The sequence below is a fragment of the Lynx rufus genome, unplaced genomic scaffold (genome assembly GCF_022079265.1).
Source record: "Lynx rufus isolate CCGP_SWC_20201006 ecotype Redwood Valley unplaced genomic scaffold, mLynRuf1.p SCAF_15, whole genome shotgun sequence".
In the NCBI taxonomy this organism is placed as follows: Eukaryota; Metazoa; Chordata; class Mammalia; order Carnivora; family Felidae; genus Lynx; species Lynx rufus.
Window position 1 is genome coordinate 20,961,105 of NW_025814829.1, and position 140,867 is coordinate 21,101,971.

The window sequence follows — 140,867 nt, forward strand, 5'->3', positions numbered from 1 at the left end:
GGGCAGCAAGGCCATGGTTACAAAACCAGGATAGGGGCCCTGGAGTTTTCAGCAAGGAAAACACATGGTCAGAGTTGAATTTCAGCGAATAACTGTCAGAGGTGTGCAGAGTAGATTGTAATGAGCCAGCAGACGTTTGTCGTTTATTCATTCAGGCATTTCTTGAGCATCCACTGTGTTAACTAAGGAAAACTCGCTCTGTTTTTATGAAGGAGATGTGGAAACGTGCGATACCTAAATTCGTTTAAGGAAGGGAAATGGTGTCTGTCTAGGCTCCCTAAAGGGGAGAGAATAGAGGGGCTTTGAAGGGTTTTTTTTCCCCCTTGCCCAGTGGCTTTGTTATGTGGTATTCCGTGGTAGCCCTGAGAGAACACAGCACAGATTTAATCACCCTCTCCTTTCCTTCTGTTTAAAGTTCGATAGACTGGATAGGATTGACCCATCAAGTGGCTTGTTGAATACCTACTATTTCCACAGCAGTAAACTAGACACAGTGGGAAGGAAAACACTGAACCTGGAAGGAGAGCAGGGAGTGTCAACTGGGGGTGAAGAATGGTGAATAGGTTAGTGTGGCTGGAATGGAGGGAGGTAGAGACAGGAGGTGCCAGATTGGAGACAGCTGGCCAGATTTATCCGGGGCCGGGGAGAAAAATTGTGTCGTACAGGCAATGGCAAAGTTTGAAAGTTGAATCAAAAGTCTGGCTTGTTCACACTGCAGTGTCACACCTGAGGTAGCGTGAACTGAATCCGCTTTTCCCCAAGTTGAATTACAAACAGGGGTGCCATCTGGTACCTTATTTACCACCATCCCTTCCGGGACTGCCTCTTCATTTCTCACCTCGCCTAGACTGTCGAACTTAGTTCTCCCACTAGAGGGCAGTCGAATGTCACAGATTCCATATTGGGTCCTCTCCCCTCCCCACATTTCTTAAACATAATTTCCGCCACTATTTTGTCTTTTTCTAATCAAATGTTTAACTTGGTATGCTTAACAGACGGTGTTACATTAGTTTCAGGTGTTTTCCCACTAATTTTTAAAGGGATGCTTTTTACCCCCCCCCCCACTCACCCTTTAACCACCCCCCCCCCCCATGCCGCCCGCCATTCACCAGACTCACCTGTCTGAAAATCACCACCAGCTCTGTATCAGAACCGGGAAAAGTTGTGGAGCAAGAAAGGTCTCTGCAGTTCTGGCTCCTTCTTGCCCTCTCAGTGACACCGTCCGTTACCTGGACCCTGACACAGTCCTCTTCCTACAGCTGGCAAACGTTAGCTTATGTGGTTACGCCTTGAAGAGGAAACTGTTTTCACAAGGCCTTAGGGGCACCTGCGTGCAAGGTGAGGTCTTGTCCTCCTCATCCTGAGACTCCCACAGTGGCGCATGACAGGGAAAGCATATGGATAGTTGGGAGTTGAATACAATTGTATTGAAGAGCCAGAAAACATCTCTAATGTTGACTTTTTTTTTTAATGTTTATACATTTATGGGGGGGGGCAGAGAGAGAGAGGAAGAGAGAGAATCCCAAGAAGGCCCCATGCCGTCGTGAGATCACGACTGAGCTGAAATCAAGGGTCAGATGCTTAACCAACTGAGCCACACAGACACCCCTGTAACGGTGGAATTTTAGGCCAGCGGGAAAGGTTTTAATTTTAAGAGGCTTTCCCAGGGCTTCCCAAACCAATGCAAGGTGTAGCTGCCTGTGCAAAGACCCCATCTTCCATCATCACTGTGTAGAGTGTTTGGAGTTGAGACCATTACAAGGTACCAGGGAGATGCATGGTACAGAGAAGTTGTTTGGAGAAGCCTTCTCTGGTGTTTGGCCCTAAAAACTCCAAACTGAGAGCATCCTGGGTTTCAGGTGAGCCCTCCTACTCTTCTCCTCTCTGAGAATACAGAGAGGGTGGCAGCCCAATAATCTTGGACAGCCTCAAGAACTCAGACACTAGGATTAATATTCTCCCTGAACAAGGCAGCCCCCAAGTGTTCTGGGTCATGGAAAAGATGTAAGAGAGAAGCAGGACTGATTTCGAGGCCAGTGGGACCCAAAGGGATTGAAGTCAGTCTGATCACCAAATATTTACAGAGTTTCTCTACCCCATCTCCAGTATCCATTCACCTTTGCAAAAATATTTGGATCTCTGCAAAGAAAGTCTACTGAAGGATTTTTTTTTTTAATTTTTTTTTTCAACGTTTATTTATTTTTGGGACAGAGAGAGACAGAGCATGAACGGGGGAGGGGCAGAGAGAGAGAGGGAGACACAGAACCAGAAACAGGCTCCAGGCTCTGAGCCATCAGCCCAGAGCCCGACGCGGGGCTCGAACTCACGGACCGTGAGATCGTGACCTGGCTGAAGTCGGACGCTTAACCGACTGCGCCACCCAGGCGCCCCTACTGAAGGATTTTTAAATGAAAATGGTACAAACATTGCCCTTTGCAATTTTAGCTCAGACTTGTTTTACAGATAAGCCCAGGCCCAGAGCAGAGCCCTGAGAGAACACAGCACAAATTTAATCACCCTCTCCTCTCATTCCTTTCGACCACCTGCTCCCTAACTAGTAACCAGTTCTTCATTCACCCATTCATTCATCAAGTATATACTGAACAACAGCTTTGGATCAGGCAATGAATTAGTCCTATAAATTCAAAGGTAAACCCAACAGAGATTGCCTTGTCCTTAAGAAGCTTACACTCTAATTACCCTCCTCATCTGTCCCCTCCCCAATTCAGAAAAAAAGCAAACAGGCAATTCTGACACTCTGTGATGAGTGTTACAATCCAGGCAGCTATCAGGTGTATCTAGACATTGTTAGGAAGCACTCTAGGGAAGCTTCCTGGAAAGCTAATTATAGGGTGTATTAGTTTGCTATTGCTACTATAACAAATTACCACAAATTTAGTGGATTAAAAGTTTATTATCTTAGGGGCGCCTGGGTAGCTCAGTTGCTGGAGCGTCTGACTCTTGATTTCAGCTGAGGTCACCATCTCATGGTTTGTGGGATGGAGCCCTACCTCAGGCTCTGCACTGACCACGCAGAGAAACTATTTATAAAAAGCTTATCATGTAGGTCAGAAGCCTAACACGGGGCCCACTGGGCTAAAATCAGTGTGTCAACAGGGCCATGTTCCTTTCTGAAGGCTGTTGGGGGGCAACTATTTCCTTACATTCTCCGGTTTCTAGAAGATGTTCACATTCCTTTGCTCAGAACCTCAATTCTCCAACTTAAAAGCCACCAACGTCATATCCCTTTTGCCATTCTTCCATCATCACATCTCCCTCTGGCTTCAGCTGAATAAAGTGTTCTGCTTTTAAGGACCAGTGTGATTAGATTGGGCTCACCTAGGTAATCCAGGCTAATCTCCCCATCTGGAGGTATTTAACTTAATCATATCTGCACAATCCTTTTGCCATGTAAGATAACATATTTATATGTCCCAGGGATTGGGAAGCAGACGTTTCTTCCTCAAGGGGGCCATTACTCTGCCTACCATGTAGAAAGACAGCCACATAATGGGAAGGGCAACAGAGGTGGGATTTTGGCGGGTAGGAGGCCCTTTCCAGGCAGTGGGAAGAGCGTGTAGAAAGACCCCTAGTTGGGAATCACATGTATTCTAGAAACATGGAATTTGCCTTGGAATGAGGGAGGGAGTGATTCATTCAAGCCCCATTTATTAAATGATGACATTATGGGCATTCTGAGGATACAAGATGAACAAGACAGTTTTTATCCTCTGAGGCTAGAGTGAAAAGCAAGGGCCAGGTTATGAGAGGCCTTGTTGACTTTCTTAAAAGTTTGAGCTTCATGCAAGAGCTATACAGAGTCATTCATCCATTTGTTTGGCAAATTTTATTGAGCACATGCTACATACCAGGCACTGTTCCAGGCTCTGGGAAATACAGAAGTTTAAAAACTAAGGTAAAAAATAATAATAATAAAACAATAACAATAATAACAAAAATTAAAAACTAAGGTAAAGAATCCCTGCACTGGGGCCCCTGGGTGGCTCCGTCGAGCGATCAGCTCTTGATTTCAGCTTAGGTCATGATCTCATGGTTCCTGGGTTCAAGCCCTGAATTGGGCTCTCACTGACAGTTTGGAACCTTCTTGGAATTCTCCCTCTCTCTCTCTCTTTCTTGCTCCCTCCCCTTCCCCCAAAATAAATAAACTTTAAAAAAAAAATCCCTGCCCTCATGGAGTTGACAGGCTAGTTGATGTTAAGAAAGGGAAGCAGATGTCTGCTTTAGAAAGATCATTCTGGCTAGGGTGTTGGAAAAGAGACAGGAGTGGAGCAAGACTAGAGGTAGCCCAGCCCCTTAACCCCCTTCCTCAAGATTCATAGCCTTTCCCCACCTTCACATCCCTCCCTGGCCAGTTCCTGTTTTGTCAGGAACCTTCTTTCCCCTTTATCCTCCAAGGGTACCTATTCTGCAACACCGCCGGGCTCCCCGCCCCCAGCCCTGATTGAACATTCTACACCTGGGCTTCCCAGTGCTGCAGAAGAAAAGGATGAAAACGTTAATACAGTAGCCACTACATATCAGAATATCTGATTCCAGCCACATCCTCCACCCTGCTGACAATTCCATTCCCTCTCTAAGAAGTTACCATCCTCATTCCTTGCCTGAACCACTTTCCTGAACTCTCCTCAAGCCCAGCTTGACCCCCTTCTCTCTCAGGAGATTACCTACAGACCGTCAGGTAGCAGCCAGTAAGCGCCTAACCTCCAGGCTTACCGATCTACACAAACATCTGCGGGTGCACGCTTCCTCTTAGATATCCCAGACAACCCTACCCCCATGTGTCCGGATCCCATCTCCTCTGCGACATTTTTCATTAATCATCTCTCTATCTCCTTGGTCTCCCCCCCTCAACATATGAGCATGTTTAAGCCTTCCCTTCTGAAAAAGGAAAGACATAACAAAAATCTTTCCCTTGATCCTGCAGCCCTCCCCCCACCCAATTGCCTTACATTTCTCCTTTCCTTTAACTGTCAACCTTCTAGAAAAAAATGCTCAATGCTATTTTCGGTCTCTTGTATTCCTTAACCCACTGGAGCCTGGTGTTACTCTGACTGTTCTCACAGCACGGGTCCCAGTGACTTTCCTGCCAATCCAACGGGCACTTTCCGGCCCTGCCTCCCCTGGATGTCCCCGCCACACTGGTGTTCCGGTCACTTTCCTGACACTTCCTCCCACCCTCCTTTCTGACACCCTATGGTCTCAGTTTTTTCCCCTATCGACGTGGTTGTTTCTTCTCCACTTCTTTTGCAGGGCTCTTGCTTCCTCTGTACGCCCATCTGGGTGATCTCACGCATGCCCACAGCTTCACTGACCATCTATAATCTGAAGAGTCCAAAATTCCTGTCATCTGTCCGTGCCTCTGCTCTGACTTTAGCTTCAGAAATCCACTGTCTGTTAGACAACCTCACCTAAACATTCCACAGGTTCCTCAAACCCAACATGTGCAAAATTAAACTCACGTTTGCTCCCCCCAACACCCGGGCCCTGTCTTACGTAGTCCCCCACTTAGTGCTGGCACCACCTGCCACCAATTCCTATGGCATCAAGCGGAGAGGGATTCTAGATTCCTGCCCCCACTTCCTACGTTCAATATATTATCAAATATTATTTTTTTAAAATTTTTTAACGTTTATTTTATTTTTGAGACAGAGAGAGACAGAGCATGAATGGGCGGGAGGGGCAGAGAGAGAGGGAGACACAGAATCGGAAGCAGGCTCCAGGCTCTGAGCCATCAGCCCAGAGCCCGACGCAGGGCTCGAACTCACGGACCACGAGATTGTGACCTGAGCTGAAGTCGGACGCTTAACCGACTGAGCCACCCAGGCACCCCTATTATCAAATATTATTGATGTGACTTCCTAACCATCTCTCGTACCTGTCCTTTCCTTTTCATCCTCATTGCCACAGCCCTGGCACATCAGAGATTCTCTGATCTTGCACTCTGAACATAGCCATGGCCTCCTAAGCTCTCAGCCTGTTCTCCTAACCTGGCAGGGAGCAGATGGCACGCTCCAATCTGAAGAGACAATTTACAAAGAGTCAGCAGGGTGAAGGAAAGCCACAGGAATAGTGTGCAGTACTTTGGGGCCAGCAGGAAAGCAAGTTTCCACCCCCAGGCCTGCGAAGGCAAAGGAACTGAGAAAAGGGAAGGAAGAGAGGGAGAGGGAACCACCTAGGGGGAGCTGTGAACTTTGGTTGAGGGTGGCAGCCAGCCCACAGTGACTCCAAAGAGAAGGAAATCCCGAGAAACAAATAGCCAGACCTCTTTGACCTCCTTCCTTCCAATCTCCGGCCAGGGCTCCCCAGTGGCCACGCCCTACTAGGAAGCCAGAGGGTCAAGATTGCGTTTGCAGGAGCAAAGGGAGGACACACAGTGCATCTTCCAAATCCTTCCTCCCGTGTAACATGCCAGAAGGTTTTTCTGATCAGATCGTTCCCAGCTCCACTTGTCTACCCCCTGGGTTCTCTGTCACCTGCAGGACAAAATCTAAACTTTTTGGCACGTCCTGATTTCTCTTATAAGGACATTTTTCTCCCCACCAAAGTGCGTTATAAAGCCTTTGATAAGACGTTCAACCCAGTGACCCAGGCCTCTTTCCTGTTAGCTCTCCATTTGGGACTTTTCACTCCAGCCACACAGATGCTGATGGCCCACGGGCTCCTCTGTTCTCAGGCCTCTGAGCTTAGCCCAATGACAGGCAAACAGTAAGCTGTCACAAGTATTTGCCTCGCCAACAAGTGGTGAATGGGGGAGTAAACACATGTTTTTATCCCCCGTGGCTCTCGAGGATCGGGACTAGGATCATGTGTACATTATGATGTACGCGCCGCATTCTGTCTAGCCATTAACAAGTTTCACTCACATTCTCTCATTCGAGCCACATAACAGCCCGGAGTAGGAAGTGAAGCTGATATTACTGATGCTTAAGAGGGTGGAGGGGGCTACGCAAGGTCATCTGGCAGAGGGCCGAGAGAAATGCAAACTTCTCCTTCTCATTAGGGATCCTTTGCATTCACTCAGATTTCATCTTATATGAGAACAAAACAATATCCCAAGAAATCCTTGTGAACCACAAAGTCACTTTTCATATTGTTCCCCCTCGCCCCCCCCCCCCCCCCACGTAGGACGTCCTCCGGTTATTCAAATTCCCTTCCTAATAAATAGCCTCTTACTGAGCTCTGGAGTCTCTTCCAATTCTACAACTATGAATCTAAGTATCGTGTTGGCTTTGTTGCACAGTTTTGTATTAATGAGGAAAATTTAAAGGCCCTGTATCTTATTAAAAAGGCCCTTCTGACATTTTTTAAAAAAGTAAAACTCTAGTAAACCCTAAACAGACTGAAATAGTAGCATTTCAATAAATATTTCCTTGAGACCAGGGAAGGGGGAGGTTGGCAGACGTTTCCATGGGATTCCCCTGGCTGGGGAGGGCTAGGCTTCTGAGGGAGGCTGGGAGCCTTGAGACCCTGGACACCTGAAGGGGACTGCAGAGCGGGGGGCCTGGGAGTCGGGTGTTGATCCTCACAGACCCGCCAGAAAGGAAGGAGGGCCCTGGGGGAGAATGGGATACAAGTGTGAGGAAAATGTACTTTGAGATCAGGGATCATAGTTACTATGCCAAGCAAATGCAAGTGAGGAGCTGGCCAATTCTCGGTTTCTTTTGGGTGGAGTCTTTAGGAAAATTCTTCCAGAGACCACTGCTCGAAGAAAGGCACTCGGAGTAAAAATGTTAAACATGACCTACTGAATTCAAAGAAGCGGGTTTTTTCCCTACCATAGTTGGGGTGGAGGCCGCTCTACCTCCCCCACCCCTACTAAGGGTTGCTATTCTCTGGGGTTCAGGTGGGACGACCCACTTGGGCGAAAAGAAAACCCAACGAGGCTGAGCGCACAGCGCGGTGACAGCTCCCCCTCCGCCGCCCTCAAGGTAGGGACTTTGGCGGGCGTCGCAATCCTGATAAAGATGGGGGCGGAGGGGGGATGTCCTCGAACCGCTAAGTGGTTCGTTTTCAGCCGAAGGATCTGGCGTGCATCCGACCCGGAGCAAAGGGGCCCCCGCAGGGAGAAGTAACGACCATCCGCAGAATCCTCCCCCGGGCGGGAAGCGGCGGCGCGGGCAGTCGGGTTCCCGAGCACAATCGGACGCCAGCGCGCTGCTCGCCCCCGCGCCCCCTCCGGGAGGGAAGGAGGGAGGGAGGGAGGCGGGAGGCGGGAGCGAGAGGTGGAGGGCGGTCAGGGTTCCGGGGCCCGCCCCGCCCTCGCGCTCGCCGCCGACTCGGCGCTGCGGGCTGGAGCGGGCGGCCGGGCGGCTGCCTGTCCAGGCCGGGGCTGGCCGCGCCTCGCGTCGCCGTGCAGTGCGCCGGGTCTCCGGGAGATGGCTTCTCCGCTCCCGCCCGCTGCTCCCGCTATTGTCTCGCCCGGGGTGGCCTGACTCTGCGGGCTCGCGCACGCTCGTGGCCCGGAGGGCTTCCCCCGCGCCCCCCGTAGCCGGTCCCGCGTCCTCCGCTGCCTCCCCGCCAGCCTCCGGCTCCCTCCTCCCCCCTCCCCCCCCCACACCCGGGCCGGCGCTCGTGGCTCGCGGAGAGGGGAGCGGCGCGCGCGGGCGCGGGGACGCCTGGAGCTGCGGGGCCGGCAGCCCACGTCGCCGAGCACGCGACACGTCGGGTCTCGCAGGGAAGCCCGCAGCGAGCACAGGTAGGACGCGCATCCGGCCGGGAGCCGCCGCCCGGGGTCTGCAGATTGCCCGCCGAGCCGAGGGAGCGGAGGTCAAGGGGCTCTCCCTCCAACATGGCAACAGCCGAGGTGCAACAATGGAAGGAGCCGCGGGTTCCCGGCGGCCGGCAGAGCTGCGGACGCGGTGGCAGCGAGAGCTCCGGTCCGCGGCGCCCTGCAGGTTGCCGGCTCCCTCCGCCACCCCGCCCCAGCAGTTTCGGGGTGTCTCGGGTCCCCGCTTCTCACCCCTTTCCCACCCCTTTCCTCTAAACACACTTCCTGCCCTCCAGCTGCACGGCGATCTGAACCAACCAATGGTTTGGGGGTTGAAGATGAGAAATAAAAAGCAAAACCTGCCCCGGAGTGGGGGTGGTGGGGATGGTGCTTTCTGTTGCGGTGGGTGAAAAGTCAGCATGTAGCCGGGGGAATGTATACATTTTCTGGCCAGACGGATGGCCGACTTGGCTTCTCCCTTATAAGGGTACTGCAGCACCAGGAGAAGCTTGGGGGAGAGAGAGGGACCCTCAGGCCTGACTTTCCGGGCCCTCCGCGGAGGCGCTGCTCTCCTGGCTGGTACTTGTCTCTCATTTTCAGCTCGCGACAGCGGCGACTTTGATGTTGGGGAGTTATGGCAGCTGCAGGAAGCCCTGGGGACGCTGCCAAGCAGGGGTGGGGTAGGGTGGGGAGCCAAGGGGCTTGGCCAGCTCCTGGGTTGTGAGAAGAGGTTACCGAATGTATGAGGTTAGTGCACACACCCTAATTGGCCGAGGGTGTGTGTGTGTGTGTGTGTGTGTGTGTGTGTGTGTGTGAAGAATCTGCCATTGCTCTTATTCCCCGGGCCAACCTTTTCTCCCTCTGTCCCCACCCCCTTTTGGGGTCTTTGTGGCTTCCCTGTCCCAGTCCCACCAGCCACGCCTGGAATGGAATCTCTATTGTCTCCTGCTGCCCTGATGTGGTTTTTTTTTTTTTTTTTTTCCCTTCTTCTCAATTCCGCTGGTGAATTTTGTACCCTGTGCTGGCTGGTCCCAGCATGGCACCAGATTCCTTAGCACACAGCTACCCCGGCTTCCAGAAGTGGGCCAACGCTGCCCCTCCTTCTTTCTCTAAACTACCTGACTGTCTGGGATGGGGCCAAGCAGATGTAAGCAATTTGCGCCGAATTCCAAGCCTGTATCAGTTGCTGAATGAAAACTTACTCCACTGCCGCACCAGGCCTTGGAAAGATATCGGAAGAGCCAGTGTTCCAGAGGGTGGCATACCTGATCCCAGGTTACTCCTCCTTCTCCAGTTCCAGCTGTGCATCCTACAGCAGAGAGGTTAGGAGGCTACACAGTTACATCTCCTCCAGAGCCTGGCAGTCGCATCTGGGGTTGTGTCCATGGAAAAATTAAGTAGAGGCATATTTTATAGCTCTGCCTGGCAGCCAGCGTCCGAGGCGATGGTGGCTCCGAGCCGGAGCCCTGGACTGAGGCTGTGGCTGCTTCTCCTTTGGCCTTTGGGTGAGCTCAAGGTTTGATTTCCATGGCTCTGAGTTTACTGCTGAGTGTGCATGGGTGTGTGTGTCTGAATTTGATCAAGCTCTCAGCCCTGGCCAGAAGGGAGCTTGTGCGTTTCCCTCTCCCTGGAAGCGTCAGTGAGGGAGGCCCATGGGTGTGCTGGATTTTCCCTGGGGTGCTCCCTCGGGATTGCCCAATGACCTGGAATTCTTCTGGTCTTTGCCATGACACAGTGGCCCTCTAGCAGGCACCCCACAGCCTTGTGGGCCTCTGAACCCCTCTCATTGGTTTCCTCACCCCACCTGGGCCTGGCACTTTGCAGGTACCTCATATGGATGGGCCTTCAGCCTGGACAGCCCTGCCACAGCCAGCAGGGAGAAAAATGAGAGAACTCTGTTGCCTTTAGGGGGTTCGTGACCGGCCATAAACTTCAGGCTCCTCACGATGCCAGGATGTGAACTTGGACGTGACAGTGCGGAGTAGTAGAGAAAAGGGTGGGTGGCTTGGGGGTCAGGAGGCTTTCAGTCCTTGTATGACTGACTTCCTAGCGCTGTGAGCATGGACAGCTTGTGAACCTGAGACTTAGTTTGCTTATCTGTAAAATGGGGAAAAAATAATACCCTGGGCTCACAAGGTTGTTTTAAGGGTGGAATACATTGCTTCCCGTGAACTGAATAAAATCATGTGTGCAGAAGCACTCTGAAAGCTGCAGAGTACTATAGCAATGTGCGTTATTCACTCTTGAGTTTAGCCTTGGTAACAACAAAGGAGGGAGAGCTGGTGGGGGTTGGGGAAGGAGTGGGAGAAAGGGATGGAATAGAGAATGTTCTAGGACATGGGAAGAGTGATCTGATGATACCAAGATAGCTATGTTTTGGGTTACTTCTCTTTTTTTGGAGGGGGGGTTACTTTAAAAAGGGCAGGATGGGAGCTAGGAGAGAAGAAAAGGCTGCTTAATAATATTTGTAGGGAAGTGGGGAGACATATACCGCCCCCTACCCCAAAGGCTGGCTACTGTCCATAGAGGAGTGCTGAGCTGGCAAATAATATAATAGCTAACGTTTACTGATGTCAGTCAGCTAGTTAATGACAGAGGAGGGATTTCAAGCAGGCTGTTTCACTCCAGACCCTGTGCTCATAACCTTGATGCCACTATCAGGGAGATGTTGGGTCTTGGGAGAATGGAAAGGGATTAGCAGAGTCACGGAATTCATTCACACTGGCTTCCCTTGGATTCCAATGCCCCTGACATGTCACCAGACTGGGACATACCTTAGACAATAAACTTCTCAAGGGCAAGGGCCCAGCATCGCGCCTCCTTAATTCCCAGGTATTTGGGGGTCGAGGGTGAATTCCTTGGGGTTTCTACCTCACAGCCTTTCTCTGCTTTCTCATTTGTATCCCTACCTTCAGTGTAAGGAGAAGGCTGGGGATAATGAAGTCAAGCAATTTTGCTACCTTCTGGGCAACACTAATACCGTTTGGGAATTGAGGTGCTCTGGGAAACTGAGGCAAATCTTTTGTTTTAGTATTTCTATATCTGCTTTATTTTGTGTCTTATTTAGGAAATTATTATTTTATTTAGGAATTTAGGATATTATTATTATTATTATTATTTTATTTAGGAATTTAGGGAATTATTATTCTTGCATATCCTACATATGACTTTTAGAACCGGAAAGGATTTTGGAGATCGATGCCCTGAGAAGTGACTCTCCCAAGGTCATGCAGTTAGCGATGCTGGAACTTTACGTTTGCCCCACAGATCACAAGATGACCAATGACAGGACCTGCCTTTCGGCACCTTAGAGTTGCGTGCAGACGATTGGGAAATTCTCTTAGAACACTGGTCATGGAATTCACTCACCCCAAATTTCTATGTCGGTGAAAGAGATTAAGGACACAGAAGACACCATTTGTGCGTCGGGGCAGAGGCCTTCAAGTTCTGGAGAAGGAAGAGGAAAGAGGTTCTTGATATTCCTGAGGCAGAATGCAGAACTTGTGACTGAAGGAATCTTGCAATTCACGCCTTCCTCTTTTGAGATACTTCCTGTAGGAAGTCTCATCCAGCAGAGGCTCCGTGGCATTTCAAAGAGGAGCCAAAGGTCATTTGTCTCTTCAGAAAATGTTTTCCTGTCACCAAAATGTTATGACTCCTGCCTCTCTTCCTTGCTGAAAACGCTGGTCAATTCTCTTCTTCCTGGACCTTTCTCTCGAGCCACCCCTAGTCACCGAGAGTCATCTCCTGGGCAATAGTTTTCTTCTCTGCGCTTCTTCCTGCCATGATTTGTGCATCCTATGTCTCTGCTCCTGAGGGTCCTGTCCTAATGGCTAGATTCCACTTTGTCTCCTCTCCTGTATTCTCCCCAGAGGGAGGTGGGTGTCCGAGATGAGAGCTGCTGTGCTCACATGGCCGGTTGCCCAGGTCCCATGCCTGGCTAAGCCAGGCCCACCAGGAGTTAACGCTATGGAGGCATCCTTTTCAGCCAAGTTCTTCTATCTCAGAGTAGTTGGTCCGCTTGGTAGCAAACCAGAAGACATAAGGGGAGGGGCAAAGGGGAAGGAACCAAGGAGATTCCATTTTCAGGAAATGCTACAGCTTACCTTGCTAGCGAGAAGAAACAGATATGAGCCTTTCTTGTCTTAGGTCGCAGGCTAATCTAGAATGTAGGTAGGTGTAATGATGGGGCTCTTCCAGGGTCGAGACCCCTCTTGAGAGCCCCCCTTTTCTGAAAGCAGGGCATCTGCCACATTCCTGATTCGCCGTGCTGTTACCCCTTCCTACAGGTAAATAAAGGAAGTTAAACTGACAAGGAGCACCTGTAAAGTGCACTTAATGCTGACCAAAACTGGAGAGATGGTTTGCAAATTGGGTATTATGGGAAGCTGGGAGAAGACATCTATATTATTTTCCCCAAGAATATTATGGCCAGGATTTCAGATTTCTGCTCTAGACCTTAAGAAGGCAGATTATTATTTTTTTTAAGTAAGTGAGAAGTTAGATGTAGTTCCCTGACAGGAGACTTTGAAACATAGAGTGGTTCCAAAGGGATAGCCAAGTCTCCCAAGTGCAATTTTGATGACGCTGTTGCAGACGGTTTCAGCAAGGAAGGCGAAAAGGAGCCACCTGAGCTCAAGTTCAAGTACCACGAGGCAAGAGCATATGATGAAGAATAACCACCGGCACTGAGTGTCCACCTGTAGCTATTTTTTGTTTTGGGGGGGTTTTTTGTTCTTGTTTTTAGTTTTTATTTTAATCCCTGTTAGTTAGCATACAGTTTTATATTAATGTCAGGTATTGTCCGCCTGTAGCTTCTCAAACGTTATCTGTACTTTCCCCTTCCCCTAACCTTGGAGAAAACCGCGATGATGAAATTGTCTCCTCCCCTTTCACCGATGTGAGACCTGAGGTTGCGGTTAGGTTTAGTTCAAATTAAGATTCCGAAACATGCCGAAGATTGTAGGACTAGTTAGAGAAGAAGCAAAGTTTGAGTCCAGGTCAGGAAACTTCCAGCACCTGTGTTTCTTCCCTTGGTGCTCCCCTGAGGGGACCGCTGAGAAGAAGTGTCAGTGAGCCCCAAGTTCTGAATGAGACAGGGCTTCCCCAAGAGTCCGCTGACAGAGTTGACAACAGAAATGGTTGTTTTCAAAGCCATCTGTGGTGAAGCTATGGTCACAAAGGGAGATAAGTCAGAGAATGTTTAAAAAAGAACTCATTCATTCAGCAGATGTTTTTTGAGGGCTTACTAATAATGACTTTAGGTGCTTTCAGTGATGAGGACTGATAGCCTTCCAGAACTTACAGTTGAGTGGGGAATACAGACAAGTAAATGGGCTGTGTGTTGGGGGCGGGGTGGGGGTCGGGGGTGAAGAATGGGATGCTTTGGAAACTCATAAGTGGGATACTTGGGGTAGTCAGACGTCCTGGAAGAAGTTAAATGTTAGTCAAAGGGCTCCTGGGTGGCTCAGTCGGTTAAGTGTCCAACTTCGGCTCAGGTCATGATCTCACGGTTCCTGAGTTCGAGCCCCACATCGGGCCCTGTGCTGACAGCTCAGAGCCTGAAGCCTGCTTCCGATTCTGTGTCTCCCTCTCTCTCTGCCCCTCCCCTGCTCATGCTCTGTCTCTGTCTCTCTCTTTCAAAAATAAATGAAAACATTAAATGTTAGCAAGATCTGAACAATAAGTAGAAATTGGGGTGGGGGATGAAGTGAAAGGCAAAGGGGGTGAAGTGAAGGTACTTTAATCTGACCAGAACCATTGAAGGAGTTTACCTTTTATCTTTTATTCACAACGTACCTGATGCTCTCCTCAGTGCACGGCAGTGGAAGAAGACAGACATAGTCCCTGTCCTTCTGGAGTTTGTATTCTGGGAGAATTTAGTTCACTAAGGAATAAATTAAACCAAGCTTTTTTTATTTTGCTGACAGGGATTCTATACTGGTATATCAGGGAATTCCTCATAGATAAACTCTGGCGGAACTTAGGGAAAGTTTGAGAAATACTCTTGTGATAGTCCTATGGGTAACATGGGGTGGAGGCAAGAGGTGGGTTAATTGATGGTTGGTTCCTTGTTCTCCGACAAAAACATCTTCAGTGCCTCTGTTCATACATTCTTACATCTATTGATTCATCAACTGAAGGGCAGTATAAATTCAGTATGTACATACGAGTATGGCTTCGGACCCAGATTCCATGGGTTCAAAGCCTAGCTCTCCCTCATGCTAGTTGTTTGACTTTGGGAAAGTTACTTGATTTCTCTGTGCTTCTGTTTCCTGGTTTGTAAGATGGGGGAAAATAATAGTATGGGGGGGGGAACAAGCTGTGGTAAAAATGAAATGAGTTCATTAATGAACCATCTAGAATAGGGCCTGATAAATAGTAAGGGCTTAGAAAATGGTGGCGGTTACAATTACATTATCATCCTTCAGGCAAGTTTGTGCTGAACCCTAGGGATACAAACTTAAATTCAATATGGTCCATGACCTTGAGGTAACCACATTGTACTCCAGAAATTACAAGTGAATGCATGAGTTGCTTTATGGAATGGGGTAATCCTATAAACTCGGTATGAGGCAGTTGTCCATGGCTGCCCCAAGAGGTGGTATAATCTGAGGCAGCATTTCATAGAAGTATAGAAGCTAGGACAATAGCGTTTAATATTTTGGGGACTTCTAAATTCTAAGAATCTAATAAATGCAATGGGGTATCAACCCGGAAACGTAAACTACAATTTTGCCTTCCTCATCCAGAATCTCTGATTCTGTAGCAGGGAGGTGTTAAATATTCTCCTCTGGCTTGGTCTGACCACCCGCAGAACACGGTATTTAACAGCTCTGTCCCTAGTGTAAAACGCTGTGCTGAGCGTGGTGGGGAAGACAAGATAAATAAGAGGTAATTTTTGTTCTTAAGATTAATGGGCTTGGGGCGCCTGGGTGGCGCAGTCGGTTAAGCGTCCGACTTCAGCCAGGTCACGATCTCGCGGTCCGTGAGTTCGAGCCCCGTGTCAGGCTCTGGGCTGACGGCTCAGAGCCTGGAGCCTGTTTCCCATTCTGTGTCTCCCTCTTTCTCTGCCCCTCCCCCGTTCATGCTCTGTCTCTCTCTGTCCCAAAAATAAATAAACGTTGAAAAAAAAAATTAAAAAAAAAAAAGATTAATGGGCTTATGTCTGTGAAAGTGCTTTGTAACTATAAAGCACCCACCTGGATAAAAATTACTTTTATTCTAATCACTAGTAGGTATAACACAAAACACTGAATGCCGTGTATATTTAAATTAAAAAAAAATTTCTTTAATGTTTTATTTCTGAGAGAGACAGAGACAGAATGCAGGTGGGTTAGAGGCAGAGAGAGAGGGAGACACAGAATCCGAAGTAGGCTCCAGGCTCTGAGCTGTCAGCACAGAGCCTGACACAGGGCTTGAACTCATGAGCTGTGAGATCATGACCTGAGCCGAAGTCGGACGCTCAACCGACTGAGCCACCCAGGCGCCCCTAAATTTTTTTTTAACATTTATTTTTTGAGAGACAGAGAGTGAGTGGGGGTGGGGCAGAGAGAGAGAGAGAAGGAGACACAGAATCGGAAGCAGGCTTCAGGCTCCAAGCTGTCAGCACAGGGCCTGATGCGGGGCTCGAACCCACGGACTGCGAGATCATGACCTGAGCCGAAGTCTGACGCTCGTCCCACCAAGCCACCCAGGCGCCCCAATGCTGTGTATATTTAGAGATGTTCAAAAGAGAGCCAAAGTCACTTTCTGTCATAGGAGATGATAGAAGGCTCAAATACAAGGGCAGGTGTTTGTAGAGGGCAAGCCAGAGAGGATTCCAGAAGGCACTAGCATGACCGAAGATTCATGGGAAAACTTGTGGCCCCACAGAATGCTTAATAACCATCAGTATTTGGGGGGCCTGCAGGGAACTGGGCTGGGGCTCAGTGTGGGGAGTCTTGAATGTCCAGTATGAAAGCAGGGAGAGACAGAAACCTTTTCGTCAGAAGGATGATATGAACAGAGCCATTGCTCCAGGGTTGTGGCTGTGGAGCAGATGCGTTAGGGGTCACTGGGGAGACAGAGACGCTTAGGAGGTTGTTTCAATTGTTCGGATAAGAGAAAGAATAATAATCTTTGGTGCTAGGGCACCTAGGTGGCTCAGTCAGTTAAGCGTCTGACTTCGGCTCAGGCCATGATCTCATGGTTCGTGAGTTTGAGCCCCACATCAGGCTCCCTGCTGTCCACACAGACCCTGCTTCAGATCCTCAGTCCCCCCTCACTCTCTGCCCTTCCCCTGTTCGTGCTCTTTTTCTCTCTCTGTCTCTCTCTCAAAAATAAACAAACATTAAACAAATAATTTTTGGTGCCTAATGGGTGCTTTCAGTAGGTTATTTAACTTGAGGAAAGTAATCGGAAGCTTGGAAAGGAATGGACCAGTCTGAGAGAGACTGGAACAGGAAGGCTGCGAGATTTCCTTCACTGGAAATAGACTGGTGGTGGCTCAGTCTGGAAAGAGCACTGGAGCGGGAGTCTGGGACCCGCCTCTAGTTTCTAGTCCCACTTCTGTCACTGACTTGCTGTGTGACTCCAGACAAGGCATTTCTCCTTCTGGTCCTTGGTTCTTTCTCTCTCTCTCTCTCTATGTTTTTATTTGAGTATAGGCGACACACAATGTTATCTTGGTTTCAGGAATACGACTTCTCTGTATGTTACGCTGCGCTCACCAGCGCGGCTACCGTCTGTTACCGTGCGATGCTGGTGCAGTATCGTCTGCTAGATTCTCTGTGCTGTGCCTTTTATTCCTGTGACCTACTCATTCCATAACTGGAAGCCCGTATCCCCCACTCCCCTTCTCCCATTTTGACGCTCAGCCTTTGGTCCTCTTATCTGGAAAACGGTGCATCGTCCTTTGGTTTCCTCTTGTTTATTATTTGCTTGCTTTTGAGGGGCTTGCGACGGTGAAGAAATGTCTTGGGGTGTCGGGGGAGAGGGTGGAGGCGTTGTACCAAGATAATCACCAACGTCAGCTTGCCCGTTGGGTAAAATGTGACGTGCCTGGGTCCCATTCTGTGAGATAGGAAAAACGCTATGAGTTTTGGCCGGAAACAGGTTCCAGTTTAATTCCTGATTTTGTCGTTTACTAGTTGTGTGACCTTGGGGGGGGGGGCAGTAAATTATTCAGTCCTTTTCCTCTTTTCCGCTTGCCTCATCCATTAAATAAGGATATTAACATCCACACGTAAGGATTGTTGTGAGGGTTAAACAAGACAAAACCTGGCACAAAATGCCAGAGGAGAAAAGCAGGTGTATTTCTTTCCTCACTTGACCTCCCCCCGACCACGCTGCCTGCCCCCCCTCCCTTTCCCTTTCCCCTAAACAAAGTATGACACCTTCCCTCCAGGGAGGACTGGGGACGTATCCCTGGGGATACTAACTTGACAGACTTTGTGATGGTGTTTACATACATTGGACTGGCATTTCAGCAAGGTGCCTATGGAACCTTAGCCCTAATGGGCCTGCACCCACGGTCACACCCTGGCTACACTTACCCAGCTGCCAGCAGTGTCACCTAATCCCTACTGAGAATGGTCTGTGACTCCTGCTACCCTGGTGCCCTGAGTGAGGGTCACATGGGCAAGGCCCCCATAAAGACGGGGCTGGTGGGATGTTAATGAGCTATGCTGTGCCAGGCTGATCACCCCTCTGTCGAAGGTCCCCTTTGCTCAGCGTAGACTGAGGCCCTGCTCTCCGGAGACCTCGGTCTCCCTTGGGACCTTCCTGTGCAGAGTGGGGCATGGGAGATGGGAGAAAGGCATCAGGCAGGTACAGAGCAACACCAAATCGTTGTGTCACACACGCACACAGCCTCAGAATGTTAAGGAGACACTGAAAGCAAAAGCAGGGATTGGAAGGATTGACCAGGGAAGGCTTCTGGGGCTCTTGAGTCAGAGTGGGAAGAGGAGAGACAGAGAAAGTAGGAAAGGGGAGGGAGCCTCCAGCTGCACCCAGGGCTTTGGAGGCCCTGAGAGTCAACCGGGTGGGGAAATAGGGTACGGGGAGTCTATACCAGGCTGTGAGTGCCGATGGGTCCTTCTGAGGACTCTGGAACCTACCGCTGGGACAGGTCTGGAGACCAGACAGATGTGGGGAGTCCTGGCTGGGATCTGGTACCACCGGACACTGCCTGCTGCCTCCTTCCCAGGCTGCCATCTCTGTATCCCTTTCCCTGTGGTTTGGGGATTCTGAACACTGGGAGGCCATCTTGGAGAGGGTCTCAATCTTAGTTCCCTCTTAGGGCCCAGCGTCCTGAGTGGAGTTTCTCCTTTGACCGGGGTGAGCTAGCATCCTTAGTCTCCCTTGGGGGTCAGTGTCCTTGGCTGACCCTCAGCAGGATATCCTTCTCAGCTACTGAAGAAGGCCCGGGGGCCTCCTGGGTCAATCTTGGCCAACAATACCCAAGGCCGGGGTTAGGAGGGGTCAGTGACTTAGAGACCAAGCTGCCTGCTGGGCCTCACTGAGGGGGACATGAGTTCTGGACAAGGACAAGAGATGCCTAGGCCTCAGGAGCTGAGACCAGGGAAGCCATGAGGAGGCACAGCCACCATCAAGATCCACCCCGCCTACCTATTAATGGGTCATTCCTCCCAGGCCACTGGAAATTTCCCTTTCCACTTCCAGAATGGGTTGGGTTGGGCCCTCCTCTGCTCAGACTCTGCTTTTTTAGATGCAAATGTCCCTGGGTGGGACTAACACCTTGGCCTCTCACACCCCTGTGTAAATTAGTATCAGATGTTTGCTAGTGTTTTGTGTGTGTGTGTGTGTGTGTGTGTGTGTTTCTGGGCTGTAAGATGGGGGCTGCTTGAGAGCGGCACCCCTTTCCTTTCCTACCCTGGTCTGTGGGGATCTCAGGGCCTTTCCACTGCACCCTGAACTTAGGAAATAACTGAGCACCTCTGAGGCCTGCCAGAAGCTAGGTGGCCCTTGGGCGAAGGTCCCCCTGGGCTCAACTGCCTGGAGTCCCCTTCCCTTGCATTCTGGCTCTCTGGTCCCCTCCGGGCCTGCGAGCCTGCCTCCAGTAGGCTGGAATGTGGATGCCGAAGGCCCAGAGCTGCTCCCTGGAGCGGAAAGGTCCTGTTTTCCTTTTTCTTCCGGGTTCACCCTTCCATCTATTTTCTCAGTCGTCTTTGCCAGGGACACTAAGATCATGACCTCTTGGTGTCTAAGTCCACTTCCCCAGGGAGCTGATGAGGGAGTGAGTGAGGTGGAGGGGGTGTGCAGGGGAGGGGGGGGACCTGGAGGGAGGGAAGGTATGAGGGGTATGCAGGGGCAGATGTGGGTAATTGTGGAAGGTGTGGGGATTGTGCGAGGTACGCGGGGTACAGAGGCGTGTGTGCTTGGGGGAGGGGTATGGAGCATGCATGGAGAGTGGGGGGGGTACCTGCAGGTGCTTGGGGGAAGGTATGGGTGTGTGTAGGGTGGGGAGGGAGGAGGTGGAAGAGGTAGGTCTTGGGGGTGAGGGGGTGTGCACAGGGAAGGGAGTGCGCGGTAGTAGCTACGTATGGATGTGTGGGGGGACGTGGGGGAAGGTGTGGGGGTACATGCAGTTCATGTGATTACCAAGACTGTAGGTCCCTGAGAATGACTAGTCTACCAGGGATTTTCTTGATCCTGGGGAGTTAGCACGAACTGCAGATACTCTTTCTTACCAGATCACATGTCCAGGTTGCTGTTTTAGGGACTGCGGTGGCAGAGGAGCAGCGGGCAGGGCTTGCGTACCGCGTAGAGCCTTCCCACCGGGATAGAGGAGGGCAGCTTGCCCTGGGCCCGGTGGCACGGTTTGGGGCCTGGTCTCCAGCTCCTCAGGTTCCTGAGGAAGACTGGCTCAGCCTTTTTCTGCTTGACTTCCTTTTGGCCTTCCTGCAAGCTGAGCAGGTGGCTCTCAGCCAATGGCAGCCCACCGCCCCCACAGCCTGTCCCTGCCCACTGGCTCCCTCACCCAGGCTTACAGGCAGCCGCCCCCAACCTTCCCACAGACCACATGGGGGCTGGGGCCCCACTTGCTGCACTCTGTGTGTGTGTGATCATTCTGGGGACCGGTCCTCCGAGTCCTTCTCATTCTCATCCTGGGGTTGGGTCCCAGGGGTGTACCTGTGGGGGCGGATAGCACAGGGCTAGGGACAAGATTGTTCCTGAGTATTAGCACCCTGTGGCCCCCCACATCGGGTCGGTGGCCCCTTCCCCACCCTGCCACAGATCCAGTATGAGTCCCTGGGCCAAAGTCGCTGACCCTTAGTGGGCCTCAGTCTGCTCATCTCTAATGGTCAAGGGGGCCCTGTTGTGGGGAGATCGCTTCCCTGATGTCTAAGGAAGTTGCTACCAGAAAACAACCAAAGGATTGTTAGAAGTGAATTAATTGGAGATGCTCCTTAAAAATCCAAGCTCTGATCTCCAGCAAAGATGTCCCTCTGGAGATAGTCCCACTGGCATTATTCCGTGCACTCTCGTTAGTCCGATGCCTCTGCAGTTCCCCGAGCTACACGCCCCTCCCCTTGCCGTGGGCCTGGGCCAAAATCTGAAGTGCTGATCCTTGCTTCTTGCAGACTCTGATGGGTTAGCCCCGCCCAGCGTGCCCAGCATGTGAGGACTTGGGGCAGCAGCACGGAGCAGTGAGGTGGCCCCACACTGCCTGTCCTCTTCCCTCCGGTGAGTCCTCCAGGCAAAGCAGAGACTCTTTGGTGTGCTGTTTTCCCTCTGGTGCCACGGGCCGTTTGGGAACAGCTGTGACCTGCTTTCTGGATTCTGTTTAATGGGCTGGCCTCCTCCAGGGAGTTTCCCCAGCCTACAGAGGAATCCTGGAGAACTGGATTCCAAAGGACTGAGCTGGGGAAGCTGGACTGGAGGTTCAGCTGGAGGTGACAGGTGACAGCAAGGGGCCTTGCAGGAACCCTTGGTTTGCAGGAAGCCAATGGCCCTGTGTGACAAAGTAAAGGAGGGGGTGGCAAGGATCGTGAGGGCTGCTGTGTCCCCATCCCCCTTTCCACCTGTTTTGTGACATCCTTCTCCCAGAGGGGCTTCCTTTATACTTCGTGGAGTCTCTAATACCCTCAGAGAGATTAAAGGTTCATAGATGTTGGTGTTTGGAAATGTTGGGGTTGTTTTTATGACACGGGATGGGCTGGTGTAAATCTTGTCTGAAACGAACTTCCCTTAGGAATCCCCTCAGCTAGAGGCAAACCATAAGAGACTCTTAAATACAGAGAACAAAGGGAGGGGTGCCGGAGGGGATGGGCTAAATGGGTGATGGGCATTGAGGAGGGCACTTGTTGGGACGAGCACTGGGGTGTTATATGTGAGTGACGAATCACTGAATTCTACCCCTGAAACCATTATTACACTACATGTTAACTAACTTGGATTTAAATTAAAAAAAAAAAAAAAAAAAAAGGAATCCCCTCAGCTGGAGACCAAGATTAGCACAGGAAGGTCATCCTGGGAGCTCTTCCCTCCCCCCCCATCCTATCCCACTGCCTTTCTCTGGAGGGCCAAGGAAGCTGGAAGGGTAATTCTTTTATTTTTTTTTTAATGTTTGTTTGTTTATTTTGAGAGAGAGAGGGACCATGAGTGTGTGGTAGGGGCAGAGGGAGAGGGAGAGACAGAATCCCAAACAGGCTCAGTGCTGTCATTCCAGAGCCCGACTTGAACCTTGAGATCATGACCTGAGCCAAAATCAAGAGTCCCAACGCTTAACTGACTGAGCCACCTAGGTGCCCCCTGGAAGAGGAATTCCTTTTTTTTTTTTTTTTTTCTTGGTGCAAAAAGGTGATTTTATTAAAGCACGGGAACACGACTCATGGGCAGAAAGAGTTGCCCAGGGATTGTGAGAAGAGACTGCTTATATACCTGGGAGTTGGGGGAAGTAAAGGCATTCTTAACCACATGCTGCTTGGAGGGAACCCAGCTGATCAGAACTAGAAGGGCTGGTTTTTGAGGCTGTGGTGGCTGAGGGCAGGTGGGGGTGGTAGGAAGCAGGAAGTATAGAGCAGACAGAGAGGAGATGTGGCGGCTCTGGCTCCAGGGATGGTTCCTGGATTAGAGATCCACACACTGCCAAGACCTCTCTTCCCTCTTTGCCAGGGGTTCCATTCAGGTGGCTGCCAGCTCCTGGCCCCTGATCCACGTCGCCAGCTCTAGGAAGGAAAGTTTTGAGAGGAGCCACGAGTTGCCTGCCCTCTTCCATCCTGACTCTCTTCTTACCCGAGTCCCAAATCTGCAGGGTTTGTGGTAGGAGCTATGATTGCCAGGGATTGATTGTGTGTGTGTGTGTGTGTGTGTGTGTGTGTGTGTGTGTGTGTGTGTGCGTGTGTGTGCGTGTGCGCGCGCGCGCGCATAGACCAGCTGCACACGTGATTTCTGAGCTGGACTAGAGGACTCTTGGACTCTGAATGCAAACAGAGCTCTATCTAACCCTGTCGCACAGGCTTCTGGCATCTGTCTCTGCTCTCCTAGGACCCAGAGAACCCTCTACGAACTCCAGTATCAACTTTGGCTTCAAATTAGTGGAATGTCCAGGGGTAGGCCCAGGGAATCCAGGGATGAAAAATGAAGTTCCAGCAGCAAAGGCTGAATCACGTGGGGCTGCTTTAATTTGGCGCAGAGGATGCTAGAGAGGAGCTGGATGAGTAGGACAAGAGCACAGGCAGCTGTTTTGTGTCTCCCCACATTTGGAACTAAGTGACAGCCACAGAGAAGAAACAGATAGGAGAAAGACCTTGTGGGTGCATGTGACTCCGTGATGGGCCTGACATCAAAGAACCTCGTGGAGCTGTGTACAACCTATAGGCTTACAGTACAGAAGCTGGGATCAGATATACATCTGTTTGAGACAGGGAGCCTGACCTTTTGGATACACCTTCCTGTTGGGGGAGTTGACGCAGGGCATGCTGACATTCCTTCCTAGAACTGGGCCTCTGGGGGTGGGAGTCGGGGGTGGGCAGCAGGCCTGTGGAGTGAGGTGTGGGGGATGGGTCCCTGGCTGCAAAGCCAGTGAGATTTGGGGTATGGATGAGTATGGGTGTTGGGGGGTGGTGAGGGGCAGGGGTCATCTGAATACAAAATTCTGGAAGCCAGAGCTTCTATGTCCATATGGCCTCTAACCCCTTGACCTATTCTGTTCTGAGAGGAGGTGCTGAAGGCCCCTTCCTAGGTAGTCCTAGAGCTGAGTCTTCTTCCCTTATTAAAAACTACTAAAAGGTGGGATGCCCAAGGCTGGGGGCTTGAGACCCTTCATATTTTTTTACCGTCTTGCTCAGTAGCTCTCCATTTTCCCTGCCCAGTGAACATGGGCCAAGACATGCAGTGTTGCCCCGCTTTGTGCCCCAAGGGGGGGGGGATTGAATTATTTATGGATATGTCTATCATGTTTGCTAGGTGGCGAGCTCCCCGGAAGTGTGCCACAGCCCTCTGAATACTTCTAGGGCCAGCATGGCACCTGGCGTGTAACCGGTACTCATTGGCCATTGACATTCAATTTCGGGGTTCTGGATGTGAGGAGATGACCCAGAGCTCACAGGCTGAGCAAAGGCAGAGCAGTTCTAAAAAGGTGCCCTCTAGCCGGGCAGTCAGAAGCCCTCTGCGCGCACAGCTGGTGTCACTGCTGGCTCACTGGCACAGGGACTGAACGGAGGGGAGTGTCCTCTCCTTTGTCTCCACCCTTGGACTCCAGACCATTGTGTAGCTCTGCCCCGACCCCATTTCCTCCCCCGCCGGCCTCCAGCCATCCTTTGGCAGCTGTGTGGACTGTTCGGTGCCTGGTGCTGCTTGGACCCTGGCACCGACCTGCTCAGCCATAAGCACGCCCCTCTTCCTTCACCAGCTGCCTGGTGGGGTCCCTTTTCCCCGCTAACCTCTGGTCTTCCTGGGAGTTCCGAAACCGCGGTCTGTGCGGTCAGCCCTGGCAGCGCGTCTGAATTGCCTAGGGGAGAGGGCTTTGAACTGATCAGAGCCCGGGGATTCACCCTACTGAATCAGAACCCCCCCCCCAGAAGAGGGGGCAGGAACCTGTAGGTTTGAAAAACTTCCCAGATGGCGGTTGTGAACATTCCATTGTGGACTATGTATTAGATAATATTATCGTGTCCACCTTAAATGTTGTGGCTGTGCTAATGGCATTGTGTTTACATAGGAGAGCGCGCTAGTTGTTTAGAGATTCAGCCTGAAGTATCTGGAGGTGGAGCCCTTGCATCTAACTTTCAAATGGTTAAGCAGAGACGGAGCGCGCAGAGGTGGGGAAGGGAAACTGGCTGAAAGTGATCTGAAAGATGGACGGGAGCAGGGAACACAGCCATGCCACCGAGGTGTGCAACTGCAGGGGGCGCCATTCACATGGTTCTCTTTGTTGTGGTCCGAGGGTGACATTCACATAGAATACGGTGTGTGGGTACCCCCCTGCCCCCCGGAGTTGTGTGACACTGTCATACTGGCCCCAGCTGTCTCTTTTTGGATGGGCTACAAAGCCCCGGGCCCTCACCACCCCATGTCTTTCCTGGGACCTACATGGGTTTTTTCACAGAATCCCTAGTTGCCCTTGGGGACTGAGGGAATAGAGCCGCTTCTGATTTGTCAACCAGCAGAGGCTGGCAGAGAGGGAGCTGAATTGGGGAGGGGGGCGGGGAAGGCAGGAAACCTGAGACTCTGATTGCGAAAATACTTTGTGTATCCCCACCCGTCCCAGAAAATGAAATTTGGGGCTTGACTTCTTAGAGGGGAAGCCAGGTTGCTCTGGCTCCAGGTTGTTAGGACTGTCGCTCCTGTCTTCCCTCCTCCCCCCGTCTGGATTTCCCCTATGCCAGGCTACCACTCAATACCTTCACTCCACCTTGGGGGGGTGGGGGGGCTCTCCTGGTCCTGCGGGGGCTGCTGCTTGTCCGTCTCCTCCTTCAGATCCCTCAGCATCAGAGTGAGCAGAGCACTGAGCCTCTTAGAAGGAGCAGCTGCCAGTGTGGCCCCGGGCACAAGATCTGTCAGCCGCTGGGCCTCCTCTGCCTGGCTGACAGACAGTCTGGTGGAGTCCTGGCCAGGCACCAGGGGACGGTGGTTAGAGAGGGGTAGCTCGGCTTTCCTCATCTGAATTCCAGTCTTGGAAGAACCTCAGGAGCCAGGCCTGCTGGATCATCTGTGGGTCTGTCTTCTCTTTCCTCCCGGGGCTGGGGCTGTTCCTTAGCTCCGGGATACGGCTTTGGAGTCCGCTGAGAAATTTGACTCAAGGAAACCGATCGGTTCAAGTCAGAGTCCCAGAGCTTGGGAGGTGCTTTGTGCGGTGGTCCCGTCCGTCCGCCCACCTGCCTGCACAGATGCCAAACCTGGCCCAGTTGAGGTGAAACCCAGTCCTGTGTGTGTAGGACCCCAAGGAAGGCTGCCAGCTGCATCCGGATCACTGGTCTTATGTCTAAAAACTCTTCCCGCCAGAAAGCTCTGCCCTTACATCCCAGTTCCAGTTGCTTTTCTCGGTGGAAATGAGGTGAATTTGGAACTTAAGGAGCTTGATGGTGGGGGGGTGGTGACAGATACGTACCTATTTAATTGTGAATAAACTACTTTAAGACTATATTTGAGGTGTGTACAGGGTACTGTTGAGAGCATAAAGAAGGGTTCCTTAGTCCGATCTGGGAGTTCAGAGAAAGCTTCCTGAAGAATGTGCTATCTGGGCAAAGTCTGAGGGGCGAGTTGGAGTCACACAGGCAGAAAGCGACAGGAGTTGGGAAGGGCGTACCCAGGGGAAGGACAATGTTGAAAGAAGTCACTGAGGTATTGAGTACGTGGCAAATGAATGGCTGTAGATGGGAGGGAGATGGGGCAGGTGATAAAGGATTTGTAAAGGAAGCGGATAGAGAGCCTTTGAAGGGGTTGAGGCCGGGAGGAGAAGATCAGGTTTACCCTTTAGAAAGAGCCCTCTGGCTTTTCTGGGGCGAATGCCTTAAAGCGGGGGCAGATTAGAAGGAAAGGAGAAGGTGACAGTTCAGTGGTGGGCATTCGGGCCTCGAGGTACGGGGTGGGCATTGAAACTGGGGGGGTGAGATACACCTTTAGAACTGCCAATGAGTGGAACAAATGGGAAGATGAGAAGAGGCGAGGCTGCCTGAGTGTTGCCTGGGTGTTAACAGTGGCTGAGAGTGGAGTCCTGAGCCAACACCAACATTTCAGGGGTGGACAAAGGAAGAGCAGAACAAAGAAGGGAGTGGAGAACAAGAAAAAAAAAAATAGGGTCATGGAAGCCAAGGGGTGGAGGGTTTTGGGTAGAAGGGAAGGGTCTATAGAGCAAAATGCAGCAGCCATGTCTGGGCAGACAGAAATGCCGGTGGAATTGGATGGCCGGGATATTGTTGCTGGGCAGTTTTTGTGGAAGGATGGGGACAGAAGCCAGATTACAGTGAATTGAAGGGCAATTGGAAATTGGGAAAGTTCGGGTGTCTTCTGCTCTTGTATAGCTCAGCCGGGAAGGGAAGGAAGAACAGAGAAGGTATTGGCTGGAGGACAGAATGTCAAGAGAAGGTACTTACGGCGTAGGGTTTTGGGGTTTTTTTTTTCATTTTCTTTTTTTAAAAAATATTTTTGAGAGGGAGAGTTGGAGAGGGGCAGAGAGCGAGGCATACGGAGAATCTGAAGCAGGCTCTGCGCTGACAGCGGAGAGCCCGATGTGGGGCTCAAATTCATACACCGTGAGATAGTGACCTGAGCTGAGTCAGAGGCTTAACCAACTGAGCCACCCAGGCGCCCCTCATTGTTTCTTTTTAAGGCTAGGAGCAGCCTGAACATGTTAAAGTGCTGAAGAGAGAGACCCCGTTAAGGAAAAGAAGTGAAGATACAGCAGAGGGAAGGGAGGTTCCTGGGATTGTGCCTCAGCAGGAGGCAGGAACCCTCTTCCCCTGAGACCAAAAAGGGCAAGAAGGGGAGGCTGAATGCAAGTGTGGATACTTTCATGGGAAGAGAGGCAGGACGTTGAGAGAGATCATTTCCAACGGCCTCAGTTTTCCTCCTCACAGTGGTGCCTGGTGAAGGCAAATCTTGATACTCTCTGGAATAAAAGGCTTGGTCCAGCTTGGAGCGTTTATCTGGTATCTCCTGTCTAAAGCACTAGGACCTTCTCCTGGGACCAGTCTCCCAACTCCCAGCAGCTGTGTTCTGGGTATTTCCATCTGTTCATCCAATTCCTTTGAATTTCAAATAGCAAGACTCCCTCTTAGCCTTAGTAGGTAAAAAGTAATCTGTAAGAGGGCGCCTGGGTGGCTCAGTCGGTTAAGCATCCAACTCTTGGTTTCGGCTCAGGTTTTGATCTCATGGTTCATGGGATCAAGCCCTGCGTGGGGCTTTGTGCTGATATCGAGGAGCCTGCTTGGGATTCTCTCTCTCTCTCTCTCTCTCTCTCTCTCTCTCTCTCTCTCCCTCCCTCCCTCCCTCCCTCCCTCCCTCTCTCTCTCTCTTCCTTCCTTCCCCCTCTCCCGTTCCCGCTCATGCTCTCTCTCTCTCTCTCAAATAAATAAACTATAAAAAGTGAAGAAAAAAAAGGTAATACATAAGAAGCTGTTGACAGTGGGTAAACTCAACAGGCAAAGAGTCACGTCATATGCCCGGGCTATTCCATCCTTGGGGAACTACTTGTTAAGATTCACTGAGCCAGCCATGGCCTTCAGGTCAGGGTGCTGCACCTGGGCCTGATGGAGGCACCAGGGTCCTAGACAGGCACCTCAGGCCAAGGGATACCTTTGTCCTAACTCGTTTGGGACCTGATGGAATTTGCCACCCAAGTATCTATTGGAACCTTTTTCCTTTTGACTTTTTCAACTTTCTAATCATAAGGAACAACATGCTCATGTTTATTACCTGCTGGGTAAAGCAGCGCAACAGAATGAATAATTTTTGATGATTCCATGAAATCATGAAGTTCTTGGCTGCTGGCACTAAGGGTCAGAAGTGGCCACTTCACCTTCACCTTCCCCAACCTAATCCGAAACATACACACACACGTGTCTGTGGTTCTCAGCTTCAGCTGCAGACTAGAATCTCCTGGGGTTTTTAAAAATACCACTGCTCTACCACAGACCGATTAAATTAGAATCTCTTAAGAGAACCAGGCATCAGTACTTAAAAAAACAAACAAAAAAAAAAGCGCCCCCGGTGTTTTTAATGAGTAACCAGGGTTGAGAACCGTTGGGCCAGGCTAGCCATGTCATTACAACCATTCAGTGCCATCTTCGTGTGGTGGCTTCTAAAGAAAAGGATACTAACAGTGGGGTACATGAAGGGGGCTGCTTGCGGCCAGGGGCAGCTAGCCTGGGGGTTCTGCCTTCCTGCCTGGCTTCCTGAGGGCCAAGGAGAATTAATATGGCACACCTATCATCCACCAAGTACCCGGGTCTCACCTGTTGCCAGGCTTTGTTTTATTGCTCACATTGGTGTATTTTGGGAGGACCTTAGTGCAGTCTGAGTAATTATACGGTCTGTTTCATTGGACTCTATTGTACATTTCACTTTATGGCTTTATGGAGGTCTATTAGACGTACAATAAACCGCACGTATTTAAAGTGTACAATTTGATAAGTTTCGACGTATTTATATATCCGTGCAGCTATTACTGCGATTAAGTCCTTGAACATATTTGTCATCCCCCAAAGTTTCCTTTATGCCTCTGTGTCATCTTTCCACCCCTTCCCGGAGAACCGCTGATCTGCTCTCTGTCACCGTAGATAGTTTTCATTTTCCAGAATTTTATATAAATGGAATCCTACATATTCATACTTTTGTGGGGGGGGTCTGGCTTCTTTGACGCAGAATAGTTATTTTGAGATGCATCCATGTCCCTGCACGTGTCAGTAATTTCATTCCTTTTTGCCGCTGAGTTGGTATCATTATGTGCACGTAATCACATTTTTTAATCCGCTCACCTGTTGATGGACCAACCCGGGTTGTTTCCAGCTTGGGGATATGACCAGGCTGCCGTGAATATGCGTATACGAGTCTTTGTATGGACATATGCTTTCATTTTTCTTGGGACAGTAACTAGCAGTGGGATAGTTGAGTCCTGTGGTAGGCGGGTGTTTATCTTCACAAGAGGCTGCCTGTTTTCCAAAGTGGTTGTCCCATTTTTCATTCCCCACCAGCAGTGTCTGAGAGTTGTCCTCTTTAAACGGACCAAAGAGCCCTTGTTTCCATCTTCTCTTGGCTGATGCAAGGCGCTTCCTCCTTTCCTCGGGGCACATGTGAGAGAGAGGAGGGTGGGAGCAAGGGACCACAGATGGAAACGTCTATTGATGAGTGGAAGGGTAGATGTGTTACATAGATAGAGTTGTCTTGGGATCTCTTTTTTTATTATTATTTTTTTAAATGTTTTATTTATTTTTGAGACAGAGACAGAGCATGAACGGGGGAGGGGAAGAGAAAGAGGGAGACACAGAATCCGAAGCAGGCTCCAGGTTCTGGGCTGTCAGCACAGAGCCCGACGTGGGGCTCGAACTCACGGACCATGAGATCGTGACCTGGGCCGAAGTCGGACGCTTAACCGACTGAGCCACCCAGGCGCCCCGGGATCTCTTTTTTCTCTCCGTCTTTTTGTTTCTCCCCATCGGTTACAGGCACGCAAGAAGGAGGCAGTGGCCCAGATGATGTCGCCTAAGTCAGATTATTAAAACAAGTCATTTCGTGGCTGAATGATTGACATTTTTAACCCCTCACCTGCAGGTGCCGAGACACCATGCCAGAACCCTGCAGCCCTGACACTGGCAGGAAGTAGAAGGCTTCCTTGTCTCCTCGGTCACCTATCCTCACCATGTCTTCGACTCAGGGCAATGGGGAACACTGGAAGTCCCTGGAGTCGGTGGGCATCAGCCGCAAAGAGCTGGCCATGGCCGAAGCCCTGCAGATGGAGTATGATGCACTGTCCCAGCTCCGGCACGACAAGGAGGAGAACAGAGCCAAGCAGAGCACAGACCCCACTCTCATCAGCTGGGACGAGCCCGTCCTAGACTTCTACAGCAAGCCGGCGGGGAGGCAGAAGGACCTTAAGCTCTTACGCGGTCTTTCTGGCTCTGATCCTACCCTCAATTACAACTCGCTGTCCCCACAGGAAGGGTTATCCAACCACTCTACCTCCCAGGGCTCCCAGCCTGGCCCAGATCCCTGGCCCAAAGGCTCTCTGGCTGGAGACTATCTCTATATTTTTGATGGTTCAGATGAAGGGCTTTCTTTGTCCCCAGGACCAGGAGATATAGATGGCTCCTCCAAGAAACTGTCCCCACCTCCTTTGCCACCCCGAGTCTCTATCTGGGACACCCCTCCCTTGCCTCCCAGAAAGGGGTCTCCCTCATCCTCCAAGATCTCCCAGCCCAATGACGTCAACACTTTTTCTTCGGTCGAGCACCCTCCAGGCAAACTGCTAGGGCGTCGCATCCTAGAAGAGGACGAGGAGCTGGGGGGTGGGGGTCCGGGGCGCCTCCTGGGGCCTGTGGACTATGACGGGATCAATGATGCGATTACACGGCTCAACCTGAAGTCAACCTACGATGCAGAAATGTTGCGTGACACCACCAGGGGCTGGAAGGAGGGCCGGGGGCCCCTGGACTTCGGCAAGGACACTCCCGGAAAACCCGTGGCCCGGAGCAAGACCATGCCCCCTCAGGTGCCGCCCCGAACCTATGCCTCCCGCTATGCCAACCGAAAAAATACGACACCTGGCAAGAACCGCCGGATTTCCGCTGCTCCGGTGAGGACCTTGTTGTGTGCCTTCCGTTCCCCTTCGCAAGTGCCGTTTGGAAACGGAGAGGAGTCCTTTCTTCTTATTGTTCCAGACCCCAGTCTGCTGCATACTCCCCCTGGTAGTCCTCTCCTCCCCCTGCCTCTGTCTCCTGGCAGGGGTCTCCTGGCCCCTGGGGGGGGGGGCTAGTAGAGACATGGCTCCTCCTCAGGGCTGAGTTTTGTGCCCAAACAGCCCTTGTGGGGGCAGGTGGTTTGGAATCTCGGTTCCTAGTGTGTAGTCACTTCACAAGGTAAGGACTGAACCAGGCTTAGGGGATTCTTTGTGACCCTGTGGCCGGATGGCCTTGTGGACTGGAGCAAGTTGCTTCTGCTTTCTGACCTGCGGTGCCCAAAACGCTGTGTGGTAATGAGGCTCAGTCACGGCATTAACCAGTGTTTAGTGCTCACTGGTCACCAGACCCTGGTCCAGACCCCTCAACAACCCTACCTGATAGTCCAAGGCATGCAGTTCTGGTCTCTCTTGTTTCAAAGCCTGCCGGTACTTGCTCTCTCCCTCTGTCTTTCTCTGTCTCCCTCTGTTTCCCTGTCCCTCTTTCTCTCTCCCCCCTCCCTCTGTCTCTGCCTCTCTCTCTCTCTCTCTCTCAGCTTCTATTTCTTTCTCTCTATGTCTCTGCCTCTCTCTGTCTCTCTCCTTCTCTCTCTCTTACTCTGGTGAAATATACACAACAAGATTCACCCACCTTGGCCGATCTGAAGCATCCAGCTCGGTGACATTGACCACATTCACATTGTTGTGCAGCCATCACCACCGTCTATCTCTCACGGGGAGAATATTTAGCAAACACATGCAGGACGACAGTAATAATTTCGCTTTGACCAGCAGAGTATAAAACAGCACCGTGCCTCCATAGAAGCACAGATGGGTTCCAGGGCAGCTTTGATCTTTTTTTCTGGCTTAAAAAAGTGTCAGCAGGGGCACGTAGGCAGCTCAGTCGGTTGAGCGTCCAACTCTTGATTTCAGCTCAGGTCTTGATCTGAGGATCGTGGGATCGAGCCCTGTGTCTGGCTCCACGCTGAGCACGGAGCCTGCTTAAGGTTCTCTCTCTCTCCCTCTGCCCCTCCCCTCCCGTTCTCACTCTCTCTCTTAAAAAAAAAAAAAATGTCAGCAGCAGCATCTCCGTGGGTAGGACCTGAGGCCACTTTGAGTTTCACCCTTGGGTCTGGAAACCCTGGCTGCAGAGGGAGTCAAAAGTTACCTCATAACTGATGGCTTCCGTAGGAACAGCTTTCCACTTCATTCCGTCCCTGTTTCCTCCTTATCCATTGTTTAAGGGACACCGGGGCTTTCCCACCGTGTGTCCCAGTAATTGGGATCCTTCACAGCCTGGGAAAAGCCACGTGGTCCTTCCTTCCTGTGCTTCTGCGAAGAGAGTCCCCCAAAGCAGGATCAGTTTCTGGGATAAGTCATGACTCTGGAGCTCAGGGCTTTTTAAGGGCCCTGCTTGAGAGGTGGGGCGGCTCCTGCTATTTATAGGGACAGGGAGATTCCTGTTCCCAGCTCCGAGTTCCTCACCCAGAGCTGGGCCTGCTCGGAGTCAGGCCGCCCGGGTAGGTGGTCACCTCTGTCGCTCCCTCTCTCTCTCGCCTCCCTCCACTGCCTCGTCCTTCCCCCAACCCCTGTGTGTCACCAGGGTCCCGAGAGGGAGCTTGGTGCAAAGTCTCCTTGAAGAAGCTAGTGCAGAGCAAGAAGCTCTGGCCAGTTCTTAAGGGGCAAATGCGGCCCTGGGCTTCCCCACCTCAGCTCGGTGCGGGGGCTCATCCCACCGGGAGGGGGGACCCCTTGGACCCGCGGCCTATCCCGCCGCCCCGCTTCCGCCGGGCTTTCAGACGGAGGGACCCTCCTTATCCCAGGCCTGTGGAGCCAGCTCTGGAAATGGGTGGCTCCAAATGCCAGCCTGGTACCCCCACTGCCAGCCTGTGCCCGGCAGACTCCCCCAGCCAGCATCGGGCGATGCCACCAGGGCCTGCCAGCAGGGCAAACGTAAGTGGCTTTTGTTTTCTTATGGAGCCAGGGAGTGGTACTGAAGGGGCATGAAAATGGCCTTCAGTAGCCACTCTGTTCTCTATCCCCCTCGCCTTCCCCTCCTCTGTCTCTCTGTCTCACTGTCTCTGTCGCTCTCTCTCTCTCTCACCCTCACTTTTGTGGGTTAATTGCTGACAGTGGTACTATTGTTGTGAGCGGGACACAGGCTGGAACTTGGCAGAGCAAGGGCCTCACATGCCAACTGCCCCCGCTGCCGCCCTCCCCTCCGCACCCCTCCATCCTCACCCTGGGGAGCAAGGCTAATGAGAGGGGTCACTCAGAGGAAACAATTTGGATATTCAAATGAGGAGCTCAGTTGCTGCCATCTGCCCTTAGGGGCGGGGAGGACGTGAGAAGAGCCAGTGGGAGGGTGAGAGGTGAGGCTTTGCTATGTGCACAGGCCTGAGCTCCCCGGAAGCAGCTGTTGGCAGCGGCTGCTTTACCGGATGCAGGCTCGGGCTCCATCTGAGCTGCCATTCCCATGGGGTGGCCTCCCCTGGCGGCTCTGGGCAGGCCCGTCAGGCAGAAACCTGTCATGCCCCAGCTCCCCCCACCACCACCACTTCCTCCTCCCTGGGGCTGGGCTGCAGGCTTCTTTAGGGCTCCTCTTGGTGACTGAAAACAGCCCTGTACCGGGAGGCAGGTTGAGTCTCATCCGAGAGAGCATCCCCACCACCACACTCCGTGTTCTCTCTGATGGGAACCGGGGCCCAGGCGGGTGCCCTGACATTCCAGCCGTTCACGGCCAAAAGGCTCAGGAGCCAGGTTCTCTCCTGCTCAGAAGGCCGCTTTGATGCTTTCTTCCTCAAATAGCATTGACCGAGAAGGCACGTGGGTCTGAGTCACCGCCTGCATCTGAGTGTTCTCGGTCTCTCTCTGCTTTGGGTCCCTGGGGCTCGCTGTCGATGCCGAGGCATTTGCCCGGAGCCGGGCTTCCCCAGGCACTGTTTGGGTAACCCTCTTGCCCTGACCCCTGAGCTGGGACTGGGAAAAGGAGGCTGCCTGCAGAGCTCCCAGCCACACCCGTAGGAGCACCCCCAGAAAGCCAGCCCGGTGACCCAGCAGTGCTGTGCGCTGCCTAACCTGCTTGAGCTTATTAGACACTGCCTCCCCGGAGAGGAGGTTTGGCCACACGCTTGTCCATCCCACCCAGACTTCCAGCCTCAGCCAAGGCTTCCGGGTCTCTCAATTAAAAAAAAAAAATAATAATAATAATGTTTATTTTTGAAGGGGAGATACAGAGCACAAGCAGGGGAGGGGCAGAGAAAGAGGGAGACACAGAATCCAAGGCAGGCTCCAGGCTCTGAGCTGTCAGCACAGAGCCCAATGCGGGGCTCCAACTCAAAAACCACGAGATCATGACCTGAACCGAAGTCAGAGGCTTAACCGACTGAGCCACCCAGGCCCCCCTCAATTTTTTTTTAAGCTTATTTATTTTGAGAGACAGAAAGCATGAGTGGGGGAGGGGCAGAGAGAGAGAGAGAGAGAGAGAGAGAGAACCCCAAGCAGGCTCTGCACGGTCAGTGCAGAACCCAATTCAGGACTCGAACCCATGAACCGTGAGATCATGACCTGGGCCAAAGTCAGATGCTCAACAGACTGAGCCACCCACGTGCCCCAAGGTTCCCTCTTTTCACTTGGCTCTTGGTCTCCTAGGACAGCCGATAAAGAGCTTCCTGGATTTCCCACATTTTCCTGGGGCCCTGAGTGTTCAATGCTTCAAGAGCCTTTATACCCAGAGTTTCAGGGTGTAGATCTGGGAGCAGCCCGCTGGAAGGGAAATGCCCTGAGGCAAAAGGCACTGAGTCGGCTGCTCTTCTCTTAAAGGTGGGCTCCCGGCCCCATGCTGTCACCAATGGCCATGAGTTGTTTGAGGTCTCAGAGGAGAGAGATGAGGAAGTTGCTGCGTTTTGCCACATGCTGGATATGTAAGAGTTAAAGAATGGGGTGTTGGGGAGGGCTCTGGGGGCTGGGGGTGGGGGAGGGCCAGCCCACTCAGAACTTTCTCTGGGAAGGAAAAAGAGCCACATTTAATAAATTTCAATTCATCACTATGGGGTGCTGCCTACAACAGGTGTTTGTGGGCTTTTTGAAATCTTAGAAGTTTCATATTTTGGACAAAGTTTACGAACCCTTGATCCAACAGCCACATTATCCCAAGGGCTTCAGGCTCGGTTGCCCCCAGGAGCAAATGCACCCCAGATGGAGATAAGAATATTACCTGGAGCTAACAGAGAAAGGAAATGGAGCGAGGAGAATTTTTCCCTTGAATTTAGCATGGAAAACTTTGTCACTATAGAACTGTCCCTACGCTCAGCTGGGCTTGGGAAACGTTACGTAACCGTAGTAAATGTGTCAAGAACATGGTTTCCCAGAGCTGCTTCCCCAGTGCCCCCAGCCTGGCCTGCAGACCTGGAGGGACGGAAGGGCCCTTGGCCTCAGGGTGGGAGGGTCCCAGCAGGCCTCTTCTCGACTGCTCTCTTCTGAAGGCACAGCGAGGGTCCTTCTCCCTCTCTTCCTGCACAGCCTTCGATCTGGCTCTGACATCCAAGACTACTCCCTCACCGGATATGTCTGGAGTGCTGTCACCCCCAGCCCCGAGCACCTTGGGGATGAAGTCAACCTGAAGGTGACCGTGTTGTGTGACAGCCTACGGGAGCCACTCACTTTTACCTGCAACTGTAAGCGGGGGAGGGGGTATGAGCATCCCTTGAGGTGGGGCAGGGATGACTGTGGTTTGGACCGTAGGATCCTTGGACCTCAACTCCCACCCCACCTGTGGCTCCAGTGAGGGGCAGTGGGGAGGCTCCTCTGGGGGACTGGCTCAGGGGCGAGCTTTTTGGGCCCACGGTCACTTTGTCCTAGCCCGAATTATGTGTTTGTCTGCTTCATCGTGATAGCAGTGGTGCTAGAGAATGCTTGGCCAGGAACGTGGTGGGGGGCGGCGGGGAGGTCAGGAGGGGGACCCTGAGCCCCGCCTGCCCCGGCACCCCGCCCCCCATCATGGCTCCCCTGCCCTACCCCTTCCAGGTTCTTCCACGGTAGACTTGCTCATCCACCAGACCCTGTGCTACACCCATGACGAACTGAGAGATGTGGACGTGGGGGACTTTGTGCTGAAGCCCTGTGGGCTGGAGGAGTTCCTGCAGAAGTGAGTGAATCTGGGGGGGGAGGGGGCAGGGAGCATGGGTAGGAAATGGCACCTGCCTTCTGGGCGGTAGGGTTTTGAGGGGGCTTCCTTGGGGTGGTGCTGGGCTCACGGCCCCAGGCCGGCAGCTCCTCCCTGATCCCGCTGCCGCTTTCTGGGCACACTCGCAGCCACGTCGCACTTTCCCCAGCGCTCTGTCTTCCAGCAGGGCTGGCCTGCTTCTGAGCCAAGTCTGCTGCGGAAAGAGCTTGGAGCTGGAAGCAGGCAAAGACTAGGTCATATCTGCTTGCAGACGTCTGCGTGTGGAGAGAGGCGTGCGGGGGGCTGCTCCTCTTAGGTTGTGCGGTCTCTTTGTGGTAGGTGGAGGACTGGGCAGAAGTGCCCTTGTGGAACCTGGGGGAGAAATTACAGTTGCTTCCTCCTCGCCCTGCCCCTGCCAACGAGCCTTTCCCCCTTGGCATGTGCAGCTGGTTATCCTCCTCACCAGAGGCTCGCCTCCAGCTCCTCTCCATCCAGTGCCCCCTGCAGCAGGCGGCCTCCCTGGAAAGTCTGATGTGGACCAGCTGCAGCCATCCCCTTCCGCTGCCCCGGGGCTCTGGGTGCCCCGGGCGGGAGGAGAGGGTGTGCACCCTTCAGATGGTGCTGTAACATCGGCCGGAAGGCAGCAGATGAGGAAAACAGAGATCTGCTTTCCTCCCCAAGCTTCTGGGGGTGCCCACTGGCCAGTACCCCTGACCGCTTGGAGAAAGCAAGCGTCAGCAGTGGGAAGGGAGGGGCCTGGATGTCAGCTCTTAGTGCCACCAACTTGCACGCTCTCTCTCTCTCTCCTACATCCAGGTCTAGTGCAACGGTGCTTGACCAATGACTAGAGCAGTCCTTGGCTGGTTTCTCCCACCTTGAGAATATTGGGGGGCCTTTCTGGAACGCTGAGGGAAAGCAGGGGCAGGGCCCTGCATGGCGCAACTCCAGGAACACTGTTCAAGTGTGTTCCATGGGCCCTTGCTTTCCCTAGAAGAATAAGAAGGGGTCCCAGACTCAGGGTCTCCTGGCAGAGAGCACCCCAGGCACTGTTGTAAGGGAGAAGGGACATCATGGATCACACCGATGTGGCTGGTTTGGGTTCTAGCTTGCCACCTACTAGTTGTAAGACCCTGATCCTCAATTTCTTCCCTTAAATGTGATAAGAACTGAGTGTGAGAATGACCCAAGGAGCAGGGAAGGACCAGCCCAAAGACGGGAAAGCGTGAGGATTCAGATCAGCTGAATACTGTTATTTCCCTTGCAGTTCACCTAGTCCTTGAGCCCTCGGGGCTGAAGGTGGTAGATAAGCTGTGAGGTTCTGACTTCCTGTCAGGACCTAGCTGGAGTGTTCAGTGTGATGGGTGGGTGGATGGGTGGTCCTGGGGTCACGCCCCTCCCACTCTTAACTTGAATGCATCCAGAGGAAGGCCTTCCACAGAGAAGGTCAGTCAAGTCCCCAGAGGAGCCCAGTGTCCTTGACTCTTGTTTGAGAAGCCCCCCCCCCCCCCGCCCTTTTCCACTAAGGCTCTTTCTTCCTCACCCAACAGAAAAGCCTAGAAGACCCTGAGCACAAGACGCTGCCTTGGGTGGGGGTGAAGACACTTTGGGGGTTCCAGAAAGTGGCTAGCTCCCAAGGAAGCCCTGTGGTTTCCTACCCTTGCCGAGCGGGGCCTGATGTAAAGGGGGCGTGGTGGGTCCAGGATGCAGGCTGTTCTCAGATAAGAACCTTGAGACAGTCCCAGGGGAGGGCTGGGTTTCCTGCCACCTCCCCCATCCCCAACCACACTCTTCCTTCCTCCAAGGGCACTCCCTCCAGACCTGCCCCCTGCCCAGCCTCTCCACCCCCAGGGTTTAGCCACAGCTCAGCCTTGGCAGGTTGGGGCCTGGATCCGGGGCTTGGCCCCTCAGGATGTGGAGAACCCCTTAAGTCCTAGCTGGACCCAGACTGGTCTCTCAGGCTGGCACCACTTAGGCTTCTGCACATACTCCTCCCCTTTGCTCCTCTCCTCTCCCCTCCATTTCTGGCCTAGATTCCCAGCTCTGCTGAGGAAGGAAGTCCCTTTCCGGCTTCTGTTACCCAGCTGCTGGGACCCGGCCCAGGCCTGCAGGGCTGGCCTGCAGGACACTCATTCTGCCCCTTCTCTTGGGTTTCCTTTCTGACTACTGTGTGATTTGGGAGGGAGGAAAAGGCTGGGTCACAGAAGGACTCCTAGGCCTTCTCTGAAACTTGGGTAGACAGGGTCTCACTTGTTGTTGCTTGAGCAGTGAATGGCCTGCAGGTGGGTGTTTATCAGGAAGTCTATAGAGATTTGTGTTGTTATTCACAGTCAAGCAGGACCCATGGAGGAAGGAGAGAAGCAGACTTCTTAGGGTGTAGGAATAACAGACCTGGAATCTTGGTAGGTTTGTTTGGTTGGCCTTAGCACCCCAGTCACTGATGGCAGGGGGTGGGAGCCTTAGGATCACAGTGTGGGGAGAGTGTCAATCAGTGAGCTCCACACCTAAGCACAGGTGACATTCAAAGTGTCCTATATACCAAAGCCAAGAGAATGGGACTTAATCACTGCCCCCTCCCTCCGAGAAGTCTCTGTTCCCCACTCCTTCCAGAAGGTCCCGCCCCTGGAGTGATTGGTGATGATGATCCAGGTAATAAATGCCTAAGAAAATCAAAGTTTGTGCAGACCAAGGTTAAGTGTATTAGGTGGCTTTTTTTTTTAGACAGACCTCTGAGCTCTGCTCTGACAGTTTCCAGGAGCCCAAGTACCCTTCACTGCCTACACCCTCTTATTTCTGTCTTCCCAAGGCCGAGGTGTACATCTCCCTTCCCACTGCATCCCCAGGGTGCTAATGGTCTTGTTCCCCTGTCCCACCAGCAAGCATGCCCTGGGCAGCCATGAGTACATTCAGTACTGCCGCAAGTTTGACATCGACATTCGACTACAGCTGATGGAGCAGAAAGCTGTACGCAGTGACCTGGCCCGGACGGTTCGTGTGGGGGCGTAGCAGACAGCTTCCCCGGGGATGGGGAGGTAGAGGGGGCAGGAGGTGATGCGGAACACAGTCAGTGGGAGTAGGGGAGGAGCTCTGGGTGGAGGTTAGGGTACCACTCCTCTCTGAATAGGCCACTTCTCCCATCCAAGTACTAACCAGGCCCTACCCTGCTTAGCTTCCGAGATCAGACGAGATCGGGCACGTTCAGGGTGGTATGGCCGTAGACTGAATAGGCCACTTCTTACATAGGTGAATGATGACCAGAGCCCCTCCACCTTGAACTACCTCGTCCATCTGCAAGAGAGGCCAGTCAAACAGACCATCAGCAGGTGAGAGTGGGTGCCATCTTGGATGTGGGCTAAGCAGGAACTGTGAGGGGACCCCAACAGATAGCCTTGCTTACCTTTCTACCAGGGGTTCTTACAGGTGTCAGGGATGAGACCCAAGAGTATCGTAGGAGAAGGTCCCCACTCTAGGGTGTGTTACATCTTGTCCCTCTAGTACTTTGCCATCACTCTCCAGGTGAGGGGTGGCGAAGCAGAAAAGACTCACCATCCTTCAGTCTTCATGAGACTTATGGAAAAGAGTGGGAACCCCTTTAAACTAGAGTCTGAAGCCTGAGTTGTGGGAAGGGAGGGAGAGAAGAGGTCTTCCAGTACACCGGGTCTGTCCTGACCTCTCCTGTGACTTTTCCCTGTCCCCAACTCCCCAGGCAGGCCCTGAGTCTTCTGTTCGACACATACCACAACGAAGTTGATGCTTTCCTGCTGGCTGATGTGAGTATAAATCCCGGGGCTGGCCCAGCTGCCCAAAGCTCCTCCCCTCCTTTCCCAAAGTCCTCCTGGGTTCCGCCAGCCCTAATGGGATCTGGAGCAGACACTGAAAATCTGTCAGCAGGGCACTTCTTGCCATTCCCCTAGCCCCTGGGCAAACCAAGACCGCTGGCTGTTGGGCAGCTGGCAAGTGTGTTCACGGGGGTTCTGCTCCCCTGTAGAAATAGGTCAAGAACCGTGCCCTGATCCCTGTCTCTGGAGTAGCGTCTCCAGAGCTAAGGGGCATAGAGTTGTCAGCTGCTGTACTTGAATGTGCACCGGAGTGTACTTCCTGTGAGCAATGCTCAGGAACCTCAGATTTGAGACAGTCTGATGTGCTGGTGTCACAGGTAGAAAACTATCAGGAGGTGAAGGGTCTCAAAGGTAGGGTAGGGCCAGGATTCTCCTTACTTGGATTCTCATGGAGTTTTAACCCTTAACATTGTGAGAACAAACATTTGCCCCAAATGTCATGGAGCTTAAAAACAAAACAAAACAGGGGTGCCTGGCTGGCTCAGTCGGTTGAGCAACCGACTTCGGCTCAGGTCACGATCTCGCAGTTGGTGAGTTCGAGCCCCGCGTCGGCCTCTGTGCTGACAGCTCAGAGCCTGGAGCCTGCTTCAGATTCTACGTCTCCCCCTCTCTCTACCCCTCCCCTGCTCACACTCTGTGTCTCTCTGTCTCTCGGTAATAAATAAACGTTAAAAAAATTAAAAAACAAAACAGAAAACAGACAACGATCTTCACAACCAATCCCTGTCTCATTGATCCAGTTAATAGTGGACATCGGACTCTTCGTTTTGGGGGAGTTGAGCATTGCATCAGGCTCCGTCCTCTACCCACCACCAGAATCCCTTCTCTATCAACCTCTGCTCGAACATTTACTGTGATGAGGGCGAAGGTCTCTGAACACCTCTTGTGCACCAGTCTGGTCCTACCTTAGTGTCCACTATGGGTAGAGAAGCCTAAGGATCATCTTAGCCTTCAGGGAATTTGTGTTCCTGCTAGAAAAATGGAATAGTGGGGCGCCTGGGTGGTTCAGTGGGTTAAGTGTCCGACTTCAGCTCAGGTCACGATCTCGCGGTGCGTGAGTTGGAGTCCTGTCCTCTGAGCTGTGGGTTCTGTGTGTGTGTGTGTGTGTCTCTCTCTCTCTGCCCCTCCCCACTCACTCGCTGTCTCTCTCCCTCTCTCTCTCTCAAAAATAAATAACCATTTAAAAAAATTTAAAAAAAAAAGGAAATAGTAATATAAAACTATTTGTCGGGGCACCTGGGTGGCTCACTTAGTTGAGTGTCTGACTTCGGCTCAGGTCATAATCTCACGGTTCATGAGTTCAACCTCCAAGTCGGGCTCACTGCTATTAGCTCAGAGCCTGCTTGGATCCTCTGTCTCCACCTCTCTCTGCCCCTCCCCTGCTTGCACGCTCGGGCGCGCGCGCTCTCTCTCTCTCTCTCTCAAAAATAAATAAGCCTTTTAAAAAACTGTAAAGCTATTGGTAGACAAAACAGGATGGTAATGAATTCATCAAGGGCTCTTGGAGAGTGATAGGAGGACCGACCAAGGAGGACTCTGGGAAGGAGGCTGATTTTCGATGGTCCGTGACTTGAACTTATGCAGGTAATCAGGGCAGGACAGGTGAGGGGATTCCCAGTGAGGAGACTGCGGGAGCCCAGGTGCAGAGAGGAGCACAGGGGCGTGGCCTGTCTGTGGCGCTGAGATGAGATCCCCCCGGAAGCTCTAGGTGACAGTGTGAGACATAAGGCTGCATAGGCAAAGGGGCCTGAATATGGTCCCTGGCTTCCTTGCTGTTTCCTATGGATTGGTTTTATTAAAACTGCATGTCTCTGGGGGATGTGTTTGTGTTTCGTGTTTATATAGTAGCTGCCAGAGGGGATCTGGGAATAAGAGGACCTTCAGGGAGGGTGGCTGGAAGAAGCCGGGAGTGTGGGCGTGGCTCACTTAATTCAACAGGATTGACAGTTCGCTAACTCCGGAAGTTTGAAAATAAAGCATGGGAGTCCACTAGTTACTCCTGAGGGTCGTGAACCCCCGCTCCTCCCAACCCATTCCCCTCAACAGGGTGGGTGCTGGGGTGCTCGCCTGCCAGCCTCACTGGGCCGCCTCCCACAGGGGGACTTCCCACTGAAGGCCGACAGGGTGGTCCAGTCCGTCAAGGCCATCTGCAACGCCCTAGCCGCCGTAGAGACCCCTGAGATCACCAACGCCCTCAACCAGCTGCCCCCCTGCCCCTCCCGCATGCAGCCTAAAATTCAGAAGGTAACGGGGACCCAGAGTGTGGGGAACGAGGAGAGCAGTATTCACAAGTAACGAGGTGACTAGGTGCCCACTTACTAAAAAGGTCTTCTCTCCACCTCCATCTTTCACGTTTGTAGTTAAACCACATGAGTTCTCGTATCCCTTCTTCCTGAAGGTGAGGGTGGGCTAGGGTCTGCCCCCCCCCGCCCCCCCCCCCCCCCCCGGGATTAACTGCCAGGAGCTCAGCCCAAAGGCTTTATTCATAATCACCCAGGCATTGCCTGGCACTTTGCATACCCGCCAGGGTGCAAAACGCAAACCTTCCCCTCCTGGCTCCACGACTCCCCACTGGGGGCCCTGCGCCTCGCAGACGGGCACTGTGAACTGGAGTGTAGCAGCCTGCGGGTTGGAGTGTCTCGTTTGGGTGGATTTTATCCTTGGCCTGGCTCACTCTGTCCATCGCATGGCTCTGGTACAAACCATGACGCTGTCTCCCCCGGGGAGTCTCTGCTCCTCCAATTACAGTCTAGTCCGGTCCAGATGAGCACAGCTGTTGAAAAGCCCTTCTTCCAGCTGTGCCGGAAAAGACCACAGCCCTGAAGCTCCCCTCCCTCTCCTCTTCCCCAATAGGATCCCAGTGTCTTGGCTGTGAGGGAAAACCGAGGTAAGGGAACTGTTCTCTGTCTTCATTCAGTAGGGGCGGCTGAAAACAAGCCTCTGCCCAGATTCCTTTTTCTCCCTTGGTCCCCTTGATTTATGAGTCCGGATCTGCCTGTGTGTGTGTGTGTGTGTGTGTGTGTGTGTGTGTGTGTGTGTGTTCCAGCTGGAGAGCACATTTCTTTCCACAAAATGTTTCCTCGTTATTTTTACTAGTTATTCCTGTGGTGTCCCTGGGAGATGGTGGTGAGGATAGGATGAGGCAAAGTTAGCCCTGGGCTCCCGATGAGAGAACTCTCACTTGGGTTGGTTGCCATTATTCTCCATAACCCCTGCCTTTGGAACTCAGAATGGAGGGGGGCAGGGGGGGTAATAAGGAATTTTTTACCTGGAGTCTTTCAAGTCTGTATCTCCGGGATTCTTGGTCGATGATTCCCAGTCTTTTGGATTTCATGAACTAATAACGTGTCCCACAAAGCACTGTTTTGGGGACAAACGTAGAAGCTGTCAGCTTTTATTTTGCCAGGCAACGACTTTTAAAATTGTTGTCAATAATCATTCCTGCTATTTCCCAAAAGAAAGGACATTTAACACAAAATAAGTAGCAATACGTAAAAATAAGGAGAAGGTTTGAAATTGAGCATCATTTTATGAGAAGCTCCTGCTTTTTTCCTCTCATTTCACCACGGATGGGTGAGCCTTGTCAGGGCTGTTAGAAACCGACTGGCATTTGGGGGCCACTGTCCTGGGGTATATACCATCATAGCCAGTGCCATGGCAACGAGATGGGGCTTGTTGAGGCCTCGTGACCTTTCCTTCTGACCCCTTCCTTTCACAGAGAAGGTCGTGGAAGCTCTAACAGCTGCCATCTTGGATCTGGTGGAGCTATACTGCAGCACTTTCAATGCCGACTTCCAGACAGCCGTGCCCGGGAGCCGCAAGCACGATCTGGTCCAGGAGGCCTGCCACTTCACCGGGCCCCTGGCCTTCACCGTCTATGCCACCCACCGCATCCCCATCACCTGGGCCACCAGGTGAGCCCAGCGGGCTGAGTTTGACGTGCAGGTGGCTTCTCCCGTCTGCACGCATCCTGAGTTGATGGTCTGAGGCATGTGGTGCACCTGGGCTGAGCGGGGTGTGGGTTGGGACATCCCCAGGAAGAGACAGAGGTCCCCCAGTGGGGGTATGGAGAAGAGGCTGCAGCAAGATGGGTTGAGATGGACCCGATCCTGCTGTGCCCTCTCTTTGCTGGTTGGTGCTGGTTGCATCGGCATCCCTGCCCCCCATTTATCCAAGGCCAGCTGATGGAGACACTGCGACAGATGGCCGCTTCCCAGATAGAGTGCATGCCCCAAGGCCAATGACTGCACTCCCTTGCAGATGCACAATGGGAGGGGGTGGGGAGGTAGGAGATGACCCTTTGTGGGGAGTTCCCTAGGCCTGCAGGGGTGGGTGGAGGGGGACGTTCCTGTGGTAATCCTCAGCTCCTCTGCCTGGTCCCCTGCATCCAGGGCCTAGGGGAAAAGGCATTTGGCTCCACCCCCACCCTTTCCGGACCCCCCTCCCTCTCCCTTCCCCCTCTCTCTTTGTTCCTCACTTAATGTATTCCTCTGGGCGATTGGCGGAGAACAAAGGAGGCAGCCTGGGAAACCAGGGCCTTCTCTGACCTCTTCTGTCAGGCACCTGTCACGAGCCACAGGGACCCCCATGTGTTGGCATTCACTTCGGCATATGTCGATTTCATCCCCCACCCTGGTCACCTGCGCATGCGCCTCTGTACGCAGACACCCCATGGGCTGCATCCGACTGTAAGGAGGAGGCTGCGCGGCTAGTCCCCATAAAGAAGGGAGGAAAACCGAGGGCCCAGCGTGGAGCCTGAAGCTGGGCGGAGGGACCCAGATCGAGTTGCTTCCCCTGGAGCACGCTTTCGCAAATCCAGTTTGGCTGTCCTGTCCCGTGACCCCAGGGGCCAGGGAGGAGTTTCAGCAGGAGAAATGGAGCTTGGCAGAGGTCGGGTGACTTAGATGGGGTTTGGGAGCTGAGTGTCCTTGCTCTCTTTCTGTTGCAGCTATGAAGATTTCTACCTCTCCTGCTCCCTCAGCCATGGCGGGAGGGAACTGTGCAGCCCCCTGCACACGCGAAGGGCTCACTTCTCCAAGTACCTCTTCCACCTCATCATCTGGGACCAGCAGTAAGCACCCCCCCCACCAGACCCCAGGGCCGGGGCCCCTGCAGACCCACACAGCCTCCTGCATGTCTCCACCTCGCCCCGCCCCTACCCCCTGCGTTAGACTAGGCTCCATCACTAACCCTACCCAAACAAGTCCGGCAGCCTCTCCACTTCCCAAACCTTTATTATTTTTTAATGTTTATTTTTGAGAGAGGGAGAGCACGAGTGGGAGAGGGGCAGAGAGAGAGAGGGACAGAGGATCCCAAGCAAGCCCACGTGTGGGGCTCAAACTCACCAACTGGGATCATGACCTGAGCGGACGAGTGAAGTCCCACACTTAACCGACTGAGCCACCCGGGGCGCCCTTACTTCCTTAACCTTTAAATGGGGACACCTATCATTTCTACCTCTCAAGTTGTTATGAGACTCCAATGAGAAATATCCACAAGGACTCTCTCTGTACACCATAAAGGATCATATACAAGTTTAGTAGCTTTAATAATAATTGGTTGTCTTGACCTTGTCTCCCTTAAAAGGTTTAACTAGTCTGAGGGATTCTCATCCTCTTCCTTCTTCCCAAAGTTTTCATAGAATGCGGAGCGGGGCCTGTGCTTTCTTCCTCCGAGATAGGAAAGGAAAGGTTGTCCAGAAGAAAGAATAATGGCCTGGGAGCCACAGGAATAAAGCTCTATTTCTAGATCTGTCTGTAGACCTGTTCCCTTTTGCCTCTCTGTGCCTCAAACTGTAAAGTGGGGACATGTGTCTAATTCAGGGGCAGTTGTGGCATTGAAATGAGATAGGTTATATATATAACTATGAAACCACAAGCACAAGATAGTATTAATCAGCATTTATTAACAATAATTTGCTATTGGGATGTCAGGCGTCAGCCAAGCAAAGCAAGAAGGAAATGGAGATGAGTGGCCTTGAATGGTACTCTGCAGGTGTTTGGCTGCCCCCTGCCTTTTCTGTGCTGCGCACCCCCCCACCCCCAACCACTGTCAGAAAGCCCCTTGTTTGCTGCCCCCCTCCCCTCCGCCAGCGTCACTTCCCCAGACTGACTGTGTGTCAGTCCTTATTTGCAGAGCAGAACTGGAACTTCAGTATTTGGAGTGCAGATCAGAGACTGAATGGGGTCCTTGGGGAGGCCAAGGTTGCCAAAATAGGTCGATAGAGAGCCTGTGCAAACCCCGGGAGAGGAAGGTTATTGTACAGGTGAACAGCTTGGGGGGGCAGACCCCTTCTTCTGTCTTCACACATGTGGAATTTAGAGAGCAAAAAAAGTGTAAATAAAGCTTTAATCAAACACCTGCCAGGGCAGGAGAGACTCCTTGGAGGCAGGGGATGGCTGCCTTAAAAGGCTTTGGACTTTTCCGCTTCCCTCCCTCTGGCCTCAATTACTACCACTGCCCAGAGAATTATGCTATACGGTGCTCCAGTCTGGGCAGACCCCACAAAATTGCCGTTAGACCCAGGAGTGGAGGCATCCTGGCCTCTCTGACCTCAGCCTGCCTCTCCGACCTCAGCCTGCCTCCTCGGTGGGCCTCCTTTCGCTCCCTGTCTTGGATTCAGCCTCGAATCCCAAAGGGCTGGTCGCTGCCTATAGCCTTTTCCTCTCAGCACTCCTCACCCACGTGCCCCATGGAGACTCTTAGCGCTTTCCTGGTCAAGATCAAGGCATTTGGGAGAAGATGCTATAGCGTAGGGTTCAAAGCACAGGCGTGGGCGCACTCACCCTTTCTTACTGTAGGTGGAAACTTGGGGAGCTTACCTTACAGGGCTGTTTGAGACCCTTTGGGACATTGCAAGCGTGTGGCACCGTACCTAGCACGTGATAAAAGCTCTCTTCTTCTCTGTTGTCATCTTTGTAGCTGAGGAAACCTTCTCAGTTCTGGTTTCCCTGTTGCAAGTGACTTACACAGTGACTGATAAACAGAGGTATCTGTGCATGCAAATCCTGTCTGCATGGCCCAGTTCCAGGGCAGAAGCCTTAGGTCACATAGCAAAAAGCACACAACGTAGACAGCCATCACACAAGGGAAACTGTGTTCTCCTCTCCACTGATGAGGAAACAGGTGCAGAGATGTGAGGCGTTCCAAGGTTGCAAGTGGCAAATCCAGGACTGGAACCCGCACATCCCAGGGGCCCTTCCTGGAGGAGGCAGCCCTTGTGATGTGATGTTGAGGAAGGGCTGCAGAGGGAGGGAGAGGGCTTTCTCCGGCAGGGAGGAGGTTCAGGCTGCAGTCTGTACTGGTTTCCTGACCCGCCCCAGATGACAGTCGTGGGAGAGGTCTGGGAATGCCAGGCAGACTCCAGCACTGAGGGGAAGGGGACTCTGGCTGGTTCTAGGGCTCGGGGCTTTGGTGTCTTCACTCCCCTTTGCCTCCAGAGGCAAAGCTGGAAGCCTCTTCTGGGGCTGACGAGAGAGGGGTCGGGGCCAGCCTCGTCTCCACTTTGCTGTGGGATCAGCTGACTCTTGTAGCAGCAGCACAGGGATCAGCTAACTCTCAAAATAGGCCCAGCAGTCGCACTCTGCCTGGCCTCCCCACCCCCCCCCCCAAGCCCGGCCTGGCGTGGCTGCTGATGGGGCCCTAATTATAGCTGCGGGCCCCCGAGTACAGGCAGCTGGGGCAGAGCAGGGCTCTGCCAGTCTCTGGTGGGTGGGAGGGAGTGCCTCACTTAGGTGGAGATTTTCCTGCAGGAGTGAGGGGTAGCAGTGGAGGGAGGCTGCTTGATCAGGAAACTGCGACCCTGGGTTGGCCGGCCTGCCTCTGTGCCCTCTGGCTGGCGGGGAGGGCGTGACAGTGTGGACTTTGGCCCAGGGACAGCTTCCCCAAAAGGTAACGTGGGTCCTCCCTCGCTTTCTACAGCTTCCCTCCTCTCTCTATCTCACTCCACCCTGGCTCCTTATCCTGAAGTTGGAGGGAGTGGCTGGGCATGATTCCGGGACCGGGGCCACCCCCGGAGAGCACTTTTGGACTTGGGTAGTGGCAAGGCTTATGTGGCTTAGTTCTTATCTCTGGCCACTTTGCTTCCTCTGCCCCAGGGACTTTGGGAAGCCTCTTCTCTTTATCCCTTTGGCTTTGAAAATGTTTTGGGGTGAGAACAAACCATCTGGTGCCCTGGGGGTTGGGAGAAGAGGGGACAGGAGAGGACAGACAGGTGGGAGGACTGTCTGGAGGAGGGTGACCTGAGGGCAAAGAACACACGGCTGCTTCTTCCTGGTTGCTTTCAGCCTGGGGAGTGGGGGAGGGATGAGGATTGTTCAGTGCAGAAGGATTCTCAAAAGGAGCAGCTTCTTGGTGACCCTCTGCAGAAATCCTAAAACAAGGGAAGGAGTATGGCTCATAGTATGGAACCTGCAATCACCTGAACTCTGAGGTGGCTCTGGCTACCCAAGTTCTGTCTGGTCACCATGGGGAGCCTCAGAATCAGGATGTCAGCCTCGCTGTACTGAGAGGCTGCAAAAAGCAGCATACTGTGCTTCTGGGAGCACCCCGTGGGGGTTTTGCCTCTGGTTCAGGACCCGTCCTGGTTCTGCAAGAAGGCTTCCCCAGGGAGCACATCTGATATCCCAAGAGACAGGTCAAGTTCTCGGCCTCCACTTAACTTCCTGGGCCACCTGTCCTTTGAAGCCCCAGGATGGCACCTCCTGATTTGGTTTCCTGTTCTCCCTAGGATCTGCTTCCCTGTGCAGGTGAACCGGCTGCCTCGGGAGACCCTGCTGTGTGCCACGCTCTATGCTCTGCCCATCCCCCTGCCTGGGAGCTCCTCTGAGGCCAATAAGCAGCGGCGTGTGCCCGAAGCCCTGGGCTGGGTCACTACCCCGCTCTTCAATTTCAGGCAGTACGTGGTTTTCAGGGCAGCGGCGTTTTTGGCCTTGGAAAGGAAGGAGGGGGATAGAGAGAGGGGCCGCACTGACCAATGCCCCTTGGGAGGGTTGGCCACTTGGGGCTCACCAACAGAGCCCAAAGGGCCGTGGCCCTGGTGGAGGGGACCAAGGCACGGGACTAGAGACCAGGACAGTTCATGTAACCAAGAGCTTTCTGGGCAGGACTTGGCGGCACAGGAGGGTTGTGCGGGGGGGGCATGGAAATGTAGTGCTCCAGTAATGTGTTATCTGGTGATGTCATTGGAGGGGCCTCAGAGGTCATCTAGTCGAGCTCTCTGCTTCATGGGGCATCCCAACTACCAGGTCATCCAGAGGCTTCCTGGAAGGGGTGTGCTTTTTTAGGACCTAGAAGAAGGAAAAGCCTATGGTCTTAAGGGGAGAACGACAGAAAGGAGTTGGGTGATAGCTTCAAAGGCAGATTTTTGGATGGGGAAGCAGGAGGAAAACCACCTCCTTTGCCATTGCATTTGTTGGCTTATCCCCCACTGCATCCTCCTTAGAGTCCTGACCTGTGGTCGGAAGCTTCTGGGCTTATGGCCAGCAACACAGGAAAACCCCAGTGCCCGTTGGAGCGCGCCTAATTTCCACCAGCCAGATAGCGTCATCCTGCAGGTGAGACTCCAGCCCCGGGGCCCTCCGTCCTACCCACTGCTCAGGACTGCTCAAGAGTCAGCTCCATACTTTCTACCTTCAGGTTTGGGCTAGAATGGTAAGAGAAAGAGCTGGGCCATTGGGCACAGGATGGCGATGCGATCAAAGCAGCTGGGTGAATGTGGTTGGACCGGCAGTCCCGGAGTGGGAGAGTTCTGTGGAATCTGTGTGCCGTCTCCTGGAGGTCAACTTGGACTTCAAGGAGCCTGAAGGCAGGAACCTGAGCACCCACCCCCAGCCAGAGCTCAGTGTTGAACCCTCATGTTGCTGAGTCTGTTAAATCTGAGCTGTTCCCCCTTGGAGCCTGAGGGGAAGCCCTCCGGGAGTCCCTCAGTGCTCTACGGGGTAGACCCATTCTCTGTGGAGAGGAGGAGGGGGTGGTTAAGCCGAAAGCCTATTTACCGGCTTCTGGCTCCCTTTTATGATCACGAGATGCTTTGGTACGGAATATGGAACATCAAAGTGGATATAGAATGAAATAGAATGAGAGAGAGTGGAAGCTCCAGAGGCAGGCATCTTTGTCTATCTTAACTAACTGTACTCAATGCCCAGGACCTAGAAAAATGCTTGGCACATATCAGGGGTCAATAAACATCTGTCGAAGGAGGGAACGTAGAACTCTTTTTGAGAACCGGCTCACTCAGCTCTGATACCCAGTTTCGGAGGATGGGCACCGGGTAGCATGGAGCAAGGGGACTCAGGATCACAGGGTTTAGAGTTGGTAGGGCCCTCACCCGGGCGTGTGGTCCCACCTCCCATCAGGCAGCAGTGTGGTTCCAGGGCTCCTGAAGGCTCCCTAGCGTTGGCTTGGAGGCTCCCGCTGGCTCAACCTGGTGACAGTTCTGTTCAAAGTTCTGGTCTGGGGCCAGTCCCCCCCGCCCCCCAACCCCGGATACATCTCAGCCCAACCTCTTTCTCAGTTTCCCATTTTTCTCCCTCTCTCTGTTTTCTCACTTTTTTGCCGGAAGGGACTTTAAGGACCGCCAAGTCCATCAGCATTATTTTATAGGCAAAGAACCTGCAGGGAAGGGGAGGTGGGGGAGAAGGGCAGGACCCCCCGTGTGCGACAGAGAAGCTGGAGACCCGGGAGGTGGCATTCCTCACTCACCTGCCTGTCCTCTCTCCTCGCTTCTCTGATGCCATCTTCCAGATTGACTTCCCCACCTCAGCCTTCGACATCAAGTTCACCAGCCCCCCTGGAGACAAGTTCAGCCCCCGCTATGAGTTTGGCAGCCTCCGGGAGGAAGACCAGCGTGTGCTTAAGAACATCATGCAGAAGGAGTCCTTGTACTGGTGGGTCCTGGGGTCTTCCCCATGTGTGGCTCAGGCTCTGTTCTACCCGACCTCTCACCTGCCAGCTCAGGTTCCTGCCTTGGGAGCGGAGGTGGAATGGAGTGGGCATTGCCCCTGGGCAGGAAGCAGGAGAGGGAGGGCTCTGCTGAGGGCAATCTCCAGGCTTTTTTTCATGAGCTGACACTAAGCAGAATGGAGAGGCCAGGGTCAGGAAATTAGATCTAGGAATGCCCATCCCCACCGTGGGGGCCTGGCTCAGACTCAGTCCTCTGGCCCAGAGGACCAGAGCTTTGCCCCACGCCCCAGATATGCTGTCTACTACCTGTTGTATCCATGGGGGCAGCTGGCTTCTGCCCTCAGCACCCTGCCTCCTCCTGCCCCTTCCACACCCACAGCCTTTGCATTTCTCTGGCCCTGCCACTTTCCAAAAAGGATCGGGTGTCAGGGCAAGCTGGCAGCTCTCAGGGGTGAGTGAGTCCAAGCTGATGTCATCCCTGGGGCTGCTTTGCTCACTAGGATTGGAGGGGGTCGGGTGAGGAAGCCAGAGCTGGATTTGCTGGTAGGATGGGGCTCCCGCCCTGCCTGCTCTCCCCGTGTAGCTCTCTGGCTCCTGCATGGCCCTAAGGCATGTCTGTAGGGGGAGGGTCTGGGGACGAGGAGACAGGGCTCATCTCATGTCCCACCCAGGGAGCCAGAGTAGCTGACTAGAGACCCTCCCACCCCCACTCCTCTGCTGACCCCTTGCTTCATTAGCCCCTCAGCTCCTTTCTCCCATTAGACACCTGATCTCAGGCAAGGCTTAATTAGCTGTGGGTTCTATCAAACCTCCAGCTGGCCCCAGGAAAGCCCCAGAGGCTTCACAGCCATCCAGACCCTGACGTGTGGGGACCACTGCCCTCTGGTGGCTCAACTTGGGAGTGGTGTTCTGAGGGCATCCACAGGAGGGGTAGCAAATTTGGTGCCCTTGGCCTTTTTGTCTGTCTGACTGAGAGACGTCCCGAAATGTCAGGATCAAAGATCCTGGCCCCAGTTCCCAATCTTTGCTTCACACATTGCAATCACCCTAGGGATCTCTTGAAATGTTATTTATTTATTTATTTATTCATCTATTTATTTATTTATTTATTTTCGAGAGAGACAGAACGTGAGCAGGGCAGGGGCAGAGAGAGAGGGAGAGCGAGAATCCCAAGCAGGCCCCATGCTGTCAGCACAGAGCCCAATGCGGGGCTCGAACTCCCGAAACCGTGAGATCGTGACCTGAGCCGAAACCAAGAGTTGGACACTTAACCGACTGAGCCACCCAGGCACCCCTAGGGATCTTTTGAAAATACCGACGCCTGGTTTCCCCAGGCCTTCTGACTCAGCTGGTGTTCCCTGTGGCCCAGGCATGGGGACTTCACAAAATTCCCCAGGTGGTTGTAATGTGCAGCAAGGTGGGGGGACCTCTGAATGGGAGAATGTGTAGCATTCTCTTGGAGAGTAAGTAACCCTACCCTCTGGCTGAAGGTGTTCTCTCTCACCTCCTCCCCTAACACCCCCACGGCAGGCTCACTGATGCTGACAAGAAGCGCCTGTGGGAGAAGCGATACTATTGCCACTCGGAGGTGAGCTCACTCCCCCTGGTGCTCGCCAGCGCCCCCAGCTGGGAGTGGGCTTGCCTGCCCGACATCTATGCTCTCCTGAAGCAGTGGACCCACATGAACCACCAGGATGCCCTGGGGCTCCTGCATGCCACGTGAGTTGTAACACCCACCTCTCCTGACCATGTGTCCTTCCAGAAGCCGGGGCTTAGCCCTGCCCATTGCTAACCTGAGCCAGCCCTGGGGAAAATGGTAAAGTGGGCTAAGAAATTCAGGGCTCTTTCACTTCTCCTTTTTTGCTTTTTCTTTGTCTCATTTCCCCGCAGCGTTCTATTGTGAACATTTTTCAAGCATGCTACAGAACTGAAAAATTTGCAGTGAACATCCATGGACCCGCCACCTAGATTCTGACCATTTTCACTCTTTGCTATATTTGTTTTATTGCGTATCCAACCATCAATCCATCTTCTTTTGTAATACATTTTAGTCTAAGCTGCAGACATCCTCCTTCCCTCCCAGATACTCCAGCATATCTGTATCATTTAACTAGAACTCAGTATTTGTTTTTTCTTTTTTTTTATTTATTTTTTTATTTTTTTAAATTTTTTTTTTTTCAACGTTTATTTATTTTTGGGACAGAGAGAGACAGAGCATGAACGGGGGAGGGGCAGAGAGAGAGGGAGACACAGAATCGGAAACAGGCTCCAGGCTCTGAGCCATCAGCCCAGAGCCTGACGCGGGGCTCGAACTCCCGGACCGCGAGATCGTGACCTGGCTGAAGTCGGATGCTTAACCGACTGCGCCACCCAGGCGCCCCTGTTTTTTCTTTTGAGGCCAAATTTACATACAAGGAAATGCCTGAGCCTTAACCTGTACACTTGCTGTTGATAGACGCACACACACCCGTGTGTAACCCAAACCTTACCACTTAGTTCAACTTTAAAGTCCTCTCTCCGTCTTTCCCTCCGAAGGGTCCTCTGGGGACATGTGCCTCCCAGTATCAGACCCCTGGGCTGCCTTTTCCAGATGGTCCCCAGTGTTCTTGGCTTCTTTCGTGCTGCTCTTAGTAATTAAAATGTACCCGATCCATGTGTCTTGCCTTCAGGACTTTTTGAGGCAACGTTTTTGCTAATCTCTGCTAAACTAAATTCTGCCAAGAGGGTACTGGCTTATATGAAACTCTGTGATTCTCCATTCTTCGCCTGGCCGGTTTTGCATTAAAGGATGGTACCAAGAAGACACAATCATGCTTTAATCCACACAGGGGCTCTCTGATGACGGGAATTTCTGGCACAGGGGGAGTTAAGGAGACAATCCTCAGGAATGGGGTTGAAGACCTTGTCCGGTTTTCTTTAAGTCCTACCAGGAATGATGGTGGCCACCCTCCTGTTTCCCCAGCGGCCCCATGCCGGCTCTGACCAGGAGACAGGGCCATTCTCAAGGGTTGCTCTCCAGACAAGGTGCTGAGGATTGCAGATTCCGAGAGGCCTTGCCTTCTCTCCACCTGTGTCTCTGAAGCCCAGGTGTGAGGGTGCTTGCTCACTCCTGTGTCGCAGCACCCGCGACTGGGTCGTCAGAGTGCTGGGCTCTGTTTTGTAGCTTCCCGGACCAGGAGGTGCGTCGTATGGCCGTCCAGTGGATCGGCTCGCTGTCGGATGCTGAACTCCTCGACTACTTGCCACAGCTCGTGCAGGTGGGCAGACCGGCCTTCCCTCCAGTTCTGATGATCCCTTCCCCAGGCCCCACGTCAGTCTGCATTGTCCTTGTGGGACCCAGGGTCCCCAGGATAGTGGCAGGTGTAGACTGAGGACAGTCAATACATCGTCCTACTCCCGTTCCCCTCCACAGGCCCTGAAGTATGAGTGCTACCTGGACAGCCCCTTGGTGCGATTCCTCCTGAAACGAGCCGTCTCGGACTTGAGAGTGACCCACTGCTTCTTCTGGTAAGACCGTGTGCGGAGGTGGGAGGCAGACCTGCATCTTTAACTCGGGAGTGTGTTACTCTTAGGTGTGCAAGGGCGGGGAGCTAAGCCGTCTGGGTCCCCGTGTGTTGCTAACTTACTATGTGGCCACGGGCTAGCACCTTTTCCTTGGTGGGGGGAAGGGGGTCTCAGTCCCAAGGGCACAGCGAGGATCATCCCTGGCCCTCCCTTCCACCCACACATGGCAGAAATATAAAGGGGGTGCCTGGGTGGCTCAGTCGGTGAAGCGTCTGACTTCAGCTCAGGTCACGATCTCGCGGTTCATGAGTTCAAGCCCCACATCGGGCTCTGTGCTGTCAGCTCAGAGCCTGGAGCCTGTTTCAGATTCTGTGTCTCCCCCTGTCTCTCTGCCCCTCCCCCGATTTCGCTCTCTCAAAAATAAATAAAAACTTCAAAAAAATTAAAAAAAAAAAAAAGAAAAAGAAATATAAAGGAGAGGGGTGCCTGGGTGGCTCAGTCGGTGAAGTGTCCGACTTCAGCTAAGGTCGTGATCTCACAGTTCGTGGGTTCGAGCCCCGCATTGGGCTCTCTGCTGTCAGCACAGAGCCCGCTTCGGATCTTCTGTCTCCCTCTATCTGCCTCCCCGACTCTCTCTCTCTCTCAAAAATAAACAAACATTTAGAAAAATATATATAAAGGAGAAATGAAATGCCGGGGGGCTTTGAGCTCTAATAAAGGCAAAGTGGACACAGACTGGGATGCTGATGAACACTTCTGTATGCGTGCAGAATCTATTTTCCTCCCAGCTTTGGGGTGGGTTTTCCGGGGAGCTGGATCTGACCCCATCCCCCCCATTACACACCCTTACCTTTGATCCCCAGTCCTGACTCCCCACTCCCTTTGCCTTGCAGGTTGCTGAAGGATGGCCTCAAGGACTCTCAGTTCAGCATCCGCTACCAATATCTGCTGGCAGCCTTGTTGTGCTGCTGTGGCAAGGGGCTGAGAGAGGAATTTAACCGCCAGTGCTGGCTTGTCAACACCCTGGCTAAGCTGGCCCAGCAGGTCCGAGAGGCTGCCCCATCTGCACGGCAGGTGAGTGGGGTGGGGCTGCCTCTACCCATTTCTGGTCCCCGGCTTTTGTCACTAGTCATTAACTCCTTAGAAATCCTGGCCAGCAGGATGGTACTTGACCATCTGTGATTTAGGGACTGGAAGGAGGTGCCTCTGCCTCTAACCTACAGGCCACAAAATTGACAGTCTGCAAACTGGATACAGCCCATGGATGTGTTTTGTTTGGCCTGCAAAGTATTCCATTTTTATTTAACGGCTTGCCTTAAAGGCTAAGCACATTTGTGTAAGTTGTTCACTGCACAAGAGCACCCAGCCAGAGAGGGCAAGTGTGGGCTGAAATCTAGTCCTACTTTGTTCACTGTGCTATGAGGCGTAGCTCAGGGCCGCCGCTACCCAGAGCAGGGACCTTTATCTGTTTGTACAACCGGGCTGTGTTAGGCCAACAGTGTTCCTGGATGCTAACATTTAAAAATTGGGAGAATTTAGGGGCGCCTGGGTGGCTCAGTCGGTTAAGCGTCCAACTTCGGCCCAGGTCACGATCTCATGGTCCGTGAGTTCGAGCCCCACGTCGGGCTCTGTGCTGACAGCTCAGAGCCTGGAGCCTGCTTTGGATTCTGTGTCTCCCTCTCTCTCTCTCTGCTCCTCCCCCATTCATGCTCTGTCTCTGTCTCAAAAATAAATAAACATTTAAAAAAAAAATAAAAATAAAAATTGGGAGAATTTGAAGTCCAGATTGCCGGCTTTTCTTGGCAACAGCCTGAGCAGCACCACCCCCTTGAGATGCACCTGCTCTCTCAGTTATTGTAGCCTGCCTCACACTGTTGTGTCATCTGCCTTGCTTCTGTAGCTGTCTGGGCTTGCTGCCCACGCGCTGTCCCAGGCACGACACCCCAGGCTGGGGTGCTTTTCCTTCTTCACGGTCTCCTGGGGGGTGTCCGCACTTCTCAGATGGCGGTTTTCATACCAACCACTATACGGCACCCACCTCTGGGAGGGGCCTGGTTCCTAGGGGAGCTTACGGGCACCCCTCTGACCCCTACTCTTTCCCCCCTCCCTCTCAGGGGATCCTCCGCACGGGCCTGGAGGAGGTGAGGCAGTTCTTTGCCCTCAACGGCTCCTGCCGCCTGCCACTCAGCCCTAGTCTGCTGGTTAAGGGCATCGTGCCCAGGGTGAGTGACTGGTGGGTTTGGGGCTCTTGGAGCAGGGAGGGCTCGTGGAGGCGAGGCCCTCCCACCCTGGTTATTGACAGATAGGAGGAAGAAAGGCATATCGGGGCCACTTCTCGGCCCTCGCACGTACGGACTTTTGTCTGACAGCCGCGCAGGCTGGAGGAATTGGGTCGGGGGCTGATGACGCTGCGTTTAAGTCCAGGCTGGTGATAATGACAGCAGCTGTCCTCTGTCACTGCCGAGTACCGCCTTGTGCCCACGCTGTTCTGAGTGCTTTACGCTGGTTATCCCATTTTACCCTCACACCCCTTACGAAGTTGGTATTGTTGTGAGCCCCATTTTACAGAGGAGTAAGACTGAGGTATAGATGGGAGTCACGTACTAGTAGGTTGTCTGCCGAAGGGATGGGAGCGTGGATGTCAGGGCCGAGGCCGTAACTAACCAAAGCAGGGCAGTGGACCCAGCGGCGGTGGGGGCGGGGGGTGGAAGGAAGGAGTGCGGGCTCCCGAGAAACCCGGCACAAACAACGAGCAGGCCAACCGGCAGCAGCTTGACCCACGATGCTGAGGCCATTTTCCTTCGTGACCCCCCGTCACTACTCTGTCTCCCATGGCAGGACTGTTCCTACTTCAACTCCAACGCCGTCCCCCTCAAGCTCTCCTTCCAAAACGTGGATCCCCTGGGTGAGAACATCCGTGTCATCTTCAAGGTGAGGACACTTCTCAAGCCTAGGGGGATGAAGGTGGTAGAGGGAAGGGGAGAAAGGGGGTCGAAGGGTGTCAGGAGCCCCAGGGCAGTTGTCATCCTCTTACTGGGTGCTACCATTTTCACATGTGGAAGACTATCAGGTGACAAAGGAAATAGACTAATTCTGCATGGGCGCCGCGGGCCAGGAACAGAACGTTGGCAGGTGGAATGAGGCAACTGGCTGCTCCGTGTACCAAAAGAAGAGCTTTCTAGGGGGCAGGGCTGTCCCGACGATGAATGGATGCAGTGGTGATCTGCTTGTACCCGAGGGCATTCAAGCAGAGGCTGAATCACTGCACCACAGCAAGGTTGAAAAGGAAATTAAGATAACAGGTGCAGGTTGTACTAGATGAACCCTCGGGTCCTTTCTACCGGATGCATCCATACAGCTGAGAAGTAAATGATAGTCGGAGAGCAGATAATCTAGAGGGGGAGGTGAAATGCATGTATGCGACTTTGTAACTTACTTATTGGCCGTGTGTAAGTTCCACACCCAAGGTATAAATGCTCCAATTTAAAAAAGGCTTGATGATCAGGAATTTGAATTCAGGTGGGGATGTGGGATTGAAGAAAGAGCCGAAACATCACGTGGGCAAATGTGATTACTGACCCATCTCTGGTCGGTTGAGCTGGTGTGAGGTGAGACAGGAGGTGGGAAAACCGGACGGTCCCCTGTCACTGTTTGGGCCAATGTGGTTCTCTTAGGGGGTCTGGGAGCCGGGGGAGGCAGTGGAGATGAGCTCTGGTCATTTTCTTCCTCCAGTGCGGGGACGACCTTCGCCAGGACATGCTAACCCTGCAGATGATTCGCATCATGAGCAAGATCTGGGTCCAAGAGGGGCTGGATATGCGCATGGTCATTTTCCGCTGCTTCTCCACTGGCCGAGGGAGAGGTCAGTTTGGGAGTGGGTGGAGGGCACCCCTTTGCTTACTGGCCTTCTGCCCGTCCCCCAGCATGAATTGTGTACTTCTCCAGAAAAATAAAAAGGGCAAGGTTATTTCAATAGAAGCTGTGGGGATGGCATTAAAAAAAGGAAGGCACGGCAGAGCAAGAAACTGGAATAAAATAAAACAGACTGGCAGACATAACAGCCAACCTAGTGTGTAGACTTTGGGTTCTGATTCAAACCAACCAACCATAGAGAGGTATTTTTTTGAGACGCTAGGGGGGAATTCAAATATAGACTGACTTAGGGTAAGGAATAATCGTTAATTTTTTGGATGTGCTAATGGCATGGTGGTTATGTCTTTGTTAGTTGTACTTGAAATATTTGTGAGTGAAATGACAGGTCTGGGATTCGTAACAGGGCACCTGTCTGGCTCAGTGGGTAGAGCATGCAACTTTTGATCTCAGGGTTGTGAGTTCAAGCCCCACATTGGGCACAGGGCTTACTTTAAAGAAGGAAAAAAAAAACCTCCAAGAAGGAGGGAAAAAGCAGGGTTGGGTGGGTGAAATAGGTGAAACAAGATTAGCAAAATGTTGATAATTTTTGAAGCTGGGTGATGGTTATGCGTGAATTCATGATACCTTTCTCTATTCATACATGTGCGTATGTAACATGTTCATACATATATATGAATAATTATTCTTGAACATGATTCGCATATTCCCATAGTAAAAGTTAGTTCATAGCCACTGCTCTTTTTTTGTTTCTAAGGGAGACCAAAGAGTCCCAGGGGCCCAGTGTGGACAGTGAGGCTTGGGGAATGGTATTCCTCCTAGTGCTATCCTTTTCCCCTTATTATCAGACTTTGTCCAAATATCCTAGAGCCTAATTTACAGGGAAGCATCCAGCGAGGCTCCTGTGGTTCTCTCCCCACGGTCCCCTTCGCTCTGCCCTGGAGTGCCCTACCCGTGCTTTCTCTCCCAGGGATGGTGGAGATGATCCCCAACGCTGAGACGCTGCGCAAGATCCAGGTGGAGCACGGGGTGACCGGTTCCTTCAAGGACCGGCCCCTGGCAGACTGGCTGCAGAAACACAACCCCGGGGAGGACGAGTATGAGAAGGTAGGGTTGCGGGTAGGGGCGAGACAGGGTGGGGTGCGCCCGCCTCGGGCACATTGCTGTGTTAATGCAAGACCTGCACACGCACAGAGGAGACGGCTCAGCTGTGCCGGGAGGAAAGAATCTGTCCCCTGAGCCACTGGAATGCTTCTCCTTCTATCCTTCTATCTTCTCCTTCTGTGGCTATCCTCTGCTTGATGTCAGAGCTTGTTTTTTTTTAAATAAAGTATAAACCGCTCATGTCACTTCCCTGTGTCTGAAAAGGTAAGTCCAGCTTCCGTAGCCCGCTATACAAAGACTTTGGTGATCCCGCCCCGCCTGCCCCTACCATATCATCCACCATACCTCCTCTCTTATGGTAACTTATGTCCCAGCCATGTGTTCCCTTCCCTATTCCTCAAAACGCACCCTCTCTACGTTGCCACATTCCAGATCCTCTACCCTTGGAGAGGAGCAATATGGATTTTTTCCTCCCGCCCCTCCATCCCATATGCTATTTATTAGTAACGTACATTTTTCAGGTATTAAATGGCCACCATGCAGAGGCACCGTGCTTGGTGCTGGAATTATGATTTCTTCTGGCCGATGTAATAAAAAGTAAAAAAAAAACATGTTAGAAGTACGTACAGCAAGAATACACAGAGAAACCAACTCAGTGTCTTTGTGTTTAATATCAGTCTTTCAAAGGTAGCCTCTCAGCTCTTCTAGGCTTTCTGCTAGAATAGTGCCGGTGGTCTCTTCTGATGACTTCCAGTAGGAAAGAGCTGAGAGCTGTTTGTCTCCTGGCCACTCAGCAAAGAGAGTTTCCCACAGCCTTCAAGTGAAAGCCCCTTAAATCAGGAGAGCGCCCTTGACCTGGTGAGATTTCCTGCAGTTATACTCCACATGACTCCGGTGGTGACACTTGAGTCACTTACCCACGGGCATATCACTATTTTGTGAGTCAAGATAGGATGCATTTGGGGTAGAAGGAATATCTGTGGCGGGAAAACAAGCTGATAGACGTGAAGGTCCAGACTGGGAGGTGACGGGTTGTGTTCCTTCTTGAGAGGTTTGTCTTCAGTCATCTATTTCCCTTTCCTAGGAATAGCCTTTTTCTTCCAGAAGGCGCATTCTGTGATTTTATAGATTTTCTGTTCTTAGATTCCTGTGGATTAGTCACCTGGTTCAATTAGACAAGTGGCAGGAGTTTCTGGTGGCTAGTTTTTTTTTTTATTAATATATTTTTCTAAGTTTTTATTTATTTGACAGAGAGAGGGAGGAAGGGAAGGGCAGAAGGGAGGGGCAGAGAGAGGGAGAGAGAGAATCCCAAGCAGGCTCTGCACTGTCAGTGCAAAGCCCAATGTGGGGTTCGAACTCTCCAACCGTGAAATCATGAACTGAAACCAAGAGTCGGAGGCTTAACCAACTGAGCCACCCAGGCACCCCCCTGTGTGGCTAGTTTTGAAACAGGCCTTGTGGATGGCCAAGAAGCTGCAGGGAGAGAAGACCCCCAAAACCCTGGGGAGAGAAAAGAGTGAGCATTGAGTGAACAGTGATAGCAAGTGGGGCTGTTGGGGCTCAGTGGGGGGGGGGGGGTTGTGGGCACTGGGAGGGCCTGGGACTCAAGGCCCTGAAGGATGAGTGGAAGTTTGCAGGAAGAGGCTGGTGGGGGGGGGGGGCAGCACACATTCCCTATTTGGAAAGCTTTCTCTCATTCTCAAGTCTGTATATTCCTCATTGGCTATGACAGTTTTTACCCTCTGCTGATGGGTCTTTCTTGATTTCTTAAGAATTCTATGAACCACACAAAGAGGATTCATAGGGTGAAAGGTATCTATGTGCTAATTCCGTTATTTTTACCTCTTGGAAAGACAAATAAGGGGACGGAGGCTGACCTGATCACCTAAGGTGGACTGAACCCCTTAGCCCCTCTCCCCCTGCTTTAAACTTAAAAATATCCTCACGCAGTTTACCGACTAGAGATGTCCGATTTTCAAGTGTAAAACACCCCTAGGAGTGTTGAGCTGGCTCAGCTCTTCTTTGGTGTGAAATGACTTCAATTAGATTCGTGCTGAGCTGCTGCCAGTAACTGTGGGTAAGGGAGGTGTCTGTGAGGCAGGGGGAAGCCTGGAAGAATTCTGAGCAGGGTCAGGAATGGACCCTTGAGTTGACTGCCTCAGTGCTCTGCTTGAGTCGAGATGGTCACAGCCGTTTGGGAACGTTGTAAGCGTTAGTCTTCCTATCTAACAAGGTCTCTTCCGTCTGGGCTGGTCAAGTCTGAGCTCCAGATGAGCTCATGGGCTTTCCAACCAGTGTCCCTAGGAGAAACAAAGGTGCAGAAGAAGGTGAATTGCAGATCAAGTGGCGGAAATATACTTACAAGCCCTCTGTCTCCTTATGCCCCGTAAGACAGGAGAGAACTTTCTATGTGCCTGAGTGTGTATGTCCATACACGATGAAGGCTGAACGGGCAGGTGTGAGGTGCCGTGGGGGCTCACGAGGGCCGAATTCAGTCTGGCTGTGGCCCCTGGAGTCCCTCGGATCCGGCTTTATGTCCTGCCCTCCCATCTGCCTGCCTTCCTCCCAGGCTGTGGAGAACTTCATCTACTCCTGTGCGGGCTGCTGCGTGGCCACGTACGTCTTGGGCATCTGTGACCGGCACAATGACAATATCATGCTGAAGACCACGGGCCACATGTTCCACATAGATTTTGGCCGCTTCCTGGGCCATGCACAGATGTTTGGCAACATCAAGCGGTAAGTGGTCTCCTGAAGCCAGGCTGTGTGCGTAGGGCAGGGAGGTCAGTAGAAATGGTTCAGCACTGAACACAAGCCTGTAACGGAAGGGGCTGTACTTCAGTCCCTGAGCTGAGCGGCTCTGGAGAAGGGAAGCCTGCTACAGAGGTCAAGCCCTTGCAAGGCCTTGCAGATGAAGGTGGGGACCAGCTCTTCTCCCTCCGTGCTGAGGAGCGAGCAAAGGGAAACGGGCCCAAACCACAGCAAAAGGGAACACGATTAGACATCCAGGAAAAAATACTGGTAGCTCACGGACAGGGAATCAATGAAGGATGTCTCTGGGGATCTTTTTTTAAAAACTTCTTTTTCTTTTTTTTAACGTTTATTTATTTTTGAGAGAGAGACAGAGCACAAGCAGGGAAGGGGCAGAGAGAGAGGGAGGCACAGAATCTGAAGCGGGCGCCAGGCTCCGAGCTGTCAGCACAGAGCCCGATGCGGGGCTCGAACTCACGAACCGTGAGGCGAAGTCGGCTGCTCAACCGACTGAACCACCCAGGTGCCCCTCTGGGGATCTTTTAAGATTAAGGTAGGAAGAGAAAAAGGATAAAGTTAGAACCCCGTCTCCCCAGGTTCCCACAAGTGTTGAGGGGAACCATTCTCTGATGTAACCCCACAAGGTGGGCTTCCTCCTCCATGTTGACCTTCTACCTGTATGTTCCCCTTGGCCCAGGGACCGTGCCCCCTTTGTCTTCACCTCGGATATGGCGTATGTCATCAACGGGGGTGACAAGCCTTCCAGCCGCTTCCATGATTTTGTTGACCTTTGCTGCCAAGCCTACAACCTCATTCGCAAGCACACCCACCTCTTCCTCAACCTTCTGGGCCTGGTGAGGAGTTCCATCTCTCTCTGAACCCCTCCCTCTTATCATCTGGCACCTTCTTTAAGACTCCCCTGTCTGGCTTCAGAGGATTTCTGGAGATCTGTTTCTCTGAGGTCTAGATAAAGGCAGGGCCCAGACTACTGGTGACCGTGGTGTCTGGGCAATGTCTGGCTTCCTGTCCCAGCCCCTCCATTCCTGTGGCCTTCTAGCCACTGCCCACGGCATCTGTCTACCGCCTTCTAAGAGGGTTAGGGAGCCTCGCTATAGAAAGTAGCAGGGGAAGAAGCACCAAGAATTCCTGGCTGTTCCAGGTGCCCTCTCTCCAACTTTGCTTTTCTCCTAGATGTTGTCCTGTGGGATCCCCGAGCTCTCAGACCTGGAGGACCTCAAATATGTGTATGATGCTCTGAGGCCTCAGGACACGGAGGCCAATGCTACTACCTACTTCACTAGGTAATACCCTGTGCACAGGACAGCGCTGCCCACCCCGAGTAATTCATGTCCGGGCTGCCTGGAGGAGGATGGGGAGGAGTAGGGCTGGGGAGACAGGAAAGGCTTAGCTCAGATGGCAGAGCTTAGAGTCGACAACACGTGTCGTCCTGACTTTGCCTCTGCCTTTAGGGAGGTTACTTGACTTCTCTGACTCAATTGTTGGTGCTGAGCTTTGTGTGTACAGAGCCATTGCAATCTGTTACTTACGTTCTTGCTAGGTGCTGGTCAAAGACTTTGTTGATGGGGTGACCGTGGGTTTTCCTTCGGGTTCGGCTCTCTGGATCAGAGCCTTTCCGTTTATCAAAACGTGGAGTTCCATGGTTCCATGTTCCCACATTTGACAATGTGTTCTAACAGAGAACCTCTCCTTTTGATCAGAAGTCTCTAGATTGAACGGTGCTTGGTGAGGCTTCACTGTACTGGATGTCTACTATATATAGACCTTTACATGCTGACCCTGTGGTGGAATCCCTCATTCCTTCCTACCTTGGTTTAACCATCCAGAGATGCTCAGGAGGGCAGCGAGGGGAGACAAGCCCCCAGGATTCACATGAAGAAATTGCATATAGATGATCACGTGCCCGTCGAGCACTCTACAAGGATATTACCCAGGGAAAATGATTCTGTCTGAACTGCGTGGGGGTCTCAGGTGTCAGAGGATATTCGCTGAGATAGCTCTGTCCAGCCAGTGGGGACTTGGGTCCATGGTTACATCTTTTCATTCCCATCGTCCTGCACCAACAGGTTGATTGAGTCCAGCCTGGGCAGTGTAGCCACAAAGCTCAATTTCTTCATCCATAATCTGGCTCAGATGAAATTCACAGGCTCAGACGACCGGCTGACCCTTTCCTTTGCCCCCCGAACACACACGCTCAAGAGCTCTGGCCGCATCAGTGATGTTTTCCTCTGCCGCCACGAGAAGATTTTCCACCCCAACAAGGGCTATGTAAGTGTCTTCTCCAATATGACCCTGCCTTGCTCCCCACCGCCCCCAGCATATTGGGATTCTGTCTCTTCACATCCACACGTGGGCACTGGAGTTGTGAGCATCCATGCCAGGAGCCACGCAGTCACAGACCACTTCCCTCTCCCGTGCCCAAGTGGGCTGCTGGAATCAGGGAGCTGAATTGAGTGGTTATTCCCTCTGGGTCAAAGATCCTATGAAACATGTATAGGAAATCTTTGCTTTTCAGATTCCTGCACATGTAATGTCTGTCCTCTTCTTCTTTGGAGGCACTTTTGCTCTTTTCCTTCTGGAAAGTGTATTCCCCCAACACACACGCACACCCTCTTCTGTTCCCTTACCTACTCCCTTCATTGGGTGCACAGGGGTTGGCAGGTACTGTCTAAGACTTGGACCTTTGCAGGTTTATGTGGTGAAGGTGATGCGAGAGAATGCTCACGAGGCCACTTACATCCAACGGACGTTTGAAGAGTTCCAGGAATTACACAATAAGCTGCGGCTGCTCTTTCCTTCTTCCCTCTTGCCCAGGTAGCTGTCCCCTCTCTTCTCTGCACAGGGAGATCCTGGGGAGGGAGACCGGAGCTGCAGAGGGCCGGGGGGGGGGGAGGGGGTAGGGTTGGGGGGTACTGCGGGATCCTGAAAGTACCCTTTCCGAGATCTGTTTGGTTTTCTTGGCCTGGTGATCAGTGTGATGGCAAGTGCCCCCCCTGCTGGCCTGTATCTCCTGACTTTCTCAGCCCAGTCTTTTTTTTTTTTTTTTAATTTTTTTTAAATTTTTTTTTTTTTTTCAACGTTTATTTATTTTTGGGACAGAGAGAGACAGAGCATGAACGGGGGAGGGGCAGAGAGAGAGGGAGACACAGAATCGGAAACAGGCTCCAGGCTCTGAGCCATCAGCCCAGAGCCTGACGCGGGGCTCGAACTCACAGACCGCGAGATCGTGACCTGGCTGAAGTCGGACGCTTAACCGACTGCGCCACCCAGGCGCCCCTTTCTCAGCCCAGTCTTGAAAATAAGCTTGAGCCCACCCGCCAGAAGGAGAGAAAACTGGGTCTAAGAGGACTGACCGAATCTTTGTTTCAAAGTTTCTTCTCTTTTTTTTTTTTTAATGTTTGTTTATTTTTGAGAGAGAGAGAGAGAGACAGAGCGTGAGTGGGGGAGGAACAGAGAGAGGGAGGAACAGGGAGGGAGACCCTGAAGCCAAAGCAGGCTCCAGGTTCTGAACTGTCAGCACAGAGCCCGACGCAGGGCTCAAACTCACCAGCCATGAGATCATGACCTGAGCCGAAGTCAGACACTTGATCGACTGAGTCACCCAGGAGCCTCTCAAAGTTTCTGGTCTTTTAAAGAGTAAAAGATAAATAAGCAAAATTCGGTATATACATACAATAGAATGTTCTGAAATCTTGAAAAGAAGGAAATTCTGGCACATGCTACAACATGGATGAGCCTTGAAGGACCTTGCGCTAAGTGAAATAAGCCAGTCACAAAAAAGACAAATCTTGTGTCATATTTCACTTATATGAGGTCCTACAGTGACCAGATTCCTAGAGACCAAACGTAGCATGGTGGCTACCGGGGCTTGGAGGGAGGAAGCGGAATGGGGAGTTGTTTAATGGGTACAGGGTTTCAGTCATGTGAGATGAGAGTTCTGGAGAGGGGCGCAGAGATGGCTGCACAGCTCCGTGAATGTGCTTCATGCCACTGAACCGTACAGTTAAAAATGGTTAAGATGGGGCGCCTGGGTGGCTCAGTCGGTTAAGCGGCCGACTTCGGTTCACGTCTCACAGCCCGCGAGTTCGAGCTTCGCGTCGAGCTCTGTGCTGACAGCTCAGAGCCTGGAGCCTGTTTCGGATTCTGTGTCTCCCTCCCTCTGACCCTCCCCCGCTCATGCTCTCTCTCTGTCTCAAAAATAAATAAACGTTAAAAAAAAATTTTTTTTTTAAAGTGGTTAAGATGGTAAATTTTACGTTCTGTGTATGTCACCACAATTTTTTAAAATGATTTTTCAAATGAATTTTGGCCCTGATGGGGAAAACTGCGAGCTCCTCCAGAGCCCCCGAGGCACTTCCGGGGAGCCACAAGACGCTGCCCATCAGCGTGGTTTTCTTGCCTGGCATCCCTGGAACTGCGGTGCGAGATGCTGCGGGAAGGAGTGTGTCGCTGGAGCAGACCCCGGGAGCTGCGGGAGGAATGGGGCCGGCTAGTGAGACGTGTGGGTCAGGTCGCTGAAAATGCCAGTGAAAGGTGGCTAAAGCCTGTCGCCTCTTCTCTTTTCCCTTCTTGCCCCTCCGGCGTTCCCACGGCCCACCTGCCTCGCCAGCTTCCCTAGTCGCTTCGTGATTGGCCGCTCGAGGGGAGAGGCGGTGGCCGAGCGGCGGAGGGAGGAGTTAAACCGCTACATCTGGCACTTGACCCACGCAGCCCCCGAGGTGGCCGAGGTGAGTGGGCTCTCTCTTGCGGGCTGTTCGGGGAAGGTCTGGTTTGGTGGGGGGTGGGGGGGGAGGGGAGGGGTATGTAGTGGAAGCAGGGAGGATGCGCGCCCCCTGGCGGTCAAGGACGGGATTTGCGAGGAGGGCGGCGGCCGGCACAGCGAGGGAGGGAGGGGCGTGGCTGCAGCGCCTGGGGTCGTGCCGGTAAACGCTTTGAACGTGTGCTGTCTGGGGCAGGTATCAGAGGCGGTCTTGGAGTGCTAGGAGTATTCAGAACCTCGGGAAGGAAAGGAGATTTTTGAGCAGGTTGAGGGTGTATTTACCTAGATTTTTTTTTAAACAAATGATATTGTAATTTGGTATTATAATGGGCATAAAAACCAATGTAGGCATCAGGAGCCCCATCCCCCGACCCATCATCTAACCCCATTTCTGTGTTTCCTTCCTATTTGTCTATAGGCAAATGTGACTCTTACTGCTTTAGCTCCAATATCACTAGATAATATTTTTCTCACTTGGTGTTTATAATAAGCAGCACTTTGAATATCTGTACGAAATTATACTTTGACTTGCAATGCCAAAATCTCCTTAACCATTTGCTTCTTGAGAGAGAGATTATGCCCCCCCCTTTTTTCACTATTAACGCTAGAGTAGGTATTTTCACATATTTTAGTTTTTGTTTTCCCTAACAGACTTAGGAACCATTCTTGAGAGTAGGATTCATGGGCTCTGTCCAGAGTTGGCTCAAATATTTCTCTGCTTGAAAGGTGTATGTGCGTCCATAGGGGAGGGGGCGGCACAAAAGAACAGACTGCTTTTGACCTGATGTGACTTAGGTTTTTTTTTTTTTCCTTTTTGAAGAACTTTTGTTATGAGAACTTTCAAACATCTAGAGAAGCAGAGAAACAGTATAATGAGTGCCTATATCTGCATCACCCAAACAGTTAATGTTTTGCCATATTTGCTTCATCTCTTTTTGTATGAAGTATTTTAAACTAAATCCCAGACATCATGACATTCTATCCCTAAATACTATGTATTTTTATATAACTATAGAAATCATACCATCTAATATATAGTCCATATTGAAAATCTCCCTGTCATCCCCCAAATTCTTTTTACTGAATTGGTTGGTTTGAGCCATGGCTGGTTGGCCATGAGATCCTGGCTGGTTGGTTTGAGCCATGATCCAAATAAGAAGTGCATAAGATATTTGGTGGTTCCGTTTTATCAAGTCTTTTTAAATCTGGAATAGTCCCTTGCCTTTTTTTATGGGTCCGTTGCCTTCTTGAAGAGTGACTCTGTGTCTGATATCATTTCAGTGTGATTTGGTATACACCTTTTTCCACCCCCTGCCCCGAGATGACAAGGCTACGGGCACCAGCCCAGCTCCTAAGTCCTCAGGTACGCTGCCTTCTCTGTGACGCTCCTGCCAACCTCTCTGAACCATTCCCAAAGGTCGTCTCTCCTGCCCCCCTCCCTCCCCAGTTCTCTTCCCTTGACCTGCCTCTGTCTCTTCGCCTACTGGCTGGAGAATCTGGTTTCCCGCTCAGGCTGTGGGGCCCCCGGCTCCTCGTGCAGGTTTCCCAGCGACTGGATACCCGCCTGCTCATTACACCACACAAACTGGATAGAACATCTCAACCCGATTCTGAATCATGTTCACAGACATCACTTGACAGTTCCCCCATCTGATATCAAGAACCTGACAGGGAGATCCTGGGGGATGGGTGGGGGGGAAGGGGTAGAGGACAACGGAAACAACTGCCTGGCACCAGCTGGGGACGAGACTTCCTTCGTGACCTTTCTTGGTTTCTTTGTCCCTCCAGACGGCTCATGGGCCCGGCCCGTTGGGAAGGTGGGAGGGGAGGTGAAGTTGTCCATCTCCTACAAAAACAATAAACTCTTCATCATGGTGATGCATATTCGGGGTTTGGTAAGTACACACACACAGCCTTCACGTGGTTCTGTATCTTTCTTCCGGTAGTTTTCTGACTGGTCAGAAGTTTTCTCCCTTCCTCTCATGAGAGTAACCACAGAAGTTACTGAGTACCCCCAGTGGCCCTGCAACCAGGCCAGGCCTGAGATATGACTAAGTGGGCAAGCACCGTCAGATACAGGTTCTTCCTACCTGCGGTCTTTGGCAAGTTATCTAAGTGTCCCGACCCTCATTGAAATGAAGATGTTAGTATCTACCTCGTAGAGTTATGGAGGGTTTCAATGAAATAGCGCATACAGAGCACTTAACAGAATGCCTGGTATTACTGTTGTGGCAATTATGATGATTATTATGAGGAAGAGGCCCAAAGGGCTTATTACCTGGTTGTAGAGATAAGGCACCCACATGATGTCCTTCGAGCATAAGGCAGTATATAATCACAAAATTGTTGGTAGGAAGGGGAAGGGAACTTGCATTCAATACCTGCCATGTGCTGGACTTTTGTGGGTTGGGGCACTGGTGTGTGGCAGGGGCGTGAACTTTGGAATCAGAGCAACCTGGGTTTCACTCTGACAACTTCATTCATTCATTCATCATTCATTCATTCATTCATTCAATAAATGTTCATCAGGTGCCTCCTCTGTGCCGGGCACGGATTTATTAGCTCTAGATCTAAGGGTAAACAAAACACAATCCCTGCCTTCAGGGAGCTTACATTCTAGTAGGAAGAGACAGACAGACAAACAGACGAGTGAAATATATGGCAGGTCAGATAGTGGTAAGTGCTCTGGAGAGGAATAAAGCAGAGAACAAATACTGGGGTGGAGTGAAGTAGTGACAATTTTATAAAGAGTGGTCAGGGGAGCCTTCATTGATGACAAGGTGTTCAAGCAAAGACGGAACAAGGTGAGGACCGTTCCAGGTAGAGGGAGCAGTTAAATCCCAAAGCCCTGAGTCAGGAACCTGCCTGGGGTGTGCTGGGAACTGCAAGGGGTCATTGTGGCTGAAGGCTGCAGAGCAAAGGGGAGAATGAATAGTAGATGTTGGGGTTGGAAAGGGCACAGCACTCCAGAACCTGAGTCCCACAGTCAGGACTGTGGCTTTTACCCAGAATGAAATGGGAACCATTGGAGGGTTTTGAGCAGAGGCACGACAAGATCTAATTAAAAAGGATCAGGCTGGATGAATCACTAATTGGCTGGCCTTCAGCAAGCAACTTAATATCTCTCTGACTCATTTTGCACCTCTTGGGCGTTACTTGGATCAAATGACAAAATAGACAAAGACATTGGGCAAGGCAGGAAGATATCTGGGGACACGATGGCTCAGTCGAAACAGACCAAGTTATGGCATGCCCCGAGCATTTGTATGAAAAGTATAGACTGGGTGTAATGGGCAATCGGATTGATGTTTTGGTAGGACACGTAACATTGTCATGGTAGATATTTCTATCAGAAGGGAGTGAGCTGGAAAGCAGACAAATTATGGTGCCTTGTAAGAAGCCAGGTGTGAGGGAGAAGAGTCTGGATCAGGTTGTGATCACAGGAATGGTGATAGGGACACAGACGTATGAATCTTCTTTTTGTAACATTTGTAAAATTTGCACTCCCTTCGTAGCAACTGCTGCAGGATGGAAATGACCCAGACCCCTACGTGAAGATTTACCTCCTTCCTGACCCTCAGAAAACCACTAAGAAGAAAACCAAAGTGGCCCGGAAAACCTGCAACCCCACCTACAATGAGATGGTGTGTGGAGGAGGGGCTGGGGTGGGTTGGCAAACTGTACCTGTTTGTGTAAATAAAGTTGTGTTGGAATGTGGCCCCACCTATCACGGAAGTGTCGTCTGTGGCTGCTTTCTTGCTGCAACAGCAGGATTGCGTGCTTGTGACATAGACCAGACTGTTTGTACTCCTGTCTGGCTCCTCACATAAACAAGTTTGCTGACCCTTCGGTCAGGGAGTCCACAGCTGGGGTATGGCCTTGGCCCTGTCCCGTGGGGAGGAGGAGCCTGCTGGTCCTTTGCTGATAATGAGCCGTGGCCCCAATAAAAAGCCCTCACCTGTGGGGTGCCTGGGTGACTCCCTTGGTTGAGTATCCAGCTCTTGGTTTTGGCTCAGATCATGATCCCAGGATTGTAGGATAGAGCACTGCATTGGGCTCTTCACTGAGCATGGGGCCTGCTTGAGGTATTCTCTCTCTTTCTCTCTCTCTCCCTCCCCCTCCTTCTCTCTCCTTCCCCCTCCCTCCCTCCCTCTCCTGCCCTCTCCCTCCCTCTCCCTCTACCCCTCTCTCCTGCTCATGCTCTCTCTGTCTAAAATGAAGAAACGGGGAAAAAAGGAAACTTGTTTTTAAAGTTTATTTTGAGAGAGACAAAGCGCCAGTGGGGGAGCGGCAGAGAGAGAGAGGGGACAGAGGATCTGAAGCCGGCTCTGTGCTGCCAGCAGCGAGCCCAATGCAGGCTCGAACTCACAAACCATGAGATCATGACCTGAGCTGAAGTCAGACGCTCAACCAACTGAGCCACGCAAGTGCCCCAAGGAAAAAAGGAAACTTAAAAAAAAAAAAAAAAGTCCTCACCTTCCTCAACTCTAAGCAAAGAACAAAGTTCTTTATTTATTTACTTATTTATTCATTTGCTTTTAGATATTTAAGTAATCTCTACACCCAACGTGGGGCTTGAACTTACAACCCCCAGACCAAGAGTCGCTTGCTCTTCCGACTGAGCCAGCCAGGTTGCCCCAAAGAGCAGAGTTCTGTAAAGCTCTTCTTGGGTTCCAAGTACCTTCTCTAATCCCGTGGACTCGGGCTGGGGAGAGAAGTCGTCTTAGCCCCCGCCAGATTGAACCTCCACAGACTTAAGCATCTCCCTCTTCTGTGTCCCCCCATCTTTCCCATCTCTGTTCGCAGCTGGTGTATGACGGGATCCCCAAGGGAGACCTACAGCAGCGGGAGCTGCAGCTGAGTGTGCTGAGCGAGCAAGGATTCTGGGAGAACGTTCTCCTCGGGGAGGTGCACATCCGCCTTCGAGAGCTGGACCTGGCCCAGGAGAAGACTGGCTGGTTCGCACTGGGATCTCGAAGTCATGAGACCTTGTGAGCCCAGCAGAGCCCGCCCCATCCCCCCCACCAACCCCCGCCCAGGACCCCAGGCGGCTGGGGGTGCCGGGGGAGACGACTCTCCCCTGCTCCATGTGCCCTTTCCTTGTGAAGGGGCAGAGCCCTTGGCGGGCCTCCCCTCTGTCCGGGTGGCTCGGGCCCCTGTGACGGGAGGCGGGCAGAGTAAGATGCTGTCTGCTGTCCCCTCCTCTGCCCGGCGGCATTTGGGTTGGCTGTGCTGAGCGGCTGTGAGGCTGCCGCGAAGTTTTAAGGTTACCTTGTGTCAAGGGAGCAACGCCTGGTTGGGGGTGAGTGGGGCGGGCTGAATGAAGTAGCGTTTTGAGGGAGGGTGGGTGGATATCTTTATTTTTATTTTTAAAAAATGAAATAGTAATGTTGTCCTGACTGGACAGGAAGCCTCGTGAGAAGGGACTTGCATATGCCTCGGAAGGCGAAAGAGGAAGACGTCGGACTTTTTGTACGATTAAGGTTCTTATTGGACTTTCCCCTAGGATTTTGTTTGTTCGCTTGTTTGTTTCTCATCTGTGTTTTTCTATCCATGGGAATTATTTGGGGAGGGGCCCAGTGGGTCCTGGGTGAGAGCCCTCCCTCTCTAAGGGCAGGCCGGGGAGGGGCGGGGAGGGTCTGGTGTGCTGGACTGAGGCCTGCTGTGGGCCTTTCTGATTGTGCCTCCAAAGGAGAGTGGTGTGATACCTACGGGTGTAAGGGAGGGCCTTCCGAACGGGGCCCTGCCGAGGACCTGTGTTCAGGGACCTGGCCTCTTTCAGGGGGAGTTTTTCCTTCCGTCTTCCCCGACTTTGCCAGGACGTGCTCCGAATACAGTCTTCTACCCCTCCATTCTCACGACCCCTCTGGGGACCATCTGGTCCCTGAGGGTATGCTGGGGGTGCTTCTCCACACGTCTCTCTCCCTTCCTTTTTCCCTGGTGGGATAAAGTGCTGTGTCAGCCCTCAGATTTGGTCCCCCCATCCCACCCCGCCCAAGGACATCCTGGCCCTGGGAAGGAGATGCTAGGCCGCAGATGCCAGTGTGGCCCCATCACCCGCTACACCCCCCCTTTTTTGTGTGCTGCTTTTCCCAAACTCCACTTCTGTCACATTTTTTTTTTTTAAATAAGAATTTCCCTCATTTTTTGGGGCCATAAATTTATTTAGTCTGGAGCCAAAGGGATGCCCTAAGCGGAGGAAAAGGGGCGTGGGGTGGGGGACTCCAGTGATGTTCTTTGGTGGCGAGAAGGCTGGATCGGAGGGGGGGCGGTGATTGATCCCCGGGAGCTGAGCTAGGAGCGAGAGACTGGGTCTCTTGTCTCTTACACTTTTTATTCCCTACCTGGTGGATTTCGGATTCACTCTTGTGCTTTACTCCAAAGGGTTGTATCCTTTGGGGGAAAAAAAAAGGGGGAGAGACTTTGAATTTGATATATTTAAACCGGAATTGGCTGGATGTACCCCAGGGTTGGGGCATGGAGGGAATCGAGGAGACTCTGAACTATCCCTCCCCAGCTTCCTTCTCAGCTCCAAGGATCAGAAATTCCCCCGTTTGCTGACTCATTCCATAACCAGAGAAAGAAGCTCCGTTCACTGAAGCCACAGGGTAGCAAGGAAATGTAAACTTTTCTTTTAGGTTAAAAATGTCAAGGATAAGGTGGCCACTGTGGGGGAGGGGCTGGGGGAAGTGGGGAACAGGGGCAGAACTCCTACAGGTGAATGGACCATAGATGCGTTACTGGCTTTTGGCCTGTAGCTCATTTTATTTTGACCCACTCTGCCCCTGATTGAAAGAGGTCTGTGTACTGTATCCACTTCCCTTGTATCTGCTACTTTCTCTGGAACTGTATTTTCTAATAAATGACATTTGAGAAAAACAAAACCATCCTTTTCAAAATTGGTCGATGCTCACATGAAGACACCTGGTGTACAAGATGAAAATAATAACAGTAGTAGTCTTACGATTGGAAGATATGCATTGGTGCACTGCCCTGGGCATTCGACACTTGTCAGTGAAATCTTAGCCTCAGAACAGCTTGATCAGGTGAGTAGAATCCCCATTTTATAGGTGAAGAAATGGAAGCTCAGAGAGATTAAGTAATCTGTCTTAAACTCACAGCCAATCAGCCTTGGATCTCGAATTGGAATCTAGGATTGGCTCCAAACCTTGTGCAAACTCCTAGGTAATGTTTAATACAGCCCTTTAAGTTGGCGTAACATTTGTTCGTTTTCAGCGTGTTTTACTATAAACGATGTCCTTTTTCGTCACGCTACCGTCAAAAGTAGATCTGGTTCGTTCATTAATTCTATCAACAAACATGTACCATGCTTTCCAGTGCTACAAAGTGACATGCCTCCATCCACAAAGAATATAGCTCCTGGGGTTGTGCGTTGGGCCCTGTGCCACATACCGGGCTGAGGGTTACAAAGACAAATTCAAACACTCTCTGCATTTAAGAAGTTGACCACCTAGGGGCACCTGGGTGGCTCAGTCGGTTGAGCATCTGACTCTTGATTTGAGCTCAGGTCATGATCTCGAGATTCATGGGATCGAGCCCCACATCAGGCTCCCAGCTGACAGCACGGAGCCTGCTTGGGCTTCTCTGTCCTCCTCTCTCTCTGCCCCCCCACTCCAATACATAAATAAACTTTACAAAGTTTACTGCTGGCACACCTGGGTGGCTCAGTCTGTTAAGCATCCGACTTTGGCTCAGGTCATGATCTCGCGGTTTGTTGAGTTCGACCCCCATGTTGGGCTCTGTGCTAACGGCTCAGAGCCTAGAGCCTGCCTCGGATTGTGTATCTCCTCTCTCTGCCCCTCCCATGCTCATGCTCTGTCTCTCTCTCTCTCTCTCTCTCTCTCTCAACAATAAATAAACATTAACAAAATGTTTTTAAAAGTTTACTGCCTAATGATATTTAACCAGCCCCATTTTCTAAAAGAGGAAACTGAGCCTCTGAGATGCCTTACAACTGTTAAAGTCATTAGAGCAGAGCCATAGCTCAGAACCCACCAAATGCAAGAAGGAGGTGGTGTGAACCTTGTACCAGCATTTCACCCAGAAGTTTTCAAAACTCTCCAGTGGGGTGTCATATTTCACACCAGGAAATTTTGTGAGGCTTCCCAGGGACTTTCAGTAGTAAACAGGGGGAAGTGTTACCCATCTGCGGTGTTTCTAAGTGGTTTTGAGATGTCACTGCCGTTCTGGATAAATCCCAGGGGACCTTTTAAAAGTTAAACTTGAATCTGGCAAGAGTCTTAGTTGAGGAAATTTCTTGGCCAAATGGGGCAGAAATCTGAACCACCCTGAGGGCGTGGGGGTGAGAGCTGGGAGTACAGTAAGAGGGCTTGCTCAGGGAGAAGAGAAACAAGAGAAGCCCAGGAGGCTGGGTTCTCTGAGTTCAGAGAGAGGTGGCAGAAATGAAGTAACCTGACTGGCTGGGATGTGGGGGCAACGATTAGATTGGACTTGAAAGGTCAAAAATGAGGCAGCATTTTTTTTTTTTTAACATTCATTTTTGAAAGGCAGAGACAGAGCACGACTGGGGGAGGGGCAGAGAGAGAGGGACACACAGAAACAGAAGCAGGCTTCAGGCTCCGAGGCATCAATCAGCACAGAGCATGATGCGGGTCTCAAACTCACAGACCGCGAGATCATGACCTGAGCCAAAGTCGGCCACTTAACTGACCAAGCCACCCAGGCGCCCCTAAAAAGGAGGCAGCATTTTTAAGTCGGGAGGGAATTTTGGTGGCTGGGACGTCTGTGCAACAAACAGACTGAGGTGTCTGTTCAACAAACCACGCTCATGGCCTTCTCTGGGTCAGGCAGGGCAACCAGGCAGTGTGGCTACTAAAATGACAAAGATGTAGATCCAGCTAGGGAGGCAGACCCGGGAACAAAAAGCGACAGTGCAGCGGCTCAGGGCCAGACGAGGGCAGGAAAAGGGAGGGAGCAGGCAGGCAGAGAAGGCCTCACAGGGAGAAACTGAGCGTTAAAGTCGATCAGAACTCCGGATTTTATTCTTAGTGTGATGGGGCTGCCATCACACTAAGCTTTTGAGGAAGGGACTGCAGTGCTCCAATTTACATTTTAAAAAGGTCATTCTGGCTGCTGTTTGAAGCAGGACTGGATGACTAGATGCGGCAGAGAAGGTCCCTGCAGAGAAGGTCTCTGCGGGAGTCTAGGAGGGAGGTGATAGTGTGGGGATGGTGAGAAGAGTCAATTTCGGATAGAGAGTTGGTGAATTTCAAAGTAGTGCTGACAGGATTTGCTGATGGATTAGATGTGGAGTTAAGAGGAAGTGAGGGTGACTCCTGAATTTAGGGCCTTGGCAGCTGGGTGAGGAGGACTGGGGGCATTACAGATCATGGGGAAGATGGGCCTGGGGGAGATAAATTAAGAGTTTTATTTTGGGGGAGCGCCTGGGTGGCTCAGTCAGGTAAGTGTCTGACTCTTGGTTTCAGCTCAGGGCATAATCTCATGGTTCCTGAGATCAAGGCCCGAGACATGCTCTGCACTGTGAGTGCAGAGCCTGCTTGGGATTCTCTCTCCCTCTCTCTCTGCCCTTCCCCACCCCCTCAAAATAAATGAACATTTAAAAAAAAAAAAAAGACTTTTGTTTTGGATGCGTGGCTGGCTCAATCGGTAGAGCATGTTGATCTCAGGGTCATGAGTTCGAGCCCCATGTTGGGCATGGAGCCTACTTAATAAATAAAATCATTTTTTAAAAAAAGTTTTGTTTTGATCATGATAAAGTTGAGATGTGCGGACATCCACGTGGTGAGGCAGGAGAGTGGAATCTGAAGCTCATGGGTGAGGTCAGTCTAGAGTTAGGTAAGGATGTCATCAGCATAGGTTGAGATCACCTAGATTAGAGAGGCTAGAAAAAAAAGATATGGGTGGACTGAGCTCTGATACAGGCCAACATTCAGAGGAGCCACTGGAACTGTAGGGAAACCAGGGGAGTGGCATCATGGGGGCACAAAGAAAAGTTCCGTCGGTACCCCAGGGCTGCTGTAACAATGCGCCACCGACTGGTGGCTCAAACAACAAATGAATTTGCTCACAGGTCTAGAGGCTAGAAGGCCAAGATCCAGGGGTTGGCAGAGTTGGTGCCTTCTGCGGGTTGAGAGGGAGAATTTATTCCATGCCTCTTCTAGCTTCTCATAGATTGCCGGAAGTCGTTCACATTCCTTGATTTGTTGGGGCATCACCCCAATCTCTGCCTTCGTGTTCACATGGTGTTCACAAGTACATGTGTTTCATGCATGTGTGTCTGTGTCCAAAATTAGCCTTTGTATAAGGACACAATCAGATTAGATTAGACCCTCCCAATGACCTCATCTTAACTTGCAAAGGCCCTATTTCCAAACAAGGTCTCATTCACAAGTACTGTGGGATGAGGACCTTCAATATCTTTTAGGGGGACACAGTTCAACCCACAGTAGTCAGAGGCTTGGACTTGGCAAATGTTCCTGGCAACCTTGATAAAGGCTGTTTGAGTGGTGGGGACAAAGGCCACATTGGAGGAGGTGGAAGAGAGAAGAGGTCGTGACAAAGTAGAGACCATGACAGTAGGTGACGCTCGAGAAACTTTGCTGTAGTGCTGCAGAAACTTGGAGGGCACGAATCTGAGAGAGTTTTGTTTATTTTTAAGATGGGTGATACTAACTGCATGTGAGTGTTCTAGAAGCTTGAGAGAGACAATTATAGGTTACAAGAAAGAGGGGCTAAGGAAGGCTGGAATTCCTTCCGTAGACACAAAGGGACAGGATCCAGGAGGCTTCTTTTCTTTTTCTTTTTTTTTCTTTTTGAGATAGAGGGAATCTTTTTTTTTTTAATTATTTTTTAGAGTTTACTTATTTTTGATGGAGAGAGAGAGGGCAAGGGAGGGCAGAGAGAGAGGGAGACACAGAATCCGAAGCAGGCTCGAGGCTCTGAGCTGTCAGCACAGAGCCAGACGCGGGGCTCGAACTCATGGAGTGTGAGATCATGACCTGAGCCGAAGTCAGACACTTAACCAACTGAGCCACCCAGGCGCCCCCAGGAGGCTTCTTTTCTTATTACGGGATTGAAGGCGGAGTATGTGGGTCCAAATGCTGGAAGATGGGTGGATTTAGTGGTGGAAAAATGAGGTTGTTTATGTCCAATTGTGTCTGGTTTCTCAATGAAGTATGAGGTGTGACCATAAGCTGAGGATGTGTATTTAAGGGAATGCTGGAAATTGGAAGAAATTGTGAAACAGTCTCAGAGTGTGGGAGACACAAAGCGGGAACTATGAACTGTCGTAGGAATGCCCGGCACTGATGAAATTTGTGGTCACAAATACGAAGCAAGTCAGTCGGCACTGCTGAGTGCTTTTCCTCGGCCATGATTAGCTGAGTGCGTAGACTAAGAACAAGTGGGTAGTTGAGTTCAACTAGGGTTGGGATTTGGCCAGCGAAGAGCAAGAGAATGAAGCGTCTTTGCAGTGGGTTAGCTTTTGATACTGGATCGTGGAATTCACGCTGGGTAAGGAGGGAAGTGAAGGAGGGCGAGAAATCACAACAGAAGTGGAAACGGCAGTGGTGTGGAGGTTTCCAGGGGGTGATAAGTCGCTGACTAGGGATACGGGGCAGTGAGTTGGAAAGATGGCAGGTGGTGACCACGTGAAGTGTGGGACACTTAGAAGTGAGATTTTGGAGGTGGTGCTGGCAGACAAATGAAGTCAAAAGCTGCATACCCTCTGCCTCAGGCCCGCAAAATCTTTTAAAATAAACATGATCAACTGAGGTTTAAACCTTACCTTCTGCCAAAGTGCCAGTCAGCTTGCCAGTCCAAGGACTTCTTGTCCTCACCAGCACGCCTACAGCTATGGCAACACTTTGTTATCTCGGTGTCCAGAGCTACCCTCCCTCCACCCTCTGGTTGATAGCAGGCTCGAGGAAGCTGGCTTACACTTTATTTTCCTGTTGGGACTGACAGGGCTAAGTCACAAATTCTTACAGGTTTTGATACTTTATGACTGTGGTTTTTTTCCCCTTTAGAACAACTTCCAAGGTAAGGAGAATCAAATTATATATTCAAGGACGAGATGGGGAAGGGGAGGCTCATTCAAGAAAGCTTTAAGGGGCGCCTGGGTGGCTCAGTCGGTCAAGCCTCAGACTTTGGCTCAGGTCATGATCTCATGGTTTGTGGGTTCGAGTCCCGCATCTCACTCTGCGCTGATAGTGCAGAATCTGCTGGGATTCTCTCTCTCCCTCTCTCTCTGCCCCTCCCCCACTTGTGCTTTCTGTCTCTCTCTCTCAAAATAAATAAATAAACTTAGAAAAACTAAGTGAAAAAGGGGTGCCTGGGTGGCTCGGTGAGTGAAACCTCCGACTTCGGCTCAAGTCATGATCTCACCACTTGCGAGTTCGAGCCCCGCGTTGGGCTCTGTGCTGACAGCTCAGAGCCTGGAGCCTGCTTGGGATTCTGTGTCTCCCTCTCTTTCTAACCCTCCCCCACTTCCACTCTGTCTCTCTTGCTCTCAAAAAATAAACAAACACTAAAAAAATAGAAAAAAGAAAAAGCTTTAAGAAAACTTTTGGGGGGACATGTGGTGTTAGCCACAAAGTCAACAGTGGAAAACAAAAGGCTTAGCCATAAGGAAGATGCTGTTATTTTAAAAGTTTTTTAAGTTCATTTCTTTATTTTGAGAAAAAGAGAGAGAGAGAGGGAAAACACCAGCGGGGGAAAGACAGAGAAGGAGAGAGGGAGAGAGAGAATCCCAAGCAGACTCTACGCTGTCAGCACAGACCCCGATGTGGGGCTCGAACCTCCAAACTGTGAGATCATGACCCAAGCCAAAGTCAAGAGTCAGACTTTCTTTTTTTTATTAATTAATTAAAAAAAATTTACATCCAAGGTCATTAGCATATGGTACAACAATGATTTCAGCAGTAGATTCCAGTGATTCATCCCCTACGTATAACACCCAGTGCTCATCCCAACAAGTGTCCTCCTTCATGCCCCTTGCCCCTTTAGCCCCTCCCCTCACCCACAACCCCTCCAGCAGCCCTCAGTTTGTTCTCCATATTCAAGAATCTCTTATGTTTTGTCCCCTCCCTGTTTTTTGTATTATTTTCGCTTCCCTTCCCTTAGGGTCATCTGTTTTGTGTCTTAAATTCCTCATATGAGTGAAGTCACATGATACTGGTCTTTCTCTGACTCAAGAGTCGGATGTTTAACTGACTGAGCCACCCAGGCACCCCTGATGCTTTGGTTTTAGAGTATTAATACTTTTCCATTCATGCAGCAACATCTAGGTCAGTCATTCCCTAACTTTTTGGGCTCAGGATCCCTTTTATGCTCTTATAAATTATTGAAGACCCCAAGGAACTTTTGTTTATGTGTGTTATATAGTTATCAATAGTTACCATTCAAGAAGTCAGAACTGAGGAATTTTTAAATATTCATTAAAAATAATAAACCTACTACATGTCAACGTAACACTTTTAATGAAAAATTATTTTTCAAAGCAAAATGTAGCAAGAAGAGGGATATTGTTTTACTTTTTTTTCCCCAAATGTTGTTAATATCTGGCTTGATAGAAGATAACTCGAATCTCCTATCTGTTGTTGCATTCCACGGGTTGCCAGATCACTTATCATGTATTTTCTAGAAGATACATGTCCAACATACACTCATGAAAAAAATGAGAGTTAAAAAGGAAAATAACAGCTGCATATTATTATGAACATTATTTTGGCCTTGAGGGCCCCCTGAAAGGGTCTGAAAATGGGATCCCTGTGGGTGCCCAGATCATATTTTGGGAACCACTGGGCTAGGTATTGGGAAATCGCCCTCAAGGAGCTGAAACTAGCAGGAAAGAACATTTATAGGTGTATGTAGTGTAGCATGTGAAGTGTTCAAGTAGTGTATAATAATATTGTTCTGACCCGGAAGGTCAACAAAGATTTCAAGAAGGGGTTGGTGTTTGAGTTGGACCTTGAAGCATGAGTACTTATATAAGGGGGAGGAAGAGGGCTTTCTTGGCTGAGAAACAGCACGCATAGAGGCAGGCCACAAGTCCAAAGTTCTGGAGTATTAACACGCATGAACGGAAGTTACTGAAGAGAAGGCTGGCAAAGCATAGTGGGAGGACAGGCTGTACAGAGCCTTGATTGCGTAGGCCATGGGAAACCATTGTTAGCTGCTAAATCACAAGTATTAGCTGATGGTTATGCCCCTACTCTCTCTAGGCTAGGCACTGTATTAGGAATTTCATTCTCTCACCAACCTGTTGAAAGAGGAATTGTTAGTCTCACTTGACAACCAAGAAACTGAGGCTTCAAGTATTTAATTTTCATGTTTAGATCTCTTTTCTATTAACCTCCTATTATTAATACATTTTTTTCTGAAGTTCTTAGGATTGAAAATGAGATATTTCCAGAGCTATGGATAAGATAATAAGGGGGTAAACCACAGAAACTGAGGACCTTTTAGATTCCTAGAAGGAAGTGGCTGTTCTTTGAACAGTCCCATTGAAGCAGGGAGAGCAGCTGGCTTCCTCCTGGTTCCTGAAAGATCTTTCCGCAGTCCCTAAGTGCTTAAAATTACCACACTCCGTCTGTAATAGATTTTTTTTTTAATTTCAGAGGTGTCAATGAAAAACTTTTAGCAGAAAAAAGAAATGAACTAAGGAGAATTAAATATAGCAATTATAATAGACAAAATTTTTTCAAAGGATAACGGTCCGTGTGTCCTTTACATGCTGTATCCTGCGGTTCTGGGCGGCTCAGGACATAAATAGGACTTGAATGTGTTGCCTCCTGGGAAGCATATAAGAGAGTCAACACCTCCGAGGACTACGTTTCTTTCCTCCTCTGCAACTTCAGTTTGCCTCTCCTGAAAGGGGACAGTCTAATAGGGCACCACCTAAGAAACAAGAGTTCACATTTTCGTGGGGAGATGTATGTGGATTAGATCCTGAAAGCTGGGTCGTAGGCAAAGCTAAGTAGTGATTAAGAAACTCGAAAACCGAAAGGGCACGAATGCATAAGAATGACTCATTTTCCCCTTATGATTTTGCACTCATTATTCACTCCAAATGATTAGTGTCTTAACACCAGACGAGTATCTACACAGTATTGTCAATTCTTATTATACTAAGATCTCATGCTGACGATCTACTTAGCACTCAATACAGGAACCCCAATATATGCAAGCCTAAGGTAAGTGTACACACTTGGGTGTGTATTAGGACCTTAAGAGGGCTTCCGGGAATTGTCGGGTTATCTGGCAAAGTCCCCTTTCGCCCAAAGGACTGGGTGGGGCTGGGGGGCACCGGGGCGGGGCGGTCTCCTAGGAGACCACGGGGGAACCAGTGCGCACGCGTACAGCCTAGGCCCGGCTGATGCAACCTCCGGCGGGCGGGCTGGGTCCGCCGAGAGTAAGGAAGCCGACAGGGAACGGCCGGAGACCAATCAGGGGCCGCACGCCCGAGTGGGGAAAGGCCCTCCCGCCGAGGCTGTGCGAGTGACGTTGGGCGACGCGGGGCTGGTGGCGTAGCCAGCCGCCCTCCTTCGTCTCGTTCTCTCGCCTGGGGGTGTCCTGCTCCGCGCTGGCCCCGCGGCCATTTTGGGCTTCGCTTCCACCCGCGTCCTCTTGCCCAGCCCTTCCGGGGTCGCGCTGCCGAGGGGCTTTTTAACGGTCCGTCTCTTCTGGACAGTCGCTGCCGTCGCCGCGGGAGGGCTCTATCTATGGTGGAGAGGCCTCGGGCGGACTAGGACACCTTCTTCCCGCCAGGATGAATGTCGTCTCGGCCGCTACGTCCTGCGCCTGCCGTTCCGGACTGTGGTCTGCCGCCCGCGGCGGAAGCCGCTTCCCGCTGTGGTTCTTCTGCTGGCCCGGGGATCGGCCTGGGGCCCCGACTCCGGCCAAGACTGTTTAGGCCGCTCCGAATCCCGTCCGACCTTCAGCCCTGAGAAGACTGCCAAGAACAAGGAGATGGAGCCGGCAGCAGACGGGTCTCGGCCACGGCCAGCCTCTCGGCCGGGCTCCCGGATCCGGCTGCCCTTCTTCTTCCCTCGACGCCCGCAGCCCGGCACCTCCAAGTTGCCCACGCCTCCTGCCCCGGAACACTCCGGGGACCCCAGACTTGCTGCTTCCCCCCAGCCTCGGACCAGCTACTGGGTGAAGCTGCTTTCCCAGCTCTTCGCGCCACTCCCCAGCCTGCTTCAGAAGCTGCTGGTTTGGAGCCAGCTTTTCGGAGAGATGGTTCCGACCAGATGGCTAGATTTTGCTGGAGGGTCCAGCGCCCTGAGGGCCCTGAAGGCTCGGGAGGACCCAGCCGCGCCCCCCGCGCAGAAATCTTTGAGTTCGCTGCGGCTCGACCCCTCGGACGACTCTGGTGCCAGCCCCCTCAATTGGCTGGAGGAGGGGATCCACTGGCAGTGCTCGTCTTTAGATCTAACATCGGAACTCAAAGCCAAGGCTGGAGCCCTGGACCCCGCGGCACACGCTTTTCTGTTAGAGCACCAGCTGTGGGGAGTGGAGCTGTTGCCGAGTGGCCTTCAAGGCCATCTTTGCTCGGACCGGGAACTTGGCTCTTTGCCCTCCGGGCCTCCAAACGTTAAGCGTGTAAGCAGTTTCAGCGTGGTCTCCTATTTGTTGAACCCCTCCTATCTGGACTCCCTGCCCCGGGTGGGGCTCGGCTATCAGAGCGGCGTGGGAAGTGGCGAGCTAGTTGATTTCCAGACCCTCAGCCCCGAGGGCAGCTGTGTGACTGAGGCCCATGACCCTCCCCAGCCACTGAAGGCAGAGATCACTTGCGCTTCGTGGCGGGGATGTCCGCCCCTTTCTAGAGAGGGCCTGCCCGAAATCCACCATCTTCGCATGAAACGGCTGGAATTCCTCCAGCAGGCCAGCAAGGGGCAAGCGTTACCCAGCCCAGACCAAGATCATGGCTACCACAGTCTGGAGGAGGAGCACAGCTTGCTCCGGATGGATCCGCAACCCGGCGGAGACAGTCCGACACAGTGTGTTCCCTCTGCTGGAGCCGTTCCCGGAACCGCCCAGAAGCCGGGAACCGAGGAGGAAGTCGCGTTGGTGACCACAGAGGACCCGCTTGCTGTGGAGAAACCGGGGCCTTCAGAAGGCTGTCCATCTCGTGAGGTACCGGTGGAAAAGGAGCCTGGCGAGGACCAAATAAGTGTAGTTGACTCCTCAGACCTAGAGGATGACATTCCCTTATCCTCGAGACCAGCCTGTAGCAACAGGTTGATAGATTACATTTTGGGAGGCGCATCCAGTGACCCGGAAACAAGTTCTGATTCCGAAGGTGAGGGTTGGGATGAGGAGGCTGAGGATGATGGTTTTGATAGTGATAGCTCATTCTCAGAATCAGACCTTGAACAAGACTCTGAAGGGCTTCAGCTTTGGAACTCTTTCTATAGCGTAGATCCGTATAATCCCCAAAACTTTACGGCAACAATTCAGACTGCTGCCAGAATTGTTCCTGGAGCCCCTTCTGACTCCGAGAAGGATTTGTCTGACAAGTCTGACCTAGAGAATTCTCCCCAGACCGGAAGCCTTCCCGAGTCTCCTGACCAGAATTCTGGGGAGGAAGAGGACTGGGAATCTAGTGCAGATGAAGCAGAGAATCTCAAACTGTGGAATTCTTTCTGTAATTCCGATGACCCCTACAACCTTTTAAATTTTAAGGCTCCTTTTCAAACATCAGGGAAAATTTGGAAAGGCTGTTGCGACCCAGAGAGGCCGTCTGAGCCCGCTGCGGCCATTTCGGAGTATCACACCTTACTTTCTTGTGAGGTGCACCTGTTAGGGAGCCGAGAAACCGAAGGTCCAGACTTGGGACAGGGTGGGGTTCTTTCTGGACAAAGACACACGCGTATCAAGAGGAAAAAGGTTTGTGTCTTTCTTCTAATGTGCCTGTTAATTTGTACTGTTTTGATGCGGTTAAATACAATAGGATGACTTTTCTGGAGGCATAGTCGTGCATATTTTTTGCGCAGAAGGACTCTAAGCTTATATACTCGGATTAAGAAATGACACCCTCCCACCTCCACCCCCCCTTCTTCCCTCTTGTAGAATGTTGTTCCTGTCCAGATGGAAGACACTGGGATATAGACGTTAGCAGGAAAGTGCCCTTTGTTGTTGTTAATGGTTATTTATTTTTGAGACAGAGAAAGAGCATGAACGAGGGAGGGTCAGAGAGAGGGACACACAGAATCCAAAGCAGGCTCGAGGCTCTGAGCTGTCAGCACAGAGCCGGACGTGGGGCTCGATCTCACGGAGTGTGAGATCATGACCTGAGCCGAAGTAAGATGCTTAACCGACTGAGCCACCCAGGCGCCCCGGAAAGTGCCCTTTTCATTTGGGTTTGTAGCTCTGGGCTATTTGCATGCAAACTTCAACTTTCCACTCTTTTTTACGGAACAGAAAAATTAAACCTTGTGTGTATACACAATTTAAATTTTTCGGGAGGTTGGTCAGGTCCTGTTGTAGCCATAGAGTTTTTAAATGTGGTACGTCATTTGCAGACCTTAATATTTTATTTATGGGATAACAGTGTCTTCATTACTGTCCATTAGGACCCAGAGGGATGATGGTACCAAGTAGCAGGCCAGATTTGTCTGGTTGTTTGCCATGAAAGAAAATACTAGTTTCAATATGAAAGACTTTTTGACATGTACGTGACTTTGACGGTAAAAAACCCAAAAACCAGGAAATAGTATTGCCTTTTCCTAAGAGTGCAATTAGTTATTAGTTATTAGTTCTCATTGGCCAGTTACTGGTTAATAATCATTTGTAACAATGATGGTCACTTACTAGGCTTAACTTGAGTAGTTGCTTCCTAAACTAGTCTCAAAAACTTCATGGAACATTTTATTCTTTTAACACATTGTCAAGTTAATCTTATTTTGGGAAGCCCTTTGAATTGCTTTGTATTTTCCCTCTATTGTTTATTCAGCTAAAGTTATTAATTGGAGAGGAATCCCTCTAAGCACACAGGGTGTCTTTTATTGTAGAGGGAAAGTTTCTTTAGTTTCCTGTACACTTATTTGGAAAGAGAAAGAAGGGGAAATTATTGCTGCCCTCTGATTCTGCCGCATCAGAGTTTCAAGCGGACAGGGCCATAATCTATTGGCTCCAAATAGCCAGCTGAATTAATCTTTTGAAACTCTTCCTGGGTAGAAAATTTCTCTAAATGGTGATAACGTATGTCTCGCCTGTAGAAGTAGAATAAGTCATGTTAAAAAATTCGTTCACTCTTCTGTAAATGTCGTCATAAAAGATCTTTTCTCTATATTTTTAATGGGCCCCTGACAAAATGACCTATTTCGTGACTAGATTAAAAAGCAAAGTGGGGCAGCGGAATGCACATTTGGTATCTGGAGACTTGTGTTCCCTCCTGCTGAGCTGTTAGGGCCAAGAGATTTGGGAAGACAGCCAGACCTGCAAAGTAACTTGACCTCTCATGGCCTTGATTGACTCATTTATCTGATGGGAGTAATAATTGCATCTATTGTATGAGTTATTGCATGATTTAAATGAGATGAGTAAATAACACTCCTAATTCATCCCCTTGCCTTTAAATGGTAGCTGTACAGTTCAGGGACCTCAGGCCAGTCTCATGTCTCATGTCTCATTTTCGCTTACTCATTGAGTAAAAATGAGATGAGTCAAGTAGCTGGGAGACTACTGACTATGAAGTGGAAGCAACATTTATAAAGGATTATGTCTAAAACATAGTAAAATTATTCAGGCAGCCTTTTAGTACTTGACATTCTTCAGGTAGATGGGAATTGTGGATAGTGCCTAATTCTTTTTTTTTTTTAATTTTTTTTTAATGTTTATTTATTTCTGAGACAGGGAGAGACAGAGCTTGAGTAGGGGAGGGGCAGAAAGAGAGGGAGACACAGAATCAGAAGCAGGCTCCAGGCTCTGAGCTGTCAGCACAGAGCCCGACGTGGGGCTCGAACTCACCGTGAGATCACGACCCGGGCTGAAGTCGGACGCTTAACCGACTGAGCCACCCAGGCGCCCCTGATAGTTTAATTCTTAAAACGAAACATTGAGCTATGGGAGTTTGAAACGCCTGTGCCACGGCACTAACAGTGCAGATTGTGGGGCCGCACTCGGTTTGCAGTCTGTTTGCTACACCTCCTGGAAGCTGTGTCATTTGAAACAAGCCCATTAACCTCCCTGCCTTTCTTTCCTTCTCTATACAATGGAGGTGATAATCGTACATGTCCTGTGAGGATTAAATGAGGTAGAAATTGTGAAGTGCTCTGAAGGGAGCTTGGCATATGGTAAACACTCTATCCATGTTGTTGTTATTATTTAGTGACACCATGAGTGAGTAACTCTAGAATGCAATATCTAGTAAGATGTTACATGCTTGCTAATTGTCCTCGAGGGCATTCCTTGGCCTGATGTAAAGGGAAGGAAAGGAGAAAGGAGTAGGCCACGGTGGGATTAGCTGATGTAACTATCGAACATATTTTAGAGCAAGTATTTACTTTTGTACTTAGCTCCGTCCGAAAGAAACTTCTATATTAAAAATTAAGTAGGGGTTAAAAAGGGACTGTCACTCATTACGTGAAATCATGTATAGTATAATATTTACAATTTCATGTGTATGTAATGATAGCATATTAAGGAGGAATGAAAAGGGTTTTTATCTCAACCATAAAGTCTCTTAGCAACATAGCCTTAAAATATGTTAATTTTGCTGTATTTTGTTGACTAAGTAACCTTTTTAATAGTCTGATTACAAAAGTAATAGTATAAGAGTAACACTACATGTTCATGATGCAAAAGTTGGAAAGCACCGAAAAAGTGAAATTTTATTTAAAAGGAAAAAGAATAGAAATAGTGAAGGTCTTGTTAAAGCTTTTGGTGCCGTAAGAAAAGCATCAACTGACATTGACGAATAACTGTTTCAAATATTTCTGAAAAGTTCTGGGGGAAACATTTGTCATTTTGGAAGAAAAGTGTCACAGAACTGTGCTTCCCTAAGGATTGGAAAAAAAAAAAAAAACACAAGGATAACATCAGGAGACTTACAGTTCCCCATCTGGATTCATTTTCTTAACACCAAAACCAAGAGGAGGGAGGTAGAACAACACGATGACAGATGGGGGCAGGAATGTATGTGTATGTGTGAAGGAAATTAAGATGGCATTTGCTCACTTTAAAAAAAAAAAAAATTTAATTAATTGCTTAATTTTTAAATTTACATCCAAGTTAGCATGTAGTGCAACAATGATTTCAGGAGTAGATTCCATAATGCCCCTTCCCCATTTAGCCCATCCCCCCTCCAACCACCCCTCCAGTAACCCTGGGTTTGTTCTCCATTTTTAAGAGTCTCTTCTGTTTCGTCCCCCTCGCTGTTTGTATATGATTTTTGCTTCCCTTCCCTTACATTCACCTGTATTGTCTGTTAAATTCCTCCTATGAGTGAAGTCATATGACATTTGTCTTTCTCTAATTTCGCTTAGCATAATACCCTCCAGTTCCATCCATGTAGGTGCAAATGGCCATTTGCTCACTATTTATTGAGAGGCCATCTAATCAGTCAGAACTACTGCTGCTTTCTTCTTTTTCTCTTAAACTTCTGTTACAGTTGAAACCAAATATTCCTCTGAGGTACTGGGTTGTTTGATATTCCGAAAGAATTAGTAGCATAAAGGTTTGGTTAATTACCTCAATGATTGTAAGATCCTAGAGCACGATTAAAAATAGTCTTTGTCTTTATAGGTAACCTTCCTTGAAGAAGTTACTGAGTATTATATAAGTGGTGATGAGGACCGCAAAGGACCATGGGAAGAATTTGCACGGGATGGGTGCAGGTTCCAGAAACGAATTCAAGAAACAGAAGATGCTATTGGATATTGCTTGACAGTTGAGCACAGAGAAAGAATGTTCAATAGACTCCAGGAAACATGCTTCAAAGGACTTACTGCTTTCGAGCAATGTTAAGATGGTTTGACAGCCTCTAACTCGAGCATACACTACCTCTTATTTGAGAGGTTTCTTTTAAAAACAAAATTTGGCAGCTGTCCTTTTTTTTTTAGAGGATATGCAACTTGGACCCAGTGACCTAGTCTAATTTTTTTTTTTTTTTTTTTTGCAACCAATCCCACTCAGAAATGTCCAGGTTTGAAGCCGAGCCCTGGTAATGAAGGATGAGATGATGTGGTTTCTAATCCTCCCTTTTTTGACTTAGTTGGATGTGTTTTTGAATGTTCTGTGCTTGCCAAGGTGATATAGGGGACCGTTTAAGGTGTAATTTTGCATTTCCAAAACTTATTTTCTTGGGAAACAATATTTATAGGGTGCAAAGCCCATTTTCCATTCTAATTTAAATTATGTTTACCTGTCTGAAAACGCTGGGCTCTTCTCCCTGACATTCTAAAATTAGGAGGCTTTTATGTTCTCTCTCTCTATTTTTATGTCAGTGATGTGGCCCTTCTAACTTAAAAGCTGAGAAAATAATCTCGTGTATGCTACCAGCTTAAATTATCTTGTGTCAACTTTTTTTCCCTCTACTAAAAATGACTCTGGTTGAAAGTTGTGTGGTGGGTCATTGTTTCTAGGTGAAGTTCTACCTAAGACACTTTCAGTAACCGCCACAAAACTTCCATGTGTAGGACTCTTCTGGTGTTTGGGAAAATTGCATCTTTCTGCCAAATTGTAATGTCTAACATGTTTAACTTGTGTGCAAACCGTCTCGGAGAGGGTTCTGTACATGTTACTGTCGTTCCCAATTCAGTGGTTCTTTGCATGTTGCAGCAGGTCGAAATTGTTGTAAAAGACTCTGGAAAGCAATGATTGCATCATAGGCATTTATTTTTTAAGTTGAAAAGCCAAGAATTGTCCTAGGAAGGAGCTAGGAGACCTCTCAGAGCAATTTGGTTCTGTTGTGTATGCTCTCAACAGAAAACCAGTGTTATTAATCTCACGTCTCAGCACCGTCACTTTTAAAACCTGTCAGGGGGACACTGTAAACTTGGAAATGGGCAGTTCTGAATTTTCCAGTTTGCAACATAAAATACAGACTTCAGTCGATATCCAGGTTTATTGTGTTCTGTTACTGAGAGAAGTAAGACAAGGCCTGTACTTCCAGGATGGTACTATAGACTTAACTCGAAAGTCTTAATATTTTTAGCCCAAAGTTCACTTTTGAATTGAAGTTTTTGCAGTGACTGATTGTCCTTGGTTTGCTTGGTTGGCTCTACATGGTGCACATCTGTTAGGCCGAGGTAATGTTGATCTCCTCCTATTGGTCCCTCTTTACCCCACGTGCCTCCTGTCGCAGGTGATGGAACACATGAGTAGAACAGGTGACCTCTTCAGTTTCAACTTGTTTCAGTGTGGAAACAAATTTTTCATCAGAAGTGCTGGCAGAGTTACTACCTCAGTTTATAATCTACCTGGTCATTACTTCCATCCAGTCTGCTCTAAGCATTGCCTCCAGTGATAACATACATACTCACAGGTGAATACACGGCGAGTACGCCATCATCAAAGCCGGTCCCATTTTTGCAGAGCCCTTACCCCCCGGGCGCTGTGCGCCTCCACTTGAGGCCATTGTAGGGGCTGCACTTGCAGAGTCCTGCTGGAGCGCAGTGGAAACAGGCTGGTTTCAAGCACCGCTGTGTCAGATGGAAAGAAGGCACCATTTGCCTTGAACAAAGCTTATGGAAAGCGTCTAGGCGTTCTTTTAAAACCAGCCTGCAGCCTACTGGTTATTTCACAGGCTCCGCCTGAAATCTTGCACCTCTCGCTTATGTGAAAATAATGGCATAGCTTGACACGTATTGGATTTTGGAACCTTGTTCCCTGGGGATTCCGACCTCACTACCAAATGAGTAAAAGCTTGGGGAAGAGTTCTCCCACTTACCACCCTCCTTTAAAAGAAGCGATCAGACAGTGATGAAAAGGACAGAAGGGGCTATTTTTAAGTGGGGCTGAAGGAGAAAAAAATTCTTGTCATTTCATCCCAATCCTAGTTGTTAGAACAAAGTCAAACCTGGAAGCTGTCACTGAACATTGTGCACGTTTCAAGTCTTGCAATGGTGCTTTAAGTATCAATGTAGCATGTGAAAGGCTTTGTACAGACAGGTAAAATTTCCTTTTCTGAGTGTTTGAAATGTGATAACAGCGCCTCTTCATCTTTAACTTGAAATCAAAACTGTCAGATTTTATTTTTTTATAATTTAAGGAAGGTGAATTTAGGGGACGAGGAGACTCTAAATTGGCTTCTACAGATGCAGTGATTTAAATGTAACCAGTTTGTTGGGATTTTATAGCTAAAATTATATTTGTGTATATAACTTTAACTAATCTGTAAATTGTAATAAATATATTTGCAATTATTAGATGTTACATGATATTTTGGTTCAAGTTGATATTGTATGTTTCCTAGTATTTTACATTAGCTTTGGACTTACTGAGCAGAATTTTCAGGATTAACTCAGGTACTTGTGTGAAAGCACTATAAACTTAGAGGGGCTGGACAAATTTCTGTACTTTAAAAAGGTTATGTGACATGTAAATTGCACCTCAGCTTGTTGAAGGGGAGGAATTTTAAGGGGATGAGTAGGATTGCAAACCAAGTTTTAATAGGGGAATTTGGTTCTTAGAGTATGAAATGCCCTTCTTAGAGACTGGGGATTTGATTCCAAAATTGGCCCAGGCATCCACTTCTGCAAAGAAAACAGTAAAATGGAGTATTTCACAGAAGCAGTCAAATTCACATGCTCGGCTTAGCATAGTGTTTCTCTTAGGTACAGGGAAATTTTTTTTTTTTTTTTTTAAGTTTAAATTCAAGTTAGTTAACACAGTATAGTATTGGTTTCAGGAGTAGAACCCAGTGATTCATCACTTACATACACCCAGTGCTCATCACAAGTGTCTTTTTTTTTTTTCCTTTATTTATTTTTGAGACACAAAGACAGAGTGCGAGCAGGGGAGGGGCAGAGAGAGAGGCAGACACAGAATCCGACGCAGGCTCCAGGCTCTGAGCTGTCAGCACAGAGCCCATCTCGGGGCTCGAACCCACGAACTGTGGGATCGTGACCTGAGCCGAAGCCCAATGCTCAACCGACTGAGCCACCCAGGCACCCCACAAGTGTCCTCCTTAATACCCCTCACCCATTTAGCCCATCCCCCCCATCCATCTCCCCTCCAGCAACCCTCAGTTTGTTCTCTATAGTGAAGAGTCTTATGGTTTGTCTCTGGTTTTGTCTTATATTTTCTTCCCTTCCCCTATGTTCATCTGTTTTATTTCTTAAATTCCAGATATCAGTGAAATCATGGTATTTGTTTTTCTCTGATTGACTTCACTTAGCATAGCACACTAGCTCCATCCACATCATTGCAAATGGCCAGGTTTCATTTCTTTTGATGACTGAGTAATATCCCATTGTGTGTGTGTGTGTGTGTGTGTGTGTGTGTGTGTGTGTGTGTATGCCACCTCTTTATCCATTCATCAGCCAATAGATGTGGGCTCTTTCCATAGTTTGGCTATTGTTGATAACGCTACTATGAACATCAGGGCACGTGCCCCTTCAAATCATCATGTTTGTATCCTTTGGATAAATACATAGTAGTGCAACTGCTGGGTTGTGGGGTAGTTCTATTTTATTTAATATTTATTTTTGAGAGAGAGCAAGTGGGGGAGGGACAGAGAGAGAGAGGGAGACACAGAATCATAAGCAGGCTCCAGGCTCCAAGCTGTCAGCACAGAGCCTCACATGGGGCTTGAACTCATGAACTGTGAGATCATGAGCTGAAGTCGGATGCTCAACCTACTGACCTACCCAGGCACCCCAGGATAGTTCTATTTTTTGATTTTTTAAATTAGGTTATTTTTTGTGAGAGAGGGGGGGCGGCCCGGGCAGAGAGAGAGGAAGAGAGAATCCCAAGCAGCCTCCACACTGTCAGTGCAAAGCCCGATGTGGGGCTCAGACTCATGAATCGTGAGATCATGATCTGAGCTGAAATCGAGACTCAGACACTTAATCGACTGAACCACCCAGATGCCCCCGCCCAGTTCTGTTTTTTAACTTTTTGAGGAACTCCCATATTGTTTTCCAGAGTGGCTGTGCCAGTTAAGTAGCAGGGAAATCTTAATGTTTCTTTAGTTTGTGCATTATTATTAATGATAACCATGATACTGTAAATCATGACATTCTCCCATTTACAATGTTGCATAAATGGGACGGCAGCATCAGAAAAATCAAACTTCTTACCCTGAAAAAAAGACAGCATTTGGGTTATAACAAGCCTATTAATGGATTAAGGCATAATAGCATTCTTAATTTGGGTATTCGGATCTTCCTAGCTGATGAAGAAAATTTATTAAAGATATAGTTCTGAACCGGGAGGAAAAAATAGTTGCAAGCAATCAGTATTTAGTACAAATTGAATTGATAGCCCCAGGTTATACTTTATACCATCTTGGGATTAATTGAAGCATTTTTGGCTCTCTCTTCCCGGAAGTTTTATGGAAATAGCCATATTCACATCAAACCAGATTTATTGTTATGACTCCTGATATCATGGAGAAATTGTGCTGGTTTTTTTTTCTACTTTAATAGAAAGTTTAAGGCAAATATTTAATTACTGTCCTCAAATTTTGCTGGTTACAGATTTAGGAATTTGGTGGTCTCATCTGGAGACTTCTTTGGATTCTCTGTGTACCTTTTATCTTTTATTTTTTAAAGATTTTATTTTTATTATTTTTTTGAACGTTTATTTATTTTTGAGACAGAGAGAGACAGAGCACGAACGGGGGAGGGTCAGAGAGAGGGAGACACAGAATCCGAAACAGGCTCCAGGCTCTGAGCCGTCAGCCCAGAGCCTGACGCGGGGCTCGAACTCACGGACCGTGAGATCGTGACCTGAGCCGAAGTCGGACGCTTAAGCGACCGAGCCACCCAGGTGCCCCTAAAGATTTTATTTTTAATCTCTACACCCAACACGGGGCCCAAACTCATAAACCTGAGATCAAGTGTCACATGCTCTCCCGACTGAGCCAGCCAGGCGCCCCCTTCTGTGTACCTTTAAAAATAAATGGAGGGTTTCTGGGGGGCTCAGTCGGTTGAGCTGCTAACTCTTGATTTTGGCTCAGGTCATGATCCCAGAGTCTTGGGATCAAGCCCTGTGTTGGGCTCTGCACTGAGTGAGCATGGAGCCTGCTTGAGATTCTCTCTCTCCCTCTGTCCCTCTCCCGTTCTCTCTCTTTAAAAAAAAAAAAAAAAAAAAAAGTGGAAATATCTTGTTTGTCTTTTTTTCTCACAAAACACATGTTATAAAAGTATCTAATATAGAGATATATGAAAAAATTCTTAGTACATTCTAAAAAATAAGTATGCTGCCCAGGGTACCCTTTTGAGTTGAGAGACTTCATTTCTTTTGTATGTATAAGGAGGTTTTGATATTTCTTCATTTAACTGATTATAACACGAATGTTAGTTTTTTTGGAATCTTTCTGTGTTGGTCATTAGGATCTTTTCCTTATGGACTTCATTGAATGCTTTGTGGTCAATAGAAAACATTAGTCTTTTGCTCCCTGGATTTGCTCCAGAGAGACTGTTTGTGTCGGTCAGTTATGACTTTAAAATACAAAGGTTGCGTGATATCAATATCTAGAGCAATAGGGGTAATAAATAGGATACATCAATCTCTTCTAACCTCACTCACTTTGAGGATTCACTAAGCAAGATTTATATTGCTTCCAATTAATATGTTTTAGTGACAAATTTGCCATCAGGGAATTTAAAGAAACCATTTTACACATGGAATGGAGAATACAGGGGGTCGGTAGGGGTATGTGTTACTATGTAATAATTTGAGTTGCATCCCTGTTTTACCATCGGCCGGCTCTGTAATCTCACCAGGGAAGACAGAGGAAGCTAGGTGTATAGAAAGCGGGTTGCTTGACCCATCGGGAAGATACCCCAGGGATCTGATGAGGACATAAGGTCCAGAAACCTGAACTACAAGGGACGAACTTGGGAGTGATTTAGCAAGTTTTGTTCTTTTCATCTTTTACTCTTTCCTCCATCTGTTCACTATTGTTCTTGCAGATCCTTCCCTAGAAGACAAGCATGAGGACCTCCGCAGCAAAAGAACAGCACAGTTTGCCAGAGGTGTGTGCTCATTAAAGACACCGTCTACCCAAGAGGAAGAAAGGAGCTCACAGGGGCCTTAACTCTCTCCAGAGCTTGCTGCATACTTTCCCACCAAAATAATAGGTTACCATATATGTGGTTTAAGACTGGATTAATTTTGGGGGTGCCTGGGGGGGTTCAGTCAGTGAATTGTCAGACTCTCAGATTTCGGCTCAGGTCATGATCTGTTTCGTGGGTTCGAGCCTCCCACTGGGCTCTGCACTGACAGTGTGGAACCTGCTTGGTAGTCTCTCTCCCTCTCTCTCTGCCCCTCCCCTGCTTACTCTCTCTCTCTCAAAATAAATAAACATTAAAAACATAAATACACTGAGATGGGGCACCTGGGTGGCTCAGTCAGTTAAGTGTCTGACTCCTGATTTTGGCTCAGGTCATGATCCTACAGTTTGTGAGTTAGGGTTAGGGTTAGGGTTAGCACAGTGTGGAACCTGCTTGGTATTCTCTCTCCCTCTCTCTCTGCCCCTCCCCTGCTTGTGCCCCCTCTCTCTCTTTCCATCTTTCTCAAAAAGAAATAATTGGAAAAAAAAAGACTGGGTTAATTTTCATAAATATCCCAAAGATGTTCAGGGTCAAAAAGAGAGATAAGAGTAAAGCTGCATGCAGTATACCATTTTGAGTTAAACCTGGTTTTCTTTTCTGTTTCTTTTTTAAAAGATTTTATTTTTAAAAGTTTATTATTATTTTGAGAGAGCGGGAACGTGAGCAGGGGAGGGGCAGAGATAGAGGAAGAGAGAGAGAATTCCAAGGAGGCTCCATGCTATCAGCTGCAGAGCCCGATGGGGGGCTCAAACTCACGAACTGTGAGATCATGACTGAGCCGAGATCAAGAGTCAGACACTCAACTGACTGAGCCACCCGGGTGCCCCTAGGATTTTAAGTAATATCTACCCCCAACATGAGGCTTGAACTTACAACCTCGGGATGAAGAGTCTCGTGCTGTACCGACTGAGACAGCCAGGTGCCCCCAAGCATGCTTTTCTTTTCTTTTTTTAATTTTTAAAAACTTATTTATTTTGAGAGAGAGAGAGACAGCGCGAGTGGGGGAGGGGTAAAGAGTGAGAGGGAGAGAGAGAATCCCAAGCACTCTCAGCGCAGAGCCCTCCACAAGGCCTGAACCCACGATACCGCAAGATCATGACCTGATCCGAAACCAAGAGTCAGATGCTTAACCCGGGTGCCCCAGCATGCTTTGCTTGGTGGAGTTCATGCATTGGCTCAGAAGGCAAAAACCAGAGAGGAGTCAGTCCCAAAACAGTTTTGAAAACGCATCTGCGTATATATTCTGGGATGGTTGTCTTTAAAAATGTTTCCTCATGAGAAGATGAGTCCTTCATCTCAAAAGTACCTCCAAGAGACTCCTCACTGCCCTATCCACAACCTGCCCTTTCCCTCACTTCACCTTTTTATTTATTTATTTTTTCAATGTTTGTTTATTTTTAAGAGAGAGAGAGAGACAGCCTGAGCAGGAGAGGGGCAGAGAGAGAGGCAGACACAGAATCTGAAGCGGGCTCCAGGCTCTGAGTTGTCAGCACAGAGCCGGACGTGGGGCTCGAACTCACAGACCGTGAGATCATGACCTGAGCCGAAGTCGGACGCTTAACTGACGGAGCCACCCAGGTGCCCCATTCCTCACTTCACCTTTTTAAAAAAACTATGTTCAGTCTGACCTCATCTTGTTAACATTTTCACTTGTTTCTTGTCTTTTGCCACCCTCGCTGGCCTGGAACTGTGACTAGCATATAGATATTCAACAAAGATTTGAATGAGTAAATCACTTTCATTTATTTATTTATTTATTTATTTATTTATTTGTTTATTTATTTAATCTCTTGAATGAGTTAATCACTTTTTTCTTTTCTTTCCTTCGTTTGCGTGTATGTGTGTGTTTAGTAATCTCTACACCCAACGTGGGGCTCAAACTCACAACCCCGAGATCAAGAGCCGCGCGCTCTTCCAGCCGAGCCAGCCAGGTGCTCCAGGTTAATCACTTTGGTAAAGTCACCTCTCACAGAGCGTTCGCTGAGGTCTCATGGACGCAGCCACGTCTGATTACAAACAAATGTGCCCCGATCATAGATGAGGTCGAATCACGGAACTGAAAGGTCCTCCCAGGGAAGCCGCCGGACGCTCTTAACTTTGTGGAATGGAATCGCAAGCGTCAACCTGGCTGGGGATACCACATCAGTTCATTCGAGTGTCCTTAATACGGTGCATGTCAACTGCTGACTTTCACATGTGAGCACATCGGCCGAGTCCTTTTCTTTTCCAGAATTAACAGCCTGTGTTGCGGCGCCAGGGTATCTGTTCTCTTCCCTTGCGGCTGGGGGTTTCTAGAGATGCTCCGTTGATTCCACTAGATGGCGCTCCTCACCATCTCAGAGTGCCTGGTGGATCCCTGCTGTTACCAATGTACTACTGCTCCCTTGGAGGCCATTCCCGCGGTGTGTAACCGGGCGGGAGAACTGCCCTGCCCGGTCCAGGCCTGCCCATTGTGACTCCACCTTTTGGTGGTGAGTGCCCGGAAGTGGAGGCGGTTCCCTGTGGGAGTACCAAGGTTTGTATTTGAACGCGAACAAGTGAATCGATTCTTCCTGAGCTCCACAGAGAGAGGCTAATTTAGGAGACTGGAGGTGGAATCTAAGAGGCCGATGATGTCGGATCTTGGCTCGACTTTCCGGGTTAGGGTTTTTCCAGTCCAGGGCTTCATGTCACTCAGCTATTTGCTTAGCATTCTGCTTGCTATTGCATGCTGGTGAACCAGGGCAGTCATCCTCAGTGACAGGAGAGAGGGTGGCACATTGCTCGAGGCGTGGAGAATCACTGTGTCTAATCACAGAGCTGTACACGAGACCAGCTCGGAAGGTGGAAAGGATCCTCAAGAACCGCTGGGCTGGGGTTTCGGGCTGCTGTTGCCCGATTCCCTCCTAACGCTAGTAGCCAAGGCCAGGTGGACATCCAGGACCGCTCTTTGGTAAGTTGGTATTGGCTCCACGGGCTGGCCCCGGTCTACCTCACAGCATAGTAACCCGGATGTCTTAGGGGCACAACATACTTTTCGTCAACTCAAGTGATAATTTCCATGGCTGCCTCCTCCCAGTGGACCGGCTCCCCCACCAACACGCACAGTTCAGGAATTTATTGACTCGTGTGTTTCAGAAAAGCAATTAAATGTGTGGAAAGTCTGTCTTCCACGTACACATTATGCTTATTTATAGTAATTGCGGTGTTCTTGAGAAGCTAGTATTACTAGTGGTGAATTTACACCTACAGTTTTAAATCAGGTGATTCTTTCAAGTGAGAGCATGAGGTTTGGTGTTATGAAAGGCACTTCCTCGTTAGGTAGATAAAGAGCATTTCCACTACCTCAAAAAGCTCCCCCATGCTCTCTTTTTTTTTTTTTTAAAGTGAGGTCCACGCACAACGTGGGGCTTGAACTCAAGACTCTGAGATCAGGAGTTGCATGCTGGACTGATTGGGCCAGCCAGGTGCCCCTCCCGCACACTATTTCGTATTCAACCAACCTCCAGCTTTTGGCAGCCAGTGATCTGCCTTGTTTTCTTTTTTTCTTGCTTTGTTTATTTATTTTGAGAGAGAGAGAGCACATGGGAATGGCAGAGAGGGGGGAAGAGAGAGAATCCCAAGCAGGCTCCACGCTTTCAGTGCAGAGGCCGGCACGGGGCTCGAACCCACGAACCACGAGATCACGACCTGAGCTGAAATCAAGCGTTGGATGCCCAACCAACTGAGCCACCCCGGCGTCCCCAATGACCTGCTTTTTATCACTATTTTACCTTTTCTAGAGTTTCACAAAAATTGTATCTTACATACGGTATGTACCCTTTGTGTCTGACTTGTTTAATCGAGTGTAATACTTTTGAAATTCATTTATGCTCTTGGGTATATCAGTTGTCCACCCTTTCAGTTGCTGAGTAGTATTACTTGTACGATTACACCACAATTTATTTATTCAATCACTAGTAGAGGGACAGGTGGTTTGTCTACAATTTGTGGCTATTGAATAAATAGCTGCATAAATGCTGCATAAATGAATAAAGCTGCTGTGAACATGTGTATACAAGTGTTTCTGTGGCCATACACTTCCATTCCTTTTGGATAAGTTTAGGAGTGAGACTGCCGGATCACATGGTAAGTATATGTTTAATTTTATAAGGAAACAACTTCCAGTTTTCCAAAGCGGCTGTACCACTTGGCAGCAACGTATGAGAGATCCAATGTTTCCATGTCCTTACCCCTGCTTGATATTGTAAGTCTTTTTAAGTTTAGCTCTTCTAGTGGATTTGCAGCGGTATCTTATTCTGGTATAAATTTGCATGTTCTTGACGTTTAATGTTATGGCACATCTTTTCATAAGTCGATTTGAAACAGCAAATATCTTCCTTGGTGAAGTATGTGTTCAGATCTTTGGTCTGTTTTTAACCAAGATTGTGTGTGTGTGTGTGTGTGTGTGTGTGTGTGTGTGTATTTGGGACTTAGATATAAATCCCTTACCATGTATATGTTTTACCCGTATTTTCTCCCAGTCTATGGCTGGCCTTTTCATTTTTTTCACGTTTATTTATTTTTGACAGAGAGAGACAGAGACAGAGACAGAGTGCAAGTGGGGCAGGGGCAGAGAGAGAGGGAGACACAGAATCTAAAACAGGCTCCAGGCTCTGAGCTGTCAGCACAGAGCCTGACGTGGGGCTTGAACTCATGGACTGCGAGATGATGGTCTGAGCTGAAGTTGGATGCTTAACTGACTGAGCCACCCAGGCACCCCTCATTTTGTTAATCATGTCATTTAAGAGCAAATTTTAAAATTTTGTAGAAGTCCAGTTTATCCATTTTTTCTTCCATGGTCCATGCTTTTTGTGCCATTTCTCAAAAATCTTTCCCTAATGCGAAGTCACATATATATATTTTAAAGACCTATACCTTCCATTATTACTTTAAAACTTTTTTAAATATTTATTTTTTTTTTAATTTTTTTTTTTAACATTTATTTATTTCTGAGACAGAGAGAGACAGAGAATGAACAGGGAAGGGGCAGAGAGAGAGGGAGACACAGAATCTGATACAGGCTCCAGGCTCTGAGCTGTCAGCACAGAGCCCGACGCGGGGCTCGAACTCACAGACCGTGAGATCATGACCTGAGCTGAAGTCGGACGCTTAACCAACCAAGCCACCCAGGCGCCCCTAAATATTTATTTATTTTTAAGAGAGAGAGAGCACGAGCAGGGGAAGGGCAGAGAGAGAGAGGAAGACAGAGAATCCAAGCAGGCTCTGTGTTGTCAGCACAAAGCCCGACATGGGGCTCAATCCCACGACACTGGGATCATGACCTGAGCTGAAATCAGGAGTCGGTTGCTCAACGGACTGAGCCACCCAGGTGCCCCTCTGGTCCAGTAATTTCTTTTTTTTTTTAATTTTTTTTCAACGTTTTTTATTTATTTTTGGGACAGAGAGAGACAGAGCATGAACAGGGGAGGGGCAGAGAGAGAGGGAGACACAGAATCGGAAACAGGCTCCAGGCTCCGAGCCATCAGCCCAGAGCCTGACGCGGGGCTCGAACTCACGGACCGCGAGATCGTGACCTGGCTGAAGTCGGACGCTTAACTGACTGCGCCACCCAGGCGCCCCTGGTCCAGTAATTTCTGATTTGTAATCCATTTCCTTCTTTCTGCTGTAAATTATGTGATGTATTTTATCTATCTCCCAATTTACAGATGAAGGACCCAAAGCATCATGACCTACCCAAGATGACACAACTAGGAAGAATGGCAAAAAATGGGCAGGTAAACCCAGTCTGCTTCCCGAGTCCCTGCCTCATCCCTCTCAGGCAGTCTTCATAGACGAGATGGAAATAGAGCTAGACTTGGAAAAAATAAGTACTCTTAATTGGGTAAATGTTGGGGAAAGGGGGCAGTTAATGGGTAAGGAGGCAAAGGATATTTCAGGTAGGAAAAACAGCTTTAGAGAAAATGTGAAAATGGAAGAATATAGAAACATGTTGGGGAACGGCTAATAGGTCAGGCAAACTGGGTATGAGTTCTATGGGATGGAAAATGTAGCGGAGAATAAAGTTGTTACTCTAAATGATAGAGTATTTTGAAGGCCATGCTAAGAGATTTGGTCTGTTTCATGCTACATAAAGGCGGTGACATGGCCAAACTGGTTCTTTTGGATTACTTCATGGGTCATTGGTAGATGGATTGTGTTCGAGCCCCACGTGGAGCATAAAGCTTAGTTAAAAATAAAAGGGGGGGGTGCACCTGGGTGGCTCAGTTGGTTAAGCGGCCGACTTCGGCTCAGGTCATGATCTCACGGTCCATGAGTTCGAGCCCCGCATCGGGCTCTGTGCTGATGGCTCGGAGCCTGGAGCCTGCTTCGGATTCTGTGTCTCCCTCTCTCTCTGACCCTCCCCCATTCATGCTCTGTCTCTCTGTCTCAAAAATAAATAAACATTAAAAAATAAATAAATAAATAAAAGGGGGGGCGCAGCTGGGTGGCTCAGTCAGTTGAGCGTCCGACTATTGGTTTCGGCTCAGGTGGTGATCTCACTGGTTCGTGAGTTCAAGCCCCACATCGGGCTCTGTGCTGACAGTGTGGAGCCTGCTTGGGATTCTATCACTCCCTCTCTCTCTGCCCCTCCCCCAAAAGTAAATAAATAAACTTAAAAAAAAAAAAGGAAAAGGTTATGACATTTTTTTTTTAAATGTTTACTTTTGAGAGAAAGAGAGACAGAGTGTGAGCAGGGAAGGGGCAGAGAGAGAAGGGGAGACACAGAATCGGAAGCAGGTTCCAGGCTCCGAGCTGCCAGCACAGAGCCCGACACGGGGCTCGAACGCACGAACTGCAAGATCGTGACCTGAGCCGAAGTTGGACGCTTAACCAACTGAGGCACCCAGGCACCCAGTTATGACATTTCTTACTCCCCAGCATATTCATAATTGTTATGACTATTTAGTTTAAAATTTGATTTACATATCTTTCTCATAAACCCCTAAAGCACCATAGCTTAGTTATGAAGGTGGGCCCAGAGCTTAGCCTAGAGCTTGCTTGACTCGCATTAATTTGTTCATTCAATATCTTTTATGACCACAGTGAGAGACCCTGTACTCAGCTGAATATTCATTTATTTAGGAAAGATTTACTGAGCACTTGCTGTGTGCCGAGCCAAGTGCTGAGAACAGGGATGTGAACAACGCTGGCAAGGGCTCTGCTCTCAAGCTTACATCTTAGATGGGGGAGTTGATACACAAACAAAAAAATGAACAAGGTAACGTCAGGTGGTGAGCTATGCCTTGAAGATAATGGAAGAGAGAGAGATCCGATAGGGAGAAACTTGGGGAATGACTCTGGATACAGTCATGAGGGTAACTTTGGCCTCATACCTGAATGGTAGGAAGGAGTGAGTCATAAGGTGATGGGGGAAGGGAGGGATGGGAAGAAGGGAGTGAACTAGGAAATGCCAGTGGATGAGAGGCGAGGGCCAGATCATGCAGAGCCTACAGGAAGGAAATTTGGATTTGTTCTAAGTGTAGTTGGAGTGCTTGAACTAGTAGGTATTCAAGCCCTTAGTGGTGTGTTTTTCTCTTTGTAAAGATCCTCTGGCTCTTGTGTGAAAAAGCAGCGGGCCAAGCAAGGGAGGAGGGACACCAGATGGAGAGGCTATTGGGATGGTCTGTGTGGGACATGATGGAGGCTTGGACGAGGTGGCAGTGGAGGTGGAAAGAGGGTATATGTGGATGGAGATCCAGTTGATTGGATGAGGAATGAGAAGAAAAGAAGGAGATCTTGGGTGATTCCCAAGTGAGATGACCAAACATCCCGGCTCGCTTGAGACTGAGGAGTTTCCTGGGACAGGGTTTTCAGGGCTAAAACGAGGACGGGCCCCGGGCAAACCAGGACAAGTGGTCACCCTAGTCCTAGGCTTTTGGGCCAAGCAATGCGGTGATTACTGAAGGTGCCACATACTGAGATAAAGAGTACTTGGGAAGAACAGATCTAGAGCTGGAAATCGAGAGTCCTGTTTTGACCACATTAAGTTTGAGATATTTATTAAACATCCCTGTGAGTGATTAGGCAATGGGATATATGCATCTGAAGCCCAAGGGAGAGGTCAGATTCAGATAAAAATCTGGAAGCCAGCAGCCCATAGATGGAATTTAACACAATGGGGGAGATGGCCCAGGGGGAGATCCAGGTCGAGGGTGAAGTTTGGATTCTCTCAACATTCTGATGTTAAGCAGGGGAGAAGCAGTTACCCAAGATATGAAGAAGGAATAGCCATTGAAGTGGGAGGTAACCCAGGAGAATGGGGTGTCATGCAGGCCTAGAGAAAAAAAAAGCTTCCTGAAGGTGGGAGTGGCCAAATGCTACTGGGAAAAATGAAGACAAAAAAGCAGATTTAAAATACAGTCCCTGAAAATAAAAGAGAGATAAACCAAGAAACAGACTATAGAGAGCTATAGAGAACAAACTGATGGTTACCAGAGGGGAGATGGAGGGGGGGATAAGTGAGACAGGTGATAGGGATTAAGGAGTGCACTTGTCTTGATGAACACAGGGTGATTAAAATAAAAACTTAAAAAAAAAAAGGGGGGGGGCACCTGGGTGGCTCAGTGGGCTAAGCATCCAACTCTTGATTTCAACTCAGATCATGATCTCACGGTTTGTGGGATCGAGCCCCTGCATTGGGCTCTGTGCTGACAGCGCGGAGCCTGCTTGAGATTTTCTCTCTCCCTCTCTCTGCAAACATACAGTGCATACACTGTCTCTGTCTGTCTCTTTCAAAATAAATAAATACATGCCCCAAAAAGGCAGTCGCTGCTCCCAAGGAGTTCCAGTCTTGTGGGGTGACAGGAAAGTCCATTCCTGTACAGGGATGAGTACTAAGATAGTGATAAGCACAGGACGTCAGGCAAGTGTAGACGGTTCCTCCCTGGGCTGCACCTTGAAGGAGACTGAAAAGGCAGAGAAGGGTTCTCCAGGCCGAGGAGGCTAGGGCACAAAGGTACAGGCCATTGTAGGGGGTTCGGGATGGCTGGGGCACAGAATAGAGAAGCAGACGGGGGTACCCAGGGCAGGGAGGAGGCAGGGCCAAGAAGCACCTGTTGGACTTAGCGACCTGGAAGTGCGTGCTTACCTTTGCCAGAATAGTTTCAGCTGTTTTCAAGGAGCTGTGGGGACAGACACTAGACTGTGTGTAACTGGGAGGCAAAGAGTCAGGCACTCTGAGCGCAGACATCACTTCTTTAAGCAACCTGAAGTGGAAGGAGGGAGAGTGGGGATATTGTAGCTTTTCTGGGCACGGGAGCAGAAAAGGTGGACAGATTGATCCGGAGGGTAGTTTTGCAGTGTGTATACGGCTGAGGACAAATGGATAAGGGTTTTGGCTAGTGGGGGATGTTGTGAGAGGCCGTGAGTTTGGGCTGAATGGCGCAGGAAGTGACGTGAGGCTTTCACTGATAGATTTGGAGGAAATCTGAGAAGCCCAGAGGTCCTGTAGGAAAGCCAGGAACAGGTGGGAAGGGAGAAAAGAGGAACGAGGGTGTTAGGAGGGCCCAAACTGTGATCAGAAAGCGGGATGTTGGAGTTCATGTTTTCCAAGTTGGAGTGAATCTGGGCGGTCGGAAAGGTTAAGGCATGGTCTTGGGTATGAATCATTTAACGGCGTGGAGGTGAGTGTTCCCGGAGGTGAGAATAGTAAGGTATTGTGGGGTTAGGACATTGGTCAGTTCACTCACGTTAGTACTGAAATCACCCCGAATGAGAGGGAGCCAAGGCATGGCGAGGAACGTGCTAAGCCAGGAGCCAAAGTCTCTGATGAGTGTAGACCAGCACAGTGGGGGGTGGCAGAGCCCGGAGGGGAAGAAACCGGTTGGCTGAAGGCTGGAGCCATTTTCACATAGAGATAGGCGCGTAATGGTGCCTTATGCATTTATTGAGCTAAACTGAGCCAAAGTGCTGTGTTAGTTCCAGGAAATGCCCAAGTCAGCACCAGCTGCCATTTTCTAGAAGAACCCCGGTCAGACATTTAAAGGGGGCGCGACAAGAGCATTGCCTGAACCGTGGATTCAAGAAGGGACCCGGAGAGGAAACCTCAGCAGGTTGACTATGGGGCCGGTCCTCCCGGCTCCACCCAGCCCACATCTCCTTGCCCGGAGCGGAGGCCTGACGCTTTCGTTCCTCCCCTCCCCTCTCTGGGGAGCTGCCAGTGCCAGTGCTCCTCGCCACGACGCGGCCCTGGCAGGAGAAATCAGCCAGCCATCTTGGGCTGGCGTCCTTCCCAGGAGAAGCCAGAGCGGCGCCTTGGAGATGGAGCTGAGGGGGGCACATTTCAGGCGAACTTCTCACCGGCGGGCAAGGGCTCATTAGCCAAACGATCATCTTCCCCAGGCCCGTTGTCAGACCAACTTAAAAATAACCCGAGCTGTCTCCCCACCCTTTCGCGCAGGAGTGCAAGTCGCTTCCTGCTCAGGCAGAACCCACCCGAACCTCAGCCCTTCTAGAACACTAGCAGCACCCATCTGCACATTCCTTCTTACGAGGGACGTGACTGCGCTCAAGGCTTTTCCCTTCAGGACACCGCTCCCTCTTGTCCTCCTACCTCACTAGCCTCGTGTTTTCCAGTTGCCTTTGCGGATTCCTTCTCACTAACTCGACCTTTCAGAGTCGGAGTGCCCGGTCCTCAGCCCCTGATCTCCCGCCTCCTCCCTCCCCACACTCACTTCCTTTGTGACCTCAACCAGCCTTGTGGCTTTCCCACCATCCAATCACTGGGCAACACCACATGTGTATCTCTACTCCTGAGACAGACTCTCACCTCGTATGGCCAGTCACCTCCTTGGCATCTCTACTTGGGTATCTCCGAGGCATCTCCAGCGTAACGTGCTTGGAACCGAACCTGCGTCTCCCCACTCTCCCCTGCCACACCTGTCTCTCCTGCAGCCTGCCCTCGTCTCAGTCTATGGCAACTCAGTCCTCCAGCTGCTCGGCCCAAATACCTCGGAGTCATCCTGACTCCTCCCTTCCCCTCACAGCCCAGTTACAGTCTAATCTACCAGAAAATCTGTCAGCTCTTCCTTCAACAGATACCCAGAAAAAGTCATTTCTCACCGTTTCTACCCCCAGCGCCGTGAACCGAGCCATCCCTGTATCTTGCAGTAGTCTCCTAGCTGGACTCTGCTTCTACCCTGTCCAAACAGCAGCCAGAATGATCCTCGAGAAAATGTTAAGCCAGGAAGGGGGCACCTGGGTGGCTCAGTCAGCCAAGCGTCTGACTCTTGATTTTGGCTCAGGTCGTGTTCTAGGGTCATGGGATGGAGCCCTGCGTTGGGCTCCGCGCTGAGCGTGGAGCCTGCTTAGGATTCTTTCTCTCTCTCCCTCCGCCCCTCTCCCCGGTTCGCATGCTCTCTCTCTCTAAAATAGAACAAAATAAAAAACAAATTAAAAAACCCCAAACATTAAACCGTGAAGATCATGGCACCCCTACAGGGAACCCTCCACTGGCTCTCCACCTCATTTAGAGGCGAACATAACTATTAAATACCAGCATTCAATAAAGACTACCATCGTTGTTATTCTTTATAGAGCAGAGGAATCTGTTATAATCTTCTTGTGACTATGTAAGTCTCTTGGCCAAATACGTTTACACGATAAAGTAAATGTCTTGAAATCTAGCTTTCTGCTGCAGATTGGGTTTCCAGGAGACCCGAGTTGTGGAATTCTACTGTGGAATTGCCACAATTCTGGGTTCTTCCTGAGTTTCCCTGTGTCCTCCAAGAGGAAAATGCAGGCTTCGGATGAGATGATCACTCAGATCTTCTCTTGATCTAAAATTGTGGTTTTCCTGAAAGAGAAGCGTTCTCGTTCTGGGCATCACAAAAAATGCAGGTGGTTATCTCATTGGCTTTCCCCCCAAAAAACCACATTGTTTACACCAAAGGAAAAGAAACACGAGACACTGTGACCTTTGTATTGGTCAGGACTTTTTGGTTGTTAGGGGCAGAAACCCAATTCAAACTGGCTGAAGCAAATAAGGGCACCTACAGGTTGAAATCCCAGAGGTAGTGCGTCCTCTGGTGAGCTGGGTCCGAGGGCTCACGGGATATAAGGAGGACCCGGGCTCTCCTTATCTCTGGTTCCACTTTTTCCTGTATCGGTTTCCCTTTCAGCGGCCTCTCCCACCCGAAGATCCCAGGAGCTCCCAACGACAATTGCCAGCTTCAAATCCAAGAGAAAAAGAGAATTCTGGGTCCTTTAAAAAAAGTAAATTTCACTGGGGCACTTGGGAGGCTCAGTCGGTTAAGCCTCCGACTCTTGGTTTCGGCTCAGGTCATGATCTCACAGTTTGTAATTTCAAGTGCCCACATCGGGCTCTGCGCTGACAGTGTGGAGCTTGCTTGGGATTCTCTCTCTCTTCCTCTCTCTCTTTCTCTCTCTGCCCCTCCTGCACTCCCCCCCTCAAAATAAATAAATAAACTTAAAAAAAAAAAAGTAAATCTCATTGATTTGGTCTGAGTCATGTGTCCTTTCCTGAACCAATCACTATGGCCAGGGGAACAGAGAGTCAGATTCACCACATCCGTGCCACAGTCCCTGCCCCCCAGTAGGGCTGGCGTGGGGCGAGGCCAGCCCATCCAACCCCCATGGGCTGAGAGTGGCAGAAGGGACAATGTCAGAAAGGAAATTCAGGGGCTATTAACAGAAGAAAGGAGATTAGATATTGGACAAGTCAAGATAATAGACATTTCCTTGAGGCCTCAGTAAGATTTTTTTTACAAGCACTGCATCAATTTCTGAGGCCCGCTGTAAGAAGTCACCACAACCTGGGCAGCTTAAAATGACCCAAATGCATTTTCTCACAGTTCTGGAGGCCTGAAGTCCAACATCAAGAGGTTGGCTGGGCCACACTCCCCCTGGAGGCTCGGGGGGGAGGGGGGGTGCAGAATTCCTTCTTTGCCTCTTCCAGCTTCTGGTGGCTGTCCATATTTTTGACTTGTGGCCACATCACCTCAATCTGTGCCTCTGTGGTCACATTGCCTCCTCCCCTTTGGTCTGCTTCAAAGTTCCCCCTGCGTGTCTCTTATGGAGGATGCTTGTCATCGAGTTTAGGACCCACCCGAGTAATCAGGATCATCTCTTCATCTCCAGATCCTTAACTTAATTACATCTGCAAAGACCTTTTTTCCAAATAAGGTCACATTCGTAGATTCCAGGGATTTAACATGGACAGCTTTGGGGGCTGTTTTCCAACCCACCACTGGTACCAAATGAAAAGCATAATTATATATAAGTGATGAATCTGAGGCCTCAAAATATATGAGAGGATCAGAATCATTTCTAAACATTACAGGTACTTTTTACCCATGTGCTTTGTTGCCTTTTAAAAAAGTAAAATAAAATTCGCTTCAGGGGAGAACAACTACCTTTTTAACTGGTCCACAAAACACATAAGGTTTTCATTTCAACGTATCAACCCCCCTGCTCTCTTCCAGGTAACTGTTGAAGCAAGGGCTGTGTTTATTTGACTTTACTACTCCTTTTCTGCCTCATTTTGAACTCCTTTTGATAAAATGTCTTTCTGAGCAGTACTGATACTGATCACACCTGATAAACAAGATCTACAATGTGAAAAGTCACTGGTGAGGATGCCCCACGATTGGAAAAGTATTTTCAAAACTGCTTCTTCCACATGAGTAAAAAAAAATTTCCAAATCTCAACCAACACCCTTTTCATGTCTAGGTAAACATTCTAAGGAACCCCAGGGTGGATTAGAGACAAATAATGCAAAAATCTCGTGAAGAAATCAACAGGAACCCCTACACCTCAAAGAAGACAGCGGCAGAATACGTGTTTTCAAATATATGTCACTTCGACCCCTATTTCCACCCACATTCGGCCCAAGCAGCTGCCCTTACTGGTTGCTCAGGTTAGACTGGGAGCGCGCTGGCTGCTGGTATTTTCCCTGGGGGCATCTTGGCAATAATTCTGGGGGTTCAGATCCTTCGATATCACAGGGGCTGGGTAGGTGGCTCTGTGCTTTACCAGCAGGATGAGTCCCTTACAGGTGTTTCACAAGACTGGGGACTGTGGACAGGCGACTGAAGTTGGAGGGGAGTCTGATCCCTGACCCTCCCAGCCTCCCCCATTCAGGAAGTTAGTGGCACAGGGCCTCACCTGTGCTTCTCAGGTGTAGCTCTGTTTTGCTCTCCAACGCAGCTTTTTCGGTTAGAAACCCATAGGATCTGAGAAGGGAGGACAAAGTTGGGTGTGGGGTTCTACTACTCCTCTGCATCCGCAGAACGGGCTCAGCTTTGACCTGGCATCCAGGGGTCAACTTGGAAACGTTGGCAGAGTGAATTCCCAGAGTTGGAGGCAAAATGATGTAATGGCAAGAGTTCTGGCCCGGACGTTCGTGGGCACATCCTTGTCTGCCACCACTCGCTCAGTGACCTTAATCAGCCCCTTCTCTTAGTTCCTCAGTTTCCCATATTTAAAACAAGAGGATTGGACCAGATGTTCTCTGAGGCATCTTCTATCTTCACTATCAGATGCGTACATGTTACGTCCTCCAGGTTGAGCACTGGGATACCTGGGAAGGCTCACTGTCTGTTTCTTTTTCCAGAAAACACGCTCTACGCTCACCTCAATGAGGCTCATGGCTATGTTCAGCCGACCCCTAAATAAGGTCCCAAAGTACAGGACTGTGGTTAGAGTTAAGGGATGTTCGCAGCTATGACAGTATCAGTCATCATCAAACATTAATTAGGTGCCCCAGGTCGGTGCCAGGACTACAGAAATGCGTAAGATGAGCCCCTGCCTCATGCAGATGAGTAAATCAAGGATTGCATTACAGTGTGATAAGTTCCACCACAGGGTTATTAACAAGGCCTCATGACAGGATGGACAGACAAATCTATCTGGGGTGGAGTCAAGCTTGGCTTCCCGGAGGAGGTAACACATGGGCAGACGCGATTTCCTAGGTGGAACAGGGATCAAATCCCTTAGAATGTTCACAGTGAGCACGCTCACTCCACACATACTTGCCAGCTGCCGTGCAACACGTTGCTTCCTCTAAAGACAGGTGTCTTTCTCATTGTCTAATGACTCCCTTGGGTCTAACACATGGATTGGAACGGTGTGCACCTAATAGGAGCCCCAGGGGCTGGTCCGGAGGAAGTTGGGAAAAGCTCACTACATCCGGACTTCGATACAGAGACAGCACAACTGTGGGTTCCAGCAATACTATTTTCTGATATGCCACTTTTGAATGTTTGCAACCTGCATTCTGTGCACAGAACACATTCCAGTCCTTTTTTTTTTTCTCTTCTTTTCTTTTTTTCTTTTTTCCGTTCCCTTTCCCTTTTCCTTTTCTGGTGCAAGTTAGGGGGAAGGGACACAAAAGCTGCTGTTCTCTGGGTGTGTTCCTAAGGTCTCCCTCCGATTCTCCTTAGTCATGGCAGGCTTCTTGGAGGAAGTGCTCAGAAACAAAAGTAAGAGCTAGCTTGACTAATGAGGCTGACATCCAGGGCCCCTTGCTGCCCACACCCGTGCGTGCCACCCTTCCCTGCTTTTGACCTTTGTTCCTCTACTAACCTCCCTCCAAGCAGAACCAGGTTTGACCACCCGCCCTTTTCTGGTCAGGGGCCGGACGTGTCCCCTAGGTTCGTCATTCAAAGCCCTTTCGGCCAAACTGGTTCCCCGCGCCCCGCGCCCCGCGCCGGGGGCTGGGGACCCGCCGAGCTGCCGCTGTTAGTCCTCCCGGCTGTGAATTACCTTCGGCGGCGGCGGCGGCGGCGGCGGCGGCGCGGCCCCGCCTCCCCTCGGCCGGCCGGCGGTTCAAGTGCAGGTTCGCAGCTGGGAGCGAAGAGGCGACACCCCTCGCTCGCGCACGGCGACCTGCTCCTCGGGCGGCTGCGGGCGGGGAGGGGACAGCGCTCGGCGCGGCGGCCAGCAGTCCGGCGAGGGAGCGTCGGAACCCCCCGCGGCGCGGATTGCCCGGCGTTAAGTTGAGGAGGCGTCCGAAGCGGGCTCCGGGCGGGGAGGCGGTGGCTGGAGTGGGGGCCCGGCCCCGCCGGGGTTAAGTCTCGCCTGCTCCCTGCTGCCCGGCTGGCGGCCCGCCGCCTTCAGTGAGAGGCCGGCGCCCCGCAAGGACCCTTCCCCCCCCCACCTCCGTCCCCCTCCCCGCCTGCGGGAGGGCGGACAGTGGGGGCTGCTGGGCAGGAAGCCCTCCCCCCCCCAACTCCCCCCCCCCCCGTCAGCCCCGCGCCCCGGGGGGGTGCCCAGAGTGAGAGGGGCCGAGATGGCCGATGAGATTGACTGGCTGGACTTGCCCGGCCGGTGGACCTACGGAGTTGACCGCGGTGGGAGAATCTTCTTCATCAAGTACGTTGGTCTCTCTCGTTTTGCCATTTTATGTTTTCTTTCGAGTTGTCCAACTTGGAAGGTGGCAGGGCGGGGGGCAGGCTGAGCGGTAGGGGGAAGCGATGGCTGGAAAGGCAGGCATGACTAATAAGTTTATCGCCGCCTGTTTGAATGTGTCTCCCGCCTTTTCCTCAATGGGTCAAGGTCCAGCTAAGGCTGGGCATGTCCTCCTCTGGAAAGGCAGGGCGCGGCAGGGCAGGTGCGGGCCTTTCCGGTTGGTCCCCATTCACGGGGGACAGAGTGGGGGAGGGCAGCGGGTGCCCAAAGCAGGATGATTGGACCCAGTGTCCAGTGGGCCCGTCATTCCTTTCAACCCCGTGCCCTGAAAGGGCCAGGGGTATGTTCTTTCTCTTGTCCCCCCCCCCCCCCACCAGATTTTCCTACAGAACACTTGGGCTGAGAGACATCACACCAGGAGACCCTGTCTCAGCCACCAGTTCCTGGCCGTCCCTCATCCCAGGACTCTGTGTTGCCAGGAAGACAGCCCCTCTCCCTTCCTGCTTCCTTTATGGGGCTGTGTGGTCAAGGGGAAGGAGAAGATGCCCACGGCGCATTTGGCATTCTTTAAGGAGAGGGAGCCTCTGCTGCTCTCAGTAATATATTAGTACCGTTATATTAATTTCATAAACCAAAATGGCTCTGGCATAATCTCATTATAACAGAGTGGCCTCGCTGGTGCGATTTTGGCCCGCTCCTGCTATAGCCGTTCTTTGCCAGGATAGAAATCTCCCGATAATGTAGCAGGTCTAGAAGCACAGCATTCTGAACTGTTACCCACACATGATGGGTTTTTTCTTCCTCAAGATAGCCACTCACAGAACATTAGAGCTGAAAGGGAGCCTTGGCTGCAACCCCCTCATTTTTCAGATGGGGAGGTGAGGTCTACAGAGAGGAAGGGTACTTGTTCCAGATAAAACCACTTGTTAATCAGAGCTCAGGCCAAGCCCGGTACCCGCCGACTTTAGAGCACTGCTTTCCCTCCAGCACCGAACTGGAGCCCAAGGAAGCCAGCGGATTTTCCCCTTGCCTCTCCGTTGCCGCACTTGCTTTAGGCCTTTCTTCTGTAATTATCATCGCCATGATCATAATTGATGCTGTAATTAGATTATGTTAGAAATTAGCTCCACTGAAGTTCTCGATCCTGGGTCAGATTCTTAAATAACAGAACTTCACCGGTATTAAAACCGGAGTCCCTTTGGTCAGTGGTTTCAGAGTTTTGAGTCCATGTAAATCACCCGAGGAATGGATGGAGAAAAGGCCGCTTCCTGAGCCCCGCCTCCAGAGATCCACATCTGGGGCGGGGCCTTCGCCTGTGTATTTCCAGGAGCTCCTCAGCTGAAGTGGTTAATGTGGCTGTCCTCCTCTTTCTTCCCAGACTCTTGCGTGCCTTCCAGCTTCTCTTGGCCTTTCACTCCACGAACATTCGAGTAGCCACTGTTTGTGTGCCACACCGCGAGGCATTAGAGATTAAAAAAAAAAAACAAAAAAAACAGTGAGATACAGGTTTTTCCTTGAAGGTGATAGGGAGAAAATGCAAATAAATACTTGGGAAATAATAGGATATATTCTCGAGGTATTTGCATGATGGTCTAGGAACACAAGAAAAAAAGAACTGACGTTCTTTGGGGAGCGGAGGGAGAGCTTTCTGGAGGAGGAGACATTTGGGCTGATTCTGGAGCAGAGGACGAGGGTGAAAGGGGCCCTGAAGCAGAGGCCTGTGGGAAGGAGGGCGCTGATGAGTGCCAGGGCACAGGTTGTCTAGAACACTCTGAGGGGGTCAGTGGAGATGGAGTGGAGGCTGCAGGGGTGCTGCAGAAGAGGGGGCAGGACCAATAAGAAGGGGCAGCTTTGGAGAGGCCTTGTGCGTTAGGCTAAGGGGTTTGAACTTGGTCCTGCAGGTGATAGGAAACCAAAGGAGATTTTTATTTTTATTATTTTTAAAATGTTTATTCACTTATTTGTGTGTTTGTTTTTAATTTTTTTATGTTTTTTTATTTTTGAGAGAGAGAGAGAGAGAGTGCAAGCAGAGGAGGGGCAGAGAGAGAGGGAGACACAGAATCCGAAGCAGGCTCCAGGCTCTGAGCCGTCAGCACAGAGCCCGACGCGGGGCTTGAACTCACAAACTGTGAGATCATGACCTGAGCCCAAGTCAGACGCTTAATTGACTGAGCCACCCAGGTGCCCCTTTATTTTTATTTATTTATGTTTTGTCTTATTTAAGTCATCTCGACACCAAACAGGACCCCGAGATCAAGAGTCACACGTTCTTATGACTGAGTCAGCTAGGCACCCCCCAAAGGAGATTTTTAAGAGGATCGACACCTAGACCTGGGTTTTGGAAGGATCCCTCTGGCAGCTGTGTGGGCAGATGATGACTTAAAGGCTGAACAGGGGCGTAGGGGGAGAAACTTGGGGTTTGGAGAGCAGTCAGGGGTGACTGCTGAAGTCCAGGGGGCAGCTGATGAGGCCTGGATTTAGGTGCTGAGGTTACAGGGAGGAGAGATAGGAGAAATCTTTAGGAGGGTGTCCATTTACAGCCTGAATGTTGGGGAAGAGAGGGAAAAGGAAAAATCAAAGATGAATCTCAGAGATTTTAACTTGAGTGTGACAGAGATGAGGCGTATGGGACAAGGAATGGATTTTAGGGGGCGTATAGATTCAGGGGAAAGTATTAAATTTGAAATCCCTGCGGGACCTTCAGGAGGTCATGTCTGACAGGCAAGTGGATGTACAGACAGCGGCCTGGGCTGGAGAGGAAGTCCTGGGAGTCGTTGCATAGGGGTGGAACCGTCCAGAAATGTGTGACCAAGACGATGGGGGTACCCAGGCAGCACCAGTGAAGAAGGAAAGGATAGAGGAAGAGAGACCAGAGATTGCAGGATGGTTGCGAGGGAAGGGCACTGCCCTAGCAGGAGGAGGAGAGAGATGGTAAGAGGAAGGGACGGTCAAGAGTGGAAAGGCCAAATGAGCTTAAAGCTGGAAAGTGGCTAGAACTAAGGAGGTCTTTGCTGCCTTCTAAGAAAAGTGGGTTCAGGCGAGGACTGAGGACAGAAACCAGATTGCAAAGGATGGATGAGAGGGAGACCAGGAAGTGGGGACAGCTAGAGGGCACCCGTTTCCAAGAAGGATGCTGGGTCAGTAAGAAGAGGAACAAGCTGGGAGGGGAGGCGGAGGGTTCAGACCAGAAGACAAAGACCAGAGTGGGGCCAAGCAGACGATGACCTGAGAGGGAGAGAGAAGTGGAAGAGACAATCTTGTGATACTCAATAGAATAAAGTTCTGGAAAAAACAGGAGATGACGGGGACTATAACCCAGGCAGAGAGATTAGCCTTACGTGGAGGAAGGCCGCTTCTTCACGTAGAGACGAGTATTTTTTAAAAAACTTTTTCGGGGCGCCCGGGTGGCGCAGTCGGTTAAGCGTCCGACTTCGGCCAGGTCACGATCTCGCGGTCCGTGAGTTCGAGCCCCGCGTCAGGTTCTGGGCTGATGGCTCGGAGCCTGGAGCCTGTTTCCGATTCTGTGTCTCCCTCTCTGTCTGCCCCTCCCCCGTTCATGCTCTGTCTCTCTCTGTCCCAAAAATAAATAAACGTTGAAAAAAAATTAAAAAAAAAAAACTTTTTCAATGTTTATTTATTTTTGAGAGAGAGACAGATAGAGCGTGAGCAGGGGAGGGGCAGAGAGAGAGGGAGACACAGAATCTGAAGCAGGCTCCAGGCTCTGGGCTGTCAGCCCAGAGCCCGATGTGGGGCTCGAACCCATGGACCATGAGATCATGCCCTGAGCTGCAGTCGGACGCTTAACTGGCTGAGTGAGCCACCCAGGTGCCCCTAGAGACAAGTATTAAGGTGGGGATATGGGTGCTTTGGGGGGTGGCTGGTTGGGCGTATTGAGGAAGCTCCTGACTGATGGTTTCTGGTTTTTCTTGAAGTAAGTGATAAGATTGTCCATTGAGAACGGGGAAGGGGGAGGAAAGAGGAGGCTGGTGAGGGGATTGAGGTTGACGGGGAAGCTTTAGAACACTCTGCAAACGGCAACTGGCCGGGGCCCCTGAAGAAGATGCTAGGTGGCACTTAGGGACCAGCTAAGCGTGGGGACTGTGGGTTTGCAGTGACATCGGTCCTCCCAGTTTTACAGTTCTCTGTCAGCCCAAAGCCAGGGGTGGAGACAGCCTGTGACTGCATCGTTCTGGGCCAGGAGCTGGCAAGGGGAGTAGCAGAACGACAGGGGAAAGACGTTGAGGTTGCGGGATCGTGTCCACCTCTGTGACCCTGGGATTGTCCATGATGTCCAGGACGCGTGGAGATGGTCGTCTGAGGGAACGATGTGAGAGGAGAAGAGGAACCGGGGCCAGAAGGTGTCCGGGTGGCTGTAGAGGAAGTGTAAGGGCGTGAGTTTCCCCGCACACTTAAAGTTCACACTGGCTGACTTTCCTCTTCCTGGGCTTCCTCTCCCACTGCCTCCCGGCACCAAAGCCCACGACACAGGGCATCTCTGTGGGTGCACAATGGTTCGAGGGTCCTGGGGGCACCAGAACGGTGACTTTGTTTCTTGTCTCCTCATCAGACGGGTGAGTCCACTGGGAAACCCCGTCCTGTAGCAGGTGTCCAAACTCAGAGAAACATTAGTGGAGTCCAGTGAAAAAAGAAAGCATGTGTCCACACGAAGACTTAGGCATAGGTGTTCCTGGCAGCTTTGTTTGTAATGGCCCGACCTGAAAACAACCTGAATGTCCATCACCAGGTGAGTAGATGGACACTGTGGTATATTCTATGATGGAATACTACTCAGTAATGAAGCGGAATCAACTATGAACACATGTTACCACGGAGAGGGAAGGGAGAGAGAGAGAGAAAAGAAAGGGAGAGAAGGAAGGAGAGCAGGAGGAAGAAAATAAGAAAGAAGTCGAAGAAGTCTAGCTTGCATGATTCCTTTATATAAAATTCTAGAAACTCTAGAAAATGCAAACCAATCTACAGTAACAGGAAGCAGATTAGTTGTTGTTGGGGGGGCGGTGCAGGTGGAAAGAGCTGACAGCGTGGGAGAGAGGAATTATGAGGGGGCACAAAGGAAAATTGGGGGGTTCACATCTCGATTTTGGTGATAGTTTCACAGGTGTATACACATGTCAACACTTTACATGGTACGCTTTAAATATGTGCAGCATTGTACATTGTATATCTTACTTCAATAAGACTTCTTAATGAGATTTGTTATATGAATTAAAGTATTAAGGATACTTTAACATCAGCGAGTAGAGTCCTGTCCTGGACCCCAAGACAGGCCCCACCCCAAAGCCTGGATGATGCAGGTGATACAGACTCCTCTCTTCCACGTGCCTGGGTTGGCCCAGAAAGTCAGGTGCCTCGTGTGGGTCACATCTGGCTCTGGAAAAATTAATATCATTTGGTTGGTGGGGGTGGAGAAATGTTGATGGGTTCATCTGCCTCCCAGTCGAGACCCAGCGGATCTGTGGTCTTGGGGAGCCCAACTTGCCGGGAGTGAGCTGTTAGAATCCTGGCGTCATCACTTATTGATCATATGATTTGGGGCAAGTCCCTTAACCTCTCTGAACCTCAGGTTCATCATCTGTAAAATTCCTCATGTGAAGGACTGTTGTGAACGAAAATATTTAACACTGAGACACCCAAGGACTAGGGGTTCACCTAGCCTCCTCCTCTTGTATCTGTTGAGAAGCTTCCAGTTAAGTACCTTCACTGTTCTCCCCAGAGACTTCACCTGTCACCCCAAATGTCACCTCCTTAGCACACCCTTTGTGCTGTTCCCCTTCCTTAATTTCGTCCCGGATAGCACTTCCTCCTCTGTGGTGGGATAATGCTCTTTATGCGTAGCTATAATAGGGATAGGGTATACGTCCTATTATATTACATTGCAACCGTCTTTTTATATGTCTGTTTCCCCCGTGGGTTATAAATTCTTTGAGGTCAGGGTCAGACGTTATTTATTTCTGAATCCTCAGCATCTACTCAGTAAATGCTTTGTGCATGTGAATGAATGAATGGCTGTGTGGATTCATCTATCTCACGTGCCTGGGATCAGACCGTCAGTGTTGGTGTGAATTGGGAGAGGGATGTCCTACTCCGGGAAGCCTCTATTATATCTGACACTTTTTTTTTTATGGGTTTTTGGGGTTTTTTTGAGACAGAGAGAAACAGAGCATGAGCGGGGGAGGGGCAGAGAGAGAGGGAGACACAGAATCCGAACAGGCTCCAGGCTCTGAGCTGTCAGCACAGAGCCCGAAGTGGGGCTCCAACCCAACAACCGTGAGATCGTGGCCTGAGCCAAAGTCGGACGCTTAACCGACTGAGCTACCCAGGCGCCCCAGTATCTGACACTTTCTTATTGGTTTTGTTTTGTTTTTTTTTTTTTTTTTTTTGTAGCGATGAGGAAAAGTCAACCAGCTGGGTGCACCCTGGTACGGAATCACCCATCCAGAGTGGACACTCCTCCAGCCCAGGTAAGGAGCTTGGCTGTCCCCACCTTTGCAATTGAGGAGGAAACAATGGCTTGAGGCAGCATAACTGCCCTGACTTTGCTTCTGACTTTTTCTTTTCGGCATGGATGGATTCAGCTTAGCATTTGGACCACCTGGGGAGGGTGCAGGAGCGTTGATGCTCACCTTGAGGTCTTTCTGAGTTTCCAGCTCTGTAGTTAGCATATGGGACCGATCTTTGAGGACACAGATTTGACCCCTCTGTCATCCCCCTGCCCAGTCAGAAACTCCTCTCCATCTTCAGAGCTCTTGAGCTAGGCGTAATCCCAGATCCTGGTGCTGTACCATAGAACCGTGTGCCATGATGGAAATGTTCTCTCTCTGAGCTGCCCAGCAGAGCCACCATTAACCACGAATAGCTACTGAGCGATTGCAACGTGATTAGTGTGGCTGAGGAAGTGAACTGTTACGTTTGAATTCATTCAAATTTAAGTAGCCCCACATGGCTAGTAGGAATGCCTTCACACTGGGGTGGGGGTGGGGGGACATGAGAGAAAAGGGCACGGGGCCCACACTGACTGCTTACTGTAGAGCAGACTCCAGTGCTAGCCCAGGCCAGTGGGAAGGTGAGGACACGTACAGACGGAATTTCAGTCTAAATGGGGGAGGCAGAGACATCGAGAATGAGAAGGGCTGGGGTACTTCGAGTGGACAGGCAGTGTTCCTCTTCAGAATGCTGCCACAGACGCACCCTCGCTGGCCTTCTGGCCCTTCCGCTGACTGCACACCACGTGGTTCTAGGAGTCTGGGTCGCTCACGGGACACAGCCAGCACTGCGGGACACATTGGGTTAAGTAAGGTGTTGGCCTGCCCAGAGCCCATTTTCTTTTAGATTCTGGGCTAGGATCATTGTGTTGTCAGGGCTGGAAGGGACTTCAGGGACCCTGGAACCCAACGCCTTCTTTCAAGGGTGGGAAGATCGAAGAACAGAGAGGAAGTACCTGGCCGTTCAGCTGCGCAAAGCCGTGCCAGGGTGAAATGCCTAAGTTCTAGAGGCAGAGAGGCCTGGGCTCAAATCTTGACTCTACTTTCCCCCAGGGTGGTCTTGAGCAAGTGGCTTAAATCTACCGGGACTTGGCTCCTCTTCATTGGCAAAATAGGGATAGGACAGCGAACCTCCAAAGATGATACCAAAGGCTACCCAAGAGAATCACCATCAATGGAGGTGACCGCTATCGCTGTGGTCACTGTTGTTACTTCTGACATGAAGTAAGGCCTCTTACCCCAAGATCGGGCTGTGTCCCTCTCCTGGGTTGCTGTTTTTGCTGCTATCCGTGTTTAAAATTTGATTGCGTGTACCTCGCTATGGCCCTAGGTAGGACTAGAAGACGGATAAAAGCCTGTGAGCCAATTACTTCATTCTGGGCTGCAGCCAACTGGTTGTCCGAGGCTGGGAAGGGGTTAAGATGCCCCTGAAGCTTGCTGGGAGGGCAGCTGCCTCAGCGGGCACTCCGCCTGGACAGGAATATAAGCACTTCTTGGTGTTGCCCGGGCAGAGAGGGCAGTGTGGAGGGAAGTTGCTGGAAAAGGCAGGGGACAAAATCCACGCTGGCCTCTTTCCCAGGCACATCACAGTGGCAGGATTATTTATGATTCTGACCCAATGGGGATCCCTCTACTTGGGGAGACTGCCAACCCACGCCCTTCTGAATGGGAACGTCCTCCCACAGGGACAGAGGGGAACAAGTAGCATTTATGGAGCAGCACAGAGGAAAGAATGTCAGCTTTGGAGACAGTAGAGACCAGACTCACATCCCAGACCAGACACTTCCTGTGTGACCTTAAGCAAGTTGATTAACCTCTCTGGGCCTCAGTTTCCTCGTCTATAAAAATGTTCAAGCCAATGCCTATTATATATTGCTTTTGTGCAAATTAAATATGCTAACAGTGGTAAAATGTGTAGCTGCGAGGAAGGAAGCACTAAGTGGCAGCTGGTGTTATTATTTCTATGGACCAAGCCCTGGGAGGGGAGCTGGGTTCATTGGCTTCCCTGATACTTTGAAGCAGCAGCAGCACCACCAACACTAACCATGGAAATCTAGACCCTTGAGAAATAGAGGTGAATAAAATGAATTATACAGACTGGGCCCGCCACTCTATAGAACCCAGGTTCTGCTCTCCAGCAGCTTGTGCCCTGAGGCAGCTGATAATATGGCGGGAGAGATTCAGACCAAGAGTGAATGGCTATGTTTTGTAAAACCTCATACACAAGGCAGGTGTTTGGCTTGACCAGACAGGTGGCAGTGATCATCTGTCAAGAGAATCCACACATGTTTTACAATAGGTCAGCCACAGGGCTCTTGCTCGCCCAAAAGGAATGATCTCCACCAGTGCCCTGCCTGTCTCCACCTTGGACAGTGGTTTCCCTTGAGTTTCTCAGAAGACCCTTCCTCTTCCCTGGGGTGGAGGAATCCTGTTTGTCAGGGAGGCAGGATGCTCTTTTGGGGGGATCGGTAGGATGAAACAGTACCCAATAGAGCGCTCTTAAGAGATAGAGTGCTAATAGAGCCCCTCACTCTTAGGGGCTGCAGCCACCTGCAGGGAGTGCCTGGGCACCTCCGAGCCATGGTCACCTTCTATATCTCTTCAGGTTTTGCTCACTCTGTAAGCCTGTGATTCTCTGCTCTGAGCATTTCCATGGATATTTTTTTTTCAGAGATGCTATTAAAAAAAATTTTGTTCTAGATTAACCAGACAGAAAATCAACAGAGAAGGATTAATGACCTTAAATGGCCTTACATGACATATTAGATCAAATGAATTTAATAGTTACAGACATAACGTTCCACCCCAGACCAGATGATACGTTCTTCTCAAGGGCACAGGGAACATTTTCCAAAGTAGATCACACTTTAAGACACAAAACAAGTATCAGTAAATTTAAGAAGAATGAAATCATATCAAGCATCTTTTCAAGCCACAATGGTATGAAACTAAAAGTCAATTACAAGAACACTGGAAAAATCACAAATATGTGGATGCTATATGCTACCGACCAACCAATGGGTCAACAAAGAAATCAAAGGAGGAATGAAAAAATACCTTGAGACAAATGAAAACAGAAATACAACATACCAAAATCTCTGGGATGCAGCAAAAACAGCTCCACGAGGAATGTTCATAGCAATATGGGTCTACCTCAAGAAACAAGAAAATCTCAAATAACCAAACCAACTTTACACCTATAGGAACTAGAAAAAGAACAAGAAGTGAAGCCCACAGTTAGCAGAAGGAAGGAAATAACAAATCTCTGGGTGGAGATAAATGAAATGGAGACTGGAAAAGACAATAAAAAAGATGAACTAAGAGCTGGCTCTTTGAAAAGATAAAATTGACATGCTTTTAGCTTGACTCACCAAGAAAAGGAGAGAGAGGGCTCAAGTAAATAAAATCCGAAGTGAAGGAGAAGTTACAACTGACACCACAGAAATACAAAGGATCGTAAGACACTACTATGAACAATTATATGCTAGTAAATTACCTAACCTAGAAGAAATGGATACATTTCTAGAAACATGCCATCTTCTTTCTCAGGCTGAACCATGAAGAAATAGTAAGTGTGAATAGACCAATTACTGATAAGGAAATTGAATCACTAATCAAAAACCTCCCAAGAAACAAAAGCCCAGGACCAAATGGCTTCATGGGTAAATTCTACCAAACATTCAAAGAAGATTTAATACCTATCTTTCTCGATCTCTTCTAAAAAAATCGAAGAGGAAGGAATGCTTCCAAACTCATTTTATGAGGCCAGCATTACCCTCATACCAAAACCAGACCAGGACACCAGGCAAAAAGAAAATTATGGGCCAATATTCTTGATGAACATAATTGCAAAAATTCTCAACAAAATATTAGCAAACCGCCTTCAACACGATATTAATAGGATCATTTACCATGATTGAATGGCATTTATTTCAGGGATGCCCAGAAATAAACCTACGCATATATGGTCAATTAATTTATGACAAATGAGGCAAGAATATGGAATGGAGAAAGGACAGTCTCTTTAAAATTTTTTTTTTAAGTTTATTTATTTATTTTGAGAGAGAGAGCAACGGGGGGGGGGTGCAGAGAGAGAGGGAGAGAAAATCCCAAGCAGGCTCTGCACTGCCACTGTAGAGCCCGATGCAGGGCTCGAACTCATGAGCCATGAAATCATGACCTGAGCTGAAGTCAAGAGTTGGATGCTTAACTGACTGAGCCACCCAGGTGCCCCAGGACAGTCTCTTTAAACAGTGCTGGGAAAACTGGACAGCTATATGCAAAAGAATGAAACTAGACCACTATTTTACATATACACAAAAATGAACTCAAAATGGATTCAAGATTTGAATGTAGGACTTGAAGCCATAAAACTCCTAGAAGACAATAAATTCCTTGACCCTAGTCTTGGTGATGACTTTTTGGAGCTGACTCTAAAGGCAAGGGCAACAGAAGCAAAAATAAACAAATGGTACTGCATCACACTCAAAAGCTTCTGCACAGCCAAGGGAACCATCCACAGAATGAAAAGGCGACATACAGAATGGGAGAACATATTTGCACGTCATGTATCTGATAAGGGGTTAATATCCAAAATACATAAAGAACTCATATCACTCAATAGCAAAAACAAAACCAAACCAAAAAACCCACACAACACACAAAACACATAACCCAAGACAAAAAACATTCTGATCAAAAAGGGGGCAGAGGACCTGAATAGACATCCTTCCAAAGAAGACATATAGATGGCCAATAGACACACAAAAAGATGCTTAACATCACTTATCCTCAGGGAAGAGCAATCAAAACCACAACAAGATATTACAGCACAGCTGTCAGAATGGCTGTTATCAAAAAGAGTAGATGCAACAAGCATTGGCGAGGATACAAGAGAAAAGGGAACCCCTCATGCACCGTTGGTGGGAATGCAGACTGCTACAGCCACTCTGGAAAACAATATGGCCGATGAATGGGTAAAGACGTGGTATATATCTGATAGAATACTACTCAGCCATAAACAAGAATGAAATCCTGCCACTTGTGACAGCAAGGATGGACCAGGAGAGGGGTGTGCGACGTGACATGAGAAAGACAAATACCGTATGATTTCCCTTTTGTGTGGAATCTAAACAGGAAGACAGAAGAACAGGCTAAATACAACTCGTTGATAATAGAACCGTGGTTGCTGGAGGGGAGGGGAGCTGGTGGGGGGCTGAACGGGTGGAGGAGGTCAAGAGGTACAAACTTCCAATTAGAAAATAAGGAAATATATGATGTACAGCACCGTGACTATAGTCAGTAAAAGTTGCCAAGGGTAAATCCTAAAAGTTCTCATCGCAAGAAAAAGTCCTCAGTATCTTGGCCAGAAGCAGCAGAAGCTGGTGGTAATGATACTGGCCTGGGGTTTGGAGGCTTGAGTCCTGTTCTGATCTTGGGTGCTAATCGCCTGTGAGGCCTGGGGCAAGGGATCTGCCCTTGGATCTTGCTTGTGCTTCTGCGACGAAGGGAGAGGGCTGTGGGACCGCCCTGAGCGCCCTTCCAGGGGAACCACCTGTGCGTTCACCGCTGGGTCCCTGGGGCTGGCGCAGGGCCTGGCCCAGAGTAGCTGCTCAGGAAAAGCTTGTCGAATGAACGAGCAAACCCTGTGAGGTAGCGATCCATTCGGTCACTTAACTGCCATCCCTCTTCTTCTTTGCTAGAAACAGACCGATGGGGATGACGGACCAGAAAGGGTGAGAGATAGGTGGGTTTGAGCACTTTTGGCTGGTCTGTGAATTTTCCTGGTTCTCCGGGCCCCATCCCTCCTGAGCGCAGACCCGGTGTACGGGGCTGAGAAGAAAGAGAGGGTCATGTTGCGAATTTGCTTCCTCACAGGGTTGCCCAAAGGCTGGGAGATGGATTCTACCCAGGAGGGAGCCGTGTACTTCATCAAGTGAGTAAGATGGGAGTTTCTTTCTGGTGTGGCCGTTGGGTCTGCCGTTTTGGTCACTGATGCCTCCCTGGGTGGGGGGTGGGGGGGGTTGTTAAAGGGGCTGCTCTTGCACTGAAGGCCTTGCTGGGGTCTGTGAGTGGCCAGGAGGCCTCCAGCCTGGCAGAGAAAGCTAGGTGGTGTGTGTGTGTGTGTGTGTGTGTGTGTGTGTGTTTATGCACGTGTGCATATGGGGTGTGTATGTTTCTGTTGGCCTGGGAGGGCCAGTGTCAATCATGGGAAGTCTTCCCAGTATGGATGGGTGGGTGGAGTGCTGGGGGGAGCAGGGATGGCTCAACAAAGTAAAGCAAAGCGGCTGCTTTAGACACCCCCGTGGGACAAAAGTCTCCGAGGAAGGAGACGGAGCGCGAGGAAGCCCGTAAGAGACAGGGAGTGGAGCAGGAGGAGGGAAGGTGTGAGTGAGGTGCGCGGACAGGCAGGTTGGGCCGTGGCAAGGCCCACTCCGTCTCTCTTGCTCTCCTAGACGGAGCATCTGTGACCCTGGAGGTGGCGGGGTACGTGCGGTGCTGTTTTTCCCTGGGGTTTGGTCACGCTCCGCCGTGGGCCGGGCCAGCTGGTGCTCTCGGCAGCCGGCAGGACACCTGGGGAAGGCGCCCCGGATGTAACCTTGGAAGCAGAAGAGAACTCTTTGGGCTGGGGTGGTCCACGTCTACCCGATTGGTTTCATTTCCCGCCGCCTTGGCCTGGGTCTCTCCATCTCCCAGGCAGGCTGGGTCCTGGCATTGTTCCCACGGGCGAGGCTTGGCATGCTCAGGCCTGCGCCTGGCCTGGCCTCGGAGTCTACAGGGCTGGTAAGAGAGTGGCTGAGCAGACGGTTGGGGCGTGGGCACCGCCAGAGGCATCCCCTGCCCGGCCGGGGGAGGGAGGGCCCCCCTCATCTCCTCCCCCTCCTGTTCCCCTTCCAAATCTTCATTCATCTCTCATGAGCGCCCACCCTCCCTCCAGACCAGCCAGCCTTTACATCAGCTTGGCTGTGAACCGTCTTCTTGAAACAAAAACAAAACAAAATGGACAAATTATCTGCTTCGGAGACTGTTCAGCTAGGACGTGGCTTCTGTAGCCTGAGCTTTCCCTGAAATTGAGCCCAAACCCCTGCTTCGGTTAAGAATCCTAACCATCTTCTGGGCTCCTGGGTGGCTCAGTCGGTTCAGCGGCCGACTTCGGCTCAGGTCACGATCTCCCGGTCTGTGAGTTCGAGCCCCGCATCCGGCTCTGTGCTGACAGCCCAGAGCCCGGAGGCTGTTTCAGATTCTGTGTCTCCCTCTCTCTCTGCCCCTCCTCCCCCATTCATGTTCTGTCTCTCTCTCTCTGTCAAAAATAAACATTAAAAAAAAATTAATTATAAAAAAAATCCTAACCATCTTCATACTCCTTAGGTGGATCTGGTGCTTGAGACCATCTCCTAAGTACTTCCACCCGTATTACCTCATCTCAACCACCCCTGAACACTTACCACCTGCCGTGGCCTGGCCCTGACCCTTTCTTGGCCTGGCCCTGACCCTTTCCGACCTCATCTCCCATAACAGGCCAGCTACGGTGATTTTTATCTTTCTTTTCCTCCGGTGTGCCAAATTCATGCTTACCTCAGGACCTTTGCATCTGCTGTTCCTTCTGCCTGGGAGCACTTTCCTCCTGTTTTTGTGCATCTGGCCCCTATGTATCATTTAGCTCGAATGTTATCTTCTCGGAGGGACCGTTCCTCACTACCTGCTCTGCTCTTCCTTAGACCCTCTCTCTCTCTTAAGTAAACTTTATGCCCAACGTGAGACTCAAACTCACAACTCTGAGCTCAAGGGTCTCATGCTGTGTAGACTGAGCCAGCCAGGCACCCTCAGACCCTCTTACTTTTCTTTAGACTACCCGCCACTACTTGGAAGTTTGTCGTTTCTATATTTCTATATTTACTTAGTCATCGGTGGTGTTCCCCATTGCCTCGTCAGCCCTGAGAACAGATTCTGGCTATCTCATGCTCCACTGTGTCCTAGAACCTTGCCGGGGTGTGCGAGGAATCTGAGATATTTGCTGGAATAAATGAATGGAAATGTTGGGGGGTAAACCACACAGGCGTCATTGACTCCTCCGGCTACCAGCCCGGAGCATCACAAGCTCCTCACCTTTTCTTCGCCAACACCAGTTCCGTCTTTCTCAGAAAGTGCCACCAGAGGGGCCCCTGGGTGGCTCAGTTGCTTAAGTGACCGACTGACTCTTGATTTCGGCTCAGGTCCTGATCTCACGGTCCGTGAGTTCGAGCCCCGTGTGGGGCTCTGCACTGACAGTGTGGAGCCTGCTTGGGATTCTCTCTCTCTGCCCCTCCCCTGCTTGAGCGCTCTCTCTAAAAATAAATAAATAAACTTAAAAAGATAAAAATAAAGAAGCACCACCAGAGGAGATCCCTCCAAGACAGCCTCAAGCCCCACTGCCTGGCAATTCTCCTCCTAAATCTCTTTCACCCCGTGGTCACAGCCTGACTTCATGCCCACACGGGCTCTCACCTGGATCATTCTAGCAGGTTCCCGACTGGCGTTCCTGCCTCCAGGCCATACTGCCGCACAAATGCTTCTTTGCTAAGCGCAGCTTTGGTCACATCATTCTGCTTTAAAAACCGTTCATGCTTGGGAGCCTGGGTGGCTCGGTCGGTTAAGCGTCCGACTTTGGCCCAGGTCTTGATCTCATGGTTCGTGAGTTGGAGCCCCGCACTGAGCTGTCTGCTGTCCGCACAGAGCCCATTTCGGATCCCCAGTGCCCGCCTCCCCCTGCCCCTTGTCACTCCAAGAAAAAAAAAAAAGAACAAAACAAAACAAAAAAACCTTTCATGCTCCTGTCAGTTACAAGATAAAATCGAAATTCCTTACTCAGGTACTTCAAAGGGCTTCATAATCTGGTTTCCTGCCTTCCTGCTCTGACTTCACCTCCCATACTCCCCAGTTTGCCAGACCAGATCATTTGTGGTTCCCTCAACACATACCTCTTTTCCATGCCTCCCAGCCTTTGCAAGTGCTAATCTCTCCTTTCACAGGGCTTGTGTCCACCTGTGAATACTTGCCTTTCTTTGAAAACTCGGCCCATGACATCACTCCTTTAGGGAAGCCCACCGGTGTTGTAACTGTTTACATGTGTGTTATTTTCCCTAGATTGGTGGTTCGCTAACTTGAGTGTGCGTCGAAATCACCCGGAGGGCTTGTGAAAACAGATTGGCCCTGGCCCTAGAGTTTCTGATTCAGAAGGTCTGAGAATTTGCCATTCTGACAGGTTTCCCAGGTGATGACGAAGCTGCTGGTCCGGGGACCACGCTTTGAGAACCACAGGGCTAGACTGAAAGCCGGTCAAAGGCAGGGCACACGTAGGGTGGCCATAAAGTCTGGAAACACAGACAGTATCATTTCATCATGCGTCGCAATGAACTGGCAACAAGCTGGTAAGCGTTCGCGTCTGTTCCCAGACTGGGTGGTCACCCCGTGCGTCAGGAGCAGCGGTGGCCGCTCCGAGAGCTGGGCTTTACCACGCGATCTCATTCAGTCCTCACGATAGCATTGGGAGGGAGGCGCTAACAACCCTAACGGTTTCAGCAAGGAAGGAGGCTATAGAGACTTAAAACTGAGATTTAACGCTGAGCAAAAAAACCCCTTCAGTGTCATGAAGCTTGTGGAAAGCAAAGCTGGGATTCAGCCCCACGTCTGCTTGATTTCACAGGCTGTGCGCCTAGCGTAACGCCACAGAGATGCCACAGCTGTCTCTGGAGTCCTTGGTGCCAGGCTCAGACAAGGGAGGTGCTCAGGAAACCCCGACTGCGTGAGTGAGTGAGTGAATGAGTGAATGAGTGAATGACTCTGGCCCTTTCATTTTCATGGTTCCCTGCATGATCAAATCCCTACCAAGGTTTGGGACCTTTGGCTGGTGGGTGAGTCGGAGACCCTGAGGACTCCAGACATGGGTCCCAAGGCATAATAAAGAAAGTCAGGTATACAGACAACTCGAGAAGCTATTTCTTTTTCCTTCTAGCGTGGACGGGTCAAATTTCAATGAGCAAACATTGACATTTGCCCAGGACCGGACGAATATGATAATTATGTGTCAGTAAGCCCTTCCCTTCATGGTGTCTGGGAGGTGACTCTCGTGGTGTCCACAACTGATGTCATTGCTCAAGTGTGCCTGCGGTTTTGAGGGTGTCACTTACAGGAAGGGTGGTTCAGAGAGAAGAGCAAAGGCCAAGTGTTAAAATGTGGGTAAAACCCCCAGCAGTACCCCCAGTGTGCGTGTATCACGTGAATCCAGAAGAGGGCGCCAAAGCACACGTGATCAGCCCGGCCAAGGCCCTGCGGCGTTTGCTCAGTGGTGACCCACAGATTCACTCCAGAACCATCTCGACCGTCCTCCGCCACAGGTCAACCACTATGGATCTGGTAGACTCCTTTCAAACGCTTAGAGATCTGGGTGTGTTACACCCATTCCTGATTTTCTCTGGCCCTTGACTCCTCCCCCGCTTCCTGCTAAGGCAGCCAGCTGTGGAGCTTGCCAATTCAGTCTCCCAGAGTGCCTCTCTCTTTCCCCAAAGTTGGCAGGGAGGGAGGCACGGTAGTGATGCTTTCTGCAGAGCCCGATAACCTTTGTTCCCAATCTGGGGCCCTTCTGTCCCGCACCCCCTGACACCGGTGCCCCCGTGGGCCCCGCACCTCCTCCATCCCAGGGAGCCTCACCCAGCGGCTGTCACTTCTTCCATGTTCTTCTAAGGAGGTGTCAGAATGGGCGGTCACGCCACCAGTGCCTTCTGCTCCTCCATGGGCTGCTCAGTGCTGCGCCAGGGGCTGTGGAAGGCAGGATCCAGAAGCCCGGGGCGAGGGCCCCAGGTGCTCATGGGAGTCATCACATAGACCCCAACCCGTGGGGCCCCGGAGGAGGCGGCACCCCGGACGTTGGCCTTTGTTGTCTCCAGAACCCAGACAGGACAAGGAGAGGAGTCACAGGGGGAACAAACCTCATACTTAGTGACCTGACTAGCTCTGCCCTCGGGGTTGGGGGGGGGGGCACAAAATATCCCAGAACAGTAAAATGAGACAGATGAGAACAGGTACTGAATGCAATGGGGAGGGGGGGTGCTCAGGGAAGAGAAACCCCATTTGCAGATGAAAAAACTGAGATTCAGCAGCCAAGGAACTTGTTCCAAGTCACTCAGTTGGTTAAGGGGAGGAACTGGAATTGGAACTCAGTAGGTCCTCAAAGGTAGCTCACCACAGGGGGCTCCCTTTTCTGCTCCCCATTTGGTACTTCCGGCAGAGAGAGAGGCCCGTGTGGACGCGGCTGGAGTGAAGAATGGGGCAACAAGTCCGTCAATTTCATGGCCACCGAGACTGTGATGACCTTCAAAAGGCCAGGAGGACCCACGTGCTTGTGCTTAGCGACTCATAGTGGCCCAGAGTTCTGGACCTGCCCCCCCTGAGCCTGGGGGCCTGGATTCTAAGGGCGCTTTCTTCAGGATCCTTCCTCCCTCATGCCTCCTCCTCACGCTCTCCCCACCTGAGTGTCACAGGAGTCTTGCTTCTCCACTGCTGGGCTCAGGGAGAGAGTGTAGACTTGGTAAAGGGAGTTTATTTTCTTTGTTCCTCTGCGTGCCCTTGCTGGAACTCTGAGACCCTCCTCATGCCAGGTGTCCCTCACCCCACTCCTCAAAGGTGCTGCCCCCACAAAAGTCCTCCCTTTGGTGTCTCATGCCCCGGGGGCCTCCCCGATCGCCCGGAGGCTTCGGCAGAGCCAGCTCAGACCTCTCGCAGGATCTGTCTGCAGCCTTTGCCCTCTGTCTGCCAGAGAGGAAACCCTCCCAGCAGGCCCTTCTGTCCGTCTCCTGCCTTTTCCAGTTGCCCAAGGATCGTGTGGGGTTGGGGCTGGGGTCCTAATCCCCTTCCTCGCCCTGCCTGTCTCCCTCCCAGATGCTGCAGTCTCTGGCCCCAACCCTGCTTTGCTCCATTGACTGTTCAAGGCCAGAGATGCCCCCCAGAGCCCCTCGTCTTTCTTTGGCTGGAAGCCGGCTCTCCCCCTGCCGGTACTGGGCAGGCTTGCCAAATCCTGGACAGCCAGGGCAGGTGGGTTGGGCTTAATCAGTACTACCTGGCACCAGGCCTGCACCCAGGATTTCTCTGTCCCTTCAGCTGAGTGCCTTTCTCATCGCCGATGAACTCAGCATCTCAGCTGGGCTGGGAGAGAGGTGAGGGGTGACCTAGGGATCCTCCTCCCCACCACGGCTGCAGGCAGGTGCATACTGGTCTAACCTGAGGTTCTCAGCTCTGGCCTGGCCTACTCTGGGGTTGAAAGTAGCTCTCTCTCTCTCTCTCTCTCTCTCTCTCTCTCTCTCTCTCGTGTGATCGCATCCCTGTAACGATCCCCCTCCCCACTCACGTGGCTCTTCCTGGACCCTGGAAGGGAAGCCTGTGCTCCTGCCCCTTCCATAGCAGATTCTTTTTAAAGAGAAAGGCTTCAGTTGGGTAACTGATGCTTGTACTCCGATCACATTAAAAGAGACCCACAGAGAAGGACGAATCATTGTATTTGAGTGAAGAGAAGCTTAATTTTTGAAATCAAGTTGCTGTAATAGTAAATACTCAAAAAAGATATAATAGGTGGGTGAGTCCTTGCAGATGCCCTCCATCTAGCCCCTGCTTCTTGAAGTAGTCTTTATTCAGAAGTGACCCCAGGGGCGCCTGGGTGGCTCAGTTGGTTGAGCATCCAGCTCTTGGTTTCGGCACAGGTCGCGATCTCGTGGATGTGGGTTGGAGCCCTGCGTCCGGCTCTGTGCTGACCGTGCGGAGCCTGCGTGGGATTCTTTCTCTCCCTTTCTCTCTGTCCCTCCCATGCTAGTGCTCTGTCGCTCAAAATAAATAAATGAACTTAAAAAACAAGAAAGCAGGGGCGCCTGGGTGGCGCAGTCGGTTAAGCGTCCGACTTCAGCCAGGTCACGATCTCGCGGTCCGTGAGTTCGAGCCCCGCGTCAGGCTCTGGGCTGATGGCTCAGAGCCTGGAGCCTGTTTCCGATTCTGTGTCTCCCTCTCTCTCTGCCCCTCCCCCGTTCATGCTCTGTCTCTCTCTGTCCCAAAAAAATAAATAAAAACGTTGAAAAAAAAATTAAAAAAAAAAACAAGAAAGCAGTGACCACCGTAGCTCATCCGGTTTGGTCCGTAGCTTCCAGGTCTCAGGAGAAGGAGGCACTGAGACCCAGTGAGCCTGCTGGACGTCCCGGCAGGCATATGCCATTTTCTTCCCATCTTTCTGGTCCCGGTTGTGAAATTCAGTGTTTCTATTGCACTTCCGCACTGTCACAGAGAATCTGTTATTTTTTCCCCGCATCTCCAGAAATGTGAAGAAGAGAAGGAAAGTGAGGCAGAGAAAGAGAGAGATCGGGAGAGATCTCTCAATGGCATGGGCTTGTCTACAGCAGAAATGGGGCTGCAGTCCTATTGTCTGAAGCCCTCCCTTCTGTCTCTGAGCAAACACGGGTACCCCCTGGCTTGGCGGGCCTCCTTGCCCCAGGTCACTGGAGACCAATTTGGGCTGAAGACCCGGGAGGTCCTGGCGTCTTGTAATGGGGTCCAACCAGTTCCAGACATTATTTCTTTAAATTCCTTGTTGGGGGGGGGAAGGGGGTGGGAAGGCACCAGGACCCCTACCAAGCCCTCCTAACACCCAGAGGTGTGCCCATCTCTTGGCTGGACAGCCACCGAGATGAAAGGCAACCACAGGCAGGTCTGATGAGTCCCCATGATGCCAGACCCCTGGACACCTTCCGGTTCCCTGCACTCTAGCGGGAGAACAGCAAAATGCAGCTCCCGCGAGGAAGGCGGCCCGGATCGCCTTTGGGGGGCAGCCCTTCCTGGTGGTGGAAGGCCAGGAAGGCTGTGCCCAAGGGCTCCGTCCTTTCCTGGGCTCCAGGAAGCATGGATGGTTAGCAGCTTGTCGCCGGTGTTGATGGAGTTAAACCTTTCCAGGGACTATTTACTCCTGATCCTAAGTGACAGCTTGGGGAGGGAGAGTCACGTGGCCCTGAAATCCCCGCGGGAGCCGATGGAGCATGCCCAGCTGCTTCTGCCTGGGAAAGATGCTGCATCCTGCAGTCACAACAGCATCCTCTCCCCGCGCCAGGGACCTGCCGGCCGGAGAGATGACTGATTAGACCAGATCAGATCCAGAGCCCCGCTCTTCAGACGGGGGGGCCCTGAGGGGCGGGGGAGGAGGACCCCGGCTGGCCGGAGCTGGGGGAGGGGTGCCTTGGGGCCCGGAGAGTTCTAGCTTTTCAACGCGGGGCTCACACCTCTGAAGCCGGTGAGTCTGTTCTGATGCATCATATAGATGAGGCGGGAGGAGGAAGGCTGTGCTCTGGTCAGGGCTGGCAGCCGCCCGCCGTGTGAGTCTGGGCTGCTGGCACTGTGGTGCCACTGCCTTCCCTGTCCCTCATTCTTGGCAGCCTCACTTGGGGATCATGGATGCTGCAGATGCTAATTATAACCCGCTCGGTGCCCCCACCCCCACCTCCAGGATCCCCAGTCAGGGCTGATGCTGTTTGCATTTCTTTCATTTGAATTGCATCTCTTGGGTGAGACCAGCTTTGGTGCTGCCAGCTTCCTAGGGTCTAACTGCCCCCTACCCACCCCCCCAGCCTGGCTAGAGCAAAGAGGCCAGCCCCACCCTGCCTCTAATCTTGCCAGAAGTGAGTTGAAGGCCAGCAGGAAGGAAAGGTGGAGGGGTGTCCAGGGGTCAGGCTCGGGTCAGCCCCAGGGACTCACCTCCCTCCGTGTGGAGAGGAACCAGGCCATGTGTATTTTAGGGGCCCGAGGTGGGGGCCCAGGGCCGCTGAGGCCCTTGGATTCTTAGGGGCATCTGATCTCTGGGATCTCGGGTTTAGTGGAGAGCCCCTGAGGAGCTGAGGCCTGGTACGTGAGCCCGAGGGGATGGGTTTGTAACGGTGGGGTCGGGCTGCAGCTAGCAGGGCCTCAGCCGTATTGTGTGAGCTTCCGGGCAAAGGAGCAAGGTGGGGGAGCTGGCAGAGAGGGGTGGTGAGAGATCGGGTGGGGGTTTGGGGGGGGGATTCGATAGGAAGGCAGAGGGAGAAGAGAGGCGAGAGAGATGCTCTTGGCGACCACAGACAAGCCAGGGGAGGGAAGAGAGGGGGCCGGAGCCTGGGAAGGCTAGGGATGGGAGAACCGGGACAGAGGGAGCCAGCCCTAGGGCTCAGGGGTAGGGAGGGCTGCAGAAAGGGGGAGATGGGGGGAGGGATGGGGTCAGAGTCAGAGCCAGAGAGGGTGGAGGCCTTCTGAGCTTGGCAGGTCTTTCCCTATCCCTAGAGACCCCTCGCCCTCAATCTGGCAGTTTGGGTGGTCTCCTGGATGCCGGCTGGGGTGGGAGCCCTGTGGGCACGTCTCTGCTTGAGCTTGCTGTCCAGATGGCCTTGGGGGCATCGTAGGCACCCACCCTACAAATCCCCCAAATCCTGGCTTCCAGGCCCCTCTCGGGGAGCAGGGAGCTGGGGAGGATTTCTGTGGCCTCCCCCCTCAGGGAAGCTGCGTTTCAGCTTGGACAGGAGATGAGCAGATCCTGGTGGTGGAGAGGAGGTGGGAGGGAGGTCCCAAAGAGACACTGCTCCTCTCTCTTACACAGCCTGCGTGGGGTCCTGGAAGGGCCGGATGGTGTCCTGAGGCTGGGAGCCATCTCTCGGTGGGGGTGACAGGAGGGGCCGGGCAGCCTGCCTGGCACCATCGCTGGGCTCCCTTATGGAAAACGGGCTCTCTGTGTCCCCTCGCAAGGGCGCAGAGAGCCGGGCTGCAGATATGAATTATTAAAAGTCCTTGGTTTTCCAATCAGTGGCGAGGTGATAAATGTGTTAGCGCTGGTGTGTAATTAATCCTGGCGGGCGGCTGCACAGGCTCGAGACAATGGGGGCTTTTTTTTTTTTTTTTTTTTTCCTCCCGGTTCAGCTTTTTTCCCATCTTCCCAGGAAGGTGACTGTGCAGGACGCATTACACAGATAATTACTTTTAACGCGTCTGCCTAGATTATTGAGTTGGATTCTTCCTGCTCGGTGTAAATGAAGTAATTACCGAGGAAGTCAGGGAGCTCGGCAGCCAGCTCTGGCTCCCAGGCTGACATCACGGCCTGCCCAGGCCCCGCCCGTGGCCTTGGCCTCAGGCGAGAGAGCTCCTGGGGCCCAGGGCAGTGGACAGGAGAAGCTGAGCCCAGAGGGGGCCCAGCCCAGGGTGAGGAAGCTCCGTGCCGGCCGGTCCTGGTCAGCTGCGGTCTCTCTGTCTTCCTCCCTGGCTTGTCATGGGGTTCCCCGAAGCCACTGGTACCTGGCAGGGACCCCATCCACATGGGTCCCCCAGAGGAGGGTCAGGAGGACGAGGACTGTCACTGGGCGTCAGGGAGAGCTTGCTGACCGGCAGGGGCCGGTGGCTGCGGGAACAGGTCCTGCTTGTCAGAGGTTTTGCCCCGTGGGTTGAGCTCGGGGCTGAGGTGGTCTGGAGGCCAGTGCACTAGTGGGACGACTTTGGCAGGCCAGCCCCCGACCAATTAAAAACATAGAGGAAGGAACACTTTGGTTGGGAAACATTTAGAATCAATGTGGAACAGAGACAAAGAGGACTTGAGGCCGGCTGAGTGGGACCCTTCCCTTGACAACTGTTCAGTCCAGGTGGGTTCCTGCTTGGCACCCGCACCTCCAGAAGCCCCCCAGAGACCGTCTGGCCCAGCCTCCCTCCGCGCCCAGACGAGCCCTCTGTACGTTTCCTGGTGGGAGCACCAGCCTCCAGCGACGGGGAGCTCATTACCTCGCCAGGCAGCCTGTTCCGTGGTTAGAACATTCTATGTGCAATCAAAATCGGCCCACTTCCAAGGTCTGCCCTTTGGTTCTGATTCTTTGAAGCAGAACAAAGCAAGTCAAGCTCTGTTTCCCATGGTGATAACGAGGGTTTTCTTCACATGAAAATAGCATGTAGTAATGTGTGGATGTAATGTATTTTATGTAACCAGTTTTGTGTTGGACACTTACAAGGCGTTAGCCTTATTTTCCCTTTGCAAATAATACAATGTGAACATTTTTGTGCAGAAGGCTTTTTCTGCAGTTTGGATGATTTCCTTAGGATAAATCTCAAGACACAGAATTAATGCGATGAAGTATATACATTTATTTATTTAAAAAAAATTTTTTAAATGTTTATTTATTTTTGACAGAGAGAGAGACAGGGCATGAGCGGGGGAGGGGCAGAGAGAGAGGGAGACACAGAATCCGAAGCAGGCCCCAGGCTCCGGGCTGTCATCACAGAGCCTGACGCGGGGCTCGAACTCACAGACCGCAAGATCATGACCTGAGCCAAAGTCGGACGCTCAACAGACTGAGCCACCCAGGTGCCCCAGTATATACAGTATATACATTTAAAAAATTACTATTCTGAGTAGAAAAGTAATACATAGTCATTAAAAAATATAGAAACACATATAGAGAAAAGATTAAAATTACCCATAATTGTCTCAGAGATTTGGTATATAATTTTACCATTTTGATATCTATATGTTTTTACGAATTCATGCACAGATGCATGACTATATTAGCAAGATATGCATGTATACGTTAAGATTTTGGACCAAGAATATATATTTTTATCACTTACATAAGTGACTTCTTAGTGTTGCATTATATATCTATTCCGTTTATTTGTTTAATTGACCCCCTGTTAAACTAGGGGTTTCCAATTTTTTGCTTTTATATTTAAAAAAATTTTTTTTAATGTTTATTTTTGAGAGAGAGAGAGAGAGAGAGAGCGAGCGTAAAAGAGCACCCGTGCGGGAGGGGCAGAGAGGGGGGACAGAGGATCCAAAGCAGGCTCTGTGCTAACAGCAGCAAGCCCAGGGCGGGGCTCGAACTCACGAACTGTGAGATTGTGACGTGAGCGGAAGTCAGTCGCTCAAGCGATTGAGCCACCCAGGCGCCCTCAATTGTTTAGCTTTATAAACAATGCTGCAATGAACATATAAATATCTTAATCTTTACATATATCAGTGACTTTTTTTCCCTTTAGGCTACCTTTCTAGAAATAGAATTGCTGTGTTTTTATTTATTTTATTTATTTTTTTAAAGTTTCTATTTTATTTTATTTTTTATTTTTTTAATGTTTATTTATTTATTTTTAACGTTTATTTATTTTTGAGACAGAGAGAGACAGAGCATGAACGGGGGAGGGGCAGAGAGGGAGGGAGACACAGAATCGAAAGCAGGCTCCAGGCTCTGAGCCATCAGCCCAGAGCCCGACGCGGGGCTCGAACTCATGGACCGCGAGATCATGACCTGAGCTGAAGTCGGACGTTTAACCGACTGAGCCACGCAGGCGCCCTTTAAGTTTTTATTTTAATCACCCAGTGCTCATCAAGATCTGTGCCCTCCTTAATCCCCATCACCTATTTCACCCGTTCCCTGGCCACCCCCCCCCCCAGCAACCATCAGTTTGTTCTTTGTAGCAAAGAGTCTGATTCTTGTTTTTTTTCTCTCTCTCTCTCTTTTTGCCTTTTGCTAGTTTGTTTTGTTTTTTAAATTCCACATATGAGTGAAATCATATGTTATTTGTCTTTCTCTGACTTATTTCGCTTAGCGTAATACTCTCTAGCTCCATCCATGTTGTTGCAAATGGCAAGACTTCATTCTTTTCTGTGGCTGAATTGTAATCCACTGTATGTATATCCCACATCTTCTTTATCCATTCATCCGTCGATGGGCACTCGGCTTGCTTCCACATCTTGGCTATTGTAAATAATGCTGCTATAAACACAGGGGTGCGTGTATCCCCCTGAATTAATGTTTTTGTGTTCTTTGGGTAAATACCCTGTGATGCGATTGCTGGATCCTAGGGTAGTGCTGTTTTTAACTTTTTGGGGAAAACTCCGTACTGTTTTCCAGAGTGGCTGCACCAGTGTGCATTCCCACCAACAGGGAATGGCTGTTTTAAAACATTTTGACGTATTTTGCCAAATTCTTGGCTGGAAATTACTAATTTACGTTCCCTGCAGTTGTGTTTGAGAATGCATTTTGTTACGCGAGCGTCAGCATCGAATGCTGAAACATTTTCATTGCTTTAATCCCTTGCTTCTTCATTGTTTTAACCCATTGGTTTGATTAGTGGTGAGATTTAAAGTTTGGTTTTTTTTTTAATTTTTTTTTTAACGTTTATTTATTTTTGAGACAGAGAGAGACAGAGCATGAACGGGGGAGGGTCAGAGAGAGGGAGACACAGAATCTGAAACAGGCTCCGGGCTCTGAGCTGTCAGCACAGAGCCCGACGCGGGGCTTGAACTCACGGACCGCGAGATCATGACCTGAGCCGAAGTTGGACGCTTAACCAACTGAGCTACCCAGGCGCCCCAGAAGGAGGTGTATAAAGCCTGAATAGTCCATCTGTTGTCATTTGTTCGAGATTTTGGCTTTTCTTAAAAGGTAGTTTAGTGCAGTTGTCAAGATGGCAGTTATGGGGTGAAACTTGGGTTGAATCTGGACTCTGTCATTTACCAGCAATATGACCTTGACAGTGACTTAAAAAAACAAAACAAACAAACAAACAAACAAAAAAAAAAACCTCTCTGTGCCTCAGTTTCTCCATCTGTAAAATGAAGATAACAATGTTACCTATTTCCTGGACTTCTTGTAAAGATAGGTGAAGTCATGTATGCAGAGCAGGTAGAATCATGGCAAGCAGAGCGACACGTGTGTTTGCTATTATCATCTTACCGTTATTGGTTTGTGCGAAACACACACATATGTCAAGACAGTATCATGATCTCCCTCCTCCAAGCACCCCAAGTCTCCTTGTCCTAGACTAAGTGCCCCCATGCCTCCAATGATCCCACTTCCTTTTTCAGGCTTTTCTGGAGCCTTACTGGGGTGTGGTCCCACCAGCACAGAGCGTGATGAGGCAGCCACACCCCATTCCCAGGATGATCCCCTGGGATGTCGCACTTCTGGGGACTTCTGGCAGGTACCCGGATGAAGGGGATTTGTCTCCTCTGGCGTCTCCTGCCAACGGGACACTCCACTGGAGCCCCCTCCCCGCTGCGTCCGTCTGTACTGATCAATCCCTCCTTATTCCTGTGAGCCCGATTTGCATTTCCCAAAGTAGCAATAAGAGAGAGTTGGGACACTGCCCGCCCGGGTTGTGGGAAGGATGCCCGTCTGGAATTTGAAGACATTAGATTCAAATCCTGGTCCAAATTAGAGACTGTATGATTTGTAACAAGTCACTTCATGTCCCTGAGGTTTTTGTTTCCCCATCTGAAAAATGGGGTTTGTATCACTACCCGCGTAACTAGTTGATCGCTAGAAGAGTAACATACACGGAAGTGCTTTGTAAAATGCAGATAATTATACAAACGTCCGTTCGATGTGTGCATTTGAACAGAATATATCAGAAGGCGATGCTTTAGCTCAAAGATCAGACCAGAGCCAAGGTGGGTTAGTAGGAAACGTGTGTTTAGGGCTGATGGTATTTAGGGTGACCGTCCAATCTGCCTCCCTCACTGAATTTAGTCTCTCTAGACGGTTGGTCCTGATGGAGTGGATTCAGGAAATAAGGTGGGGTATATCAATGCTGAGCATTCATGGGTGCTCAGGCTTTACTCCTGCAGGGTCGAGGACCCCCTCCATGGAGAAAGCGAGGTCCCTGTTTAGCTCTGACATCACCATATCCACCCCGTCTGGCTCATCATCCCCTGAAAACCCGAGTCCTTAACCGCAGGTCCCAATTTGCTTTTAATCGGCCCGATGCTTGCAATTAGCCTGTTAAGTTCACCCTGGCCCCTGGTGGTGAGGTCGTTGTTCTGATTTTACCGGGTTCCTGGGTCCTCATTGGCATCAGTGGGCCACCCAGAGACCACAAGCCTGCTTGCCTCGCCTAAAACTGTGACTGCCTAGAATGGAAGAGGTCATAGCGGGGAAGGAAAACCTGCTGGTGGTGGGGTGGTGGGGTGGGGAGGTGCTGACAGGTGTAGACTCATTGGCATCACAACTGAGGTCTAGAACCCAGGTTCCCTCCTTCTAATCCAATGCTCTTCCCCTTCCGAGCTTCAGTCTCCTCGTCTCGAAAAGGGGAGTGATAATTCCTGCCCGGCCTGCAACACGGAGGTTCAACTGAGCTAACGTAGGAGGTGGATACGGACATAAAGCCGTGCAACATGAAACTGCTTTATCACATCAGGTGTGAAAGCCTTTCGGAGTTGCACAAACAAGCTCGGTGTCCCTGGGTCCCCTGTCCCTTATCAGTCGTTCCTCCTACTATCTGGTAGTTCCTGGTTCCTCCCCACAAACCGTGGTTGATTTGAGGGCCTTGGCACATAGCAGGTGCTCAATAAATGTTGGTTGGTTATAGGAGCTTTGGATGGAAGAGAGTTTGGGCTCAAGGAAAGCTTTTGTTGGTATGTGGCAGGGGTTGGGGGGGGGCATTTGTTTCCTGTCCTCAGCCTTGCCCCTGGCTCCGCTGGACTGAGTTGCTTCAAGGCTAGAGATGGTCTTGAATTTGTCTTTGTCTTTGTGATGTTTCGCACAGAGCCAAGCACGTAGCAGTTATTTGGTAACTGCTTTTTTTTTTTAATTTTTTAAAATGTCTATTTATTTTTGAGAGAGAGAGAGACAGAGTGCGAGCTGGAGAGGGGCAGACAGAGAGGGAGACACAGAATCCAAAGCAGGATCCAGGCTCCCAGCTGTCAGCACAGAGCCCAAAGCGGGGCTCGAACTCACAAACTGCGAGATGGTGACCTGAGCCGAAGTCAGAGGCTTAACCGACTGAGCCACTCAGGCGCCCTAGTAACTGCTTTTTGAATGAATGAATGATTGAACGAATGAATGAGACAGAGTAAGGTGATAGAGCATGGCCCTGATAGTCAGATGAACAGAATCTTAGAATCCTGGCCCTGCCGCTTTCTTTTGGTGAATGTTTACTGTATGCCCATTATGCACCAGGCAGGTACTAGGTTGCAAAAATGGATTTTTAAATTCACAGTCTAGTTAAGGGAGCAGACGTGTGAGCAAATAATTGTCCTGTATGCGATAGAGACATATGCTACATATGTTGGTGGCCAAGAAAGAAAGTGGTAGACTGTCCCTGGAGAGTCAGGAAAGGATTCCCAGGGAAGGGGTCTGAAGCTAGATCTCGGCAGCGTCTCACTGGAACTATAGCCTCCTTCACAGAGGGGAGGGTGAAATGAAATGAAATAATGCGTGCACCATCTGACGCTGAATAATCGTTTAATAAATGTGAAAAAATGTCCCCTTGGAGCGGGTGATTGCTTTG

General features: G+C 50.4%; 2 protein-coding genes across 12 annotated transcripts; both read left to right on the forward strand.

Moving 5' to 3' along the window:
* Nucleotides 1-8,329: 8,329 nt before the first annotated feature.
* Nucleotides 8,330-74,339, forward strand: PIK3C2B (phosphatidylinositol-4-phosphate 3-kinase catalytic subunit type 2 beta). 3 transcript variants are annotated; one of them, XM_047076636.1, is made up of 33 exons: nucleotides 8,330-8,716; nucleotides 30,446-31,466; nucleotides 35,370-35,470; nucleotides 36,069-36,223; nucleotides 36,573-36,693; nucleotides 39,585-39,696; nucleotides 39,952-40,031; nucleotides 40,415-40,478; nucleotides 42,645-42,791; nucleotides 43,401-43,434; nucleotides 44,266-44,461; nucleotides 45,496-45,618; nucleotides 49,276-49,443; nucleotides 49,990-50,101; nucleotides 51,291-51,433; nucleotides 52,980-53,168; nucleotides 54,613-54,706; nucleotides 54,862-54,956; nucleotides 55,847-56,027; nucleotides 57,068-57,175; nucleotides 57,792-57,884; nucleotides 58,686-58,815; nucleotides 59,794-59,930; nucleotides 62,497-62,666; nucleotides 63,376-63,532; nucleotides 63,870-63,979; nucleotides 64,763-64,964; nucleotides 65,386-65,510; nucleotides 67,306-67,423; nucleotides 68,737-68,818; nucleotides 69,244-69,350; nucleotides 70,971-71,099; nucleotides 72,262-74,339. In XM_047076636.1, exons 2-33 carry the CDS (start codon nucleotides 30,534-30,536, stop codon nucleotides 72,448-72,450), a joined length of 4,905 nt encoding a protein of 1,634 aa, XP_046932592.1. In that variant the 5' UTR covers nucleotides 8,330-8,716; nucleotides 30,446-30,533; the 3' UTR covers nucleotides 72,451-74,339. The 3 variants fall into 3 exon arrangements, with proteins under 3 accessions (XP_046932592.1, XP_046932593.1, XP_046932594.1); XM_047076637.1 differs by lacking the exon at nucleotides 8,330-8,716 and adding an exon at nucleotides 21,316-21,418; XM_047076638.1 differs by lacking the exons at nucleotides 8,330-8,716; nucleotides 30,446-31,466 and having other exon boundaries at nucleotides 35,238-35,470; nucleotides 36,032-36,223.
* Nucleotides 74,340-82,920: 8,581 nt separating this feature from the next.
* On the forward strand, nucleotides 82,921-107,953 carry PPP1R15B (protein phosphatase 1 regulatory subunit 15B). 9 transcript variants are annotated; one of them, XR_006961561.1, is made up of 5 exons: nucleotides 82,931-85,347; nucleotides 95,544-95,606; nucleotides 97,536-98,616; nucleotides 101,372-101,440; nucleotides 107,825-107,953. XR_006961561.1 is itself a non-coding variant. In XM_047076641.1 (3 exons), the coding sequence occupies exons 1-3, from the start codon at nucleotides 83,428-83,430 to the stop codon at nucleotides 97,742-97,744; spliced, it is 1,605 nt and encodes a 534-aa protein (XP_046932597.1). In that variant the 5' UTR covers nucleotides 82,921-83,427; the 3' UTR covers nucleotides 97,745-99,266. The 9 variants fall into 9 exon arrangements, 4 of the variants coding, with proteins under 4 accessions (XP_046932597.1, XP_046932598.1, XP_046932596.1 ...); XR_006961560.1 differs by lacking the exon at nucleotides 107,825-107,953 and adding an exon at nucleotides 105,624-106,963; XR_006961559.1 differs by lacking the exon at nucleotides 107,825-107,953 and having other exon boundaries at nucleotides 101,372-101,925.
* The last annotated feature ends 32,914 nt before the right edge of the window (nucleotides 107,954-140,867 follow it).

Bases quoted from the DNA above. Each gene is read 5' to 3' on its own strand.
- PIK3C2B (XM_047076636.1), top strand. From the start codon at position 30,534: ATGTCTTCGACTCAGGGCAATGGGGAACACTGGAAGTCCCTGGAGTCG. The intron at 39,697-39,951 runs GTTCGTGTGGGG...CTTCTTACATAG, and splicing joins GCAGTGACCTGGCCCGGACG to GTGAATGATGACCAGAGCCC. The intron at 42,792-43,400 runs GTAACGGGGACC...CTTCCCCAATAG, and splicing joins TGCAGCCTAAAATTCAGAAG to GATCCCAGTGTCTTGGCTGT.
- PPP1R15B (XM_047076639.1), top strand. From the start codon at position 83,428: ATGGAGCCGGCAGCAGACGGGTCTCGGCCACGGCCAGCCTCTCGGCCG. The intron at 85,348-89,205 runs GTTTGTGTCTTT...TTGTCTTTATAG, and splicing joins CGCGTATCAAGAGGAAAAAG to GTAACCTTCCTTGAAGAAGT.